The sequence below is a fragment of the Coptis chinensis genome, chromosome 7 (genome assembly GCF_015680905.1).
Source record: "Coptis chinensis isolate HL-2020 chromosome 7, ASM1568090v1, whole genome shotgun sequence".
In the NCBI taxonomy this organism is placed as follows: domain Eukaryota; kingdom Viridiplantae; phylum Streptophyta; class Magnoliopsida; order Ranunculales; family Ranunculaceae; genus Coptis; species Coptis chinensis.
In genome coordinates this window covers 89800077-89944255 of record NC_141462.1, presented here as the reverse complement: position 1 = coordinate 89944255, position 144179 = coordinate 89800077, and the positions used below count along the sequence as shown (strand labels likewise).

Sequence of the window (144179 nt, the reverse complement as noted above, 5' to 3'; positions counted from 1 at the left end):
GCGTTCTCTACTCCGCAGTACGCTCAGAGTAATGGTCAAGCAGAAGCCAGTAACAAAGCTATCTTGGAAAATTTGAAGAAAAAGATTGAAAAGAATAAGAGCCAATGGCCAAATCAGTTGGAAAACATTCTATGGGCTCACCGCACAACAGCTCGCTCCAGTACCGGCGAGTCGCCATTCTCCTTATGTTATGGCACAGAAGCCGTAATTCCCACCGAACTGACCGTCACTACAACTCGCTCAGAACTTGTCGAAGGGACATAACGACTTCTGTTATCAAGGCGTCGCCGACTTTGGAAGAAAAGCGGGACTTAGCTGCCGTCGAGTTCTTATCGACAAACTCTGAAGAACTCCTACAACAAGCGAGTTCATCCTAGGTCTTTTCAACCTGGTGACCTAGTGCTCAAAAAGACGCAGGACGACTCCAAGTTAGCACCCACATGGGAAGGCCCCTACATCGTGGAACGCGTCAATGGAGCGTCTTGGATAAGAACCCAAGAGGGGAAGATGTTGCCTCGACCTTGGAATACTTATCTACTGAAAAATTTTTATCGGAAAAGCGCCATTCATGTTTTAAATTTTTGTTTTCATTAATGTAAGACAAGTTTTTGTCCGACCGATACTATCTACTCCAGTTAGTTGTATTGGATGGTCTTCGGGAACTCTAAGCCTCTCCAATTCTTGTAACGTCGAGGACCTATATTTCTAGGATCGACTAAAGCGAGAACGCCTATCGAAAGCGCAGATTTTGCGGGCTACATAGCCTCTCCAATTCTTGTTACGTCGAGGACCTATATTTCTAGGATCGACTACGAGAACGCCTTCCTCCATGGCGGGACGATCACGAGCTCGCAGAAGCTACATAGCCTCTCCAATTCTTATTCGTCGAGGGACCTATATTTCTAGGATCGACTACGAAACGCGCCCTCGCGAAAGGCGACTCTCGGGAGCTCCACGGGCTACTTAGCCTCTCCAATTCTTGTAACGTCGAGGACCTATATTTCTAGGATCGACTAAAGCGAAAACGCCTACCGTGGCGGGCGATCCGGGGAGCTTGCGGGCTACATAGCCTCTCCAATTCTTGTTACGTCGAGGACCTATATTTCTAGGATCGACTACACGAGAACGCTCCTCCATGAAGCGCAATTTCTCGGGAGCTCACGGGGCTACTTAGCCTCTCCAATTCTTGTAACGTCGAGGACCTATATTTCTAGGATCGACTAAAGCGAAACGCCTTCCGGAAAGAGGGCATTTCTCTAATAATACATAGCCTCTCCAATTCTTGTAACGTCGAGGACCTATATTTCTAGGATCGACTAAAGCGAGAACGCTCTCCGCGAGCAGACAGCTATCAGGAGCTCACAGGCTACTTAGCCTCTCCAATTCTTGTTACGTCGAGGACCTATATTTCTAGGATCGACTACACGAGAACGCTCTCCGCGAGCACACAGCTCTCTGGAGCTCACTGGCTACATAGCCTTTGCAAGTCTTGTTACGTCGCGGCCCTACATTTTTAGGATCGACCACACGAGAACGCTCTCATCGCGCAAACACTCTCCGGCGCTCACAGGCACCGTAACCCATCCAGTTCCTGTCACATCAACGACCTATATTTCTAGGGTTGACTACTTAACAGGACGCATATTCATAAGATCAAGTTGCTAGTTATACACAAATACACAGTAGCATGCATACACATCCAAAACAACGTTCCATGATAATACGTCATCACAACTACGTCCACCGATCTGCTGGGATTACCCAGGAAATCCAGATCGATGATCATTACAAAATAAACAAAGTATAGAACTGCCACTTTCGTGGAAACCAGTCCTCCAAACAAAAAGGCGAACTGCTCAGGCAAGCCTGAAAACACAGCTCTATTGTTTGCTCCCGTATAAGAGAGAGGAATGTAGACTATATTCACAACTTACGACTGACAGAGTCAAATGATGATCACCTTCTCAATTTTCAGTAATGACATGCTTGTCTTCCGGGGCTGCGCTAGTCGAAGCAGTATGTCGAGCTGACCTCAGCGTGTCATACTTTTTCGGGCGGCATAGGCGTCTAGGGCTTCATATCGCCTTCTTTCTTCTTTTCGCCACCTTCCGACATTTCTTCGCATAAGCCGCCACAACCGCCCGGTTCCGCTTTCCAACTCGGTCATCCGACACTAGTACAAAAGCGGTGATTCGTTTTTAGTACTTGGTGGACATATCATCCGTTCTTCTTGTCCACCCCCACGCTCGCGTCACCCCAACTCCACGTCCGGGTTACCACTTAGTCTCCGAACGCCAGCACAAAGATCTTTCGAAAATCATACCTGCGAGAAACCGCATGAACATAGTTAGAACACCGGACTCCACGAAGAAGTTTATCTGCATACTTTAAGCTATCAAGAACTCACCAAACAAGCGCCATATCCATCGCGTTCCCGGTAAGCGTCCCCATGTCCTCGTCCTCAACTTCTGCTTTGTCTCCATCTAGCACAATCCCCTTCAGAACGCTGGTCGCTATGGGGGCCGAGTGAAAGCTACAGTCCGAGCGTTTCACCATCCGCTTCTTCCCCGTCTTTCCCAAGTAGTAGAATTCGCTCCCCACATCCTTACATGGTAGGGCCGAACTCTCACATAATCGGGCGACCTCGCCTAACTTCGTTATTGCTTTCCAAAGCGACCCGATGGTTTCACCCAAAAATTGGCGACGTCCAATGCCACCAGCAGAGCGACTATCTCTCCTCGGTCGTTTATGACCCTTCGCTTCTCCCTCAGCAACTTTTCTCTTCCCCCGATCGCCATGAACATGAGGCTCAAACTCCATTTCCTCCATTGTTAGAGGGGACGTTTCTCTCACAAACGCACGACATCTAGCCATACTAGCCTACCAGCAAAGTTACGACAGCAAAGTTAACACTTACTCTAGGTATTTCTCAAACTGAATAACACGCATAGAGAAGAAAGCGACATACCTGATGAACAAGCGGCGACAGAAAAGCACAGGGCAAGAGCAGAGCAAAGATGAGGAAGGAAAGCTTAGGCAAAACAATGACAGAACCTCTTGATGATATGTGAGAAGCGGTTTATATTCTTTAGGAAACGTCTTTTCCTAAATGCCTCATTATCACCTTGAGACGCCAAACGCCATCTCGCCTTCATCATTATGTCCCATGAACCCTCGTCTCCCTACACGTGTCATGCACGCAAAAGGAACACCGCGGTTAACGCGAATCTGAAGCAATTGACTGCATCTCGAGCCGGACTCCAACGATGATGCTCACGTTATCGCGCCGCATCTAAAGCACTCCAACAACGGGGCGCTCCTCCCCATTTTACCAATCATAAGTAAGTTACACCACAATGGGCCTACCACGTTCCATTCTAAGCCGTGTCATCCTACATAACTATGGCGTGAGCAACCGACTTTCGGACATACACACACAACACAACTATCTATCATCGCATGAAAACGAAGGAAGATCTTGTAATAAGCGTTATCATACATTTCAATGTTGAGCCGAAGTTCATTGAGATTACTTCAGAAATCCAACCCGACCCCACACGAAGTTCGTCACATTCGGCTTACCTTAATCCGCGGGAGACACCCACTTGTTCGGGATTACAATACACAAACATAAAAGGCGAATCGCCTGGTTACCCCCTGTGAAACCAGTTCTATTGTATCCAAAGATATAAGGCGATAAAAGGCAAAGAACAAATTTTACAACTCGTCATCTCCATACATTAACTTCTCCTCCCACGCTCAAACGCTTCATCGACCTCCTCGCATCTCCCGGCCCACAATGATCGATATGCCATCCAACTCTAAACTCATCACCGCGTCGTGTTTATTCGAGCCATGTTTTCCGAGACGCTCACGTGGAGGTAATCGCCCCAACGGCACCCCCAACCTCCTCCACCGAGGGATCGGGGCGCACGGGCGTGTTCCTCCTTCAAACCATTGTAGTCACCTCCCGGTTCAACGGTAAGTCCAAGTCCGGTGTCATAGGCCCGATTAAGCGTCTTAACCTTCTTTGCGGTCTGAAGGCATAATCGTTCGACCTCCCAATCTCCACGGTAGCTGCTTTCGCACATTATCTTCGACTCCTTCTTCTAGCTTTTTGCCTCAGCTCTTCCGGCTCAGATCTTTCAACATCTTGGCCAGATTCAACGCCTTCATGAGCTCTCTTCAAATCTTCCAGCCTCGCGCTCCATCTGCGCGAGATCACCCGACATTTTTCAGCTCTCACCCAGCTTTGTAAGACCATTTCCTATCGATTAATGAATGATCTCTTTCAACTTCGAATCCACTCACCAAATGCGGAACATACACATGGTTAAAGACAATAACAATTTGCATAAGCAACAAGTACCTCGAAGAAGTTATAAGACATACCAAGCATTGCTTTCAATTTCCATTCGCCTCCGAGTTGTCGTAAACCCGCTTCTCATCTAGCTCTCTGCGGTTGCCATCCGTAGCTATTTGTTCTAGCAAACAACCCGCTATCTTCTTGATCTGAAGCGGCCGATAAACTTCCGTTTTTCGCGGTCTTGTGTTGCGCCCGTTCTCGCCCGGATAGACAAAATGTCCTTCCAGATCGTCCGCAGACGCCACCGCTTTCCAGATTAAGCGTGGAGCCTTGGCCTTCTTCACCGGATCGGATCGCGTCCCGATCGAGCCGACTGGACCCACTCAAAGTGGCCAAGTCCATGACTTTTGCTTTCAGTCGGGCCCCACTGGGGCGAGATACCGTGGCCCCGCCGCACCACCATCGATCCGCCCCGTGCTAGCACCATCTTCCACGAGCATGTCGAAGCTACTTTCGCAGGCTTCGTCCCGATCTGCTTTCGAGAGACATCGGCGTGGCCTCCTCTCCGACACGCCCTAGCACGGCGATCAAAACCATCGGCTCCAACTCTACAGAGCCTCGATCGAACCCCATTCGGCCGACCGCCCGATCCTCCAAACTCTGCGGTTCCCCTAACAGGCGCCTTTGCGCTCCCCCAACCAGCTGCCTCTCCTCTGTTATCGGATCACTTAGACGCTTCTCCATCACCCCTCGTTTGCTTCGACTTAGAGCCCGCTCCTTTGCACCTTCCTCTTCTCCGGATCGCAGCCCTCCCTTTTCCTCAAAGAAATGAGCAACTTCGGGCAACTTCGGCTTTGTTTTTCAAAGACGAGTCACCCGAGCGAATCTTTCTATCTCCCCACGATCGGTTAATTCTTCACTAAACTCTGCGGCCCAGCAAAACAAAGACTGTTAGAGCAGGCTATCAAAAACGTTCGAAAAATAACAACGAAAAGTGTTCCTACCCACCGGATATGTTACAAATCCTAGTTCGCGGTATACACCCGCTTACCACGGTAATTGCCAACTAGCAACAACGGTCTCTTAGTCCAGCCTCATTGCTTACTCCATCGATCACGGCGAACGCTATCATGGTTTGCAAGCTAAAGTTCATGTTCCCCGATCGACGTATCACATAGTGCTCCAATATATCCGATACCCCTATGTCATATTCCCCCACTCGCGTTAGCAGTCGAACACCTTAAATAATCGCCGTGTTTACCTACGAACCGACGGAGAGACTTCCAACAAAGCGCCAAGAAGTCGCGATACCGGTTTGAGAATCGGTATGTGCATCTGTGCCTCACCGCCCTCACAGATTATAACTCCACCGTTCGGCTGGGTTATACTCCCTCACTACTCTGAACATTTTCACTTTCGATGCGTTGGCTCAGATATCTCCGTGTCGGGGACATTAATCCCATCGCTGCCCTCATTTCGGGGAAAGAGTTAGCAAAGACGACGGTTCACACTTCTAGGGGCATTATCGCGATGCCGACCTCTCCCTCGACTGAAGAATCTTGGCCACGTCATCTCGACCGAGATCGGGCATTACCCTCCTATCCTATCTTCTTCTTCTAACTCAACCCCCCACGCCGACAACTTCTTTATCGATTCTTCATCCTCGTGATTTCTCCCAACTCAAAGATATCTCGGACCTCCTCCGACCGAAATATCATCGAATCGGACATTCTAACAACCCTTTTCTATCAAATATTCATTTCTAAACCCTATAGCCTTACAATAACCTACTTACTTAAAATAACGAGCCGGACAGAGAGGAAAGCAAATGGAAATGGGAAAGATAATGACAGAATGAGCACTCACTGGGAAACCCTAGTCGGCGTTTTTGCGGAAGAAGAAAACACGGCAACTTTTTCAGATTCCAAATCGATTTTGTATAAACCGCCCGGATTCGGTTACCAGGAGTAATCATTACGACCTACGCTTATAGCCCGCATTACGTGTTCCAAGGCATCGTCCCTTTCGGCTGAGCTCGCGATAACGCGGCGACACGCTTCGCTTCAATCGCTACGATTACATCGCGCGCACGTAAGTTAAAACTACCTTTTCCCGCCAATTCACGAGGCCACCACATTCAAAAGTGGCGATCTACCAGTCGGTTCATCCACTACTGTTCGCTCACGCTCCACCACGCTCGTCAGACTCTTTCTCTCAAGAATAGCGTTTCCATACACCAACGCCTCTACCGGGGGGGTAGGGGGGCGATATCCTCATAGGGCATCGCGACTCGCGAGAGCATAAGCGAACCAAGATATCGACCTCAAAGCCAACACAAACAATTTTATGAAATACAATCGCATTCATAGATGAATCCAAGGCGACCTCCAAGACCGACCTGCGAGCAGCTCGAGTAGGTGGTGCGAACGGAGATATCTCAGTACGAACACTTCGCCAAATACAGAACGCTTCGAATAGAAACACGTCCCACCTGGGGTAATGATTGCCAAAATCTTAGTGGTAATCTCAACACCGGGAAATAGGGACTACCGCATCTACCCCCAATCATAACAGATCCAATTCAACACTCATCCGCGATCTCCACCCTACATTTGTACAAAAGAATACACGTGTCAGAAGGATCTCCTCTCTCAAAACTCTATAAATACCACCTACTGGAACTACGTCAGACGATTCTTCTCCCCGGAAAAGGAAAAACGAGAGAAGATACGTTTTATTAAATAAGCGCGGCGACCTCGGTCACGTCCCAAATCCTAACCTTTCCCGTTCTTCCCAGTTGTAATTAGGAGAAGACCAAAACGCTCCTTTACACTGTGCTTTCAAACTAGTTCAAGAATTCCATACCGACACTCCATAAATTGTCCTTTAATTTTCATAGTTCGTACTAGAGGCGAGTATTAAACAACTTGAACCCAGATCACACCAGTGGTAGAACACGTGTGTGAGGGAGCTCAATAATTCATTAAATATATAGACACTATCAATACAAGTACTTTCTAATTCAAATTCTGCTATACATGCAAAAGTTAGTGTAAACTTATTTAATTTTTAATTCATTCACATGTACTTCTAAATGTCTGAATCTGTGCCCACTGCCCAGAGTAAGTACAAAGAACAAGTGAAATAACAGGATAAAAATGACAAAAGATAATGTATATGATCTGGAATTCATGAGGTGAAGGGCATGGAACGAACATCAACATTGAAATATCTTTAAACTAGTATATCCAATTAGTATGAAGCTACATTGTTAGTGCTTGTAATTTTCACAAGTTACATGAAAGAGATATATTGCAGAATATGCCTACTTGGGAGAGTAAGGTATATATGTACGCACAGTATTTAACACTGTATTATATTCATAGCTGTCCAATTTGATGGATATATAAGTCAGAAAAATACAAAATAAAGTTAAAGTAAAATCTATCAAATATTGATAACATAGAAAAAAGGACAGCAACCAGTGTATTCTCAAAAGTGATAGGAAAATCTCTGGAGAAAAGAACACCTTATTTAAGATTGTTTCATTGTTTGAATTTTGAAGGTTCTTATCTTGGAAGTCTAGTTCCAAAAGTTTGGTTATTAAAGAGAAAAAGGGGATACAAAAAGTTCCACGAAGTTCTGTTTCTGTGATTTGGAGACACGGAACATGGTTTATGCTTATGGAGTGTCGGGTGGGTTTGATACTTTGATAGTTAATGTATGGCCGCATGAGCAGTGCAAGTGATAAGGGTGGAGTGCCTATGGCTATGATTTGGTTGGTACTTGGCAAATCCAAATATTAAGGATTGCACATGGATCACAATTAGGTATAAATAGTGGTACTGTAGTGTACAGAAGTACAAAGCACAAAATCATGTGCTAACATCCTCCTTCCGGCCCCCTGGGTAATTAGAGTGTAGGCCAGCCGAAAGCCGTGTAAGTAGTGATCGTCTGATCGAATTATAGAAACAAAAAAAAAAAAAAAAACACTACAAGATATGCACGATGATGTGGTCTATATTCTATACCATACAAACTTACATAGCCCCAATGAGCATGTTCTAATTAGGGGTGGAATTTGGGTTGGATTAGTCAAGTTTGATAGAGTAAAATCCGATTTTTGTTGGTCCTGGACTAACATGTTAGATTCGTAGTCTGGACTTGGTTTTGTAAAATCAAAACCCGATTCTATTTTAGGTTGGGTTTGGATTAGAATATCAAAAAACCGAAAAACCCAAACCCGTGTAGATAATGTAATCTTTTTATTCTTGTAAAAAATAAAGTTTAGAATATCTATTTTAGAGAAAATAATGTAATCAACAAGGTTATTTTCTCTTTCAAACAATCAAATCTCTTTTATTTCATTAGAAAATTTTAATTTCGATATTTTTTACCTCCTAATTCCCAAAAAAAATCTAAAAAATTTGACCAACCTGACATAATCCGACTCAACCCGAATTGGTCAAACTAGAATTTGCTAAAGGTTAAAATATTTGAAACTCAAATTGGACTCGGATTATGGCCCGAGTTCCACCCCTGGTTCTAATCGAGTCTTAAAATTGACTTGAATATATCGTTTTGATAAATTCCAAAATATCACGGCATGCATCGGACTTTGGTCTAAGATTCCAAAGAATCCAACAGCACAAGATTAGGTGGGACCAGACAAGAAGAAAAAAAATGATTAACATTTGAGATAAACCATTCTGAATCAGAGATGGTAATAATTGCAGCCAACTCGTTTCAATTTAGGACTAAACAACCGAAAAAAATGAGAGCTGTTATGGCCAAGCCGTGAAAACTCATTCCGTCTTCCACGCTTCTCCTCTCTCTCTCTCTCCTCAGCAGGCAGAGAAAAATAGAAGAAAAAAAAAGAAGATAGTAAATGTAGAGAGAGAGAACAACAACAACATAAACAAAAAAAACAAAAAACAAAACTCTTGCCACCACTTCCCATTCTCTCTGGTTGGCCGCCAACAACCCATTTATTACAAAAAAAGAGAGAAAGGAAAAAAACTTTTTTTTTTTTCGTCAACGTTTTTTTAATTTTTTTGGTGGTGGAGGTGTTTGCAGGTCAGGTCTAGTGATACATACAATAATACAAGGAAAGATTTTGAAGATGCAGCACAACATATTCACAACGATGAGGAGTTTAAAACTAGTCGATGGTTGTAAAGGCACGCAAATATACGCTTTAAATACACCCTCCTCCACCACCACAACATCACCACAACAACAATCCAATATAAACGATGACAATATTAATAAAATCATTAACAACCGAGTCAACTCACTACGATCCAAATCAAACCAATTCAACTCGTTTTCTGAAAACCTTCTCCCTTATGGTCTGCCCGTTTCTGATCTAATTGAACCACCTATTGAGCCTTATCTTAAATCTTTAAGTTTCATTGAGACTTTATCTGAAATATCACGTCGTCTCGAAACTGCCAAAGAAATCGACAAGTCGGAGATTTATATGGAGCAGGCATCGTTGTTTCGAGGCTTATCGGACCCGAAATTGCTTCGGAGGGGTCTTCGCTCGGCGAGGCAACATTCTATTGATGTACATTCTAAAATTGTTTTATCAGCTTGGCTTAGATTTGAGAGGAGAGAAGATGAATTGGTTGGTTCGAGTTCTATGGATTGTGGTGGTGGTCGGGTTATTGAATGTCCTAAAGCTAGTTTTATAAATGGGTATGATCCCGAATCCGTTTATGATCCTTGCCCGTGTCGACAGAGTGTAAGACTTTTTGATCAGGAAGAAGAGGAGGAGGAGGAGGAATGTTCGACGTCGGATGAGGATGGGGATGGGGATGGGGATTTATTTTTTTGTATTGGGGATGAGGAGGTTAGGTGTTATAGGTGTAAGATTGCCTCCCTTTCGATACCATTAAAGACAATGTTGTATGGTGGGTTTACGGAGTCGTGGAGGGAGAAGATTAATTTTACTCATAATGAGATATCGGTTAATGGGATGAGAGCGGTTGAGGTTTTTAGTCGGACGAAGAAATTAGATTCGTTTTCGGCTGATGTTGTATTGGAGTTGTTATATTTTGCGAATAAGTTTTGTTGTGAGGAAATGAAAATTGCTTGTGATTTACATTTGTCGTCGTTAGTTTGTAATCTTGAAGATGCATTGGTACTTGTTGAATACGGATTGGAGGAAATGGCTTATTTATTGGTAGCGTCTTGTTTACAGATTTTTCTAAGAGAGTTACCAAGGTCGCTGTACAATTCGGATGTGATGAGATTGTTTTGTGGGCCGGAGGCAAAAGAGAGATTGAAGAAAGTGGGGCATGCTTCATTTACATTGTATTACTTTTTGAGTCAAGTGGCAATGGAAGAGGATATGAAATCGAATACTACAGTTATGTTATTGGAGAGATTGGGAGAGTGTGCGGCCGTAGGGTGGCAGAAGCAGCTTGCATTGCACCAATTGGGTTGTGTGATGCTTGAGAGGAAGGAGTACAAGGATGCCCAGCATTGGTTTGAGGCCGCGGTGGAGGCAGGGCATTCTTATTCTTTGGTTGGCATTGCTCGCTCCAAATACAAGAGGGGTCACAAATATTTTGCATATAAGCAGACTAACTCTCTCATTTCCGAGTATAAACCAATCGGTTGGATGTACCAAGAGCGGTCATTGTACTGTAATGGGAAAGAGAAGATAATGGATTTGAACACTGCTACTGAATTGGATCCCACTCTTTCTTATCCATACAAATATAGAGCTGTTGCTCTGGTGGATGAAAACCAGATTAAGCCAGCCATTTCCGAGATCAATAAAATCATTGGATTCAAGGTCTCCCCAGACTGCCTTGAATTGCGAGCTTGGTGCTCTATCCTCATTGAGGATTATGACGGGGCTCTGAGAGACATCAGAGCATTATTGACTTTGGACCCAAATTACATGATGTACCATGGGAAGGTGCATGGGGAGTACTTAGTTGAGCTCCTACGCAAACATGTTCAGCAATGGAGTCAGGCTGATTGCTGGATGCAACTCTATGACCGATGGTCTTCAGTTGATGATATTGGTTCTCTGGCTGTTGTACACCAAATGTTGGCGAATGACCCGGGTAGGAGTCTTCTGAGATTTCGGCAATCCCTCCTCCTTTTACGGTAAGTATCATCAGTGTACATTATTCTGCTATTATGTTTTCCGGTGAATTTTGAATACTATTTCTAGGCTGCTTTAAATTTTGGTGGACTTCAAAGTTTAGCTATTCATTTTATTTTCAGGATGACACAGTCTCTGATATTTTCTGTGGGAAACGTGTTCCAACCTGCTTATGCTGTTAAAAGTCTGGTCATAAACTTTCCCAAGAACTTACCTAGACATAGTTGATGACGTTAACTCTACCCTTAACTTTTTTTTTATCATTTTCCCCGTTTAGTACGATTAAAGCATCCATTTGGTCATCTGTGTTTTTAAATTCCTTGCTTCCTCCATTCCAGAATGTGTTTGTCATGTAGCCTTACAGTTTATATGGCATGCTTGTTTTGTCCATTATTGTTGGAATACCTTCTAATTCAAACACCTACGTATATGCTTTTATCTCTCACTTTTGAGCCTCAACGATCCCAAGTGTGTGGAGCCTCAATTGTCCCAAGTGCTTTGTCTTCCACCCAGCTCATTCTGGCCCTTAGACTCATGCGGCTTTCAGAACAGTGTTACTTTGTTTGTTCTTCTTTCCCTGTCCAAATTAAAAACAAGTGCTCTGCCACCTTTATTTAACTCCTTGTATTTGTTCAAGACACTTCTGTTAATGCACTATGCACTTGTACATATAATAATATATCTAACCTCCCCATCTCTCATTTTATGATACAAGTATAAAAATTGATGTCTTATGATCAGATAGAAGCAATCGAAAAGATAGAGCGTGTGTGTTTTCCAAAACTCCCATGATTGAAACAACTATTAATTCTAAATGCACTTTCACATTTTACTGCGTATTTTCCTCTTAGCATGAATGAGTTGACTCTGTGATATCAATTGCATCTCTTCTTTTAACCACCCTCCTTATGGAAAATAACTGCCATGCCATTGTTAGATGTGTTCAAGTTTGGAGGAGTCGAAGAAGAATAGTTGTTACTCCAACCAAATCTACATTTCATGAAAACTGCATCCCCCACCCCACCCCACCCCCGCTCTTCTTAATTTTGATTGTACAGCAAGTGGATTTTTATTTCTCACGCCAGCTCAAATGATAGCAAAGCAGCAATTGAGCATGAGCCTCTACTCCCTTGAGGGGCAAGCGAGAAATCTCTAATGTGTATTGCCCCTGTATTATAACGAAGTGGGTCCCACTCATTCCCAAAATTGTTCCCTCTGGTGACGTACAGTGCTTCAAACAAACTTTTGTAACTCCTGACAGATTTGTGTGTAAATAACTTTGAAGGCCCATAATCTTTTACCCAGCTCAAAGGTTAAAGTTGAGCAAAGAACATAGTTCGTGATTCCGAACGAAACTCCGGAATTTCGGTTTTCCAAAAAACCGAAATTCCAAATATAGAGTCGAAATATCCGAAATTCCGAATGAATTCAAAATTCCGAATTTGATAGAGTCGAAATTTAATGGATTTCGGTTTTTGGATTTATCGGAATTTCGAAAATTCCGAAATCCCAAACTATGGCAAAGAATAAAGTAAAGACATTTCTCTTTCTAGCTCAAGGACTCCTGGTCTTTTATGTTTCTTGCACAGCCTCTTAAGACAATTCCATTGATTTTGGCTGCATGAGTTATAGTTTGTGTTGCAAGTTGACTCGATCGCCTAAAACTTGACCTAGTTTTTTTTTTTTGGTTCATTGTGCTTGTAATTGTTGGTTATCCAATGGTTCTTTTTATTGTATGATTCTAGCTTTTCTTGTTAGCTTACGAAATTATTAGATATCTTCTCCACTTGAACATATATCAGACTTCAGTATTCCTATGGTTGAGTTTTAATGTTAATTTATTAGAACTATATCATTATTCAAAGAATTTGTTTGAACTTTGATAGTTGCTACTTAGTAGTTTTTTTTTCACTTTAGGTAAACTTATTACATGTTCGAACTGCCTTATGTAGGTTGAATTGTCAAAAGGCTGCAATGCGTAGTTTGCGGCTGGCTCGGAATCATTCTAGTTCAGAGCACGAAAGGCTTGTATATGAAGGGTGGATTTTGTATGATACTGGCCATCGGGAAGAAGCACTAGCTAAGGCTGAGGAGTCTATTTCAATTCAGAGATCATTTGAAGCTTTTTTTCTTAAAGCATATGCTTTAGCAGATACAAGCCTGGACTCTGAGTCTTCATCTTATGTCATCCAACTTTTAGAGGAAGCTCTTAGATGCCCTTCTGATGGTCTTAGAAAAGGACAAGTAAGTTTTACCTATCTGTTTATTATGGAGGAGTGCTACATTGGTCCTGGCAGAGTTGTTTTATTTGTGTGCATGTAATTTTTCAGGCATTAAATAATCTAGGAAGTGTATACGCAGACTGCGATAAGCTGGATCTTGCCGCAGACTGCTATGTGAATGCCCTTAATATCAGGCACACAAGAGCACATCAGGGTCTGGCACGTGTGTACCATCTCAAGAATCAGAGGAAAGCTGCTTATGATGAGATGGCAAAATTGATAGATAAGGCACGAAACAATGCGTCGGCCTATGAGAAACGTTCGGAGTACTGTGATCGTGACATGGCCAGAAGTGACCTTAGCATGGCAACACAATTAGATCCACTAAGGACTTACCCCTACAGATACAGGGCTGCTGGTAAGCTCAGTGGTTATTCCTTATTAATTATTGTTTCTCTGGAATTTTGGTCAATGAGAAATTGAGGACTAATTGGTCATAACCATGTGATTGTTCTTCCATGCATAAAGTGTTTGTAGTGGTGCATTTGTTATTGTGACCACAGGGTAGATTCTGTTTACAGCCCTTGAAACGTGACCAATATGCTAGTACACATGGTGTAATACCTGTTTGCTACCCCAATTGCATCACACGCCACTAACATAGTATAATAGTGTTTATTCTAATGACACAATGGAAATGCAATGTTCATATTGTTGTTTCTTAATCATTAATCAATACAAATTACTTGAGTTTAAGGAATATCAGAGAAAAAATAAATAATGAAATAACTACTCCCAACCAACTAGGATCAAAAGCTATATAGATAATATTAGCGTTATTATTTGAGGTCTCAGGACTTGCATCCCTCTTGTGATTCATTTTCGCCTATGGGATTTTTGCATCTTAACAACTGTGCATTCTTATGGATGATCTTTCTACTTCTTCATTCGCAACCAAAGAATGGCAAATGGAGCCAATTTCCATGTATTATACTTGTGTAAAAAAAAGTTTCATTTATCTTTCATGTAGCCATCAAGCCAATTTCCATAGTAAGAAACTGCCTTTGAGTTGTTAATTAGAAATGAGTTTAGAAACACACTCTTCATCTATTTGAAAGATGCATCATCTAGTTCTCTGTGGAAATATTCATTTTTTTTTTTTTGAAAGGTGATATGATTTCTGGTCTATATCATATGCCTTGAGCTGACATGTGAGAAATAATTACAAAAAGTAACTTCGCTAGTGAAAGACATATACCTAACTCCTTGATTTCATGGTCTCTTGAATTGTACTTATGCTATGGCAGGAGATGTGGAAAAGATGCATTCAACTGAAAGCTTAAATGGGTTAATATTAAATATAGATTTTTGGAAAAGAAAAATAGTTAAAGTAAGCTTCACATATGTTTAATGCATGTTGTGTTGAATGCTTGTTTCAAGTGAGGAATGTATTGTTTATTAGGTGGAAATGAGGAACTGATACTTACGATCTAGTCTTATCTATTTGTGTCTGTCCCATTTACATATGCTCTGTTCCTCTAGAATTAAGTTTATCATCACCTTCTCACTTGTAAGTGTGCAATCATGATTAATTACCCTTCTAGCAATATAATTTGTTTACCAGTGGCACAATTGAAACTTGCACTAACTAGCAGTGGTTGGGTCTCGACAGTCCTGATGGATGACCACAAAGAAGCTGAAGCAATAGCAGAGCTCTCAAAGGCCATTGCTTTCAAGCCAGACCTGCAGCTGCTCCATCTTCGAGCTGCATTTTACGACTCAATGGGTGATTCCCTTTCAACTCTCCGAGATTATGCGAGGCAGCAGCTCTGTCTTGATCCCAACCATGCGGACACACTAGAGCTGTATAAAAAAGCACAGGATCGAGCTAATGAACCACTACACATTAAGAGAAGTATTCTGTAGTCTGTATCAGTTTAATGTGACAAAGCTACTGCTGCCATTTTTGGATGCTGGTGAAGCCAAAACTGTCACCTCAAGCATACCTCTCAGGTCTGGGAATCAGGACTTTGTTTTATGAGAGTCCAGATGCTGAATGATCTGACCAAGAGAAAGGATAAACAGCAGACTAAGAAAATATTGAAGAAATTGAAGCAGGAGAGTACTATGTATATATTTACAATCGGCTTATGAAATTGATTAAGTTATAGTGTGCAGTTTCTGCTGCAGTCTGTTGAGAGAGCAAACCAGAGTTGAATGGAACTTTATAAAAGCAGAAAATTTGTACAAATCACAATTTGCGATTGTTTCTTCCATTTGCTTATTTGAAAGGTCTCTTTATTATATCCTTTGAACTGTTCTTTCCTTCTTTCCTGTAAGGTTCCACCCTTAAAGTTTTCCCTCATTAAGACAAGTTCACTCGGTAGCTTCCTATGATTGGAGTCGAAGAAGTATGATTTTTCGCTCCCAATTTGTGTGGGAAAAAAAATAGCTCTTTTGCATTATCTGTCGATTATCCTGATCTGGGGATCATACTTGCAATGCTTTCTCCTCTTCATGTACATATGAATTAGATTGTAACTAGATGTTTCACCCTATTATTCTACGAAATAAGCAGTAGATGGGGGATAAGGAGCTTTACAGGATTGACCATCACCAGCTATTGTCAGGTTGTACACTAAGCAGTGCTTAGTAAGCACCAGTATTATCTATATCTTTGCAAACAAACTGACGAACTAGAGTAGTTCTACACTGCTACCCACTGTAGGAGGTAGAGAATGAACAAGTACATGTCACGCAGGGGTGGGGCTTGTGAATTAAAAACTCTTCTAGCTGCACCTGAGGATTACACTTGTAATTTTCAAGTTGAACTCCTTTATGGTGATTCGGGGCTTGTTTCGGTCGTTAATGAAAGTGATGACCATCTTGTTACATGGACGTGACATGGCTGCGTAGGTGGACCATAGCAAATGCAAGTCTTTCTAGTGTATGGAAATAATGTGGATGCTTATGTAGAAAGACATACGCCAGCTAGAGCCTATAATGGCTCCCTCTACGATTACCTATTGGGGAGCTGGTGAATGGGGATGGTAGCTTTCAGGCCGAATAATTGTACTAAAAGAATACTGATGCTCATTTTCGGTTTTGAAAAGCATAGGAGTAGGAAAATGATGAAGGGAACACATATATACACATAAGTGCAGAGAGAGGTCCTCTGGACAGCACACGACAGTAGCTAAAAGAGACAAATAAGTTCATAGTTCTATGACTTCTATCCAATACGGGCACTTCGAAAACAATTCCATCTTCGTTAAGGAGAACATGCACCCTATCGTATAGGAGAACATGTTTGAAGTACACCTGCTCCTGACGTGACAATGACAACATTAACCTTAGGGTTCTCTCTCTCAATAGTTTCTGCGGCGATATCCCCGGGCTGGCACCCCATCGAGTTCTGGCCACGCACTCTTAGGGTTGTTCATAACCAATTGCCACAGTAAGAATTTCACGGCCATAGTTGCCTTAAAACTGAAAACTTGAGATGATCGATCATAAGTTCTTAACAAATAGACATGACTAATGACTTACCCTTACCATCATGGCACCATATAGTGATTACTCTTGTAAAATCCATATTCACTTCTTTGCTTTCGGATCCAAGAGCTTTAAGTGGATGCTTCTTTACATAATACTTGTGCTAGAACTCATTATTTGTTTGTTTACCTGCAATATAAAATTGAAGTCTAAGAGCATTTATAGGTGTGGTAGTATACTTTTCAAATTTGAATAAAAAGTTTAGAGAATATGGTCGCAAATTTCGACCAATTCTAGATGGTCGCAAATATCGACCGCAAAATTGAATGTAGGGTCACCACGCGCGCCATTAGTAATGTCGCGCGCCAGTACCATTATCACACGTAGAGCAGAGAATCGGGTCGGGTTTGACCCAAATCCGACCCGACCCGAATCTTAATAGTTCGGGTTCGGGTCGATTTTCATACCTATTTATTTATTCGGATCGGGTTCGGATATATTTTTTGGGCTTTTTTTTGCATTTTTAGTGTTATCCGATCGGGTTGGTCGGATTCGGATATAATATTTCGGTTTTATTCGGATTCGGATATAGCCATATCTGACCCGAACCCAACCCATTCCCGGCCCTAATTGCGCGCCATTAGTACCGTCGCACACCATCAAGTAAAACGTCCGAAATTTCACAAATTGCTTCATTCTCACCTAACACTCCAAAAATATCTCCACAACTATGACTTCTTCTTTATCATTGCAAAAAACTAGCCAACATATCGACGTTGCCGAATCAACTCAACAATTCTGTTATTTTGATACACTCGATCAAGAGAGGTGCCAAATTTGCACCTCAAGAAAACACATTGCGTTGTCATGCAAGTATATGAACAAAAGGTGTCCCAAAACACCAATGCTCATACATAGAAGTTGTAACGAAGATGGTGAAGAAGTAAGATTTTTGAAATGCATGTATGATATATGTCCTGGTATGGAATATATATATATATGGCGACAGTTTGTTGATATGCACGTGCTGTGGCGAGGATGATCATTGGTATAGGTATTGCCCCTATGCACATATATCATGCCCAAATGGTTGTGATGGTGTTAGAGAGCTGAAAAAGTTTGCGAACCTTAAAGGAAAAGATTTTGATCTATTGAAGTGTTTAGTATGTGGAAAATGTGAGTGGTTAGGTGTTGTAATGGAAAAGATTAAGACTGGTTAGAGTGCTCTAATGTGAGTGGTTAATGTTAATCATTTTATTTTCTATGACTATGTAACTTAATATATTTTTTTTAATATGAATAAACTTTTATTTTATATAAATATATGTTAGTTTAAATTAAAATATATATATATAATAAAATAGAAATTAATTAAGATTGTTTATTGATGATTAAGAATAAATATGCATCTACGAAATTAAATTAAATTATAACAATCAACGTCGGTCACCCCTAATCCTCCATAGATGCTCGACAAGGTCGCTTTTAAGTCTATTATGCATAGTCTTTGATTGAACTCGTAGAGTCCCCTCAATGTAGTATTCCCGAGTAGGTGGGATCTGTGGTTGCCCTTTTAGATCAGGAATGTACCCCTCATTTCATAATTTTTATTCTTAGCTCCGATTATCATATTGTGCAATATGATACATGCTCTCATAACAGTACCCATTGTCTCCACATGCCATAATTTGCAAGGTTTTGCCAAAATCTCAAATTTAACTTGTAAAACCCCAAAAGCTCTTTCAATATCTTTCCTTGCAGCTTCTTGCATCGCTCTTGAAACTTCGCCTTTTAGAGCATTAGAGTTTGAAATTATTTGTATAAATGTCGCATAGTCAGGAAAGATACCATCAACTAAATAATAACCCATATTATAGCTATGCTGATTTACATCAAAATAAATAGGTGGAGAAGTACCATTGATCACGTGATCAAATACCGGCGAGTTGTCCAACACGTTGATGTCATTGTGTGACCCTAGCATCCTAAAGAAAGAATGTCATATCTACAGGTCTTCAGTTGCAACAGTTTCGAGAATAACAGATAGTTTTCCAGAACGACCACTGTAAGCACCTTGCCATCCAATTGGACAATTATGTCATTCCTAATGCATACAATCAATGTTTCCCAACATACTCACCCATCCACGTATGACAGAATGTACAAGCAAGCGTTCTGTATCTGCAATATTTGGCCTTCGCAAGTAGGCTGAACTGTACAATTTGATAATTGCATCACATAAATGCCTCAATGCCTGGTTTCCAGTTTGCTCGGAAATGTATAATTGATTGTCAAGTTGATCAGCCACCGTACCATAACCAAGAATACGCAAAGCTGCAGCCACCTTAATTAGAGGATCTATACCAAGTTTACCAGCATTGTTAAATTTAGGCTGAAAGTACTTAAAACGAGTCTGAATATCGTTGAAGATGTGAAGAAATAAAGATTTTTTCATACGAAAGCGCCGTTTGAAATCCTATTTCGGAAAGACAGGACAATCGACGAAGTAGTTGGCCTTCAAGAGTTCCAAAGTCGAAGCATAGTTTCTATGTTTCACTTTTCGACCCTTCTTTGGACCACCATGTGGTGCCTTCGGAGCATGTACTTGTGCATGTGTAAGTACAGCCAAATGGTGTTCATAAGGGAAATAGCGTTAACAAATTCTTCATCAAGACTATCTATCGAGTCTTCCGCTATAGAAGATGAAGAAGAAGACGACGATGAAGATGAAGATGAAGATTGAAGGGGGAAAATCTCATACACTTCATGATCCATTTTTTGACAATGTGTGTGTGTTGTTTGTTAAGGATTGATGTGAAATGGTTGAGTTGTTTAATAAAAATATTTGAGTTGAATGTATATAAAATGAATAAGGAGATGAGTATAGATATAGGATGTAGAATTCCGGCCGTTTTTTTTCGTTGGAGCACGTGACATTGGTAATGGTGCGCGGCATTAAGAGTGGCACATGACAGTACGACTGGCACGCAGCGCTGGTCAAAGTCAAAAAATAATAATGAAACGACATTTGCAATGGTGCGCGACAGTACCAATGTCGCTCCGCATCCGCATCCAAATTACCAAATTTGCGAACAATAATGCAAACAAGCAAGTGATGCGATCGAATTTAAGACCACCTAGAAATGGAATTCCGAGAAATTTCGAAAATTTTCTTCAAATTTGAAGAATTTAACATGTTATACTACCACCTAGGGATGCTCTAAGGTTCATCATCATCACCCTGTAATGCCAAGTTGAGTTAAGATATGTATATTTATTTATTGTTAATGAAGCTGAACTTTGAACAATCCTATGACTCTGGCTCTGGGTCTCTCCTTCAAATGCAAATCAAATCCAAAATCAATAAACTTCAGATGATTGACTAGCTAAGAAAATTCAGATGATTGACTCTCGGGTTGACGGGACAGAGTACACATACCACGAAATAGAGAAGTATTTCGCTAGGAAAACCCTAGTATATTTGCTGTCTTGGATCTTTATATACGTGCATCCAACCTTCTAGGGTGCTTCACTCTCGAAAATTCTTCATAAAATGACTACGACTCGTTATTATTTGGAGAAAATGAATTGCAGAATCAATAACGGAAACATTGTTAAGAGAGTTAATGGAGAGAATTTTAGTGGAGAAGAAACATACGCTTTGTCCATCTAGAATTATAGATATTTAAAGTTGTTTCCTCCTGGTTAGCCTAAAGTTTTGCTGTTTCAACTCTTTAGTCAGTTTACCTGCGATGCTCCTTAAACTGGCAATAAATCCTAATACGAAAAAACACTCTGATAATATGAAGTAAACTTTCACTCTAATGTGGGTTATCTGTCTACTTATAATAAAAATGAGTACTGTGTGCAATCATGGTCATCAGAATAGACTCAGCAAGATTTCCAGCATCTAAAACAACATGCTCTCAAAGAACTACATGTTTCCTAAATCCCCAAAATAATTGTTCAAGTCATGGATGCCCTGAATAGATAATCACAAAATGATTGAACAAACAAATGTGATTTATGGAATCCCTGTTTTTACTGGAAAACTTAACGGAGAACTTTGATGCAACCAAGAAAGAGCTATAACGGAGATGAGAAGCTAAACTGTATGCCGGTCTTGCCACGGTCATGCTCAAATTGTTTCCGTATGTAGCAGTAGTTAATCTGAAAACATAATCAAATTTAAATCAGGAACAGTTAAGGAATTCTGACAAGTTTTTGTAATAAACCAAGAACATAAATCACTCTCATCTATTTGGCATTACTGAAAACATAATCAAATTTAAATCAGGAACAGTTAAGGAATTCTGACAAGTTTTTGTCATAAACCAAGAAGATAAATCACTCTCATCTATTTGGCATTACAGAAACCGATATTCAAGGTTAAAAATAAAAAGGCATTGAGGCTTAATCCTCAAGGCACACCTAACGAATTTTAAAGCGTTTAGCACCAAGAGGCTTAAGCCTTACACGTCTTTACATATTTTTAATATTTCATTCTTTTTTCAATTTTTTGATGGCTCATAATTTCTTTAAAGACTACAAACTCCCTATTATCTTATGGTTTGAGCATCAAAACACCTCATTCTATCAGAAATTACAACTTCCATCATCCAACCTCATCTTTCCTCATTCTCATTTTTTTTTAAGGGTTAACGAGTATTACCCCCCACTAGATGAGCCAATTAGGATTCTCTCCCCCCACTAGATAGCCCAAAAAAAACACAGTCAACCCAAGTTGACTTTTTTTGTGTGTGTACTTGGGGGGGAAAAAGACCCTACTTTCCTCATCTAGTGGGGGGGGAATCCTAATTGGCTCATCTAGTAGGGGGGTAATACTAGTTAACCCTTTTTTTAAATGAGGTTTAAGCCTCAGGCATCGCAGAGGGCATAGCGCCTTGAGGCTTAGATACATTCTTTAAAACACTGCCGCTATCTGATGGGATTCTTCCAGACAACAAGTTCACCTTCAGGGTGATCATAACATGAAAATACTAGGATAAATTACTGACCTCCATTCGAAAAAAATTGAAGGGAATAATTATCCCAGCACCAATGGAACTCCGGAATGACTCTCCAAATTTCCTAAACGAGAAGTTTTGAAACTCGTTTTCTGTCAGTTTGGTGAGATTTCCAGTAGAAGCAAATATATGTCCATGAACTCCAGCATCTCTCAACACCTTCAAAGGAAGATTGAACGACAGGTCTGCAAAAGCACTACAAGCAAGGTCTCCACCAAGGACATCCCTTCCTGTACATTTAGCCGAATTTCCTGATATATCAATCATCGCCCTTCTTTGTTCAGTAGGACCTACTCCTCGAGACTTGAACCCCAACAATGTCGTTAGGCCACCCAAAGTACACACTGGAGAAGAATTGCCACCAAGGAAGAATCTCTCAGATATAGGCGAAGGCAAGTTCATAAATCCTCTTCCCCATGGAAGAATAGCACCCACAGATACCCCAAAGTTCAATGCAGCATTATAAAATCCCAGAGGAAAAGCAAAGCGAAGATCGAACTCCTGCTCAAAATGAATAAAAAAGAAGGGAACTCAGTAATTTATAAAAAGAGGTAGAACTGGTTCTTTTGTACTATTCTGATAAAAATACATAACTAACTACATACATACACATACAATTAATTGAGTACCACCTGTAGCGAGTGCAACTAAAAAGATGAACTTAACTTAAAAAACCAAAAATGACGGAATAATAAACAGGGATCCAAGATTATAACAGCATGAAAACACTTTCAGGATAAACAATAAAGATGACAAGCTACATAATTGGCATGTATGGGTCAGTACGCAAATGAATTAATGCGTTAGTAATTCAAAAACATCAGAATTTGGCACTTCAGCCACCCGCCCAGTCTTCATTCCTAGGACAACATACAAAAAATGCTACCACCAGGATTCCTGGAATGTAACAGAAGATAACAGATGGAGATTCCAGTTGTACTAGTGGCTGCATTCCTAACATTTATTCTATTTTCTTCCAACTCAATTTATGCTCTCGAGATTTCCAATACATCTGAGATCAGATCTATGCCTATACAGACTGCAACAATAACAAATTGCTTATTCTTTTCTGGTGTAAATAATAACAAATTGTTTATCATCAATTGTTGCCATATTTTCCCTGCTCCCTCACTAAGCAGTCAGAGGCTTAGTGATTCAGTCAAACACATATTTGCCTGGAATTAGGCGCAAATGATCAACCCGAGCCAAAATCACCTAAATTTATTTTTTGTTTTTTTATGACACTTTTTCACTTCTCATCTAAGCATCTCTTAATCTTGTTAAAAACTGTTGTGCCCTATAAACCATTATTGAACAAGATCTCACTTAGACAAAATTGTTCAAATTGTTCAGCCCAGGCACTGCCCCTATACCACCGTTAGGGGGGGCTCAGATAAGGTCCGTGCCCCAAGGCTCAATGTGGCCATCTGCATAAGGCTCCACATATCTCCAAACGATCTCCTACTTGGAGACAGGAAATCTGAAACTAAACTAATTACCTAAGAACTTAATGCATTCAATTCTATAGTCTTCAAGCAAGAAAAGCAGTTCAAGTTGAGCATGTCTTCAAGCTGATTAGTTGTGTATACATATTAAGTAGGTCATAATGTGATATACATCAAAACTTTCTGTTTTTCGAGATTAAATATTGTGGGAAAAAGGGCAGAATATTCGTATTAGCAGCCGGGGCATGGCTATGCAACCTAATCTAGCCATTGCATGCGCCTGCGATGACATAGAAGCTCCCTCGTACAAGATTTATATTTGCTCTCGATTTTCCTTTTTCCTATTCATTGTATTTCCTAGTAAACCATGGATAAAGGGATGCCAATTTAGCATGAAACCTGACCGGGGTAAAAGCCAAAGCGCAATGCAAATCATTAGAATTGGATCGTGGACAGATCCATTGATGCCAGAGCTTAAGGACACGCCCAAGTTCGATTTTAACACGAAATACTATAATTGGGGGGACTATCGCATAGGCTCTGGCTTGACGCCTATATATCGCCTGTGCATGTGACTACATATCAAGGACATGTGCTAGGCAATTGCCTACGTTCTAGGCCCAGCCCTAGCACCTAGCCATTTCCTGCACAGGTAACTACATAGCTCCCTCACACATAATCTATATTTCAGTTCTCTTTTCCTTTTTGATATTTTTATTTCTTGATAAATCAGCGACTTAGGGATGGTAATTCAACCCAAAACCTGACCAATTCAGAGCCCAACACGAGTCATTTCTATTGCAGATCAAGCTTAAAAACACACACAAGTCTGATAATAACCCCAAAATGTACAGCTGGTAGGACTTTAACGGTATTAGCGACACGTGGGACTATAGGATACACAATTTTGATTTACATGTGCACCATGTACGAGCCCAATGAGATAATAAACTAAAAAGCCCAAGTGCTTAGCGAAGGTGTACATATATTTGTATTACTTTTCGGTAGTGATCAGCATAGGAGAACAGAAACAAACAAGTTATGGCTTAAACGTTCCACTTTCTGTTCCAACTTATTATGTGGAAACTGGGAAGTCACACTCAGACAACAAGGTCATGCAGAGTAGCAAGGTCACTGAGCCCAAAAAAGGAAAAATGTAAAACAAGGTCATGCCGAGATAACCACTAAGGAAGCAATGACGATACAACACATAATATGGATTGAAGGTTTTGTTCATCTGTTTACACCGATACAATAATAAAAGTCGATTGGTATTTAGCCACTTCATTGAAATGCTTTCCTATTGTATTGTGGGCTATATCAGCCTATTTTAATATATTAAAATAAGTAAATATTGACCGAGCAAAGAAAAAAAGTAGATTTGCTATAAGTCCAATATGAAAGCATGTGTCTCAACCCCTTGTTGAATCCAATAGGTCTGAAAGAACAGTACCCAACACAGTATCATATGCCATCCCACCCCCCCCACACACACACACACACACACGAAAAGAAAAATATGAGAACATAGACACAAACACACACATTCAATGAACATCGACTGTTAAAACGTGGTATTCATAAAAAAAAAAACAGAAGATCAGAGGCAAACAAACAATTGTACAATCAAATATAAGATCAGAGGCAAACAAACAATTGTACAATCAAATATCCAACTTCCAATGAATAATAAGGTTATAGCAAGACACTACTCGACAGAATCACAGAACACAACTACGCTTTAAAGTAAACAAGAACATAGAGAAAGAGTGAGACCTGGCGTAAAAATCGCAAGCTCCGACTATCAGGTGAAAACCCGCCAACTTGGGTACTGGAAACAAAAGCATATCCTCGTGTTGGCCTCTGAGGAGAATCTCTCCTATCGATAGTGAATTTGTACTTTAGCGATGAGAGCAAACTATGCCCAAGCTGCTTTCTAACCGACCTCGAGGACATTTGTGATGGATCTGTTAAATTACGCCAAGTGAGATTGTACGCCAAATCATGATGCCTCGTTGAAAGTAAGCCAACTGAAAGACCCAACATTCTCTCTTTGTAAGAAGAAATCTTCAACCAATCTTGAGATAGTAGCGATATCCGAGCCATTATAGGGTTTGATAATCGTTTAAACCTCGGTAAATAAACTCCTACACTGATATCTGAAGCTTGTTCCCAACCATAAGCCCATGTACTATCCCATATGTCACCATATCCAAACACGTTTTTCAACTTTGCTGTCCCCTCAAGAGAATAAGACCTAGCCTACAAAAAATAATGTCATAAAAGAAAACAAAGTGTGAACGTAAATATTGGTAAACCATTTCAACTTGTTTCACATAAAATGTTTTGCTTCCCTGCACATGCATACCAATGACTGCTCACATCGTATATCACAGCTAGGAATATAGAGGTTATGCACAGCTTATATCAACACATCATACCCTGGTTGTTTGCCACCCTTATTAAATAATATGTGAATAGCTGTAAGAAACACTCTAGCCAATAAAACATATACAACATTTATACCCTTGAAACAAACATATATAATAACAATCATACAAATACTACATTGAGCAGAAACAATACCTCGGGTTTGGAGTACATGCCGATATTGCCTCCAACAGGGTTTTTATTTTCGACAACTTCAATAGTAACATTACAAGTAGCAGGTAACTCGAGTGGACCAGAATCAATAGTAATATTAACAGAATCAAAAATATCAAGATTCTGAAGACGTGACTTAACTAAAGCAGCAGCTTCAAGTAACTCTTGCATAGTCGTAGCAGTTTTTAAGGATTCAACTTCAGTTTCAAGTAATGAGTCTTTTGTTTTCTTGTTTCCTTTAATGATTATGTCGTGGACACGTAAGTTGACTTCTTCTTCTTCTACGGTGTTGTCGTTTTCGGTTTGAGGGTTTTGGTTTTCTGAGACTGAGTCTGGCATTGCTGTTTTTTCGGTCTGAGAAAAAAATTTGTTTAGGAAAGAGAAACTGAATGTATTAAGAACCATAGCTATAGCTATTCAGAAACAATTTTGGAAGAATTTAGAGGTAAGAAGATTCATAAATTTCTCGTTTATTATCAAAGTTACCCACGTTTATTATATAGTAGATGAACAAACCCTTGCTTCGGCTACAATTCTAAAACTAAAATACTTACTAAAATAAACTAACTAGACTTCAATTCAAATACAAATATCTAACACCGAACTTAATAATACTTCCTAAATAAGAAGAGTCCTGTATTGGGCGCCACCAGAATTGGATTGGGCAGCCTCCAGTCCAAGCCCAAATCGCAAAGCCCGACAAAAAGCCCATGTACACCCCCCACCTAATCGCAAAACCAGAAAAACTTGTTGTAACCGGTCATCTCTCTTGCAATTTCTCACCCAAAACCCTCGACAAAATCCCTCTCGCAATCCTTCAATCCAACAAAGCATTGTGATCAAATTAGCTTCAATCCCTCTCGTGAGTTGCTGGGCGTGTTGGTTATCAAGTTCTTCAACTTCTCTGTCTTCAATCAGCTTCAAGTAAGTCACCTTAATTAAGTTCTTCAATCAACTTGCTAGTTTGTGTGGATGTGTTGTGTTTCCTTGGTCAAATAGCTACTGCTATTACTTTTTTTACTCTTGAATTTTCTTTCCCATTTCTTCCGATTATTACCTTTTGTACGCCTGACTTTTTTTTTTTTTTTTTTTTAATTTCTTCCTGTTTGTGTTGAAGGCAATAGCCAAATGACAGTATGGTAGGTCGAAGAATCACAGTATAATTGGTTTGCTCGTATGTTACTCGGATGAGTTAGTAAAGCATATTTTATGATACAGAGCAAGAGCCTATTGACTAATTGTTCTCTTATAATCTGTAATGGACTTAGGAATATAAAGTAGAGAACCCTCTCTTGGTTAGATCAGTCACGGTTCACCCAAGTGTTGTATACCCAGAGGCTAGGGATGGAATTTAAGTGTGGGCTTGTATTGATCCATTTCATCATTGGTTAGATTTAAGGTTGCTTTCATGTTTTGAAATATTCAATACAGGTCGAGTCGTTGAAGGTTATTGTAGCAACAAGGTGATGACCTCAGGTCGTTCACATCACCTTAATGTTCGAGTGTTATGTACTGAGTTTTGGTGTGGTCCATGATGCTAGCTATAGAAAACATTAGGTAGTAGTGTAGCACCCTTAGTTTTATCTCTCTTTCTATTCGTCACTGACTATTTCACTCGTTGCTATGTTTGTGTTGTTGTGTTTCACTCAGTTCTGCCTATTCACTTTCATTTTGCTGAATAGTTTTTAACCTGCATGATTTGTGTAGGTGCTTTCTCTTTTGAGGTTTTACATTCTTCGCTATACTTTCTTTGTATCACTTTCTTGTCCCACTTCATTTACAATATTTATAATTGCTGCATGATTGTTGTACGTAATAATAACGGAAACAGTCAACTATCAAGTTATTATTTACTTTTCAACAGATAATGTAAATCTCTGACTTGTCTAAAATTCTAACTACTCAATATAAAAAAAGAACCATGGCTGTGAATCAGAAACAGTGGGGGAAGTTGAGGTAGCAGGTTTATCAATCTAGAGGGTATTCTCAACTCGTTTGATAATAGGACTCTTTAGAATATGATGCTCCAGTGCTTCAAATAGAATATATATATTCTGATTGATAAACCTGCTACCTCAACTTCCCCAATCGCTTCATTCACAGCCATGGTTCTTTTTTTATATTGATATATATATATATATATATATATATATATATATATATATATATATATATATATATATATATATATATTTGCAAGTCATTGTGGTAGGGTAATCATATAGTTATGAGTGTTTATTTTGGTACATGTAACTTTGTTTTTTTGTTTTTTTGATAAATGTCATGTTGCAAACAGTAATAAGGACATGTAGAACGCACGGTGGGGGATGATTTACTTTCTCTACACCTGTATCATTTGCTTTCTCTACACTTATTTATTTATTCGTTTTTCTTGGTTTGTTATTTTTATGGTTTTTGTGTTCTGACAAGTTTTCATTGCTTTCTGTTTCATTGATTCCTTGTTAATTGCTTCCCGTTTCATTGATTCCTTGTTTATACGTCGGAAATTGGCCAAAATTTCGAAGTTTGAAGATATCAACCTTTTCCTTTTAAACTTCCCTTTGTACTTGGATCTCGCATTTAGAGTAGAAAAAGCTTGATTAACTTTAGTTGTTAGTCTTTTGCTGCTGATACTTTCTATTGTCCTGCACTCTAACTTTTATTCGATATTATTATTGAAACTATTGTTTTATTATTATTACCCTTTTGCGGGTTATAAATTCTCTGTTAAGCACACACCAAATTCACCGAGTGTCTTTGGACTTTCTCAAAGACTTTCACAAAGGTACTTTAGATATCAAATTATGTGCTTTTCGATACCACAACTACTATCTATACTTAGTATCTGGAGAAAAATATGCAATGTTCCTTTTAGTTTATAGTGAATATCTTACTATAAGAAGGGGTGAGTTCTCACTTCTCTCCATGTCTACGGACCATATCTAAATGACGTGGTCTACATCTAGCTTAAGATTTAGAATCTAGATTCAAAAGCTTTTAGTTCTACTAGTACCAGGTACCAGTTTATGTAAAGTTTAGGATCATGAAAAGAACGCTGGATAGATTCAAAAACTTTTAGTTCTACTAGTACCAGGTACTAAGAAAAAGAGTTGTAAGATCATGAAGAGAACTTAAGAAAAAGAGTTGTAAGATATATTTTGTTGCCATGTAGAGCCAACAAAATATAGTCTACATCTTTAGGGCCCCGTTTGAAAATTAAAAAATGAGTTGCTTTACATCTTGTTGCTAAACTTTCATAGTGCTCATCTTTCATACCTAGTATTTTCCTTTTGGGCATGATGTTATAAGAGAAGATACTTTTATCATTTTATGATTAGTGTTTCTGTACATTCTGTTACTCACCTTTCATACTGCTTATGTTCTTGAGTCTTGACTAATGAGTAATGACCTTGATCACATGCAGCTTTTACGAGTACTTGCTTAAGGTATGGATACAGGAGAACAAAACTGAAGCGGTAAAGCATTATAGGTGAGAAGCTCTTTCTTTGGTTATCAAACTTACTTGAATGTACAATCAAGGTGGTTTTTTGGGTGGTTTCCCTATGCTTGACGAGGGACGAGTCAAGTTCATTTTGTTGTAGAGAGAGTCCAGTTATTTTGTTGTAATACTTGATATACATAAATGACGGTTCATACGAAACAAATCTTGTATATATATACATTTTCACCATGTCGTGTAAAATTAGGTTATATGTACATATGGTTGTTCAATCTCACATGTCGAAAAAATCAGGTTGTTCGATCAATGTATTCCTAATATTTACTCTTTGACATCTGTTAATAGTTTCTTGTAACTTGTAGTGGTTGTCCTTTCTTAATATTGTTAATATTGTTAACAAGTTACAAGACATATAACCATGGCGTTTTGAAAGAACAAAAACTTTTCTTTTGGAAGTCTATCTTTTCCTTCTACTTGTGTCCACCTATTATGCGGCTAGAAATTGTATTGTGGGTTGAATATTTTATAGGGTGTTATGTACATATGGTTGTTAGAAGGATGTCATTATTGATTTCCAGGTTATAACAGGTTTAAGTATACGAAATGTTGACTAAACAAAGAAAACTCTGCCCAAAATTTGATAGAATTTGGATAGTGTAACGTCTCATTCTATTTCTTCATATATACTTGGAGTTATCATAACAAGCTTATAAGTATATTAGTTTTACGACTGGGATGATCTCTTTTTTCTAGTGGTTTTCTTTGTACATTGTTTATTTAAATATGGTTTACTAATACTTGTTTTATTTTTCTTTGTAGCGATGGGTCCTCGATCAAAGAATATAAAGAATGTAGTGAAAACTACATTCAAGGGTGTTAAGAAATTGTTTGGTGGCGGTTCCTCTAGTGGTGAAGCAGTTGGAAGAAAAAGACAAAGGGCAGGCGGCTTAACAACATCAGCGCGTAGAGGGGACCATTTGGAAAAAGAGGTTCCTGAGGTTGATTCGTCTAGTGAAGATAGTGTAGATAGTATAGATAGTGATACTAATGTAGGGTTAGATGTAAATATGGACAAAGGGAAGAGTATAGTAGAAGAGGAGAGTGAGGAGGAGGGTGAGGAGAGGGATGAGGAGGAGGATGAGCAGGATGATGATGTGGAAGAATATGTGGTAGAAGACGTACCACCAAGAAAGAAAGCACCTCCGTATTGATTTCGTAAGAAAATCCAATAATGATTTGGAGTTTCAAAGAGGTGTGTATGGGGAGGCCCGTATGAGTCGAGTTGTTTGTTGTATGACTATGCGGTGCATGTCGCTCGCGATGTTTGGGAGAGAAGGGTAATATTTTGTTTTTCTTGTGTACTTTGATTTTCTTTTACAAAATCTTTTGTTTATGTTCATATATATCTAATGTGTGCTCGGTTGTTTCAGGAGGATCGCGAAGCGTTGAAGTGTGTTTCACACTTAGCAAAGTTATCCCAATGGGATTTCAAAAATAAATGTGAAAGGTCTCCAAGATTTACCGTGCAGTTGAGAAGGACTGGGTTGTTTGATCTCGTGGAAGGTTATCATGAGCATATGGATCCACCATTGATCTCTGCGTTTGTGGAGAGATGGCATCTGGAGACCAACACCTTCCATATGCCAGTTGGGGAGATGACTGTGACTTTGGACGATGTTGTCAAAATCTGTGGAGTCACAGTTAGAGGAAGAGCGGTGCAAAGGGACAATGAGCTGAACTTACAACAATCGATAAATCTCCTACATCTTGGTATGGGGCTTCCTATTGATTTGATTAGGGCGGAGATAGAATCTAGCAGGTTCACTTCAAAAGTAAGGCTAGAATTCATCCGGAAGCATTTTCCGAACAAGGTTCATGATAGCCCTATATATTAGAGCTTTTATCATGTTTTTCTTTGGCTGTGTCATTTTTACTGATAAGTCTGGGACTGGAGTGCCTATATGTTATCTGAGGCCGTTGTTGAAATTCAGTGAGATAGAAGAGTATGCATGGAGTGCAGCAATTTTGACGTTTTTGTATAAAGGTCTCGGGGCTGCCACATGTGCGAAGGTGAAAGGGGTTACAGGCTATATGACTCTTCTACAGGTAAAACTTGAGTATTTTAGAGTTTATTTTTTTTAATGTTAATTTTATTACTCTATCAATATGTTAACTATTTGTGTATATCTAGGCGTGGATCTATGAGTATTTTCCAGTATTCATGACAGTCCCAAACTTCAACTATATCTCGTCTCAGCCGTGTGCTCATAGACACATCTCAGTTGCTCCACACTATTACGATACAACGTATGCATTGCAGTTTTATCGAGCGATAATTGATTATTTGAATGAGTTCAATGTAAGTATTAAATTCAATGTATGTAAGTATTTAAGTTTGTTTATATTTTTTTTTTAGTAATTGATCATTGGAGTTGTTAATGACACATTTGATTTTGTTTCAGGTTGTTTGGCATCCCTACAAAAATATCAGAGATACAAACCCGATCGATGACATTACATTTTTTGAGGGATTGCTATGTTTTTCAACATTGTCGAAGCTTTACTGTTACAAGGGTGGTCGCGTCGGTTAGGTCAATGCGGCTTTGTACCTAAAGATCCTCCAATACCAAATTGGAGAACAAGAACTGTGGCAGGACGCGGGTATGAGGTGAGCTGGACCAATATTGGGCCACTTTACTGGGAGTTGTGGCAGAATCACGTGATCTAACCCTGCAACCGAGGACCTATTTCGTCTTATCCATGGGAGTGTCATCAAAACTACATGACTTAGTATGCGAGGAATTCTCATGTAGTTTTGGTGAACCCTGAGCTTCTTCCTATTCATCCCTCCCTGGAGACACTGCCTAAATGTTCACCGATTGTAAGTATTGTGATTTTTAATTGAGTTTTTCTAACTGTGATTTTTTGCATTTGATTGGTAACTTATCTTGATTTTCCTTTTTTCGACAGAACGACGTCATCGATGAAACCAGTCATTTGCTAGAGAGAGGTCTGCAATTGGTCGGGGAATGATATGCCGTGAGGAAGCAAGGTCCTCCTTTCAACAGCGCATAACTTGACTAGGTGCAAGTACATTGGTGGCTTATAGTTCATGATTTGTTTCGGTTTAGGGTTTGTAACTTTGTAATTTGTTTGATGGATGGATTATTTGAAACTTTGTTAACTTTGTTTCAGTTTTAGTTTGATGGATGTAATTTGTTTCAGTTTAGGGTTTGTAATTTTATTAACTTTGAATGAATGGATGGATATGATGTTTGAATAAATGTTGGATGTTTGAATGGATGAATGATGTTTAATGTTTGAATGGAATTTGATGAATATGAATGGATGAATTTGATGAATAAGTGTTTGATATTTGATTTTTGAATGGAATTAAGTGGAATTTGATGAATATGAAAGTTTTGTAAAAACAAAATGAATTTTGAATTTTTTTTTCCCAAATCCCCACCAAGATCGTTTGGCATAAAGGCCAAACGACCTCATCGATCGTTTTCCTTTATACCAAATCGACTTGGCAGATCGTTCTCTTTTAATCCCAAACGACCCATCCACATTGTTTGGGATTAAAGTCAAACGACATGGTCAAGTAGTTTGGCCTTTATTCCAAACGACATGGCCACATCGTTTGGTCTAAAGGCCAAACGACTTCGCCAGATCGTTTGACTTTTATACCAAACGACATGGTCACATCGTTTGGTATAAAATACAAACAACTTGTTTATGTCGTTTTTCTTTAATCCCAAACGATGTGGCTGGGTCGTTTGGGATTAAAAACCAAACGACTTGACCGTAGTTTTAGGTCATTATTGACAACATACGAACATTATTTCAAATCACTCGATTGCAGTCCGAATCAACTAGTTGATCACTCGATTGCCATCCGAATCAACTTAGTCGATCATTTGATTTCCAAATCACTCGATTGCCGTTCAAATCAACTTAGTCGATCGCTCGATTTCCAAATCACTCGATTGTCGTCCGAATCAACTTAGTCGATCACTCGATTTATAAATCAAATCAAATAAAAGCCCTGACATTATTTCCAAATAACATAAAAATAAAATCAAATTACACTTGTTCCAAATTACATCAAAATATCAAATTACATAAATATATCACTTAGTCGATCGCTCGATTTCCAAATCACTCGATTGCTGTCCGAATTAACTTAGTCGATTACTCGATTTACAAATCAAATCAAATAAAAGCCCTAATATTGATAACATAAAAATCAAATCAAATTACACTTGTTCCAAATTACATCAAAATACAAATTACATCAAAATATCATATCGACAACATACAAACAACTTAGTCGATAACATGTACTGTTGGGTCTTTAACGAGCTCGTTTTTCCATATTAAATTGGGAATGTTCAATGCCATAAATTGCAATTGCCTTGTTGTCAAGGCCAAACTCTAACTTTCAGCAATATCATATCGAGCTCTAAGCCATTGGCGCATTATTGGAGGAACCGGACAATCTTCAATAAGTTCAACATTGACAAAATAATTTCCACCAACATGTGCGCTACCCAACACTTGGGGTCACTCTCTCAGGATTTGCTTGGGTTCTCAGCGGCATGAGAAGGAAACACTGATGAGCTCCTAAATACAGAAGGACAACATTAAATCTTGAAGCAAATAAGTATCCAGCAAAGGGCATGCTCATCCACTTATTTAAGGGTGCGTAACCTTCTTCATGTAGGATTTCCTTCATCGAATAAAAAACCTCACTATGATTGTACAAAGTACAATAAAGGGGGAGGTTGTCGATGTTCTTCGATAACTGACTCCTCATCTCATCGTGGCCATTCTTCTTGACTTCTTCCTAATACAATGCAGAAAGCTCTATAACCGCAGTTGCCATCGCCAACAGGGTCATGGACTCTAACAATGTATTTATGCATTTCTTCAGGAATATCCAACCCATAATCTTTAGGACCCCTCGTCTTTCCAAAGTCTAAGCCATCTCTCACATTTCGTGGTGTGACTATTTTTGGAGAAGGCTTATTTCTTGGTGTGGTTGTTTTTTGTGTTTTTGGAGAATATTTATTTCTTGGTGTGGTTGTTTTTGGTGTTTTTGGAGAAGGCTTATTTGTTGGTGTGGTGTGGATGTTTTGGTTGGTATTTTTGGAGAAGACTTCTTTATTGGTGTGGTGTGGGTGTTTTGGGTAGGCGTAGTGTTTGGTTGTGACGAGACCCACTCTTCATGGTCACGTTGAGAATGTTCAAAATGAGATGGATCTCGCTTTGAAGAGTTACATCTCCAGTTGGAAGCTTTCTCGCAGCTACCTTCGGCCGACCCTTTGGTTTTGCTTCCTCACGAAGTGATTACTAGCCATGTACTTTCTGGTATGGCAATCTCCATAAGCTTCCTAATCATAACCCTCTGCTCTTCTTCAGAAACTATTGCAAACCTATTCATGAACAAGTCCATCGAAGGTGTAACATCGGGACCAACACCCAGTGACACATTGGGAGAAGCGGACAATGTTTTCCAAAAGGGGTCGATAGCGATCCAAAGGGATGGACCGCTCTTTGCTCTTCAAACTCAATTAATTCATGAGCACATGGCAGTCCATGGCTCGTGCGCAAATAACACCAACACCTTATCTCTCCATCTTTAACACGCTTTACGCGGGTATCTATTTCTTCAAATAACAAGTCCAAACACTTGCGTGAGACAAGGCCTCTGAGTTCACGAAACAAAGGAATCCGTTGGTGGTGCTGAGTTACAATCATACTTCTCTCGAAGGTAGCTCTAATCTCGGACATCTAGATCTCTAGAATTGGGTGGATTAAGCTAAACATACTCAAAAAATCATGACAGTTTGCATTTCCTAGTACATGCTTCACCTGAGCATGAGACCCTTCAACTCTATTGGTCGTTGTACTCCCAAAGTGAATGTATTGGTCAGTCCAACAACATACGCATCGATCCCTATGAGGAAACCAAGTCTCTCGCAAATAACTAACAAAATTGGAGTACTCAACCCTGTAATATTTTTCCAAAGCATCCTATCTACGCTGGAAAATAACCTCTGTCTTCGATTTGACTACAGTGTTCCACGAACCGGCCTTCTACAAGTTCTCAGTAGTTAGAAAAATATTGTAACATTTTGAAAGGACGCATGTAGCGATATGCCATCTACATAGATGTTTGTGTGCGTTAGGGGAAAACTCATCGAATGACACTCATCGTACAAGTTCCCCGTCGACACCCATCACGCATGAACTTATGTCACCAAGCAAGCCACTAAAATTATGCAGGGCCCACTCATAGTCGACTGTTGTTTCAGACTGAAGCAACACCTAACACACGGTGGAAGATTTCCACGTTGAAGTCACCCCAACAAACTGTACGAAAGGCCACCGATACATGTTAGTTTTGTAGGTAGCGTCTAACATGAAAACTATTGGAAAAGTCCGAGCCAACTTAACACCTTCTGAATGGGCCCATAACAATCCCATTATCTCCCCGGTATTCTCATCCTGTCTCAACTCCTCAAAATAATGTTCTTTTGCTAACAACTCACGCAAACTCTGCAATTGTGTGAGACCATTCATATCCAATTTCCTCACCTTCTGCCTTGCAGTGTAGACTTGGGATATACTAGATATGTTATCATGATACCTATTCTTGATGGAATCCAAAATTTGTTTAGGTTTTATTCCACACTTACTCATCTCTGACAAATACTCGAACTCTGGAACGGTTAGTCGAGTAGCAAATGCATGTCCTTCAAGGGTCTTCGCCAATGGATGGTTGTGAACACCATTATATTAAGAACGACAATTTTCCAACTATCGACAGTGCCGCATTGGAAAACACCTTTTAACTTAAATGGACATCCCGATTTCTTGGTTCCCGACCTTCTCTTATTAGCCCTCTCTTCGCTTTCCTTCTTGTGTGACTGATACACACCTGAGCACTCGCAAGCCAAATTTAATCTTGCTATTCGGTTTCCTTTGGCACACTCCGACTTTTCAATGACCACAACAACATTAACTTGTCTTCCTCTAGCGGTTGCCCAACCGATTGCCTCGCTACTTGTATGAAAGACCTAAACACATAAAAAACAACAACTATTATTAATACACTAATAAAATTACATTTAGAAAAAAAAATTAAAAAAATGAAATCAATGCCTACTCAATCATACCTCTTCCGTAGTAAAAATTTCTGTTGTATCACTTAAAATCGGTTGACAATCCACATCATTCGAGTTTGCAGAGGATCGGTTCCCGGATAGCGGCAAAGAATTCTACATATAGAAGAATAAAACAAGAGTATCAAACAATTTGCATTTAGTTTCAAAGTCACAAAAAAAAAACTTTTAATTAAATTTAGTCCAAACGACCCAGCCATGTAGTTTCATAGAGGGTCCAAACGACCCGGCCATGTAGTTCTATAGTGTCCCCAAACGACCCGGACATGTCGTTCTATAGTGTTACCAAACCTAAACATGTCGTTCTATAGTGTTATCAAACTACAACGCCATGTCGTTCTATAGTGTTCTCAAATTACACCGCCATGTAGTTATATAGTGTTCCCAAACGACCCAGCCATGTCGTTTGGGCTCGGGTTTTGCATTCATTCAAGTGTTTTGTATCCATCCATTCATTCAATCAATCAAGTGTTTTGTATTCATTTTTACCTCATTATTTAGGTTTGCACTTTGTCGTCGACGATTTATCGGCATCTCATTTGCTCGACTTGTCGCATCTTCAAATTCTTCACCTTGACTTTCAACATTTTGTTCCACTTCTTCACTTTCAACATATCTTCTATTTTCTCCTTCTCTAATTTGTTGTTCTTCTCTAATTTGTTGTTGTACCTCAAACATTACCTCAAATACTTCTTCTTCATCTTCATGTTCCATTTAGAGAAACTTAAGTATTCTAATATGTAGAGAAACTTGAGTATTTTATGTAAACCCTAAACTCTAAACTGAGTGAATGAGTATTCTATATATATTTGAAATTTTGATATATTTCGAATAATTGAGTGAAATATATTTGTAAACCCTAAATTCTAAACCCCCCAAACTAGCTAGTTTATTATTTACAATTGAATAAAAAAAAATAGAAAATAACAAGTTTAGATATAAAACAAATTATTATTTTAGATTTGGATAATTGAGTGAAATATGTTTGAAATTAAATTTTTTTTTATGTCGGTACGAAATTTGTAAGCCTTAAACCCTAAACCCAAACCCCAAACCCCCAAACTAGTTTCTGATTCAAAATTTGAAAAAGAAAATAATAAATAATAACTTTATAAATAAAACAAATTATTATTTTGAATAATTAAGTAAAATATGTTAGCACGAAATTTGTAAACAACTCTAAACCCTAAACCCTAAACCCCAAACCTAGTTTATGATTCACAATTTTAAAAATAAAATAAAAAATAACAAGTTTAGATATAAAATAAATTATTATTTCAAATAATTAAGTGAAATATGTTGGTACGAAATTTCTAAACCCTGAACCCTGAACTCCAAACCCCCAAACTAGTTTATGATTCACAATTGGAAAAATAATAATAATAATAACAAATTTAGATATAAAACAAATTATTATTTTAGATTTTAGCATGTTTGATTACATGTTTTAACTTGGTTATAAATATACTATGTCATAACAGATAAAGAGTGCAGAGTGCATATAGTTTTATTGGTGTAATTGTGTTGTTTCTAACCCAATTTTTTAAATTGGATTTCAATTTTTCTAATTCAATTGAAATCGTTTGAGTACGTTTGGGTGCGTTTGGAATCGTTTGAGTGCATGTCCACGTCGTTTGAGTATACACTCAAACTACGTGACCAAGTCGTTTGAGTGTATACTCAAACTACATGTCCACGTCGTTTGAGTGTACACTCAAACTACCTGACCATGTCGTTTGAGTGTACACTCAAACTACCTGACCACGTCGTTTGAGTGTACACTCAAACTATATGACATATACTCAAACTACATGGACAAGTCGTTTGAGTGTTACTCACACTAACACTCAAACGACGTGGTCACGTAGTTTGAGTGTATACTCAAATGACTTGGTCATGTAGTTTGAGTATACAATCAAACGACATGGTCACGTAGTTTGAGTGTACACTCAAACGACGTGTACATGTCGTTTGAGTGTACACTCAAATGATATGGTCTCGTAGTTTGAGTGTTAGTGTGAGTAACACTCAAACGACTTGTCCATATCGTTTGAGTATACACTCAAACAACTTGACCATGTAGTTTGAGTGTAACTCAAACTCAAACTAACACTCAAACAACGTGACCTTGTAGTTTGAGTGTACACTCAAACGATGTGACCACGTAGTTTGAGTATACACTCAAACGATGTGGTCACGTAGTTTCAGTGTGCACTCAAACGACGTGGTCGCGTAGTTTGAGTGTATACTCAAACGACTTGGCCACGTTGTTTGAGTGTAAACAGAAACGACCCGGAGGGTTCGTTTTGGCGATACCGATTGAATTGGTTGCTGGGCTTGGGCTTTGATGGCAAACTTGTAAAATTTCTTTTTTTTAAGGGGTTGCCCAATCCAATTTGATGAGTGCCCGATGGAATCCACAATAAGAACTAAGGGCCGACTTAATACTACTTCCTAAATAAGAACTAAGGGCATCACCAATGCAAGCCCCTAAAACCCAGGCCCACGTCATTTTTTTAAAGGGCCACGTTGGATTAATCAGGTCCATTTAAAAGAGCTAGAACTCTAAAAAAAGACGGTGTTCCAACGCTAGAGCTAAACACCTTTCAAAACACACGCTAAATTTATTCTCGTTCGCAAAAAATACCCAACAGCTTGATTGTGGTGGGAGCTCTCTTTCGAAAGTTCTATTGTTGGTCTCTCTCTTTCACTAAAGCAGCTCAAATTTTTGTAAGCACTTCTTCTTCTCCCATTCTTCACATATATTTATTTATATTTGTGTTCACTTTGGGATGAAGTGGCTTCGATTTGGGTACTAGAATGTGAAATATTGAATCAATATAGACAGTTTAGATATTGTGTCACATTGAATGTGAAACTTGTTCCTGTTGTTGTTGGTACGGACATCCTTTAATTTGAGTAGTTCCATGTCAAGTTAATGTTGATGTTGTTTTGATTCAAGATTATTGTTGGTGTTTGCGATTTTGTTTTTTTATTTAGTTTGTGGGTATTTGTGTTTAAAGTTATTGCAATGTGAACTCTAGCTATGAACTGGAATCACTAGGCTTAAAGAATGTTGTTTTGTGGAATGTTGTGATTTATGTGTATGTGCATAAATGAATGTCCTTTGAAGCTTTTGAAGTTTATTGGCAAAATTCGATATCTTGCTTTTGTTGGTTATGAACTATTATGTGCTATTATGATTTCTATACTTATTTCTTTCTTATCCATTTGCATTTGATGTCGTGTGTTTTGCATAGCAAGTGATTGAGTTCAGACATCTTCCCATGGCACTTTACCATGGTTCCTCTTCTCTCTCTCTCTCTCATTTCTTTCGACTCTTCCTCGGATGATGAGTTTGATGAATATCAAAATATTCTCAACCAAGTTGCAATTTCAGTGGTGCTGCTCCTACATCATCATATAAGAACCAATGCGTGCTTCATGGAGATGCAAAACCAGAAGGGTGAACATGGTGGGTCTACTGTTGGGAGGATTTATAAACATCGTGCAAGGGTTTCTACTGCTTATCAATTGGAGTAGGACTACTTTGTTGAGAATTCAACTTACTTGGATGCTGATTTTCGTAGTTGTTATCGTATGAGCAAAAAACTTTTTCTTCGCATACTTGCTGATGTTGAAAAGCAAGACCAATATTTTGTTCAAAAAAATGATGTTATAGGACGACTAGGCCTGACATCGAAGATCAAGGTGAGTACATGTATTATCAATTAGTTTAAGCAACTAAATTATTAAGACTTAAATTAGTTAGTTGTGTTTCTTTGTATGTTTTTCAACTCCCCGGTGCACTGACTCAAGTGATTTGTTTAATATATCTCTATGTATTTCATTTTTTACACTCATGTTAATTAGGTGACAACCACTATTCGAATGCTTGATTTTGGAAGTCCAGCAAATCATATAATTTAAAATTGGAAAGAGTACTATCTTGGAGAGCCTTAAGCGATTTTGCTCGACTGTAATTGAGCTCTATGCAGAAGAATATATGAGAGCACCAACAGAAGTTGATGTTCAACGCCTACTAAAAGAAGGGGAGGAGAGGGGATTTCCTGGAATGCTTGGCAGTTTGTACTGTATGCATTGGACATGACATGGTTGTCCAACTGCTTGGCATGGTACCCACGTCGGTCACAAGCAAGAAGCTACTATGATATTAGAGGCAATAGCTTCCAGAGATTTATGGATATGGCACGCCTTTTTTGGCATGCCTGGATCTCATAATGATATTAATGTCTTGGACCGTTCTCCACTTTTCAATGATGTTATCAATGGGAGAGCTCCTGCTTGCAACTTTGTGTTGAATGGTCCTGCATACCACATGGGATATTACCTATCAGGCGGTATATATCCTGAATATGCAACCTTGATCCAAAGCATATCTCAACCAGTTAGGAATAAACGAAAATATTTTGCAAGAAAGCAAGAGGCTATTCGAAAAGATGTTGAGTGAGCTTTTGGGGTGCTTCAATCTCGTTGGACAATTATCAAAAATCCAGTGCACTTATGGAGTAAAGAAGACCTGACTTTAATCATGGAAACTTGCATTATCTTGCATAATATGATCATAGAAGATCAACGTGAATCAAATATGAGGTTTGCTATGGACCCACGTGACTACACTAGTCTCATTCAACTTGAGGGCTTTGGGCAAAACTGAGAGCTTGTTTTGGGTCGATTCTTATCTCGTCTACAACAAATTCACAACAAGGCAACACATGAACAATTAAAGAACGACCTTATTGAGCATCTATGGCAGAGGAGGGGTGACATTTCTGACGATGATGATGAGGACGATATTTGATTGCAGAGGGAAGAGTATCGACAGGTTTTAACTGCTAATTATCCTGCTCCTCTGATAAAGATTTTGCAGTTCTCAGTACCGCCTACCGCTTACGATATTGGGCTTAGCCTTTGCTGTCCGACACTTCACCAAAAAAGAGGATTAGCGAAAGGGTTACCAGAAGATGCACAAGTAAATCAGTAGCTTGTGTTGTCAGAGTTGCTCCAAAACAATATATTTGTTACTTATTAATTTAGAGAAACTGCCCCACTAAGTAAATCAGAGTTATTGTTTCTTATGTAACTTGAAGTAAACAGAAAGGAAATTTTATAATATTTTATTAGACAACATATAATTACTACTAGGAGATCTGATTGTGGTTTGTGGTTGCTAGAGAAATAGGACCATATATTTGGTGGTTAAATTCAATGACTATACCTGTTGCTGATTGTATCCCTCCTGTTGTAGACAAGAACAGTGAAAGTGAGCAATGTTTCCTTAGGTGCGTCCAATGCAGATAGGACACTCCAGCTGTGAGGAAATTTTACTTATTGTTGCCTAATCTTCTGTATCCTTTTCAATTTCATTCCTTCATTGTGCATAAAAGAGGGGTGTGATCAAATTCCCTAACCATTATTAATCTTATTTTTGCTACAAGATATTTGGTCTTCAAGTAGTTTTTGCTCGCAATTGATGTGTTATAGACAATTGTTGAATATCTGCATTGACAAGTATTTTTGAAATCCATGTTGTTCCTAGTTGTATTTTATATAGTTCAATTCTTATGTATGTATATCTTTTGTAGAATTATTGTTCGGATCAACTTCTATATATGCCAGAGACTAGTACAAGTGAGGATCAACTTCCATGTCAGAGACTAGTATATCTTAAAGGAATTCTATTCCACTGATATTGAGCCCAACAAGCCAACGATATTGTATGCATGTATGCATAAAGTATTTCTTAATTCTAATTGTGTTACTCTAAGTCTGACTATCCACTTAGCCAGTACTGCTACATACTACCACAAATTCTATGTACTATTTCAAAGAATTTAAGTTTAAAGAGGTGGAGAAACTGGCAAACAAAAAAGTAAATGATAAAAAAAATAAGGATTTCTATGAAGATTAAGGTTTATCCAGAGGATGGCTTAGTCCAGGTCTCCTGCAAGCATGCAAAGAACCTGTCCCAGTGATTTTCCTCTCTGCCAATAAGAACCGAAAAAATAAGAGTATATACTGACAATTCCAAAGGAACTCCTCAAGTATATACTAACACTCTGATAGTCTACCAGCTCAACCAAAGAACTCAGCAAGTATATACTAACAATCTCAAAACACATACATACCACATCTGTTCTCCAACTGCCCAAGGAAAACAAAGAACATACAAAAACAATTGATTCGATATTAAACCAACGAATAAGAACATAAAACAAACAAAACAATATAATTGTTTAGAATCATGAGAGGAACTATATCCTAGAATCATGAGAGCAACACAACAACGTTCCCCTTATTCAACAACACAACAACATCATATCTCTGACATGAAAACAAATTTTAATCCTATATGAGAATCCCATATACTCTAACTTTCCCCACCACTGCTACTTCCCCCTCCCATGCTAGACTCTTTCCACCTTTGAAGAATTTCAACTTGTTGAAGTTGGTACCATTCTCACTGCGCTAAAGTCATGCCATCCAACTTGGTGTCCATAATCATCTTTTCATTCATTAGCTGAATGTGATGCATTTTTTCTCTCTTTAATTGCAAATTTTCCATTTGCATTTTTTCCGATCTTTTAGTTCTTTCATCAAGTGAAGATGTGAAACTTTTCATTATTGCATTAGACTCCGATAGGTTTCGATTTGTATCGGCATGTTTCTTCCTTCGATCTTTCTCCGCTTTACATCCGATTGGTCTCTCTTTTGTCGTCGAAGTTTCTACTAGCATTATTGGATCAAAGCAAGAGTCTGTGGATCCCGGAGTAGTGGGATTGGATGATGAAGAATCTCCACCGTTTGGTTCAATGGTAACTCTCAACTTCTTTGATTTGTTGGTACTTTCATTCTTCGTCATCAACTGATTCCACTTTGGAGTAGTTTTCAAAACCTCCCAACACCCAACAAGTATCGAACTTGAATTGTGTTCCTTGAACAGTAGCGTAAACACGTTTTGCCTCCATGATCTAGATAGTATGAAAAAAAAACACAAAAAAATTGTCTAATGATTAATATCATGCCTTGACAGTAAAAACAAACAAGCTACCATAATGACAAAAAATACACTATGAGGTTCGACTAATCAGTATCACAATGACAAGAACAATAACTCATCAATGACAATTCAAGTATATATAAGAAATCGTAAGTACCTCGAACACTGAATCATGCTACCATATCCTACTTGATAATTATAACTTCCAATCAGTTTTTAATTTGAACCTGAAAAGCAAATTACTAGTACAAAGGTCTAAACGAAATCAAAATGCACGACACTAATGCACTTTCTCCTCTTTCCAACACAACCATACACACAGTATAAAAAGGGTGTCATTCCTTACAAAATCATGTCACACATTTCACATCTAAGGGTTATTGTTGATCCGAACAAGCAAATATAGGATTGCTCCCATTGAGTGAATATCTCTTGTTGGACATTTCATCAAAGACATATACACATACTATATAAATTTAAGCAAACAGATGCCTTACCCGATTTTGCATGGTCATCCCATTTTGATGTACTGCTTCTAATTGACTGAGAAATCCGCAAAAGTTGTTGACTACGAGTTGAATTACACCCCATCGATCACTTATCCCTTTCGAACTTCGATCGGTTTGGTAATTCAAGGTCTCATGAAACGCGTCCAGTGCCCGTTCCCAAAAACCTTTTTCTAGTTTGGCATGTTCCAACAACCGAATCCTCACCAATAGCCATCCATGCTTTGCACAATGCCTCATCTTCTTCCAATGAAAAATTTGGACCCCTCCTTCCAACATTAATTGAACGTGAAGTTGCGATTTGTGTTGAATTAATGGCGTAGTAGTGGTGAAACGAGTGCTTGTGAAGCAAATGGTGAAGGTGCATAAGGTGGTGGTGGGGAAGTTCAAAATATGTCCGTTGGGGTTTTGGGGTTTTGCAGAAAAAAAATATATGAACCGAATGAAGTGGAGTCACGTTTTTGGCCACGTGCGAATGGATTTGGGCTTTAGCTCCTCTAAAATCATCGATAGAAATAGAGAGAGATATATAGGTTTATAAATTTGGGGTCCCATTTAGAGGTTGTGTTGGAGGCTGGTTTTTTTATCAGTCCTTCAAATTTGAAGTTTAAGGCCCGGATACAGGCCCCATTGGTGATGCCCTAAGGATGCTAACAAAATGTGGATGGAGTGAAGGAATCAAGACATCAACGATGGACGAAGAGATAAAAGTGAATAGATCTTGATTGGGGATAGATTTTCGATCACAATATAACTCAATTTTAAGAGATTAATAATTTATAGAATAAATAGATAGAGATGAACGAATTTGTACTTGAAAAACAAACACAAATGAGTATATTTATTTTGTTTTGGTTTATATATTGTAGAAGTAATTAGATCGCCAAAACATGATTAAGACTTACTTATGGGCTAAAGTAGAGGAAATTGAGACTTATTTATGGGCTAAAGTAGAGAAAAATGATTCTTATACAACAACATTTTGTGTGGATTTCAATAGTGAATTGGTTAAATATGATCAATTGTGTGCAATTAGACTGGAGAAGAAAGAGTTTGGGAATTTTAATGAGTTGGAAAAAAAATCTTTTTGAGTTGATTTATCTAGGAGAAAACTTTTTTTTTCATGAGATTGAAGGGTTCACACTATTACACATTGATTTTATGGTTATCAACCACTTATAACAAAAAAAAAATTCAAACTTCTATAGAAGAATGGTGGCTAGTTATTGTTGCATATCATTTAAGTATAGAACAAAATATGTTTGAGTTTATGATGGAGATAGAAGAAGTGGCTTTAGATTGTTATGCCAAGTTTTAGAAGCATGCTAAATCAATTGATTTATATCAACGTCTAAAAATAAAGAGAATGGTAACTGATTTTGAGCTCAACAAAGACAATCGAGTAAAAAAATTTGAATAAGGGCTTTTGGAGAACTTTAAAAGAAAATTAGAATTCAATGGTAAAGATGACTCGGATGGGGAAATGTCAAACTCTCTAAACTTGGATACATATTTTTTTACCTATTAAAAGATGTAGAAGACGATGTTCTTAGCGCTGCTATCAACAAAGGTAAAAATGCATGCTTACAACGTGGAGACTCTTCGGTTGAGGTTCGTTAAAGATTTTTGGATTTTAAGTAATGTTTTTTCTTATAAAAAAGTTTAATTTCAAAAAGTTGTTTATATTATCTCTCTGTCTCAATATCTCACTTTGTTATTGAATCAATCACCCTCTTTGTTAGTGATTCAATCGCAAATCGACAAGTTATATGCATACATTCAATTATCTATTTAAATGCATTCGCAAAATTGCCAACTTGCTATCCACCTTGTTGTAACTAGTTTGTTTTGTAACCCTACGACTCCTGCATGTCTAGCAACACAATTTTTTTTGAGTAAAAAAGTTTGTCGACTTGTGCAACACGTTGGGAAATGTACATGAAGAATGAATAAAGAATTGAAGAAACACAACCCAAGTTTAGATGAAACTCTAACATGTTGCGAAAATTTGCATGGGAACCACAACGAGCAATTTAAATCTTGTTTATCTCCAAAATATAATTCATGCTTACAAATAAACTATAATTACTTGATTATGAAACTCACGCGGGGTTGCCAAAGGGGATGATATTTCAACTTTCTCCCGTGAGATGAATCTTGAAATTGAAATGAGCACACATGATAAATGTGCTATCTCAATATATATTTATATTTGATTTGATAAATTTGATACTTTAGGTGATATTTAGTATTTCAAAAAAAAAATTATACAACCTTAATTAAAAGTTATCACATTAGAGGTTTGTTTGAGTATGTGGATTGAGGTGGTGACTGGTAATGATTAGTCATCAGTATAAATAAAAATCGAATCCAAACCTCTCAAATTAGTTTTGTTATACTTTGGGACTACAGTCCATTTCCAATCAGTGGAGTGCTCATGCAGCATCGGAGTAAAACACATGTCTGTTCATTTGATTACGTCACATAAAGAAATTGGTAATTATCAGCTAGTTGAAAAGAAATTATTCGGCCATAGTCGTTATACGAAACAAAACTAATAGTACAAACTACAAAGTAACTTGTTGTAAATAGTTTGTTTTGTACTTTTGTAACCCTACAACTCCAACATGTCTAGCAACACAATTTTTTTAAAGTAAAAATAGTTTGTTGACTTTCACAACACGTTGGGAAATGTTCATGAAGAATGAATAAAAATTTGAAGAAACACAACCCAAGTTTAGATTAAACTCTAACATATTGCGAAAATTTGCATAGAAAACACAACGAGCAATTTAAATCTTCAACGTTGTTTTGTTTTTCTCCAAAGTATAATCCATGTTTCCAAATAAAGTCTAACGACTTGAATACGAAGCTTACATAGCGTTGCCGAAAGGAATGATATCTCAACTTCCTTTGGTTAGTCAAATACTAAAATTGAAATGAGCACGCATGATAAATGTGCTCTCTCAATATATATTTATATTTGATTTGATAAATTTGATATCTTAGGTGATATTTAGTATTTCAAAAAAAAAATTATACAACCTTAATTAAAAGTTATCAGATTAGGGGTTTGTTTGAGTATGTGGATTGAGGTGGTGACTAGTAATGATTAGTCATCAGTATAAACAAAAATTAGTTTTGTTGTGGTTGTTTGGGACTATGGTTCATTTCCAGTCAGTGGAGTGCTCATGTATCATTAGAGAAAAACACACGTGTCCGTTCATTTGATTAAGTCACACAAAGAAGTTGGTTCATTATTAGCTAGTTAAAAAGAAAGTATTGAGCTATGGCCGTTATAATAATAGTACAAAGTAGTAAAGTGCATAAAAATATCTAACATCTAAAGTGCAAAAACTAACATAGTGCGTTTCAATTCCAATACACAAAATGATACACACACAAGTGACAAGTCACAACTCAGTGCACCTCCACAGCATGTACACAAGGAAACAAAAATGGCGTGTCCCAAAAGTTTGATCAAACGACCCGTAAACTAACTACACACAAAACGTGTGCAAGTATAGCTAGCGTATTTTGATATCCAAAAGATTTTTTTTATGGCATTTTAGGGTTTGGTAGTCGGTGATCACGGGCAGACATTTCGGGCAGGTTAAAATAGACTTCGGGTTGCCCGAAAGACTACTACTTGTTTTCTCTTCTCTCAAAACTCAACCCTTACAAAAAAAAAAAACACACTCACTCTCACTCCCGCTTCTTCCAAGTAATTCGAAATTTTGGAGGCGGAAGAATAAATCTCAAAATATCGTTTTCTCGATAAACGAGAAATAGATTCAAAGTCTCGTTAACCCTAATACAATATCTCTCTCTTCTTTTCAGTGTCTTCGTTTCATTTCTCAGCAGTTATTATTCATTTTTTTTAACCTAAGGTAATATATTTCAATTTTATACTTTGCTTTGTTAATAGATCTGTGTTTTTTTTTTACTTTATTTGTTGTTGTTTATGCTGGGTTTTGAGTTTATAACCAGTGATTGAGACTGTTGAATGTTTGAGTAAAATTTTAGGGTTTAATTTGTTATACTATGAAATCTACTGGTTTGGATTGTTGGTTGTTGTTATGTATAGATTTATTTGTATTTGGAGTTGAAAATGAAGGGTTTTGATGTTCGATTGGGGATTTACAATTTTTTTTTTTTGGCATTTGTAAGTAGGGTTTAAGCTTTTGGAACTATAGTTTGATTTATAGATTGGGGCTTTTTTCTTGTATGTTGTTGTGGATTAGGGTTTATATCAGTTGATACGCATTTGGTGCTACTTTTAAGACATGGTTTTGGTATTGGGTTTAAAAATTAGCATTTGGGGGTTTTGTTTAGTTCACTTCTGGAGCAATATCTTTGTTTGCATTGTTTTGTTCTTCTAGGCTGCTATTGCCTTTTGTTTTCTCATGTTTGTTATGGTGCAACGTTTATTTTGGTTTGGTGTTTGATTTTATTGGTTTGTTGTGGTGTGTAGTTTGGAGAGGAGAATATGGCGACAGAGATTACTCCATTCCTATTGTCAGCTCAGTCGCCTGATGCGAATATCCGAACTGCAGCTGAAGCGAGTCTTAAGCAGTATCAAGAGCAAAATCTTCCTGCTTTTCTGTATTCTTTATCAGTTGAACTATCAAAAGATGATAAACCTATTGAGTCACGAAGATTGGCTGGTATTGTGCTTAAGAACTTCGTTGGATGCTAAGGATGCAGTTAGGAAGGAACAGCTGATTCAACAGTGGGTGGCTATTGATGCTTCGGTGAAATTGCAGATTAAGGAACTGCTTTTAAGGACTGTTGGGTCTGTTGTGGCGGAGGCAGGTCACACTGCTGCGCAAGTGATTGCTAAAATTGCTTCGATTGAAATACCAAGGAAGGAATGGCCTGAACTAATTGGGTCTTTACTTACCAACATGACACAACCCGATAGACCTGCATCCCTGAAGAAGTCTACTTTGGAAACTCTTGGTTTCGTTTGTGAAGAAATCTCATATCAGGATCTTGGGCAAGACGAGGTGAACTCTGTTCTTACAGCTGTTGTTCAAGGGATGACCCTTGCAGATCATGGCCCTGAAGTTCGTCTTGCTGCAACAAGGGCTTTGTATAATGCTCTTGATTTTGCACAAACTAATTTTGAGAACGAGATGGAACGGAATTATATCATGAAGGTGGTTTTATTGAGACAGCAGTGTCCAGAGAGTCTGAGATTAGACAAGCAGCTTTTGAATGCCTTGTTTCAGTTTCATCTACTTATTATCATGTGCTTGAGCCATACATGCAGACTCTTTTTGACCTTACATCAAAGGCAGTTAGACAGGACGAAGAGCGCGGTTATGCTTCAAGCAATTGAGTTTTGGAGCACCATCTGTGATGAAGAGATTGAGCTTCAAGAGTATGATGTAGAGAGTGAGGAATCTGCTTCTTCCCATTCCCACTTTATAGAGAAGGCTCTGTCGCCATTGGTTCCTATGTTGCTAGAGACCTTGTTGAAGCAAGAAGAGGATCAGGATCAGGACGATGATATTTGGAATCTGTCTATGGCTGGTGGAACATGCCTTGGGCTAGTTGCAAAGACTGTCGGTGATGCAATAGTGCCCCTTATCATGCCTTTTGTGGAGGCTAATATAACCAAGCCAGACTGGCGAGCCGTGAGGCAGCTACATTTGCATTTGGGTCTATACTAGATGGCCCTTCTGTTGAGAAGCTCACCCCCCTAGTCAATGGAGGATTAGAGTTTCTCCTTAATGCGATGAGTGATGCAAACAGCCATGTGAAGGATACAACTGCTTGGACTTTAAGTCGGATATTTGAGATACTGCATTCCCCTGCTACTGGATTTTCTGTGATATCTAATTCAAATCTCACGCGGATCATGAGCGTCTTGTTGGAAAGTATAAAGGATGCTCCAAATGTGGCTGCAAAGGTTTGTGGGGCAATCTACTACCTTGCTCAAGGATACGAGGATGCGGGCTCACGTTCCTCTGTCCTTTCACCGTATCTTCCTAATACGATAGCTGCTCTTCTCACGACAGCCGAGCGAACAGATGCCAATGATTCTAGGCTTGTGGCTTCTGCCTATGAGACCCTTAATGAGGTTGTTAGATGCGCAAATATTGCAGAGACATCCCAAATCATTGCGCAGCTCCTCCCGGTCATTATGAATAAGTTGGGGCTGACAGTAGAGATGCAGATCATATCATCTGACGATAGGGAAAAACAGGGAGACTTGCAAGCTCTGCTTTGTGGTGTCCTCCAGGTTATCATCCAGAAATTGAGTGCTGCAGATGATACCAAGCACATTATCCTTCAGGTGGCTGATCAGATGATGGTATTGTTTCTTAGAGTCTTTGCCTGCCGCAGCTCCACGGTGCATGAGGAAGCGATGCTTGCCATTGGAGCCCTTGCTTATGCCACTGGGGCTGAGTTTGGCAAATACATGCAGGAATTCTACAAGTATTTAGAGATGGGTTTGCAGAATTTTGAAGAGTACCAGGTCTGCTCTATTTCTGTTGGGGTGGTTGGTGACATATGCCGAGCGTTGGATGACAAGATCCTACCATACTGTGATCAGATTATGACCAATCTTCTCAATGACCTGTCAAGTGGGATACTCCACCGGTCTGTCAAGCCTCCAATATTCTCCTGCTTTGGTGATATTGCTTTAGCAATTGGCGAACACTTTGAGAAGTACTTGCCTTATGCAATGCCAATGATGCAGGGTGCTTCTGAGGTCTGTGCTCAGATAGACTCGGATGATGAGGAGATGTTAGATTATGGCAACCAGCTCAGGAGAAGTATCTTTGAAGCCTACTCAGGTATTCTCCAGGGTTTCAAGAACTCAAAGGCAGAGCTGATGCTACCTCATGCTGGCCATCTATTACAATTCATTGAAGTGGTTTTCAGAGATAAGCAGAGGTATGCATGTCTTTCACTGGTTTTGTATCTTTTACTTTGTTGTTTAAGTGCTTTGCACGCTTGTTTAACTGAAGACACAATGCTTGCAGGGATGAAAGTGTTACAAAAGCTGCTGTTGCAGTGATGGGTGACCTAGCGGATACACTTGGCCCAAATATGAAGATAGCTTTCAAAGATAAAAGCTTCTATGTAGATTTCTTAGGCGAGTGTCTTCAGTCTGATGATGACCAGCTCAAGGAAACTGCTGCTTGGACACAGGGTATGATTGGTCGCATATTGGTTTCGTGAGGTGAAGCCAATGTCTGTCTTGGGTGAACAGGTCTTTGTTTTTCTTTCTGTTTCAAGTATCTCATTATTGGAATGGGGCAGTAAAGGTTGGTCGTCTATCATGTATTAAGTTGTAAGTTGTAGGTTGAGGACCCCTAGTTTTATATGCTGCTCTTTTTGGGGTTCAAGAAAGAATCCTTGAAGATTTGTAGTAAGGTCACTCAGATGAAGTTGGGTATGTTCAGTCTCCCTCCACTACTCGGTGGTTGATTGAGTCGGTAGCCGTCCTGTTATTTCACTCATTAGTCATTACGCTGTTGTGATCCAAGGTCTCATGTATTTGCAACTTGCAAATTTATTAATACAATGAAAGTGAACCATCCAGAACTCGTCTCTTTCTCTCTTTGTGGGTGTATGTATGTGTGTGTGTTTGTTTCATTCTTCTTTTGCTTTTGAAATGCTGTTTATTATGATATATTATATTTGATTGAAGAGTCCAACTTTGTTCGCCAGCACAGTAACCATGCACTCTAGGCATTTTCATTTGTCAAGTGAAATATGATTGAAATGAAAAGCTTGGGTGAATAAAAATGGATTCTCTATGTTACACTCTGCTGAACTTCTGAAACCTCTGTATGTTGCACTTTGTATTCACATAAAAATGGAATACAAAGTGCACTTTGTATTCCGGACCTTCCATAAAAATGGACTCTCTGTATGCTGCACTTTGTATTCACAGACCTCATCAATGCATTAGGGAATTCAACATTACTCATTTTTGGTTAGATGGGAAGTTTCTGTCTACCTTAGAATTTCCTTTGGAGATTTTCGCTTAAAATCCCATCATTCTTTAGAGTTTCTTGAAAATCCTGGAGTTCAACCAAACTCCGAAGTTTTCTCAACGCTGCAAAATCATATATATTATTAGTATCTTTCTAAAACGTTTTCAGAAATAGTTATGCAATCACGAATCTTTACATCATACAGCATGATTCGACAAAATCAGCCTGCATTTTCCTGAAGTTTTGTTTTTTAATTGACAACAAAACATTGGACCCGGAAAGAGCGCACACATGACCAATTTTGACCAAAATGCCCAACCCTAAATAGAAAAAGAGCGGCCTCATTTTTCAAATTCAAATAAAAATTTCTTCTTCCTTTCAACGTCTTTCTCAGTTCAAAAAAATGGCCAACACTTCTCAAAACGACCTCTTCACATCATTAATCTCAGAGATAAAACAGTACAATGGCAAAGACCCACTTCTTCCATGGCTTCGGTAAGCCATACCCATTTCTTCATTGCCCACATTTTCACCTTCTTTCTACAAATAAATAACCTTTTTTTTTTCTTTTTTTTGTTGAAAAACAGGGGAATCAAGAAAATGAGAGATTCTCTCCCTCCACACCTTCTCAAAGAGAAACTCCCTCGGTTTCTACAGAAATGTGCTCAGAATTTTCAGACTGATTCGAGATATCGAAATGACTTACGATATGTCCGAGTCTGGATTCGATTGGTAAGTAGTAGTAATAACTCATTTCTTGTTTATTTGGGTTGATTTACATAATATTTTTTGTTGTTGGTGTTGTTGTGGAGTAGATGGACTTTGTGGATAATCCAAAAAGGGTATTGAAGACGATGGAAATGAATAAGATTGGAATAAAACAAGCTTTGTTTTATCAGGCTTATGCATTGTACTTTGTCAAGCTTAAAAAGTTTGAGGAGGCCGAAAAGATTTACCATTTAGGAGTTCACAAGTAAGCTCGACCTTATTGATTTCATTTATAGTCTCATTTCCCTGCCTTATATTTGAGCCATTGTCCCTTTGATATACATGTATTTTCTTGAAGAGTTCTAGCATGTATTGGAAATTGGAGAGTGTTTATATGAAGTGAGAAATGGTGCACCAATCTATTATTGTTTGATTAGTTTAACTGGGTAGATTAGAATGCATGATATGATTTCAAACTCGATGGTTACGTTTCACCTTCTTACTTGGGCTGGTGGGATTTTGTTTACACATTATGCTTTGCATACTTCAGTGACTTTCCCAAAATGTGCAAATGAATTTTGAGAGTTTACGTATTTCAGTGTGTGATGAGAAGATTAGTTATAATGTCTTCAGAATGGCCAACTTCATTGTACTGCTTAAGCACTTCTGTTGTTGGAGATTAGGATCTGGAGTCTTAAAAAAACTGTAGTACTTAGTCTGTTGCATATGCAAAATCTGCTGCAAGGACACCATGACCCCATGTCCCTTTTGGTCTTTTATCGGATAATACTTTTTGACACTTGACTTTACTTCTTTTTCTCAATGATAAAGTGTTTCTGTAAAATTCTGTTCAACTTCTACAGTTTTACGTGAAGTTTTTTGTTATCAGCAGCCATTGGTTTCCAATTTCATCTGATTCCACGGGAAAGGATTACAAAAATATGTGAGGTGTCAGCCATACTTGGTTCACCACATATTGGTTGGAGTTGTTTGCTACATATTTGTAATTTGTCGACTGTGGTGTCTTGGCAGAAGGCCACTCTACGATGCACAGTTTTCATTAAAGAGCATTTTTGACCACCTTCATCTCTTTTTGTTTCCTTAATTTTCTTGGTGAAGTATAATAGGTTTATAGAAAGATATAGCCTGTGGTTAATAATTATTGGTTTATTTAAATTTTGTATTAATCCGTATGCATCAGTAATTGTTCCACTGAAGAATTATCTTTGTCTAAAAGCTTGACCAGTCTTGCAGAGCCAGCTGGAGAGTTGCAGAAATCATATGAGCAATTTCTTCTTCATATAGAGCTGTACAGGAAAAAGAAAACCAGGGTAATGCCTCTTCTTTTCTTTGTTACCGGCTGGTTTTCGTTCTATCTTCTCAATATTATTATAATCTAACCTGTAGCTAATGCACTTCAGCACCAGGAACTAAGAGCTACCATGGCTGCAAGGAGCACTCACTCCTATAACAAGGAAAATGAAAAGACCAACCAAGTAGCTTGCATAGCTGAAGCTAGGACCACAGGAGATAATTTGAAAGTAAATAGTGATTTTAAAGGTGTTGATGCCGAAAAGTTTAAGGAAGACTTTTCCATGGACAAGCGGAATGGGATATCTGACTCAGAGGCTCTCTTGTCTTCTAACCATTTATCAAAGCAAAAAGAGAGCATTGACGGGAACCAGATAAAGCTAACATGGGTGGCAGTGATGAAACAGTTGTGTTTAAGTTTGTCGATACTGCCATTGTTGGAAAGTTTGAAGCTGAAGATGCTTGTCACCATGGTTTGGTAGATCCCACCATTAACATGAAGGAGGCCATGAATGCCATCAATAACATGTTTCGGGAACCCTTAGAGCTGGAAGCATTACATAGGAGGAGATCACATAGGACTCGACCCAAAGTTAGTGAACAGAGAATTAGCAGCGGGTTTGAAATTTTTGTCGACGAAGACTTGGATAAGGGACTGGACTTGTCTGACGAGAACAAAGAAAATGGTGCTCTACCCTCAAGTTCAGCATTTATAAGTACTACAAAGCCAGCAGCATCTATTGGACTTGAAACCAAAACACGGTCGCCTCCTCAAGAAACTTATAAATTTTTTGTTGATGATGAATATAGTGAATGTAGTGGTGGAATTGATGACAGCAATTGTCAAGATGCTTTCATATTTCCAAGTGCAAACGATCTTCTATCTCCTGGATCTGATGGTCAGGATGTGCAAGGCTCGCCAATCATGAAATTCAGAGAGGATACAGTTGTTGGTAGGTTTGTGGGATCTGCCATTCTTGATGAGCCTGAGGTGGAAAATGCTTGCCACCATGGACTACTAGACCCCACAATTAATTTGAAGGAGGCCATGGATGACATAAACAGCATGTTTGGAAAGCCTTTAGATTTTGTGAAGACAAATAGAATAAAGAATCAAGGGAAAAAGGTGGATAAGGAAAGAGATTATGGGGGATTTTCCGTACTGCCCGATGAAGATTTGGAAACACCACTTCTGCCACAGACATCATCATGTTCATCCAGCAAATTCGGCAGTGAAAGCGATCTTTTCGAGTTAACAATAAACACAAAGAAAGCGATGGATGATATCAATGAGATGTTTGGAATGCCATTGGATTTCTGAAAACATGTGAGGAACCTGTCTTTCTTCTTGGGTTTCTAGTGTAATTGGAACACAAAGCATCTTGTTTGTCAGCAAGGATAATTCCATCTATATTCCTTCCATTTTCATGGGAAACCAAAACATAAAGAAAGACTCAGAGACAATGTATTCGTTCCACCACCAGTCCATACTTCAACTGGTGTTTCCTCAAAAATGTTATCAACCAACCTGAAATTGGATTATATTTGTTTTGAATAAAGAAGCGTGTTTTTCTCGGTTGATGGATGGGATAAATTTCATAAAAAAGGTATGTATATGCTCTGGAAGCTCCAGCAGGTACCATTTTGGTTGACCCCAGGCCCAAAATATCTGATTGCTTATTCGAGTTGAGGAACTTCATTTTGAATAGCCAGAAATTGCAAGATGCTCCTGTATTTAAGTGAACCAAGTCAGTTATAAATAACAATATATAATAGCAACAATAAAAATTCGGGATGATGACAAGAAATGCAATTTGCATGACTAGAAAGTAACAATCATATACTTGATCACTTTGCAGGTAGTGGTAGTTCTCAGCTTATGATGAGACTTGGAGTAAGTACTAAACTGAGCATTTATTCTCATAAACAGAAGATCAGTGTTTGCCTATAAGAACACAATCCACTCTATTTTAATTTCAATAGCTGACTTCTGTAAGTCTGATCATCAATGACTTCGTCGTGGCACTAAGATGGGCAATTACCTTTGTGACAGAACATGACAAGCATTGACAATATGCAGAATTAGACAGTCTCCTTTAATATGAAGAATACACGAATTATGGCATATAACGAGTTGCTAACTTGCTATGATAAAATAAAATAAAGACAGATTGAAACGATGAGTAGAAACTTACATGGTTACATTTGAGGTTTGTCGTAGGGTTAGTGTTCCCAACTTTAATATTTTCTCATCAGTTTTTTGGTTTCTTCACAATATCTCACTAATTTGCTAGTAAACATTGATGAAACCAGCATCAACCAACAGTGAATACAAAATTGTGTATCTACTTTGGTTTTATTTCAGGCAACACTTTAAGAGCTTAAGTTACTCATATAAAGAACATTATATCAAGTGTGATTTACTTGTGTCATATCTACTTGTATAGGCATAGGCCTCATACCAATTGCATTTCATTATTAGTTTGCAACAAACAAACGTGTGATTCTATTTTTTTCCGATGAGTAATGTGCACGTGATTCGATTTGAGCGATACGTATGTTTGTTTTTAAATTGAAAACCATGATATGTCACATTTTGAGCATCATCATCCTATTTCAGACCCAAACACGGATTTAATCTTGATTCTGAACTAAGCGAGGTTCAGTAGATTTGTGGTGTGAATTGATATTTTATAACTGTTAAATTATAAAATCAAAATAACTGTGCTTTGAGAATTCCCCTTGATCCATGTACTTTGAAAATTCACTTCATAATTTTGGATAAAGTAAAAGACACCAATTTATTCAGACAAAATGGTAAAATCAACATTCCAAAAATCAACCAAAAATTACAACGCCAAGAAGAAAGTACAACCAGATGATCAATAGCAGTGACTAGGACGGAAGGCCAATGGTCCTGCAGAATACACCACAGCTTCATATTTCTTTCCAAACAATCTCTTGTTTTCATACCGAAGAGGGGCACCATCAATTCCATAATTGATATTGGAGATGTTGCTGCAGTTAGAGTCGGAAGAGGAAAGCAAGCGCACAACACAGGCATGGAGGGGATGGTCTAAGATGTGCTGGTCCATTTTGAATCCATCAAGTTGGCCATAGAAATAACCCTTCTCATTTGTGGGAAACACCTTGTACAAAGATACTCGGTTCTTATGGTCTCTGCAGGTAACACTCACCTTGGCTGAAGGGAGGGTTTGGCCCCAGTTAAAGACCATGTCCCGTAATGCTTGCAGCTCTGGCAGTAAACCATGCCTTCCACCACTACATCGACTTTGTTCTCTTCTGATTCCAAGTAGGAGGATTCTTCGACACCATTAACGAAAGCGAAGGCTGTTGATAAAAGAAGCAAAGAGATAGCAATGATGTGCTGTTGTCTCGCCATATCTTCTTGAAGGGTAGGCGATTAAGAGCTAAAAGGCTAAAGAAGATACGTGAAGGATGAAGAGAAAGGGAATGTTCGAAGCTTATATATAGTGTTGCATAGTTCATTTTTTCTCACTACGTGATCAACACATTCATTTAACTATTGGTGTTGGAGACTTGGAGCTCATCTATCTATACGTGAAGGCCATTTTCATTTGTTCAAAACTAAATAAGTGTTTCTGGTTGGGATTGGAATCAATTTAGTAGACTTTGTACTTATTTTAACAAGGATTATTGCTGTCAGACACAAAGCCATTGATATAATACACATATATTGTAGTAATTTAGAGTACTATTTTTGGTGCCACAATTGTTTAATAAAGAACCATGGTGGTCATGGGCCAATCCTCTTTCCTCATCGTGGGAGATTTGTTGTTGTACGTTAAAGTGGCACCCATGGCTTGCATCCCTAGCTTATTGATTGAGATCAGACCAAGGTAGATTGCCTGAATCCTGTTCACAGTAGATTTGTTGTTGTACCCTCAAGTTCAGCATTTATAAATACTACAAAGCCAGCAGCATCTATTGGACTTGAAACCAAAACACGGTCGCCTCCTCAAGAAACTTATAATTTTTTTGTTGATGATGAATATAGCGAATGTAGTGATGGAATTGATGGCAGCAACTGTCAAGATGCTTTCATATTTCCAATAGCTCCTGGATCTGATGGTCAGGATGTGCAAGGCTCGCCAATCATGAAATTCAGAGAGGATACACAAAAATTCCGTCCATATTCCTTCCATTTTCATCGGAAACCACAAAAAGTGAGTATAAGAACTGTAAGTTAATTATTAATCCATTTTGAGTTGTTTCGTACTTTTTTGAACATCATTAGTTCTTAGTGGTTTGTACAGGTGATAAGGTGATTTATGGAGTATGCAATCTATGTTGTAATAAGTTTTGAATATCCCTGGTTAGAAGTTTGAGTATCTAGTCTAGTAACGGGCCAAGCCCTTTAAAATGCATTGTCGCTGATTTTATAGTACTGAAAACTTGAAAAGAAGAATTAGAACAACTAGTGTACAACTATATCATGTGAAGAAAAAGATAATGAAACTTTTACTCTCATGTTGATGCTCTGTGCTTGTACCTTCTACGCGGAAGTGTAATTCTATGAAGACCGTCAAGTCTTTAACTAACTTATGTAACTTGGTACATCTCTTTAACAGGACCTCTGTCAGCATTCAGGAGCAAAGTTAGCTCCAATTTTCTCCTCCCTGGCATGAACCATCGAATTGATTACTCAACTTTTAGAAATGGACAGTTTCCTTACAACCTTACTGGGCTTGCTTGTGTTTGAAAATTTTGGATGATATTTGAAGCCAATACTTATACATTCGGATAGGAAATATCTAGTTTATTATAGCAGTAACAGTAACAACTAACAAGTAAACATCTTACCCTCTGATCATTATTATAGGATAATTGGTAAAATTTCTCTTTGCAGTTCCTCAAGTACTCAAGTACTCCACTGCCTTGCATTGCAGTTCTTCAGAGAGGAGAATTCGAATGTGTGTTGTGGGCTGTCCATCATGTGAATTCAGGCGCATATTCACGTGATGTTGCATTTACATGTGAAAGAAGTATGGCTTTTGTTATAAAACTTATTGTTATGTTTAATGGTTCTTTTTCCCCTTTTACTTTTACTTTTACTTTTATTTTGGGCGTCTCACGACTGTGTTGCAACGTGCATGAAGAAGTATACAGTTAAGGGAGGGGTTCTAGGAATATATTTTATCTTAACACTTAAACAAACTCAAAATTGTTAGGACATTTATAAGTTTTGGATTAGGCTAATTTTTTGTAGATATGATTTCTTAACTATTCTAAACATTGTCACAAATAATCAAAAAAATCAATAAATTTCAAACTTGCCGAATATAGTTAGCAATTTACAAAATTTGACTAATTGTAGACCATTCATTTTCACTATTTTTGATACTATATTTGACAAGTTTAAATTTTTTTGATTATTTTGTAACAATGTTTAGAATAGTTATGAGATTATATCTACAAAAAATTAGCTTAATCCAAAACTTATAAATGTCCTAACGATTTTGAGTTTGTTTATGTGCCAAGATAAAATATGTCCCTAGAACTCCTCCCTACAGTTTATATATAGATATGTATAGTTTATTTGCATCTTACATTGCAATCTCTAAAGCACGGACGCATCTCCTAATAGGTTGTGTTCGCGTCGAACACGCGTTGAACGCGGACACGGACGCGGTATGGACGCGCGTCGGACGCGGTTAACATGGTCAAGATGTGGTCAACTAAACCGGACGCGGGTCAAGACACAGTCAGGACGCGATCAATATGGTTAGGACACGGATTTTGACCTAAAAAAATAAAAAATAAATCAAAATAATATTAAAAAACTCAATTTTTTCATTTTTTTTGTTTTGTTAAGACTTATGACATGTTTTTAAAATTTGATTAGAAAATATTAAACTTAATTTTGTGGCTATTTATTTTTACTAGTTTTGAATTTATGAATATTGATACATTTAATTTAGTTTTTAATGTTTAATTTATATAAAATAAATTTATAAATATTAATTAATTTCCGTGTCCTTTGCCGTTTGCCGCGTTTGCGTTCTATTTTTTTGAGATATAACCGAGTCGCCGCGTCCGTATCTGCGTCAGTGTCCGCGTCCGCGTCCGTGCAACATATATTGTAATCGCAATCTTAATGCAACCAATGGCAGGAGCCTTCTTGCTTCTCGATACACATAGCATTTTAGTCTAGGTACTGCCATCATTGGGTATGTACGGAGCTAGCGCCAGAGGCCAGAGCTGTCTCAATGACTGAACTTTTGAAACCAATAACTTCAGTTTCAGTTTGAACTAGATTTTGGACCCGGGCATACGCCCGGGATCTATTAAATATTTTGTGTGCTGAAAAGGCTTTATAAAATGTCTCACACAAATTTTCGAATCAGAATATATTTTTATTGAAAATAAATCGAAATATGTTAATGAGCAAATGATTATGGTGCATAAGTACTTAGAAATTAAGAGATCAAATTGAGATAGCATCTTCACTTTATGGTTTAGGATATTAATCCATAATTTTCAAATAAAATTATCTTAAACTCGATCTAGCTTGTATAATAGTGTTTTTAGATTTATGGTGATTTAGCAGCAAATTTTCGAATCAAAATATATTTTTATTGAAAATAAACCGAAATATGTTAATGAGCAAATGATTATGGTGCATAAGTACTTGGAAACTAAGGGATCAAATTGAGATAGCCGAGCAAATGATTATGGTGTATAAGTACTTGGAAACTAAGGGATCAAATTGAGATAGCCTCTTCACTTGGTGGTTTAGGATATTAATCCGTAATTTTCAAATAGAATTATCTTAAACTCGATCTAGCTTGTATAATAGTTTTATTAGATTTATGGTGATTTAATGGTAAATCATCACCGCCAAATTATGTACTAATGTGTACAAATCACTAAAATAGATTGATTGTTTCCATATCCTCAAAGAATACACCACTCTCACTTGAAAAGATTTATCACATGAACGTGTCCTACTTAACGGTGCCGTTATATTAAATTATTCTAAAAAATATTAGCAACTATGCATAGCTATGAGATATGAAAATTATATTAATTACTCAATTAAATTTCTTGCACCATTCTCTATAAAAAGGAAGCATCAAACTTTGATAAAACTCATCGACTTCTTTTCATTGTTAGTTTTAACAATAGAAGTTTGATTGAAGTTTTTTGAGAATGTCCAATTTGGTGAAGATAATATTTAAGCTACTTGAATAGCAAGGCATTCCCAATCACAATAAAAGAAGTATGATAAACATTACTTAAAATGCAAAACTATATTTGTCGAGACATTTATTCCCCCTACATATAATACAAATATATTTTAGGGTTATTAGTTGAATGCATTTGCATCAAGTTTATGATTTTTCATTAATTATTCTTTGAGGTTAGTTTAATGTAGTACGTTGCATCCAGTTTCCAAATTCTCATTAATTATTCTTTGAGGTTAGTTCAATGCAGTTGCATCAAGTTTCCGATTTCCCATCAATTATTATTTAAGGTTAGTTCAAGGTAATTGCATCCATTTTATGATATCAATGCTACTTATTCATTAAGGTTAATTCAAGACAGTTGCATCTAGTTTTTATGTTTAGTTAATTAGTATTTGAGATTAGTTTATTGAATTTGCATCCGTGTTCTAATATCTCGTTAATTACTCTTTGAGGTTAGTTCAATACATCCAAGATCCAATTTCTGATTTCTCATTAATTGTTTTTTCTAGGTTAGTTCGATAGTTTACAATTTCTATATAGTTTGCATACATGTAAGAGTTTGTTTTTTTTAAACTCACTTTCATTTTGGGTTTCTAATTACTCGTAATTACTCATATGAGAAGGCTAAAAACACCGACATTTATGCTTTTAGGTCTTGATCTTGCTTACATTCGACTTTCGATTTTCAGTTAACTATTTTTTGAGGATATTTCAATGCATTTGCATCCAATTTCTGATTTCCCATTAATTAATATCTTATTTTAGTTTAATGCAATTGCATCTAGTTTTTGGTTTTTTGTTAATTATTCTTTGAGGTTAGTTCAATGCAGTTGCATCCAATTTCCGAATTTATGTTAATTGTTCTTTGAGGTTAGTTCAATACATTTGTATCAAGTTTTCGATTTCCCGTTAATTATTTTTTGAGGTTAGTTCAATGCAGTTACATCACATTTATAATTTCCCGATAATTATTCATTTAGGTTAGTTCAGTGTAGTTTCATCCATTTTTCAATGTTTCGTTAATTAGTCTTTGAGATTAGTTCATTGCATTTGGATCTAGTTTTCGATTTTCCGTTAATAACTCTTTAAGGTTAGTTCAATACATATGCATCTAGTCTCTGATTATTTATGCTTTGAAGTTAGTCCGATGCAATTATATCTGGTTTCTGATTTCCCGTTAATTATTTTTTGAGATTATTTCAATGCATTTGCATTTAGTTTCCGATTTCCCACCAATTATTCTATGAGGTTAGTTTAATGCAGTTGCATTCGGTTTTTTATTTTATGTTAATTATTTTTTGAGTTTAGTTCAATGTATTTGCATTCAGTTTCCGATTTCTCGGCCTATTAATTATTATCTGAGGTTTGTTTGATGTATTTGCATACCGTTTCCGATTTCCCATTAAATATTTTTCAAGGATTTGTATACAATTTCTAATTTCCCTTTAGTTATTATCTGACGTTAGTTTAATGCAATTGCACCCAGTTTTCAATTTCTAGTTAATTACTTTTTTAGTTTAGTTTATTGCATTTGCATAAAGTTTCCAATTTTCCGTTAATTACTCTTTGAGCTCAGTTTATGCATTTGAATCCAATTTCCAATTCGATTTCCTTTTAATTATCCAATGTGGTGTATAATACCAACTTCTACTTGATCCATCTCAGAGTGTCCTTGCAAACATGACATAAAAAGTCAATTATGTTTGATTTACTATGTGTGATCATTGAAGATTACCGTTTCGATTTCCCATTAATTATTCTTTAAATTATGCATGACTTACTATGTAGAATCTTCAAAGATTATCTACGAACGGGTGTTGTTATATTAATTATTTTGAAAAATATTTGTAAATATACAAAACTTTTATATATTAATATTATATTGATCACTCAACCAAATTTCTTACAACGTGAAAACCTTATTCTCCATTAAAAAAAAATAACTCGTGTACCTTTAATAAAACCCTTCAACTTCATTTTGTTGTTTAATAATAGAAGTTTGATTGAAGTTTTGTGAGATTGCCTAATAAGGTGAAGTTCATATATATTGTAGTTACTTGAATAGCAAAGAGTTCCCAATCATACGGGAAGAGATAAGATAAACATCATTTTAAATGCAAAATTATACTTACCGAGACATTCCCACAATATATAACCCAACTATGTTTTGAGGTTAGTTTAATGTATTTGCATCCGGTTTCTGATTTTCAGTTATTTATATTTTGAGGTTAGTTCAATACAGTTGCATCCAATTTCCAATTCCCGTTATTTATTTTTTGAGATCAGTTCAATACATTTGCATCCAGTTTCTGATTTCCCATTAATTATTCTGTGAGATTAGTTTAATGCATTTGCATCCAGTTTCTGATTTCTCGTTTATTATTTGATAAAGTTACATTTGCATCTAGTTTCTGATTTCTCATTAATTATTGTTTGAGATTAGTTCAATGAATTTGCATCCAGTTTCCTATTTACCATTAATTATTTCTTGAGGTTAGTTCAATGCATTTGCATCCAGTTTATTTTTTGAGATTAGTTCAGTGCAGTTCCATCCGGTTTCCGATTTCCCATTAATTATTTTTTAATATTAGTTCCACGCATTTGCATCATGTTTCCAATTAATAATTAATTTTTCTTTGATGTTAATTCAATGCAATTGCATCCAGTTTCTGATTTTCTATTAATTTAATCTTTGAGGGTTAGCTCAATGCATTTGCATCCAGTTTCCGATTTGCCGACAATTATTTTTTTATGTTAGTTTGATGTATTTGCATCCAAGTTTTGATTTTCCGTTAATTATTCTTTGAGGTTAGTTTAATACAGTTGTATCCATATATATTCCAATTTTATATTAATTACTTTTTAAGATTAGTTTAATGTTTGCATTTGCATCCAGTTTCTGATTTTCCGTTAAATACTATTTGAGGTTAGTTCGATACATTTGCATCCAGTTTTCGGTTCCCCATTAATTGTTTTTTTACGTTAGTTTCATTCAGTATTATATATATTTTAAAATATTTGTCATTATTGCTTTTTTTTTTTTTTTTTTTTTTTTTTTTTTTTTTTTTTTTTTTTTTTTTTTTTAAATTTTCTATTATATATTTTGTGATGTTATTTTTTGTATAATTGTTTTTAACTATGTTTTGAGGCCATGTTAAGGATATATTCAAATAAGTTAGGTGTTTTATCATAGACACTAAAATTGTATGATTTGTAGTAAGGAATTAGTTTATACAAATTACATATTTTTAGCAATTTTTTTATTTGATCAAATATATAAGAATTGGAACACTAAAAGTGTTTGATTCAGTAATAGAAAATTACTTTTTACAAATCACCTATTTTTAGCAATTTTAAAAATATTTGTCATTATTGCTTTGCCGTTATTTTTTTTTCATTTTCTATTATATATTTTTGTGATGTTATTTTTTTTATAATTGTTTTTAACTATGTTTTGAGGGCCGTGTTAAGAATATATTTGAAATAAGTTAGGTGTTTTATCATAGACACTAAAATTGTATGATTTGTAATAAGGAATTTTACAAATTACCTATTTTTTTTTATTTGATCAAATATATAAGAATTGGAACACTAAAAGTGTTTGATTCATAATAGGAAATTACCTTTTACAAATCACCTATTTTTTAGCAATTTTTTTTATTTGATCAAATATGTAAGAATTGGAAATACACTCAAACTCTCCAAATATAATAATTAGAAATACACTCAAACTCTCATAAGAGGTTCTATGTATGTGAGATTGTAGGCTATTAGAAAAGACTATCTTTCATATTATAGTGCCACATAGGAGAGAAAAAAAACTAACTCTCTCATATTAGAGTGCCACATAGGAAAGAGAAAATCCTCAATTAGAGGTCTCTGCTTTAGTATATAGATAGTAGACTACTAGTAAATGGGCACATACGTTGTACGTTGCACGCGTTATGAAACTTAATAGATAATCACTTCAACAAACAATATTATGGAACTACAGATTTCCACCAAAACCAATAATATCCTATAATTTGGTGGTTCAAAAGAAAATATGAGTCATAAGTATCATTTTTCATTTGCAAATCTGATTCAATGTTTGTAACAATGAAATTGATTAAACTAAGCTGGTAGTGGAACGAGCGGGACTGGGGAAAAGAAATGAATGTAACCAACATCAGGAGTAGAGACCACATTGCTCTAAAGATAAAAAGTAAAACCAATTTTTATAGCATCTAAGTTGCGACTGAACAGGATAGCCACTTTCGTCGACCTTATTCTTATTGATTTAGACATTCTGCGGCATACTGGTGCAACCTAGGGTGTTCAAGAAGATCGATATGAAAATATTAGTTTGTCAATATCAATATATATCTCCACGGATGTGAGTACAGACCTAATATTGATTTCAGTATAACCAAGAGAAACCATGGTTAGTTCAGTGCATGATGAAAGCAGTTAATATACGACGCATGAAATGAGAATTTGGAGTTACAATTGCCTAAGAGAGTCCCTTGCGGCAATTAGTTTTACTATTGATCAATTATATCAAGTGCATTGAGCATCTGCTGATTTAAATACCGAAACAACAACTGCATTTGAAAATAGCTTAGTATCACTAAGTATGCAGATGCATTCACCAGGTGTGGAATAGCAATAAAAACCGTGATATATTAAGGAAACACATAAATTGTACCCATCAGAGCAGATACATGCTTAAACTTTGTTTTCCGACTCTTTTTCTATCCCATAAATGTTTTATCTTCCTTGATCGTAAAGACACAAAGCAACTCCAGGATTCACTGCACATTAGTTAAATAACGCAACCAATAGAAAGTTTATAATAAGATAACATGTCGGTATAGGTGAGGATAACACAGCAAGGGCTTAAACGAAAAATAAAAATTACCTGCTTTCTATTTTTCCAAGTACATGAACATTCAAAGTCACAAAAAAAAATTGCACTCATACTAACTGAATAAATATTTTTTGAGTTGCTTTTGTACCTTAGTGAATTGCTTTATGTCTGTCATAGTAGTATACAATGTTGGGAAAACAGGATGAGTACTAAAACAGAAGGTATATAAGCCAAAACTGTAGGAATTTGACCAAGTTCAAAACCTTTCCCTTTTCATGAAATCCAACTCCAACAACTGCACCAGTCCAGAGAACAGCAGCAATGACGATAACAGAAGCTACGACGATAAATAAGATAGCTTGCTCAAGTCGCACTAACAACATCCTCCAACTCCATCAACTGCACCAGTCCAGAGAACAGCATCAATGACAATAATAGAAGCTATGACGATAAATAAGATATAGCTTGCTCAAGTCGCTTAACAACATTGAAGGCATAATTATTAGAGTCACTATTATCACATAACCAACTTTCTCACTAACGTTAATCCATGAATACTGAAATCTAGTTTCACGGAATAGGTTATGTAGGTTATCTCTTGGCTAGTATTAGGAATCCCATGGAAGCAAAATAAAGTACAGGTGCATGAAAATTGATAGCACTACCCTCCCAATGCACCTTGGATAAGTTTTCATTTTTGTATCAAAATCCATGCAACTTCGGATTAGCAACCATATGAAGAAACCCGAGGCAGCTATGGTGAAGAAAAAGTATCGAGCTTAATCACCCTCCACAGTGACAATGTAATAAAAAAGAGGAGTAGAATCAGATTATAAGGACAAAGAAAATGAAAAGAAAGAAGAGAACCTGATAAAGCAACAGAAATATGAATCCCAGATTATTGTGAACTTGGAAATCACTTAAGAAATAAATGTATGCAAGTATGCAAAACCAAACATGATGAAATAAATCAATCTATTAGCAATGTATTATGCATCCATCTTTTGTTGTTAATCAAACAAATAATTGGAAAACACAATGAAGTTCTTGCACAATATGCCAGCTTCTAATTTGTTATTGTACCAGGTTTCACGTATGACTTTATATATCAGAAAGTACATATGGCCTAAAACAGTTCAGTTTCCGAATCCATGGAATACTGGAAATATACTTGACTTTGTAATAGATGACAGAAAAATGTGTGTACATGCTAAACAAAAATTTGCAAAACATAAAACATGTCGAATACAATTAAAACCAGGAACCGAAGATAGTTAGGAACCAAAGATAGTTAGATGTGAACGGCATGGTAAGAGAAGTAAATGCTAAACTGATCGAGAAGGAAATTATTTTAAATCGTTACATAAATGTTGGTGAGCACTTATTACCTAAATTTATATGATTGCGAGGCACTTCTAGAACTGGGGTGTTTGTGTTCTAGGCTGTCGCAATAAGTTGATACCCCGCCGTGTTTGGGTTGTAAATGCACAACTTCGGGAGAGTAAAAGATTACTAATTGAAAAAAATGCAAGAAAAAAGAAAGTTAATGTTATAATTTAGATAGAAATTTCTATAAAGTAAACTACGTCACATTGTGAAGCATTGTATGTCAATTTCCTTAGTTAATATTTCAGTGAGTATTATCAAAACGATAATTCTCTTATCAGATTTTTAGGCTACAAAACCAAATAACAATATATATAAAAAATAAAACAGTAATGAAGCAGATGGCAGAAATAGGAATAGAAACAGAACAGTAATGAAGCAAAATGCATGAACTACATGAACACTCCAATAACTACAAAATTTGAGAGAAACGAAAGAGAAATCTTACTTCTTCCATGGCGAATTAATGTGTCGAAACCAAGTTTCCGCATTATATATAAGATAATAACCTAATTGTTGCCAACTGTTCTGATAATTTTCAAAAAAAAAAATCAATTGATACATTCCGGAGCAGTACCGTTTTAGTTGGGTCCATCCGAATACCAGATGCCTCTCTATTTAAGTAACAATATGATAGCAACAATAGGAATTCGGGAGGATGACAAGAGATGCGTTTTGCTACCAGAAAGGAACAATCATATACTTGATCACTTTGCAGTTAGTGGTAGTTCTCAGCTGAGGGTTGGAGTAAATACTAAACTGAGCATTTATTCTTATAAACAAGAAGATCAGTGTTTGCATATAACAACACAATCCACTCTATTTTCAATAGCAGACTTGTCACTTGTGTAAGTTTGATCATCAACTACTTCATCGTGGCGCTAAAATGGGCGTGAAAGCGTGACAGCATTAGACCCTTAATAGTTCAACTTGATACAATGATATTAAAAAAAAAAACCATTGAAAAGATTGAAACTTACCTTTGAGTTTTGTGTAATCTACATTGGTTTAACTTCTATATTTTTTCGTCATTTTTTTTGGTTTCCTCACAATATCTCACTAATTTGCTAGTAAACATGGGTGAAACCAGCCCAAACATTGGTGAAACCAGCACCATGCCGCAAACAGCAACAGTTACAAGATTAGCTAGCAAAATTGTGTGGTGCCATTTCTGGTAACACTTCAAGTTACTCGCACACGTGCATTTCATTAGTTTGCAACAAACGTGTGATTCAATTTTTTCCCGATATGTAATGTGTGATTTGATTTGAGCAATATTTATGTTTGTTTCTAAATCGAAACCCGTGATATGTCACATCATCCTATTTCAGACCCAAACACTGATGTAATCCAGATTCTGAACTAAGCGAGGTCCAGTAGTTAGCTTGTTGATGTGAATAGATATTTTAGAACCGTTCAATAAATAAACAAGATCCATGTACTCTGAAAAATCATTTCATGTTGTAGCAAAAAAAAAAAATCATTTCATAACTTTGGATAAAGTAAAAGACTCCCATTTATTCAGACAAAATGGCAAAATTATTAAAATCAACCAAAAACTACAACGCCAAAGAAGAAAGTATGACCATGATATATGATCAATAGCAGCGACTAGGAAGGAATGCCAACGGTCCTGTAGAATACACCACTGCTTCATACTTCTTTCCAAACAACCTCTTGTTTTCATACCGAAGAGGGGCACCATTAATTCCATCATTGATATTGGAGATGCTGCTGCAGTTAGAGTCAGGAGAGGAAAGCAGGCGCACCACACAGGCCTGGAGGGGATGGTCTAAGATGCAATTATTCATTTTGAATCCATCAAGTTGGCCATAGAAATAACCATTCTCATTTGTGGGAAATGCCTTGTAGAAAGATACTCGGTTCTTATGGTCTTTGCAGGTAACACTCACTTTGGCTGAAGGGACGGGTTTAGCCCCAGTTAAAGACCATGTTCCATAATATTTGCAGCTCTGGCAGTAAACCATGCCTTCCACCACTACACCGACTTTGTTCTCTTCTGATGAGGATTCTTCGAAACCTTTAACGAAAGCAAAGGCTGATGATAAAAGAAGCAAAGAGATAGCAGTGATAAGCTGTTGTCTTGCCATATCTTCTTGAAGGATTGGCGATGATTAAGAGCTAAAAGGCTAAAGAAGATACGTGAAGGATGAAGAGAAAGGGAATGTTTGAAGCTTTTATATAGTGTTGCATAGTTCATTTTTTCTCACTACGTGATCAACACATTCATTTAACTATTGGTGTTGGAGACTTGGAGCCCGTCTTTTTTTTTTCTCAGTAAGCAAAATTTTGTATTGATGGAGCTCATCTATCTATACGAGAAGGCCATTTTCATTCTGGTTGGGATAGGAATCAATTTTGTACTTATTTTAATAAGGATTATTGCTGTCAGACACAAAGCCATTGATATAATAGACATATATATTGTAGTAATTTAGAGTACTAGTTTTGGTCCACAATTGTTTAATAAAGAACCATGGTGGTCATGGTCCTCACTCCTCATCGTGGGAGATTTGTTGTTGTACGTTAAAGTAGCACCTATGGCTTATCTTAGGTTTATGTTCTTTTTAACATGTTAAAGGTGGATGGCTTGCATCCCTAGCTTATTGTTTGACATCAGACCAAGGTAGTTTGCCTGAATCCAGTTCATAGATTTAGGTTACTGTAAATAGTTCTTTAGGGCAGTTGCAGGTGAACTGATTAATTGATCCAGTTCAACCTCAAGCTGACGGAATAGGTACCGACTATAATTCATGATAGTAGGCCAAGTTCACTTAAAACATAAAAAAGATTGTTGATAGGCCGGGTTATAAACTTATAACCATGCTAGAAAATCCAGAAGTTATATTTCAATACAGCAATACTTTGGTCTCTGTAAAGTAATCTGTTCAAACTACGTTTACTGTGTTTCCAAGTAATCTTTGAAGAGTGGTCACTAGGTTGCTGAAAGCCAGTACTTGCATATAAGATCCTCCCTGGATTGTATGCCATATATCTGTACCTGGGTTCCGACAGAAGTGGTTATTGAAAAACAATTTCAGCCTAATATAAATGAGGAAGTCCACGCATCCACTGTAGAGACAGCTGAAATAGAAGCTTGAAAGTAAACCCAGATTAGGTGATACGCGAACTTGACAAAAAGGGAACAGTGAGTGACAGTTGAAGATAAAATCTTGTGTATTTCGTCTATACATTTTTTGCAAACTTCTACAGAGTATGAAAGGTACATTAGTATACACAACACAATTCTCTCATTTATATACATTAGTTACATAACATCTTGTTACTCCCACAAGGTACAAGTAGTACCAACCTAATACAGCTGCCCGCAAACAGAAAAAAAGGACTACAGGACTATAGCAATTCCACAATTGAAAGGCATAAAGTTACACCGCTTAGCCTGCTGCTTCAGAAATAATCTCCAGCTCTGCCCACCATAGAGGAGATATTTTTGGTGTAGCTCCATCTGGTGTAATTGCGGCAATCTCTCTCAAACGGGCTACCACTTCTCTTATTGTTGGTCTCTGCTTGGGGTCACCATGGATGCATGACATTATCACCTCACATAGTTTGTTGAGCTCATCCTCTGAGAAAGATTTCAGGGTTGGATCTACCATGTCTCTAACAGGTGACCCCTTTCTCAAATATTCTGATGCCCATTCTACAATGGGGTTATTCTCCGCCGAAAATGGAAGCTTACCTGTTACCATCTCCAGCAATATTATGCCGAAATTGTAAATGTTGGTCTGGAGATCTGGTGACAATGTGTCAACTGACTCTGTCCCTGCTGACCCCATCTTGGCCATAGCTGGCTCATTCCATACACTGTGATCCGAGATCTTGGCTGCATAATCTTCAGTTAAATACACATTGCTAGATTGCAAGTTTTTATGGATTACAGGAGGGTTAAGCTGATGCATATGCTCAAGGCAATATGCAATCCCCATTGCAATCCGCAGACGTACACCCCAGTCTAAGTGTTCTGCTTCTTTTACTGCAAACAGACAAAGAAATGGATAAGCAACTTTAAGAAACTTCAGATTCTAAAACTGTACTTTCATAGTTTCATGGGACAAGAAGTGAAATGCCTTGGCTCATGCTTAGTGGTTAAAGACACTAATCATACTTTTCTGATCCGGAAAAAAAATAAAAATACTAATCAACCCTTCGATACCAAAATACGGAATGATCGTACTACATATTTGCACGGCATAAGACATGAAATATAGTAATCTATTCAAAATTTTCATTTGCTTCCAAAAGAGACTTAGTCGTTAACATTTCAAAATATAGTATATTGAACCAATCATACATAAATAATACACCAGGCCACTAATAAAATTAAAGTTGACTTGGCAAACAACTGATAGAGAAAGTACAGACTAAATATTGGATAATAAGTACATATAGTATTCCTCTATAGAAACCATGAGGACTGAAAAAGGATACTCACTATGCAGATGCTCAAAGAGAGTTCCATTAGGAGCATACTCGAAAACCATCATCCTGGTAAAAGGTTTAACCTCCTCGCAATACCCAAGAAGGTTCATGAAGTTCTTGTGGTTAACTTTTGATAAAGTATCTATCTGAAACCACAATAAAAATAGAGTTTGGACTCTAGCTAGAGTATATACATTGCAAAAGATTTTTTGAACTCTGCTGATGGAATACCTTTTTCCTAAATTCTGCCTCAAACTGTTTGGACCAATCTTTGGCAGATGTCACTGCAGTGGATGCTACTGCTATCTCAACTCCACTCGATAGCGTTCCTTTGTACACTGTTCCTTCTGACGAAGATCCAATTATATTACTGAAATCTTCACAAGCTGCTTCAACCTCTGATCTCTTGAGATTTGGAACACCTAATTGCAGCCCCCATCAATTATATGTAAACGGAGAAAAATATATCTTACATAAAAGTATAAGTGTGCACCTATAAAGAGATAGAGAGCAAACAAAGCACGACGGATACATGCATTAGGATGGGATAAGAACCTATCTGTGCACATGCCTTGCTAAAAGAGACTGGTATTAAAACGAACTTAGATGCGGGCCTATTGAAATGATTTCAAGTAAAGCAACTAGAGGTTTACCACTTGTTGCATGGGTTGGTGTGGGTATGTGAGTTACAGTCTGAGCTGCTAGCGAGCGTGAGTCCCTTCATTGCTTCTTTTGTTTACCATATCCCATGTGGTTGAAGCTGCTGGGGCTAAAGGGTGCGAGGTGGATATAACAAAGGTAAAATTTAGGATTCAGGGATTGGGGGATCAAAAGCTATCTCTGCAAATGTTAATTTATCTTCAACATATCACTAAGTTTAACAAGTAATAAATATTGTCAGCATTTCCTCATGGACTCAGGAGTCCAAAAATATCCTTGGCCCATAATAAAATGGCTGGGAAGAACAATTAAGTGGTATTGAAATGCACCTCTTTTTCATGACAACTACATATATGAATAAATTCTTTATAATCTTTAATCTTTTATAACTAACTAACCATTTAGTCAGAAAAACAACAACAAGTGAAGTATATGTCAGGAAGTGGTAGTATTTTGTGGTGTTAAGCAAGAAAGAAGGATGTTGGACCTTCACTCTTGACTGCAGATGATCTGGGTTCTAAGTCGAAACCTCACACTTTAAACAAAGCCTGGTGATTGAATTCTCTAAAAGGATTCAAAAGTCGGAAGATGAATAATAGTCTCTCTCTCTCTCTCCAGTTTCGAAGATACAAAACAGAAACATGCTGTGTCGGAGCTAAATGAGAGTCCTATATCTGTGCGAAATAGTTTAAAATTCTTTTAGGATTATGTGGAATCCATACGACCAAGAAAATGGCAGAACCTTCAGTTGCACTTAACAATATCTAGTCACTTCACTGGCAATTGACTTAATATTAGACATATCAGTATATCACTATCCAGTAAAGAAACAAATTGCACTGAGGTAATTAGAATGAGGACGAACCTGTTACAAATGCTTTCTGCAATTGCCCACTTAACCCTGTGGCCCAGGGTCTAACAGTAACCACCTTCTTCCCACGACAGAAGCATAAACCAATGACTGAAATGAGCAGGAAAGAAATTCCCGCAGCTCCAGATAGAATTCTCCATTGCATTCCTTGTTTTGAGTGTGAAACAGTCCCTCTTGCTTGCGAGGGGCTATCTGAGGGTGGCAGTTGTGGGGACATACGGTGAGATGGAGGCAAAGCAATGACAGTGGGAATATTCTTTGGAGCGGCAGAAGTCAAATCTGGGGTTGGCGCAGGTGAGGGTGCAGGAGATGTCAGTGGGGATGATGACGGAGATCGGGAAGGAGAAAATGGTGACAGTGATGGCGATGAGATGAATGAAGGTGACACTGGTGGGGAACGAGAAGGTGATGTTGATCGTGATGATGCTGTGGACTGTGAAGATGAGGATTTTTGCCGTGTTTGTCCGTTTGAATCAGAAGCTGATCGTGACGATGCTGTGGACTGTGAAGACAAGGATTTTTGTGGGTCTGTCCTTTTGGTACAACTTGTAGCATCCTAACATGAAGTAGGTTGTCATCTTGGACATTGTTCCTAAAAGAGATAAGATCCATGTCAGGAATCCCACTGAAAATAAAATGCTCACTAAGATCTCTGTTAATCATTACACGTAAATCCTAGTAAAGAAGAATTGCAGAGCCTGAAGGACAGATAGCACATGTCTACCTTCCAGACCCATACAAATGGGTGATGGGACAAATGAAAGTGCTTTTAGACAAACTTTCGGTGCCACAACCAAGAGATCTCCTCAACTAAAATCTAATATGAATGAGCATCAGAGATACATACTTTCCTGAAGACTTGGGCTATTATTACTTATTCTTACTTGCTTGTTCTTTATTTTCTAGCTAGTGTGCGCATATGTGCTTTGCATGTGTTCCCCAAATTAGTCTATTTAAGTGAGTGTTTCAACAAAACAAATTATTTACCAAGATAATAATTGCGAATTTATTCAATATCAGTGTTTTAACGAAATGCCAACAGCACAATGCGTCAATAAAATGAAAGTTGCTACAATCTGAACTTCTAATTACGTCAAATGGTAATGCTCAATACTTTCATCTGTTAAAGCACTACAATATTTAAGTAGAACCCACAACACAATCACAGGTAGTGTTCATTCTTCATTGGTTTCATTATATTTAGTTGATTATGAAGATACATGTGAGTTGCAAATGCTCCACAAGTAGAACTAATTTTTCAAGTTGGCAGTCGAAAGAGTGGTGCGACATTTCTATATGATCTAACACTCTTACCACACTGTATTCTTCTCCTTTCAACATATTGAATTTCTTTTTACCACTTGGTATATGAGAGTTCTTAGGTGAGACCAATTGAGATTGATTATTATCATGAACCTTTGTGCTACTTGTACCATTAAGCCAGTGGTAATACATATGTGCTTGTGTTTTCATAAGAGAAAGCTTTCATAAGAACTTACCATGCAAAGGGTCTTCTATCACAAGATGCGCTCATTGCAGCATTGAACAGTAGGTCTTTATCTACTTGAAGCTCAGAAAGCTTATTAAGCTCAAGCATTTCAGAAGATAAGGTATCTAGGAAATAGTTGTTGTCGAGTAGGCTGAAACAGATTTGAAAAATGGGAGTTAGTTTAAGTACAGAGAAGAAAAAAGGAGTCTAATTTATGCTTTTAATAGCTGTAGGCATTAGCTTACAGGATAGTCAAGGACGGGCTAGAGCTAAGGATGGCTGGAATTGATCCTCTGAAGTTATTGTATCCCAAGTCCAACATCTCCAGTTCCTTCAGTTCACCAACCTCTTCAGGGATGACTCCAAAAAAAAAAGTTATTAAGTAAAACACTGCATCAAAGCACAGCTCCCATATTAAAACGAATGAGTAAAAGAAATGTGTGTCCATTGTTCTTAGCAATTTTCGTCATTTATGCTTCAATAAGATTTGTAAGGATGCAATCATAAACACCTGATATATGTGATGCACATGTATACCCACTGAGCTGGGATCAATATGAATATTCATTGTTTCAGACTTCGTTGCAACTTTGATATACTTACATAGATGTAATGTGTACAAGATTCCCAAGTTCAGAAGCCAGCGTTCCACCAAGACAAAGATCCTTCAAGTTCCTGTAAGTGTAAGTGTGAGAAATATTTCTTCAGAGACCACATTATACACCAATATAGCACTATGTCATACTTCATCTACCATTCATTGCTACACAACGGTTTCTTAATTTGTAATGATATGTGTTGTTGTTTTCAGAAACTTGGTAGAAGTCCAAGCATACTTTTGGCTTCTTTTTGAAGAAATTCCATTTCTTATAACCAATTCCTAAAAATCCATAACATGTCTACAGACTTTAGTGTCAATTTTTTTTTTTTTTTTTTTTTTTTGATAAGCCCTTTAGTGTCAATCAACTTGCTCATTGCTGTTAAAATTTTCAGAATCATAACAAACCTAGGATACACGATTTACAAAGTTTCCAATTGGGGCAATTAGAAAGAAATGCACCAAAGTTGGATATGTTACACATCCAATAAATTAGAATAATGTACCTCAAGTCCACAACAATATATATATTCAAAAAACACAATAAACCAAAAGGTTTATCGACAATGGACTAGCTAATTTTGTCTAAAATCAAGATAATCAATGTATACAGAGATATTTCTGCTTCTGGACTACAATGATCATCTCATTAATTAGGCTATCACTAATATAATACCTTACAATCAACAATTTTACTTACAAAATCACAACTTTTCCATCAGAGCATTCAACACCAAACCAAGAACAAGGATTCTCCTCCCCATAATTCCTATTCCAATCCAACAAAGCACCATAAGGATCACTCACCACTCTCTCTCTAAACCTCAATAATGCCAAACCTGCAAAACAAATTCCAAACCATCTCTCAAAACACATTCATCTAAAAGCCCAACAAACTAAAATCATCAAAATCACTAACCTTCATCATTTAGAGACCAACAACACTGAGCCAACAAACATGTAGTAATCAACAACAAAGCAATCCGAAACTCATCATCCATAGCTTCTTTAACTTAATCTGCATGTACTCAAAACAGGAAAAAAAATATCTCACTTGTTGGATTTCATAGTAAATAAGTTGGCAGGAATATAAGTTTTCGGCGCGTTCACATTATTGCAGACTTATTTAGACTGAAAACGCGTGTCTATATCACCGTTTTTGTTATTTTATGTACTTTGACTTAACTAACAAGTGACAAACCCGATACATACAAAATATAGTAAATAATAATGAGACTTACTAAAAAAGTATCAGGTGCCGGCAGTGACTATTTCAGAAGAAGAAGACAAAAGAGGACTATGGTGTTGTGTTAAATTTTCACGTTTATTTATATAAAAAGCGGCCGAAGACCACTTGTTCCATGTGATGTTTAATTGTTTTTTTTTAACAAGGACGGATTACCGATAACATCGGGCCAAAGGTCCAAACGCAATATTTTGAGTGTTTTGTGAGCTATCCAGTATTTAGCTTGTGGTGTGTATTAGTATTTAGTATTAGCACAAAATGGAGTGAAATATTGTGTTGACGTATGAAATAGTATAATTAATGGGGTCTTATATTGGGCACTCATCAAATGATTGGGCAAACTTGCCATATTACAAGTTTGCCATCAAAGTTTAGGCCCAACAACTAATCCAACCATAATGAACTATTCGGGTCGTTTGAGTGAAACGGTCTTTATAGCTTGAGCATACACTCGAACGACCTCACCATGTAGTTTGAGTGTACACTCAAGTGGTCTGCGCGTGTCGTTTGAGACAAAAAAACTGTTTTTCTTTAGACGATATGGTGGGGTCATTTGGGCAGTCTCCAGGATAATATGGCGGAGTCGTTTGGGGACTCTCTTAGGCGACATAGTTGGGTCGTTTGGACTTAAAAAAATCAATTTGTTTGTTACGATGTTCATTTTAAAAATCAACTTTTACTTAATCAACCCAAACTCAAACTCAAACTTGAAAACGACTTCATCAAATTTGGGCAAACTCGAACACAAATTTAATCAATTCAATCTTCCACCCAAACTCTAAAAAAAACATCAAGTTTGAAATCATCAAATTTAATCAATCCAATTTTCTACCCAATCAAATTTAATCAACATAATCAAGTTTAATCAACCCAATCAAATTTATACTCAAACGAGACACGACTCGAATTGGGTGAAGTCGCCAACTTTAATTCTCATTGATTCACAACTCGAGATGAATGAACATGACTTAAAACTTTTGTTTTGTTTTTTTTTTTTTTTTTTTTTGGTTCAGTCTCATGAAGAGATGATACCAGCTAAAAAAGTTTGAAAAAAATAGTAGCTGGTATGCGTTAATGGGAGTGTATTGGGCTATTGTTGTTGGACTTAGTTGTCAGAATTGGACTGGATACTGCTCAATGCATTTTGATGAGTGACCGATTAAATCACCTAATTAATTGCTGTGCTGACTGTTGTAATTATGGGCAATCAGAACTTTTGAAGATTGAAATATGGTGTTTGAATATTCTCGTCATTTGTGCAGAGTATCAAAATTCAAAATAATGTTATAATAACGTATATAAAGTATCCATCTGTTTATACACTTCCAAGCAAATTACTATAGCATTAGTCGTTTCTGTGTGCTGATTGATTGCTACTATTTCGACATTATTGTGAGAAACTTTGTATTGCTAATTATTATCCAAAGAAAGTACACTTTCAATATCAGAGCATTCATTCCCTTGAAAAGTCAATTACATGACCCCAGCCACATAGAGTAAGTTGAGAGCTAACCGTCGTATCCTTTCATCACGTCGTTTTGAGATGGACTTTTTTTTCGATAATAGTTTTGAGATGGATTTCACAGCTATTATATGCTTCCGTTAAATGAAAATTAGCTAAATTATCTTAAAAACAGAAGAAAAGTCCCCTTTGTGGAAAACCGAGAGCTGAACCCCCTTAACCCAAAGACAAGTGACTAGGCATCTATTATCGAAAAAAAATAATTGTCTTCGCAATGAGGCGGCAGGGCGCTAGCACATCAAGATTCGTAACCTCGTGGGCCACATAAAGAGAAGAAAACGCCATTGTGATACCTATCCATTATCCATTTTCGGCTGAAAATCGCTCTCGGAATCAATGTTTTTTCTTTAATTACCTTCAAACACAATTTTCGAATGAAAATAAGGGTATTTGTTACTGCCGGCAGTAATAGGACTCAAAATAAGTCTGAAAACCAATTTTAGAGTGAAAATTACCTGTAAAGACAAATAGTCCGGATTTGAAATAAATATTTTTCAATTTTATCATTTATGTTGTTTTAGTATACTTTATGTTGTTGTATGAATATTGACTATTCATACCCAAATATGTTAACATATTTTATACACTATGTTGATGTATAAACAATCATAGTTTATATTGAGGTATAAACAATGATTATTCATACTCTAATATGTCACACCCTGAATTTCCAAATAATTAAAATAGATAATTTTTCAAGATATAAATATCTCAATCGCCACCCTATTCAATCATCTGAAAAGCAAAGGGTGAAACGAAAACCTAATAACCTATTATCAAACACGATAATAAAAATGAGATCAAATTAAAACAAAATTAACAATTTGTTCATTACCTTATTTAAACAAAAAGAAACTAATCAACCCTATTATATCTGTCTCAAAACAAAATCGTACACTTAGAAAAATTTAAACCAGTAAGCCTATAAAAGCGAATCCAAATCAAGCGTCTTCGTCCACTGTATTCTACCATCTATATTTCCAAAAATACACTAACGTTGCAAAACAAAACAAACATGAGTCAGCAAATTGAATTTGTTTATATGAATAAGATCGACTAAAATAAAATATACAGTACTACATTCAATCTCTCAAATAAATAAATATAATATCACCAACCATTTCAATTTGGAAGACAAGATAGTTATGTTTTCTCAAAACGGCGTGTAGTTTCTTCCCAAGTAAGATTTCAATCCCAATATTTAGTAAATTAATTTAATTAAAATCTTACATATAACCACTTACATGTTAGGGGTAGGATAACATCCCTACATAAGATGTCAATAAGTCATACTCTCCTACAAAATAAAGTTAGGTTTCTCAAACATAAACACTTAAATCATACATCTACTTCTTTCTCATAACAACTATGAGAATACACAATATGGCATAATATATTATCAATATTAACATTCTTGTCCTACCACCATATCCATCATATCATGCCAACCACATTCACATTCCTTCATATAAGAAATCATATGTATTATATCATAATACACAACCAATCATATCCAACAAACTCGCTCATACATAGAGCCAATATTTTACTTAAAAACCACTCGTCTACTTACGAGAACGATAAAATATCACAATCAGAGAGTACATTCATCCTTTGTGAGTATTAACACACACAAACCACATAACCATTTCTTTATAAGAAATAATGTATTTCATAATACATAAATATTCATATGCAATAACTCCATCATACGTAAAATCAATATTTTACTTTTCTTATTAATTATCTCGTTGACTCATTTATTACTAGACATAATCCAACTGCTAGTTCCTACTCCATGATTTGCACTTCACACATTTGCCAAATTACACATATCCGTGTGCCTCACTCACACCGAGTACCTGTAATGCCCGTATTTAAAATACGTATTTATTTATTTATTTATTTATTAAATTATTTATTTATTTAAAAATCGGCTGGATTGGATTTGGATACGTGGGCCTGGTTTTTGGGCTCGAGTCTGTTTTGGGCTTGGGTTTCAGACCCAAGTATATAAACACATTGTTCTAGAGAATAGGGTTCTGGAAGAATAAAAAATATTAAAAATGGAGGCAGCTTGCTTGCTCGAGCTTTGGAGCGCGACGGCTCGGACTAGGAGGGATTCGTCGGGTTTTAATACAAGTGAGTAGTTAGTTTTCTACTTCACCGGTATACAGAAACCGTTGTACTTTCCAATGTTTTCACTAGATTTTACTGTTCATTTATTCGGTTACTGTTAATCGTCCGGTAGTTATGTAGTTGTTAAAATGTGTTTAAACGGTATTTTGAAACACTGTTGAACTGAGCCTTAAACTGTCGAAGCTTCGAGAAGCTGTCAATGGAGGCGCAAGACAGAGAGATCGTCTCTGTTGCCTTTTTAAACTTGTCTTGGGTTGAATACATGGTGTGTTAGTCGGGTATAATTGGTTGATGGAGGTCAGGGGTTACGTACTGGAGGGTGGTTGTCGGTGATTGGATGAGTTGTTCAAACTCTGAAGAAGTCGCTAATGGTGTCGCCAAAACAGTTGAACGAAATACTATGGGCGTGTTTGAACTTTCTTTTATGTTGTGATGTTGGTAGGTTGATGGTTGGAGGTTGTCATGGGTCTTTGTTGAAGCTTTTAGAAGGTAATGGCGATTAAGGAAAAAATCGCCAAGAAAAGTTAGGTGGCCGTGGTTGTTGTTTTTTGTTGTTGATTGAAGATTGGGGTAGTAAGGGGTTGAGGTTTGGGTAGTGATGTCGGATTGAAGGTTGGATTTGGTGGGGGCTGTTGAAAGCTTGAAGCAAGCCAGTAATGGCAACCCGAAATTTTCAGATCTAGATTTAGGAAGAGTTTTGATTGTATGATTTTTAGTTTTTGGCTTTCGTTAATGTTGTTTGGTTGGTGATGAGGAGGAAAACCGTGGGGTCAAAATAGGTGGTCGATCGGAATTGGGGGTGGCCGGTTTTGGTGGCGGCTGTTGGAGAAGATGACACTGTTCATCTTAGTTGGGCTTTGGGCCTTGGTTGGTTTTGTTTTGGGCCGGCCATTTTGTTTGGTTGGGCCGGTTTGTTTTGTTTTGATTGGGCCCGATTATGTTCTAAATTGTTGGGCCAGTTCTAATATTTGTTTTGATTGGGCCGGTTTCAGTTTAATTTTCGGGCCAAATCCAATTGTGTTTTGGGCCAGTTCAATTTAAGTGTTTGGGGCCAAAATTCTAATATTGTTTGGGGCCAGTCCATAGGACTTAAAATAGAGATCCAAATGGGTCTTTCAACGTTTAGACTTTCGGGTTCTAAGGTTTAGGCTTGGCCAGTTGGGTCCAAACCATTACCTTGGTCATGAGCCCATGAGCCATACACATTGACCTTAGCCATGAACCATGGCTATGACCCTGAACTTGTCGAACGTGGAAACGACAGTTTGACTTTGACAATGACAGTTTGACTTTGACCATGATGGGTTGACACTGACTTTGACCATGACGTGTCGACTTTGACTTTGACCGTTGACCATTGACCTTTGACTTTGGAATGTTGACTTTTTCCAGTTTTTCACATATTTAAGAATATGGACAAATATAGTAATAAAATATTGTCGAAGATTATATAACGTTGTTTGTCATTATCTAATTAAGATTTGACGTGAGTAGTGTGTAAAACATATATATATTAGGCTTTGATTGTGGACTGTAGACTGTTTAATTGTGCTGCATTTTATGTTGTAAATTGTATAAATTTGGTGGTCATTATCTAATTAAGGTTTGACGTTGATATTGTGATATTATATAATATGTTGGGATATATATATAATGCAATATGTTTGGGAGAAATAAATGTATAAACACTCAATTATTATATATGTGAGATGCTACTATGAGGTAGTATAATATTTGTGGATATTTCCCACGGGATTGTGGCGTAGTGCAATAATATATTGGCACGAGAAAGAATAAAAGTTATTATGAGATATAATTGAGATATTTCTAAATATTATGGCTTAGTGCAATAAGGTAATCGACCTGCACGTGATATAATGGAATTACTATGAGTCGTAAATAGATGACACTTGAATAAACTACGTAACGAAAATCCTAGAACCTAGCTACCACAACTCATGTGATTGGCCCTTCCGGCGTTTTAGTTAATCTGAATGGCCTTCGGCGTAATGTGATTGGCCCTCTGGCGTTTCAGTTAATCTGAATGGCCTTCGGGCGTAAGTAATGTGATTGGCCCTCCCGCGTTTGATTAATCTGAATGGCCTTCGGGCGTAAGTAATGTGATTGGCCCTCCCGGCGTTTGATAAAAGTCGAATGGCCCTCTGGCGTAAATTTATAGTGGCTTGATTATTCCGTTCACAAAATAGAAGCGAGACGCGATATTTTATGCCGAATAGTGGCATTACTTACATAATGGCTTCCGTGTGAGGATTTACGGTGTCGCGGCATCTGCTTTCGAGGGGTAGTTCATACATTGAGTGGTACATTATGTAAGGGGAGGCATGTGGATGTACATGTTCGGTTTGGGTAGCGATTGTGGTAGCCGGGGAAACTCACGAAGACATAGATCTGACGTGATTTTAGGGACACACAAAGAAAGCCTTAATTAATCTAATTATGGTAATATGTTGTTTAATAATATATCTTTAGATAGTTGATTGTATATGCTTGGCTGGTTATAGTTTAGTTAGAGCCTAAGGCGCTTCGTGGAGGAACTAAATGCCTTATTTATTATGCGTATATTTTGTGGTGTGGTTGGTGGGAAGTTAAGGCGCCTCAGTGGAGGAACTACCTGCCTAGATTATTGTACTTAAGGATGATGTATTAGTCGTGGAAAGTTAAGGCGCCTCGGTGGAGGAACTAACTGCCGTATGAATTGTATATAAATATATGTATAAGTATATGTTGTGTTTTTTGAGCTACTCACACACGGCATTTTTTATAATCTTGACCCGATTTGCATGTTTGCTTATCGGGTGTGTTCATTAAATGAACACAGTTGATAAGTCTTAACAGAGGTTTAGTGTTGAAGAAGATTGGTTGTTGCTTGTGGTTTTGCGTTAGCGTTGCATTTCAAGATAGGTTTTGTTTTCCTTAAGGTGATATAGATTTTCAGTTGAGGAAATATTATTTGTATTTTCATTTGTAATTTTAATTAAAGAGTTATTGAAAAGAGATTTGTAACTTAATCTTATTTGATGAATTTTCGTAATGAAGAGGACATTTGTTTAATTGAAATTTTTATTGGTTTTTAATTATCCGCATATTTAAACTGCTTATGGGTTTTTGGGAGTTGAGAGTGCGTCACACCTCGGAGATCGAAGAGTCGGGAACAAATAATATTTTTCCGAATTCTGTCGAAATTCGGGGTGTGACAGTACCACTACAAGACATATTTCTCAAGTGGGAATATCAGCTCCATGAACATATTTCCATATTGTAAACTCGTAACTTGTGAGTCACATCCATCTCTAGGCTTTCAATGCGCATAAACAAAGCCTATTTTGGGCAGAAAAATAACAACAGATTATTCCCGTACATTCAAGAAATCCAAACATACATAACACAAACATGTCATTCATGACACATTCAATGAATACCTTGGGTCATTCCCACTACATTCAAGGAATATCTATCATATCATAACACTAACAGGTCATTCATGGCACATTCAAACAATACCTTGAGTCATTACCGCCACAGTCAATGAATACCCATCATAACACTAATAGGTCATTCATGACACATTCAATAAATATCTTGGGTCATTCTCCTCACATTCAAGAAATCCAGACTTATATTCCCGTACATTGAAGGAATACAACCAGCTCGCAAGGATAATGCGCCTTAGTTTCTCTTTAAGACGGCTTTTCACATGACATCATTAGTTATAAACAATTTTTTTTTTTTGAACAAAGAGGCGTGGAGATATCTAAATATGTGGGCGTGACATATTAAATTTTTACAAACACTTTTACACCGAATTTTAACACTCAAGAGTTCTCATTTATTATAATATTTTTATTATAAAATAAACATCGTCTCAAACAATAGAATCATTACTAAATATTCCAAACACAATAACCAAATAACTCACCTCATTATAATCAAAAGTTTCAATCATGAATAACACATTAGTTAAACTAAAAGACATGCAATGCATTCCACGTAAAACAAAACAATATAAATTCTACTATTAGATCTACAAGATCAAACGAGAATAAACTAAAATCTTTAGCTACCAATATACGTTCTATAAATACAGTATTCATCAAACAATTATGCATGCAACTCTCATTCCAATACATGTAATCGAACTTTTTAGACAAATAAAATAATTACTCCTCCAATCAATATACATTTATTTGAAATATTAATACGATATAAATTGCATGATCATTACACTTTTCTTATACAACTAAAACATACGTTAATAAGTTACGTATATTGTTCTATGGATGAGAAATTGGTTAGGATAGTTTGACTTTTGTCCATTCTAAAAATCATAAAGAATTCATATAATCAAAGTTTTGAATCAATTATACCATTATAAAAATTAGACAAAAAATCCATTTCAATACAAAAATTCTTAAACAATATTTCTTTTAGTATGTACCTTAAACTATGTGATGGAGCATACCCACAACTTAAATTATGTTATTCAATTTTCTGACGCAATTTCTTGTAAAATTCACATCAAATAGAATATAAACTGGAATCGGTCAAGGCCAATTGGAAATGAAAGATGATCAGAGAACTAAAATAGTTTAGTTCTTTCGAAAAACTAGTTACATCATATAATTAGTCGAATTCAAGTCACAAGTCAGGACTTGTGCAGAATTCTGCAAACATATATATCATCGTTCCAAACGACAATTAAAATTACAAAACTAATAGTAAACATTCATAATTAAAGATGGAACTTTTATGAAATGATAATGAAACATTTATATAATTAAAGATGAAACTTTAAGCAAATAAGATAAAAATCACATAAAAACGATTTATATATATTTTTTGATAAAAATATGTCTACTCACCTGAAATTGAATTTGTAAATGAATATCAATGCTTCATTTTCTCCAATCATTTTTTTTTTCTTCTCTTTATTTAAAAAAAATATATATATCCAAGTTTCTTTTGTTAATGGAAGGTAGGATTTTGTTTTTGAATAAAAATAACTTTACAGAGGAAATTCGTAGGTTTTGTTTATTCAAAATTTTAAGTTTGTTTAGCTTAACCTATAGCCCTCAAATGGGTCTAAAAACACCCAAGGTCCATCCATACCTATATGAATGGGTACATTTTAACAATGTTTTCAAGCCCACAATGATTCTCAAATACCCATAAAAGTTATAACAACAAATTCAAATAAAAACAACTTTGTAAAAATCAACAACATCCAAACACATTCTAGAATAAGCTAGACTTTATAATATAATAGTTATTTTCAATTCAAATAATGTAATTTATGTTGTTTAAAAATTGGGGTTGTTATATAATGTGTTCTCACTAATCATACATTATGTTGAGGTATGAACTTATGAACAATGATTATTTATACCCCAAATAGGTATGAATAATAATATACTATTATATTATTACTCTAATAGATGTTCATATTAACCATACATTAGGACATTAGGTATGAACAATGATTATTATTACTTTAATAGGTGTTCCTACTAACCATACATTAGGTATGAATAATGAGTGTTCATATGAACAGTGATTGTTCATACCCCCAATAGGTATGAAATGATTGTTCATACTCATGTCCCAAATAGGTATGAACAATCATTGTTCATACCACCCCACCCCCCAAATAGGTATAAATAATCATTATAGGTATAAACAATCGAACAATGATTGTTCGTATGAACAATGATTCTCCAATAGGTGTGGACAATGATTGTTCATATTTTTTTACTTACCACACATTATGTTGAGGTATGAACAATGTAAATATCGGGTCAAACTATATACACCGGGTCGTTTCGGTTAGGCCGGGCCGTTTATTATTTCGCGTCAGAGATATATTTGATATTTCATCTACTCGAGCCATTTTTAATTTGGCATCAAGAGTATAATTAACTTTTCATCTACACCGTTTTTGTGAGTGCTTAAAAAAAAATTGGTTATGCGAGTTACTTTCTCTCCCAATCTGTTCTGGAGAGTAACTCTCTTTATATATTTTTTTCGCAAAACATTGTGATACCTTAGAGCATCTCTAGGTGGTGGTAGCATACTCTTCAAATTTGAAGAATGCTACCACAAAATTTGATAGCAAATTTCGACCAACTCTAGGTGGTCGCAAATTCGTGGTCGCAAAATTTATTGGGGACCCACTTAGCCTGCTGACAGTGGTAGCGCGCCGATCTAATGTCGCGTCTTTGTGTTTTTTATTTAATGTCGTAGCGACGATTGGACTTTGTCATTTTGAGAGAATTCACTCTACTTAGTAGGAAAAAAATGAGTTCCGGCCATTTAATCCGTCTATAATAACCAAACGATGGAGTGGTGGTGGTGAAGAAGAAAACAGTGCATACATTTGGGATAATCCCATGGTGATCTAGATGATGAACCAACCACTTCGAGCTGGAAATCAAGGAGTCGAGGTCGACGATCCATTCTTTGCTTCAATATCGACAAGTCGATTTTGAATTTCTGCTTGGGAGGCTATTGATTTCAGCCATCTTAGGCCGGTGTCTAAGAGGTTTCATGAAAGGCATGTCTCAAGAGTTGTTCTTGAACAACAGGTATGTATTTTAATTTCATAAATTAGTAGTAGTAGTAGTTAATTTTAGTAGTTCAATACAATACGTATATTTTTATTTTTATTTTTTTAATTTTAGTTTCATTTTGCGTACATCAGAGATGTGTTATGTATCGGGTTCGGTGCACTCCACGTGCGCTTAGGAAGTGGTGGGATGATATTAAGAAAGTCGGTGCACTTGACCATGTTAGAGATGCAATTTTAGCGACTCCTTTTGCTCATCTAGTCTAGTTGACATCCCTTACAATAAGACCCGACATTCGGGAGTTATTAATGGTTTAGTTGAGAGATGGTGGGATAGTACACATACTTTTCACTTCCTCGGGGAGAGTTGGGCTTCACTCCATTAGATTTTTGCATGATATCTGGTTTGAGTATAGGATTAGGTAATCCGTTGAGATGTAATAGCAATTCGAGTTGTGCCCAAATGATGACTTTCTTCCCTTTGTCCGACCGGAGTCGTATGACCGATCTTTGGTGTTAGGATTTCGGTATCAAGGTCGCATACATTACACCGTTGACTCTTGATTCGAGATTGCAGTTTTTGATAGATTATTTGTCACTTGATTCGATGATGGTCAAACACATGTTGATGAGTATGTAAGAGCTTTTGTATGTATTTGATGGGTGTCTTCTTTTTCCTTCCGCCATTCCACGATTAACTTGGGATCTTGGTGTTGTCGGTGAGTCCCCGGATGGGAGGGTTTGTCATTCTCTTAGAGGTATGGTTTTATGAGTATTTCCGTCTTTGCAAATCCTATCCTCACAGAGTATACCGACGATGAGGCCTAGGCTCGAGGGCTTGGCACGGACCTTGTCGAGTAGCGTCGACCCGGTGAGATCGGTCATAACATAACTTCATCCAACCCGTCGATCGAGCTTAGCACACGGGGCTTCTATTGTTTGGAGGCCTTGGAGGACATCTTAGCACATCGGGCTAATGATGTAGATATGCATTGTTCATTTCTCATAGGAGGATGGTATTCACTTGTGGGAGTGATATGGAGTGGTATTTAGGGGATAGATGTTACGCATGACTCACACCATACTTTGGTATCCCTCCCCGATCCGCCTACCCATGTATCGAGGCTAAGGACATGACCTTAGAGCAAGTCATCGAGTAATAACGTGCATTGGACTTGGCTACTGTGCTTCGACCTAGTTACATTGCGGAGACTTATGAGCGATACTACCGTTCTTGGTTCAGGGTGTCTATTGGTCATTTGCTCCCACCGTAGGTCATCTGAGGCAACATTCATACGGTTAGCAATTTGGGTGTCGACGTGAATTCAGATTGGCCCGGCCGTCGTCCACCGGAACGTTCGGCATGGACACGTGCACATTTGTTCCAAAGACGGATCCCCTCGGTCGAGTGGCCTTGGTTTTCGGTTTGAGCGATCCGAGTGGCGGGGCGATTTACCGGCCCATTTCTTCTATTGATGCCACTCAGCGTCGTCAGTTAGAGCGACCTTGGACATCTATCTCGTAATTATTTTTATTGGTTTTGTTTTATTATTTTGGTTTATTATGAAAATGTCATAAATTATTAATGAATAATTATTTCGGGATGACCTCACGACGAGATATGAGACAAGCATTCGTGTAAATGATGGCTTGCGCTCCTCGGTATTCGCTTCTGATGTTGAGAGAGAGACTTCTTTCCCAAGCTCATGTGGATTATGACGATTTAAACGCCAGTTGATGAGTTTCTGCTCAGATTGATCGCACAAGGGTGAGTTCATCCAAAGCATGGATGATCGAGAGTTTCAAAGACAAGGACAAATCGAGGAGGAGTTCACGGCAGAGGAGGCGTATGTAGGATAGTCTAGGAGGTTGTTGTATGACGATTATTATTATGTTGTGTGATTTAGAATTGTTCATTTGATCATTTTGATATGTTGTGTCATTATTATTATGTTGTGTGATTTAGAATTGTTCATTTGATCATTTTGATATGTTGTGTCATTATTATTATGTTGTGTGATTTAGAATTGTTCATTTGATCATTTTGATATGTTGTGTCATTATTATTATGTTGTGTGATTTAGAATTTATTTCCTTTGATTTAGCAAATGAATTACAATTTTTATTAATAGAACGACAACTAATACATGATTGCAAAAACATCAAATAAAAATAAATAAATAAAAGATAACTATTACATATCACCCTTATTACATACTACTAGAGTTACTCTAATTATCAAGCCAGTCATCATTTTCTTCATCATTGGCTTCTTCGTTGTTGGAAGCTTCATTTGTACTACTTGCTCCAGCCTTTTTTTCATATTTAGCTACAATTGCATCTTGTTTTAGCTCTAAAACCCTTCGCAAACGAGGATTGACATTGTCGAGTGACATTGCCAACAACCTAGTCTCATTTTCCTCCTCTCTAACACGGAGTTTTTCTTGCTTCAAAAATAACTTTTTTTGTGTCTTCTCTTGCTTCAATTTCATCATACTTTGAAATTGCTCATTTTGAATCTCTTCTTTATTTCTTCGACTTTCTTTAAAAGCTTCAAAGAAAATCATCCATATTTTTTTAGCGATGGATGCAACATTACCCCTCAACATAGAAACAACTTTCTTGTTCTTCCGAATTTCTTTGCTTTCTGCTTTCTACCGACCGACCTCTCCAAAACCTTCCCGATCGCTAGGATCGTATCTCGAAAGTCAATGAAGGTGAAGGGGCAGAGTAAAGGCGTTGAAGGGTTGGGGTTGAGGGTGAAGAATCGAAACCTTCAACATCTCCTGGATCTTGCTTTCTTTTTGGTCTTGGAGCAAGCGTTTACGTTACAGAATCGAGTTCTTTGCCACTTTGGCGTTTTTGACTAGATTATAACAATCTTGCCATATCCAAGGTTTTCCAAGAGTAGCCGCATAAGTTGTTCTTTGCGTCGAAAAGCTACGTTTATTTAAAAAAAAAAAAAAATATCAAGTAGTATATAAAATGAAGTATAAATTAAACGGTATAAACGAATCTTACAATGTCTTCACGTCCCCACCGGCGGAGGTTGTTCTTCAAGCTTTCTCGAAGATAGCATGATATTTGTTGAAGAACGGTAAAATAATCGCCTAACGTTGTGAAACTCCCTTCCACTTTACGGTTCGCGGTCAAAACCTTGAATTTGATTCATTCTAGCCATAATTGCTCCCAATAAACTTGACCCGATTGATCATTCCCTACTATAGGATCTTCTCAAATCTCAATCCATGCTCTAGTAAGAGCAATATTTTCTTCATTTGTCCAACTTGGACCCCTTCCTTTGTTTTGGTTGTGACATTGAGAGTGTTATGTGTGAAAGGTTGAGAGTGTTGTGTGTGAAATGGTTGAGAGTGTTGTGTGTGAAAATGAAGAAGGAGATGAGTGTAGATATAGAAGGTAGAAATCCGCCGCTTTTTGCCCGTTTTGCCCGTTGAAGCCGCGCGACATTAGAGTTGGCGCGCCCGAAGTAGTGGCGCTAGCGACAGCGGTGGTAATAAGCGCCTCCTTGTTTGTGGTCAAAGTCAAAAAGTTGAGCGACATTAGTAATGGCGCCGCGACATTATTATTATTTGTCGCTCCGCGATCCGCATCCAAATTGCCAAATTTAACAAGAATCTTGCGAAACAAGCGGTGATCGACCACCTAGAGTTGGAATTCCGGGAAATTCCGACGCATTTCTTCAAATTTGAAGAATGCGACCACGGATACGTCCACCTAGAGATGCTCTTACATATATAAAAAGTAATAAATCATACTGAAATATATTGGTAAACACTGCTTTTTATGATAGATTGGTTAGATTGAAATCATTGGAATATGAGTCGAATGTTGATTCTTCTCAAAATCTCACCATATCTAGAAGATCCAAATCACACACACACAAAGAATCATCTTTGAAATAAGAAAAACTGATTGAATCTTTCCTTTATAGGAACAACTAAGATTTAAACTTCATAAGGGACACAACTCTCCCTTGGTGTAGACTGTAGAGTAATGAGTAATATTTAGAGCTTCACATCCAAATTGGGTCTACAAAAGGTAGTCCTGGACTGCAATGCAGACCACGCAACTTATCTGAACAGAGGTCATTCTCCTTCATCTAATAACTGACTTTATTTGGTGAGGGGCCTACTATTGGACCCACGAATGGGCCATTTCAACTTTTACATCTTAACCACTAGCATGTGAAGTTCGGCCCCTTCGATCACTTTGTCCTTTCTACCTGTCAATTTTGCCTAGGTGCCTGCCTTTCGTCCTTTCTACAGGCAAAAGGTTTGATCCAGCGGTTGGCCGGAGAGAGAGGTAAATTTATCTTCTACAAGTTTTGTGGGGTTTGATATGGTGTCGGCCAAGTTTCGACCCAAGCATGCAAATTTAACTACAAATTAAGATAAATTCAAGGCACAATAATGCAATTTTTAGTTAAAAGATAATTCTTTGCACCAAACGCAGCCTACAAATTTTCATTATGCTCGTAAGAGTGCTTCACATTGCAAATTTTTCAGCTGAAATAACAATTCACCAATTTGAAGGTTTTCTCAACTCTCTTGGACGGACAAGACCTATAATGAATGACGTGTAAGTACTAATTACTAGGTGTCACCCAAGCCGAGAGGCATAAGAGAAAACTCATATACTACGTATAGCCAAAGGTGGCGAGACTATTTTGAGTCTTTGGTTCATTCGGCACATGTACACAACTATTTCTATATAAATTGAAGGAAGCGAATTTCATTGACAAAACGACTGAAAAAAAGTAAATACCACATTTTTTTTTAATCACTCATAAGGACGGGGTAAATGAAAAGTCAGGTATACTCTTGATGTGAAATAAAAAATAGTTTGGGTAGACGAAAAGTCAAATATATTCCTGATGCGAAATAATAAACAGTCCGGCCCAATCGAAACGACCCGGTGTATTTGGTATCTTCATACCTATGATTGTTCATACCCCAACATAATATATGATAAATAAGAACACATATTGGAGTATGAATATTAATCGTTTATGTATATCTATTTGGGGTATGAGCAATTACTGTTCATACATCAATATGAGCTATGCATAATCACTATTCATGCCTCAACATGAAAAATAAACAATTATTGTTCATACTTCAACATAATGTATGATTAGTAAGAACACCTATAAACGAACATTGATTGGAGTATGAATATTAATTTTAGGTATGAACAATTAATGTTCATTCATCAACACTGTTCATAGCTCAAACATGAGCTATGAACGAATATTGATTGTTCATAACTATTCGGAGAATACTGTTCATACCTCAAACATAAGCTATGAACGAATATTGATTGTTCATATCTATTTGGAGTATCAACTGTTTGTATGAACAATCATTGTTCATATTTCGACATGAGCTATGTACAATCATTATTTATACTTTAACATAATGTATGATTAATTAGAACACCTATTGGAGTATGAACAATAATTGTTATACATATTTGGGGTATGAACAATACATCAACATAGTATATGAAGTATGTTCACCTATTTGGGTACAACAATAATCAAATTTTTATGGCTTTATAAACATAACACAGAGGGGTGAAATTTATATTTAAAAAATAAATAAAAATGTATATGTTTTATATCTATAATAACACTAATGGATAAATTTGGTATTTTTAAAAAAGTAAAAAGTCTAGGCCAACTTATTTTGTCCTTGATGATTACTAAAATTGAAATCGTGGATTCATGAGTTACTTAATGTTGGAATTTGCCCATATGGGTTACTAAAAAAACGGTGTGTTCTAAAGTTGTTTTTTCTCAAATTAGTCATCCGTACTCTTTTTTTGTATGGATTGGCCGAGTAAGGCACTAAATCTGTTACAGATCTGGGTGTTTGGGCTTCTAAAGAGCACAGGCCCACTCCTTTTTCTCTGTTTCGGTTATTGGAAAAGTTTGCGCAAGTAATAAATCCCTGTTCTTTGATGCTTAGCTAAACATTAGTAATTGAGTTTAATGTGGATTTTCATTAATACGTATGTCTTATTGGTAATCTGTTAGAACCAAACTCCAACATTGAAAGTTGAAACGCCCTCTTCTTGACGCATTGAACTGCAAGAGAATACAATTTCCTAGAGCAAAAGTAAAGATTGACAGATGGCCTGGAGTGGAAGTGCAATTTCCAATAAGATAGTTTAAACTTTGGAGAAATAAACGTTCGATCTCCTTTTACTATATATATTACATTGTGTTGCAAACTCAATAACAAGGCTAAGTATAGAGCAAGCTTGAGTCATGGCAATGATTTGCACAAACAGTGATACACAATACATAGTTTATTTCTCTGGGAAGACAATAGAGACCACAGTCACAGACAAGGCATCTGTGGCCCAAGATTGGATTCGTGACATTGTTTCGATACACCAACATAAGACACAAGTTATTGTTGGCTTGGACATCGAATGGAGGCCCCATCCAATCAGAGATCTGAGCAACAAATCGGCTACTTTGCAACTATGCATCGATGACAAGTGTCTCATCCTTCAGTTATTCTACATGGATGAAATTCCTAATTTACTCAAAGATTTCCTTGGAGACTCTAAATTTAAGTTTGTAGGAATTGAAGTTGGTGATGACGTTCAAAAGCTTCGAAATGAGTATGGCCTTATATGCAGCAGTCACTTGGATATCCGTGAGCTGGCTAAGACACGTTATCCTGGCCGTTTTAGGCGACCCGGTTTGAAGGATCTTGCTCTTGAAATCTCGGGACTTCGTATGATGAAACCTAAACATGTGTGCTTGAGTAACTGGGAATCAAGGATCTTGGATCTGAATCAAATTGAATATGCCTGCATTGATGCTTATGCTTCTTACAAGATTGCTCAAGATTTACTCTCCAGAAACTAGATTAGTATTGAGGAGGCGTGGCTTTGAAAAATGTGGTTATTTTTTGGAGTGTTCAAATTGCTTGTGATGTTTGGATGTCTTTTTATTTCGTAATTAGTGAAGCTTTGGTTTTTGATTTATTTTTAACTTTCTTAGACTTGTACGTAGTAATGATGTTCTCTATGTGGGTTATTATTGTTGCTTTGGAGTCTCCAAGTGAAGCAATTCAGTAGAATATTGTGATGTCATTTTTCATGTTTAAACGACTTAACATAGTATTGAATATCATGGTGGATCTGTGGATTAGAAAATGGCAGATATGAAGTCTGTGTTCGCATTTTAGATTTTTGCTTCGACCTACTTGGTGACTGAGGATAAGTAAAAGCGAAAACTTAATTTCCAAAGCACCTGTGCACTGTACAATTCGGTGGTATATAATTGGTGTCAGCAGTCTTGAAAATTAGTAACCTATCTATATACTTCTATAGATTTGAATACCTGTTATATCCTATATAGCTGGTAGAATCGTATGTAGAAGGAACACACTTACACACATTTATTCTTATATTTTGATTTTTTCCTCTTATAATCTTGAACAATTTGTTTCCTTTTTACAGGATACAAATATATAAATTCATAAAAAATAAAGATCTTAATGCAACTAATAAAATCATTCTAGATCTTCAGTTTCATACATTTTTCTTGTCTTTCTATTCTTACGAGTTATGAAGATTCTTCATGGCGAAGAGACCATTCAGCTCAAAGCCTAATGCGAAGGATCGGACTTAGTACCTATTCTTCGGTATGAATAAGGGTGATGTTCCATAGGCAAGCTACTGCTATTATTCCATCGGTAGTTGCCTCGAAGGGCGGGGTTGCTTACTGTGGAGTTTCTTTGCGGTCAAGTTCCTCTTTAGGTATATTTGGAAATGTATTCCAACTTCCAAGGGGTTAGTTAGACTGAAAGAGAATAAAAAAAAAAAAAACTGGACCCTTAGTCAATCATTGAATTCTTGTACGCGCCCTCCTTCCATGTCCCGTGAAAGTGTCTACCCAGAACTCCAGAACCATTCTTTGACATTTGATAAGTAAACTTACGAAAGTCAAATCTTTAAAAACTTAAGTAAATGCCATGTATGGAGGGATTGGAGGCTGACCTTTATGTTTTATGTGATGTTCTTGTTTCCATTTAGTTTTGAAACTGAACAGGCATGCATGTACCTGTTCACAACAACTTTTGTAACTCTTTGTAAATTTTAATATACTATTTTTCTTACCAAGCGAAAAAACAACCTTGTTGACAAAATAAGACTCGTCTCTTTTTTATTGCTCACAAAAAAAAAAAAAAAAATCTCTTTTTTATTGGTCCACATAATTATTTGGCCCTACAAATTATCAAAGCTCAACTACTAGCTCACAAGTCACAAATCACAAAAGACAACAGTTTCCGTTGGAAGTCCGTTTGCACTGCCCATTTTCCAATTATTCAAACTAATTATCAGAATTTACCTACTCACAATAGACGACAGTTTCTCTTAGAAGGCAAATGCGCGCAGTTTGCATTGCCCATGCACATATGTTCCAATCATTCAGATTATCACAACTGAACTACTCACAGTAGAGGAGAGTTCTGTTAGAACTTAGAAGGTAAATGCAGTTTGCCCATGTTCCAGTTTCTGTTAGAAGGTTGATTAAATATAATATTGAAAATGATCTGATCGCCATAATATACTTCATTTTTTTTTTTTTAGAGCTACGTTCGATATTTTTGCTCATTCCATCAATATGTTTATTCTTTTCATCAGAAATTTATTGAGGGTATAGTAATTTCCCAAACAAGGGTAATCAAATCATGTTCGCTATGACTATGGATTATTGGATCACAGATTCACAGTGAGCTACATTAGTGTATTGCAACGTTACATTAGGCCTGAGAGAAATGTTGAGTTGAAAACTTGAAATACAAAATTGGAATATACAAGTAACTTACAAATATACTATCTACCAGCTTCCAGTGAATTAGTGGATATTCGACCATAAGAAGAATCTTGTGACAGCTGCGTGCTCTCATTCTTTGGGTCCATACCTCGGTAGATGGATTTAACACTATCAAGATGAAGATAAGCATCAGAGGCATCGTCGTCGTTAGGAAGCAAATCATCGCCATTGAGATACCGAATCACTTGCCTCATTGAAGGTCTTGAATCAGATTTTGGATGACAGCAAAGAAGACCCAACTTCAATACCAGATCCAGCTCTTCAATAACATAAGATGAGTTGAGTTTAGGATCAACGACGTCCATAATTTGATCAGAACGATAGCATTCACTCACCCAATCTAACAGAGTCAAATGACCCAAAACTGGATCTATGGGACCTTTGCCACAGGCCACCACAAGTAGCAGTGTACCATAAGCAAACACGTCGGAACTCGCAGTGGCCTTGCCTATACGTACCAATTCCGGTGCAATGTATCCTAACGTACCTACCACGTGGGTAGTACGTGGATTGTCACCATGATCATACAGCCTTGCTAGGCCAAAATCGCCTAATCGACCATTCATATCGACATCTAGTAGCACATTGCTAGCTTTGATGTCTCTATGAACTACTACTTGCTCCCAGTCTTGGTGCAAGTACAACAGTGCAGAAGCAATTCCTTTAACGATATTGAACCGTCTTTCCCAGCTAAGAACAAAATCATCTCGTCGGTTGAGGAGGAAAGCATCAAGACTTCCATTGGGAACAAAGTCATAGACTAATAGGAGATCAGCTTTTCGCTTGCACCAACCAAGGAGATGCACAAGGTTCTTGTGTCTTAGACGTCCTAGACTCTCGATCTCAGCAACAAATTCTCTAACCCCTTGCATTGAATTATGCGATATTCGCTTCACTGCAATTTCTTCACCAGTTCTAGGTAACACACCTTTATACACTGTACCAAATCCTCCTACTCCAATTATTTCACTTGGTTTGAAACCCTTCGTAGCAATATAGAGGTCTTTGTATCGAAATCGGTGTGGACAATCCAGTTCCCATGCTTCTAAACACTCGGACTGCTTTTTCCTTTGCATTCGATACTGGTAAAGCAGAGCTGCTATTGCTGCCATTACAGCTGTCACCGGGATTACTACAAGAAGTTGAAGGTTTCTTTTGAAACTTGAAGATGATTCTCCTACTGGTGGGAGCGCAGGGAGGCGGTTGCGATCGAGCTCTTGAGCTATTCCATTCACTTGAAAACTCCAGCCTAAAATATAATGAGAGCTCGAGAGCTTTGAAGTGGCTGCGGAGAAGCCAACGTACATAGGCTCCGCCACTAGTAGCGGTGAGAGATCGAATTTGTATGATATAAGAGGCCTACTAGGCCTTGGTACAGATATCGGAGATAATGTTACATTTATGAATTTATTTACTCCATCATATTCTATCCATACCTGAATTGGACCTCCATTCTCCATGTTTATCTTTGTAGTTGTATTACCACTCTCCCCGTAATATGAAGCTGTTTTCGACTCGAGGGAGATCATGCTGTTGACATCAACGCCAACATGGTTGTTATCAATGTCTCCAAATGCTCCTCCAGCACCAACTGTATCAAATTCAATAGCGAAAAGATGGTTTGTGGCCTTCCCATCATTGGATGGATTTAACAGTCCAAGGTAATGGCTAGAGGAACCTCCAGAAAGTTGGTTTGATGGGGAGATTGCGAATGCAAAGCCATGACCACCACCCTTCTTTTGATCACTGGGAATAATTCCAAAAACAAAAGATGTGCTAAATGAAGAAATAGAAGTATTATTTCTTTTCAATGAATTGTTGAACATGGGAGAAGGGTAGAAAGCATGACCGGTTACATTAACGGTTTGATCAGTGAGCTGAAGTAGTCCATTGGGAGTAATGAGGGTCGACACTCCGTCTAGGCTAAGGTTAGCTTTTCTAAAATCATTGAATATGAAACGATCAGTACTCTGCGATGTACCAAAGTATGCAAAGCAGGACAAAAGAAAGGTTAAAATGATAGCTATGGCCATGGAGTTTGTGCAAGAAAATGATGAAGAAGCAGATAATACCTTTAGATTATCTAGTAGCCGACAATAATTTATATATGGTTTAAACTAGTAGGAGTATTCCAGACCGAGTCTAATTGACTTGCCAAGGCAGAGTCAATTGAGGCCATTACTAGTACTCGTATTGCAGCCATATCTTTCAGTCGAAACTCTTCTCCACGGTTTAGAGTTGTTGACTTGGTTAGCAATCTTGTCCGTGTATGTCAATTAATCACTAAGTAAGTTTGTTACGAGTCATTTGTTCTTTTACGTAAGTATCTTTAAAATGACTATAAACATACTAGTTTCTTGACAACAAAGAAAACTCAATTTATAATTATTTTACACATTCTTCTGATAACCAAAATACATATAATCAACAAATGTGTGAAGTATTTGCTGTATATATACGATGTATGCAGAGTGGGGCAGTAGTGGGCTTCCTGTTTTCTTTTGTCCTACATGCGTATTAGCAAGCAATTTCAAAATGATAAGGGACGTGTATCTTGGAAGGTTTAAATCACCTTGCATCACTTTTTATGTGCCCACCCTTTTCTGTGTAAGTAACTGAATTTTAGCTATACAAAAAATTCTCTCTCAGTCCTGACAGTTAGATTTTGTATTTGAATAAGTAGCTCCTTGCTAGCTAGTATCGATAGTTTCTGGGTATGTGACAATCAAACAACGTCTGCAACATGGTATGATACCTGAGATCAATATATTGGAAATCGATTTCATTCTATAACCTTTTCTAACCGGACCCCAACATCTATAACCTTGGAACGGAACCAAGCTAGAGATGGAGAAAAGTTTATTGTATTTTTCTTTTTCTTTTTTGAAAAGATGCTGGGATTTTGCATCCCCATCTGATTTTTGTTGGGGATTATACCAATACCAATCGATTCTCCCACTACACAGATAACTTGTATGGACACACTTCAACTCTAGACAAAATCTAAATATCACAACTACAACATATACTAACATGCCCAACTCGCTAAACAACTATCAACAACAAATAATAATGTAAAGCAGTAAAGGCAAACCACAAAACAAAGATTTACCGCGGTTTGCCAATGATGCCTACTTCCACAAGAGCCGTTTTTATAAAGTGGGAAGGAAGATTACATCTCTCCTTTCGGTCTCTCACCTTACTAGATCACTCTTATCTCTTTCTGAGGTTGTATCTCTCAGTAAAGGTTATCTCAATCCGTTGGGTTTCTCTCTTTTGTTTTAGTCCGGATTCCAATCCGACTTGGTTGGTTAGGGTTTTCCAAAACCTTGATTTTGGTTTTATCTCCAAAACCAAATTTCGGTTCTTGTAGCGAAGCCCACGAAAATTAGACTGGCGCTGGCGCGCTGGCTTTGGCGCTGGTCGCTAAAACATCGAGCTATGGCTATGCTGGTCGCTTTCAAACAAAGCCATGGCCTTGCGCCGCCTCGACATCTCCAACGCCGGATCAGCTCGTTTCTCTCCAAATTTCTCTCCTCATGTGAGGATAACTCCGACAATCTCCCCCCAAGCGGTGAGGGGGATATCTCCATGTAATTTCCAAATCAATCAGGAGGAGTCTCCTACCATTAAGCCGTAGCCTAACAAATATCAAACTTACCTTTCGGTAAGACTTTGGTCATCATATCCGACCCATTCTTGTCGGTATGGATCTTCTCGATACACAAATGCTTGTCTTCGAAAGTACTTCTCTAATCCAATGATAACGCGCGTGTATGTGCTTGGATCTAGAATGAAAACTCGGATTCTTGCTCGCGATGGCGCCTCGATCGTATCACATAGAACTACAAACCGCTTTACGCTTTTAGCCCTAGTTCGTCGAAGAACCTCTTCATCCATAACATCTCTTTGCAACACTCGATTGGGCTGTAATATACTCGCTTCAGTAGTGGAGAGGGCAACACACTTTTGCAACTTAGATTGCCAAGAAATCGCCCCCCCGCAAAGTAACCGGATAACCGGAGGTGGACTTCATCGAGTCAACATCACCGCCATGTTCGATTATCGGGTAGCCTTCAAGTAAGGGCTTACTTTCACCAAAGCACAAACACGATTTGGAAGTGCCCGAGATATCTCAATATCCACTTAACACCTTCCCAATGTTCTTTTTACCCGGATTTGACAGAAATGCGCTTACAACCCCAATGGCGAAAGCAATATCCGGTCTAGTACACACCATGACATACATCAAACCCGCTGCGGATGCATAAGGAATCTTTTCCATCCGACTCGCTCATGCATGCTCACCCTTAGGACACATATCTTTGGTCATGAACTGCCACCAAGCGGACAACCGACCGGCTTCGCTTGATCCATGTTGAATCTCTTCAACACCTTCTCAATGTAACTTTCTTGAAAGCCACAACTTCCCACTTTTTACTCGCACGAAAGTGATCCGCGATCCCAAGTATCGCCTTTGCTTGACCCAAATCCTTCATCTCAAAGGACTTACTCAAGTCTTTCTTCACTTTTGATATCTTGTTGATGTTTGGGCCAACTATCAACATATCATCCACATACAAAGAATAACACTATGAAATCCCCATCCGAAATCTCTCAACAAACGCGACAATGATTGAAAGCAGACTTCTTGTATCCTTGCTTCGCTTATAAAGGAGTCAAATTTTATGTACCAATTGTCTCCGGCTTGCTTGCAACCCATACAAGCTCTTTATCGTACTTGCATACTAGGTGCTCTTTTGCCTTTGACCTCAAACCCTCCGGGTCGGGTCCATGTAGACATCTTCTTCAAGGTCTCTATGAAGAAAAACTGTCTTAACATCTAGTTGCTCAACCTCTAGGTTCATACTTGCGGCCATACCCAATACCAATCTCGATAAAAGTCATCTTCACTACAGAGAGAAAATCTCATCAAAGTCAATCCCTTCCCTTTGACCGAATCCCTTCCAACAACAAAGGCGAAGCTTTGTGCCTTGGGTGAGGATTGTTCTCCTCATGCTTGACTTTGTATATCCACTTATTCTTGAGAACTTTTCTCCCCGTGGGTTTCTCAACTAACTCATAAGTGTGATTCTTATGCAAAGAATCCATCTCGTCATGCATGGCCTTCAACCACTTTTCTTTGTCCGTACGCTTCAAGTGCCTCTTGATAGTACATAGGTTCTCCACCATCCGATAGTAGCATGTATGTATGTGGTGGATACCGTTGAAGCTAGTCTCCTCTATCGGACCTCCTTTGCGATCTGGCCGGTGCCTCGGGGAGGTTGCACTCTTTTCTCGGTGGTGGTTCATGCATCTCATCTGATCTTCTATACCAATAGGTTCTATCCCATCATGAAAGCGATAGGATTCTCATCATGAGCTTCAAACTCATGGTTCTCTCATTTCTCAATGCCTCGCGACGCTCCACGAGGGAACTTCGGTTCTCGAATCAACAAGATCATTGGTGAAAGCCCTGTAGCTTCTCACCCTCCTCAAAGTCCTGCTATGGTTTGGTCTTCTAAGAAACAAACATCTCGACTTGGATTACCTTCTTGTTAATCGGATCATAGAGTTTGTAACCAAACTTTTCATCTCCATAACCCAGAAAAATGCACTGCTTGGCTTTGTCATCAAGCTTGGATCTCTCATCCTTCGGAATATGCACAAATGCCCTGCACCCAAATACCTTCAAGTATCCATAATCAACATCTCTATCTGACCATACTCTCTCTGGATAATCACTATTCGTAGGCTTTCGGGCGACAGGTTGATCACATGCACGGTACATGACGATTGCTTCTACCCAACTAACTTCTAGGTAGCTTAGAGTGAGATAGGATGCATCTCATCCTCTCTACAATGGTACGGTTCATTCTCTCGCTATTCCATTACATTTGCGGTGTCTTGGGAACGGTGCGCTCATGACGAATCCCATGACTCGGCAATACTCTTCAAATGGCCCAATGTACTCACCCCCATTATCCGGCGAATACACTTCAACAACTTCCTCTCTTTTCCACCATCTTTGTGGAATTTCTCAAACACGCCAAGTACTTCATCCTGGTCTTCGGGACTATAGGCCCATATCTTTCTTGACGATCATCAATGAATGTCAAGAAGTACGAAACTCCCTCAAAGTGGGACTTTACTCTCATAGGACCACATAAGTCCGTGTGCACTAGTTCAAGGATGGTGTCCTTTCTCGTGATCGGAATCTTTGGAAAGACACCTGTGTTGCATTCCTACCAAACAAACAGTACATGTATTTAAATGTGTACCTTTAATGTCCGCACGACCTTTTTGCTTAGCAAGAACTTCCATCCCTTTTATGCCCGTGATACCGCGGTCTCTTGTGTCACCGATTCGATGAAGCTTCTTCTTCGCGTTTCGGCTTCGCTTTACACAAACTAGCACATGCGTGTTTTGTAAAGAGAGCAAGTTTTTTTCCTCTGGGTACTCTTCAATGGAACCTCGCTTTCGGTTCCATACCCCCGCTACCAAACGAGTTTACAAAGCCATCGTCATCTAATTTCCGGCCGATTAAATTAAAACAACCGTATGTCGGGGACATGTCTTACATCCTTGAGTGTCAAGGTGTAGCCGACATTGGTTTCTACATAAACATCTCCAATGCCTATAATCTTGAGACTCCATTTACCCATCCTTACTTCACCATATTCACCACACGGTTGTAGGTAGTGAAGAATCCCCTCGTGTGGTGTGACGTGATAGGATGCTCCCCAGATCTATCACCCACTCGATATCGACATGAGGTACTAAGACAAAGCCACACCACAATCGACCTGAATTCCCAGGTTAGGTCGCCGACTAGTCGCGGTAGTATCTCTCTCACTTTGTGTTTCCGTTCCTCTCCACCATGTCTTCATGTACACGCTTATTCTTCTCATCCCTCTTCAATGTTCTCGCACTCATATCCGAAGTGGCCTTTGGTGGCACAATAGTAACATTGCCTCTGCGCCTTAGGAGTTCTAGCTTCACCCCTAGATTTATTACGTCATCACCTCTAGAACGAGATGGTTTTCGCTTCGACCTCTCCCCGTTTCTCGGAAAAGGATCTCTCGAGTGAGGAGGAGCTGCTTTGCACTCCTTCTAGTCTCCTCATTCAACAAAGACGTGGTAGCCATCTCCATGCTAACAATTCCATCCTTGGGCGCTCCATGTAGAAACCGCTAATGTCTCCCAACTTTTCGGGTAGAGAGCCTAATAGAAACAAAGCCTCAACTTCGCCTCCCAAATTTATCTTCATGAAATGCATCGATTGATGATATTCGTACTTCATTAAGATGCTTTCGGACATTGAAGAACCTTCTTGGTACTTTGTGTTCCGCAAACTTCTTAACGACTAGCAGCTTTGTTTCCACCCGACTTCCCTCTCATAAAGGTCTTGAAGTTTCTTCCACGACCGAAGGTCAGTAGTCTCTTCAGGACACATGGTGAAAGACAATCGCCGTCAATCCATCACCGAATGTATCCAATCGCTTTTCGCGTCAAGCTTTTTTTTCCACTCTCATCGGTCTTTTTTGGTTTTACTCCCTCATTCTCAATGGGAAGTGCCAAGTCCTTTGCGGTATATAGCAAGTTTTCCATCTTGGCTTTCCGGATGGTGTAGTTCTTCTTCCTATTCAGACTCATCATGCGAGTGTTCACGGAATGGTCCATCTCTACAAGTTATTTAACCTCAAATTTTCTCTCAGGAATTTTGTCAAACACCTTCTGACCAAGATTCGGATAACACCCTAGGCTATTCCAACCAAGGCTCTGATACCACTTGTTGGGGATTATACCAATACCAATTGATTCCCCCACTACACAGATAACTTGTATGAGCACACTTCAACTCCAGACAAAATCTAAATATCACAACTACAGCCTATACTAACATGCCCAACTCGCTAAACAACTATCAATAACAAATAATAATGTAAAGCAGTAAAGGCAAACCACAAAACAAAGATTTATCGTGGTTCGGCCAATGATGCCTACTTCCACAAGAGCCAATTCTTTATAAAGTGGGAAGGAAGATTACAATCTCTCCTTTCAGTCTCTCACCTTACTAGATCACTCTTATCTCTTTACAGGGTTGTATCTCTGGAAAGGTTATCTCTCAATCTTGATAGCTTTCAAGATTGGGTTTCTCTCTCTTTGTTTTAGTCTGGATTCCAATCCTTTTGACTTGGTTGGTTAGGTTTTCCAAAACCTTGATTTTGGTTTTATCTCCAAAAACCAAATTTCATTCTTTATCAGAAATGAAGCCCACTTTAGACACGGACTCGGCGCCTTCACGCCTGCAGTCGGTCGCAAAAACACCGGAGCTATGGCTGGGTGCGCTTCATATGAAGCTGGTCGGCCTTCAAACATCGGAGCCATGAGCGCTGAGTAATATCTGGCCTTGGCGGCTCGACATCTCCAACGCCGAATCACTCGTTTTCTCAAATTCTGTTTCTCTCCTCATGTGAGGGATAACTCCAACAATTTTATTATCTTTCATAAACCTTTGTTAAATCCTCATGTACTATAGTGCTTAACGTCTTACATAAAAGATTTGAAAAAACCAAGGGTTCCAGATTAGCACCTAAAGAGAGCTTTACAAGATGATCTGCAGCTCTATTTTTCTTTTTCTTTAAGCACAGAAAAGTAGAAAAAAATGCACGGTAGAGGTAGATATGGAAATGATAATCCTCCTCGAGGAAGACTCACACATTTGAATAAGAGAGGTAAACTGCTTAGACAAAATCTGGAATGTTCACCTCAAGTCGATCAGTGAGCACATGAATAGATCGTCCACAACTAAACATGGGAAGTTGAAAAAGAGCGCACTTATTGCGTGGTCCAAATGAGGCGAGAACTAAGGAGGTGAACAAACACACACACCCTTGGAATGCATACATTGAATCATTTTCTAGACCCATATGTAAAACTAAAACCAGATGTGAAGTAGTCTTCCTAAATGAAAGCAGAGGAAGTCACAATATATTTCAATGTCCATGGACTAGTATAACGGACCAAAAAACTCGTCTCAAACTTGAGGAATTAGAGCTGCATTTTGGTGAAAAGTTCTAACCGTACAAGACAAGTTTGGTGTCTCTTCCATACAAGGGACCACATATATGGAGACATGCAATCGCGTAAGGACTTCTTTAATTTGAGAAGCCAACAATGACAAAATTAATATAAATTGGGTGCATTATGCTGAAGGGAGGGGTTTTAGGGACATATTTTATCTTAACACGTAAACAAACTCAAAATATTTAGGACATTTATAAGTTTTGGATGAAGCTAATTTTTTGTAGATATGATCTCCTAATTATTCTAAATATTGTTACAAATAATAAAAAAAATCAAAAAATTCTAAACTTCTCAAATGTAATTAACAATTTATAAAATTTGGCTAATTGTAAACTGCTCACTTTCACCATTTTTGATACTATATTTGTTAAGAGGAGAGAAATTGATGTATACAGAGTGGGCTACCTGTTTTCTTTTGTCCCTACATGCGTATTAGCAAGCAATTTCAAAATGATAAGGGACGTGTATCTTGGAAGGTTTAAATCACCTTGTATCACTTTTTATGTGCCGACCCTTTGCTATGTAAGTAACTGAATTTTAGCTATACAAAAAATCTTGACAGTTAGATTTTGCATTTGAATAAGTAGCTCAGCTCCTAGCTAGCTAGTATCGATATTTTTTGGGTATCTGACGATCAATCAACATCTGCAACATGGTATGAATGGATAAGTTTATGGTTTAGTCCACCTGCAGACCGGTTGATTCACAATGAGACTTGGACTAAATTTTGTTTGCTTTTGTATTCCAATATTTGGAGAGATAGGTATACTGTGTTTCACAATAAAACTATTCCATCTTTATTTTGAATCTCAAAAATCATTGATAGCTTCTTTTCTGATCCTACAAATCATAGAGTGCATACCAATATCACTAAGATTCCTATATCTATGAATTGGGAACCATCACCAACAAACTATTATAAGCTAAATGTGGATGCTAGTTACTATACTATAGATAATATGGTATGATAACTATATTTAATATGTTGTTGTTGTTGAGAAATCCAATTTGATGAGTGTCGACCTATATTTAAATGTCCATATACTTAGTATAACGGACCAAAAAACTCGTCTCAAACTTCTAGAGCTGCATTTTGGTGAAAAGTTCTGACAGGACAAGACAAGTTTAAGGGACCACATATATGGAGACACCGAGACATGCAATCGCGTAAGGACTTCTTTATTCTGAGAAGCCAACAATGACTAAATTAACATAAATAATAATCTCACTTTGACAAGAGAATTAGTTCTTGCAAGTTGCAAATAGTTCTAGAGAGTAGAGACTAGACTTACATTTGATCATGCCTATGTTTGGCGTATTCATGTTCATAATCTCAATTCGGGTATCGCAACTAATCAACTTGTTTTTGTTTTGTTGCGCGCCTGCAGTAGTTTAAAACTTTAAATAGCAGCACCTGTCCGTTGTTGCTAGAGAGTCGAATATAAGAAATATGGCTAGTTAAGGAATTACACATATTGTACATCAACAGATCTTGGCAGCCACCGAATACAGTGCTCAACAGTGCCAAAGAAAAAGTATGGTTAGCATAACTTATCTAAACACCTTTAAAAGAGCTTACCCGAGTTAGCCGATCTAGCTTAAGCCGCCAGCCCATAGAAGCGTGGGCGACCTAACCGTACACAGCCCTTTTTCTCTTTAGCCCATTCGCCATCTGTCCCTTTTAGCTGTCTAACTCTATCCGGCGTCCGTCCGGGGTTTTCCTCCAAACAGCATTCAACACCTACCTTCTCCTAGCTGCTCAACTCCGAGCCATCATCCTCAGCTTCCCCCGCCTGTTTCACCCAATCAAAAGAAGGCTCTGTAAAACAAATTCGTTGTTATCGAATCAAATCAATTCAATCAGTACTTTTTCTATTCTTATCGAATCAAATCATTTGCTTAACGTCTTCTTCCCATTGTACGAATTTCTCCTTTTTCAATCGCTAAAAAGAAGAAGCAGAAGAAAAAAAGCTATTAATAAGAGGTAAGAACCCTGCTTCTTTAATTACTTTTTATTATTTCATTTCATTGATTCGTTCATGTTTGTCAATTGGGTATATCATGTTTTTTTTCCTGGATTTTTTTTTTTCAATTGAGTGGGGTTCGAAAATTGGATCAAACCAATGTTTTTATTTTGTTAGCTAACTTGATGAATTGGATCAATGTCGTCTAGAAGAGAGGACTCCATTTACAAGTCCACTTACCTGTCTGGGAATGTAGGAGCCACAATTCTAGATGTTGAATGATTATTTGTCTTATGGAATACAATCATCTCTCGTAAGTAGAATATGTAAAGCAAAAACATAGGTCAACATTCAGAACTTAAATAAGAGTCCAAGTTTTCTTCGGTTCCATCCGGCCTACTAACCAGAAGAGTACTTGAACAAATTTGTGATAATGGTAGTATCAGCGCCATTGTTGTTAAAACCCACCATATTCCAATCCAAGTTTTGGCTAACTTGTTGGGGTCCACTCTCAATAATGTTGTTGATCAGTGCAGGCTGATTTGTATGCGAGGAAGCCACCCTCTGATTATTGACGTAGTCATTTGGTTGTTGAGACACATTCCCCCACTGTCCAGTTCCAAAACGTTATATTTGAGGTTGATGTGAATCTGGAAATGAATTGTAGTTTGAAGGTAGTGCCTCTGGCTGTCGACTCCTAATCTGATGCTGAATTTCTGACACTCTAGGCTTAGATATTACACACTCGATCTAGATGTGCATCAAATTCACATACGTTACACCGATAAAGCCATTGCTTTGATCCCAGCTTTTGGCATACGTCACAAGATAAGCCTTTGGTTTGATAGGGAGGGTTATATGCCAGTTTAAGAGGATGAGAGTGACTTTGGTGTTTGACGGATGGGGGCATGGAAGCGCAGAGGATATGGAGGTCAAGGTCACAGGAGCTGCAGTAGTAGTAGAAGCCCTTAACATGGTCCCAACATGCACCACATATAGGTAGTGCTTTTTCTAGGTAAGAGGGTCGTGAGAGGTAGGGTAGTAAGCTTTGTTGGAGTAAATGGGTGAGTAATAAAGCTTGCCAGTGGGCTGGTGGCGCTTGGAGGATTAGGGCATGGTTGCGCTTGGAGGATTAGGGCATGGTTAGGATCTGCAGGGTGGTGAATATGTTGGGCTATTTGAGAGCATTGGATATGGAGGATATAATTGCAAGCCACTACAACTAAAATATTACATACTCATTTGAGATACTAAAAGATTATCTTTAGTTAAGAAATATGGCATATGCATTCTTTTTTGTTTACATACCATATCATTTTATTTATTTTTGACTGTTTTAGTTTTATTCTAATGTTATATTTATTTATCATGTACATGCAAAAGATCAAAGGTAGTTTTGAAGCACCTTAGGAATGGAACAGTTGTACACGATCCAAATTATTATACTGCAGTTCAACTCCAAAGTCCAGATCTATGCATTGTCTTATTTTGTTAACTGTTCCATTGTAAGTTTTATATTTCTTCTGTTGGTTTAGTTTCATAATATTTTGCTCTCAATAGTTTTTGTACCAACCCCATCAGTTGATATTAATAAATTATCACCTTCTGTTAGTTGTTCAATTTTTTGTACTTATAACATACTGTGTGACTATTTTTCCCTTCCTATATAAATTAAGAAAAAATGAATTTTTATAAGGGATTATAGTTTATATTTGCAGCTTGATAATCTCTAACCACCTTTGTCTAAATTGATTTGCCCAGTTGAATATATGTAAGGTTTCATACGTTCTGGGGCTATTTCACTAGGGTACCCTTAGTTTAGTAAAAACATTTGACTGTTGTCACGAATGTATATATATTTTAATCGATTTTGTCTCGATAGTCCAAACCGCTATCTATATTGGCATCCTTAACCATGCACAAACCTCTACACAAGTTACCCTTCACTTAATATGTAGCTTTCAATAACACAACTGAGCAAGAAAGGGACAACATTGTGTTCGAAGTGACTGCTTAAATTGCTCCATGAATTTATCGATGTTCCCAGTAACCTTGCAAATTCAATTTTACATATTGAACACCATCTGTTGTATGCACACCCCCAAATCAGTCTCATAAGGAGTTTCGTTCTTGGGTATTTGTCCTAATTACTATTGAAGTTAAATTGTGTAGTTCAAATGTTTATCAAATCTATTTTATATTCTGTCAATGCCCAATGGTGCAGGGTGGTAGCAATAGGACAATAAATTGAACTATTTATTAATTGGACCAACAATGCTGTTTTGCACTAATGTAGTGGAAACATAACTTGCTCCTTGATTCATTAATTATTACTCTGAATTCTTACCAATTATTGCATCGGTTAATCTACACATGACTCATACAAATGCTATATATGAACCCCATGATGACGGATGAGTTGTTTATCTACACAATGAAGTTTCTGGTCACAATATATATGGGTTGTCCCATATAACCCCTGCTGTTGTATTTTGGTATGATCCCATCTGTTTTATTTTTCATCAAATTTAAAAAACTGTCATTGCAAATACTCGCAGTTGTCTTCTTTAATCATGACCAAGCAATGTTAAAAAACAGGGGAAGAACTGACGATTTTAAGGAGATTGTACGCTCCAGGGCTATTTCACTAGAGTACCCTGAGGTTAGTAAAAATATTTGACTCCTGTCACCATTGTATATATATCTTAATCAGTTTTGTCTCGACAGTTCAAACTACCATCCATATTGGCATCCTTAACCATGCACAAGCCTCCACACAAGTTACCCTTCAATTAAGAGAAGGTATTTGTTTTTTATAATCCTCAAATTATTAGTTAACGAACAATATAGTACGATACCCGATGGATATTTCTGTTTCAATTTTATTCGTTAATCCCAATACTTTTGTTTCATTTTTAAGTCGGCCTCATTTCAATATCGATATCCCCAATAACCTTGAAGAATCAATTTTCAAAACAAAACCATGCCTGGGGATTTTCAATATTTCGTTTTTTTGTCTAACAAGTAAGACATTTTTATATCCTTCAGGTTGACCATGCTTAAGAAATTATGAGTGCATTGCCATTGTAATGTCAACTCTAGGTCTTGCAGCAACTATGTTATCTGGTGGTTGTTGAGCTCCCTCAACCTTTCACTTCGCATACTGACGTTTGCAAAATCAACCTGCAAGGTGCGTAAAGAATCTCCTCGTACTTTTGCACAAAAGATTGATGCATGTATAATATATTCTAAGCCCTGGTAAACAGTTAAAGTGTTTCATCTCACTGAAAACATGCGACCTAGGAGAGATCGATTCTTCTTACCCTTGATGTTTCACACTATATTCGTACCACAAATAACATTGTTGAAAAGTCCAATGATTTGTTGGGAATAATTAGACTGATTTTGGAGAGCCGCCAAACATGGAAAACGATCTTGAAGAAGAGATATAGACCTCACTTGATCATCGCATTGGTTCTTCCGATATTCCAGTAATTTACAGGGATCAATGTAGACGTGCAAGTAGATATCCAAATATTCGAATCCGATTCAAATTCATATTAGAAAAATCGGATATTATCCAAAACTTTCGAATACCAGATTCAGGTTCAGATCAAATTTGCAATCAAAACCATTTCAATCTTGGATCGAGTTCGGTGATATCGGTCGGATAATATCCGATCCGATTTAATTATTAAAAGTCTATTATTAAATAATTAATTAAATACAAAACATCATAAATTAATGAACTATAAAAATAAAAATGTTGAAGGGCTTTTTTCCTTTCTCCTTTCTTCAAAGCGAGAGACCATCCCCACCACCACAACTTTTCTTCTTCCTTCATCAAATCATTAAATCATTAAAGCTAATGAAACTGAAAGTGATGAAAATAATTATTTGACTGGTTTCCTTAGGGAAATAGCTAGGTCTTTATTTCACCAAGAAAACCAAAAACAAGGGGTATTCTTTGGTTTGCCCTCGAATCAACACCGTATGGTCCCGAAGTTGGCCCTTTGCCGAGTCGAGGTAGTCCTAATGGTCCATCTATGGTGTCTTCTCCACCTTCATCATCTTTGAATGAGGGAGAAAATGCTTGGGATCTTCTATATGATTCTCTGCTGAAGTCGCCGGGATGCGGTTGAATGAAGAACGCCCAACTTTGGGAGAGGATTTCTTCTTTGTTCCTCAAAACCCAACTCCAAAAACTTTATTTACTCTTGTTGGGTTCTACCCAAATTACTCAAATGAATTACTTGCTCACCAACAATTGCAGTTCAATCACTTTCTTCATTGAAGCAACAACAACGCGAGAGAACAAATATGTTTTACAGTTTAGTTATCGGCTATTATCCGATCTCGAATCGATATCGGATTCAAATGCTATTTCATACATCCGTGGGTAATGGATTCGATTCGAATGTGAGTAACAAATTTCAGCTTCGGATTGGGATCCGGCCTATCTGAATCGGTGCCTATCTGCACCTATATCAATGTTATTATCTTCTATGGTCCAATAATTTCCAAAGCCGCTTAGGTTTGGAACCAGTGCATCTCTTACTTTTCCAGTCATGACTGCAACTATCTAGACTACTAAATAAAAAAAATGTCTCATGTAGATGGTTCACAGGGTGTAAAAGTTTTTCAGTATGATCCTAAAATATTGAATTCACCTCACAATACCTGTACAAATATCGATAAAATAGGTGGATAGTGTGTGTGTGGGAGGATGTCACAAAATGCACTACTTCATTATTCTCAAAAGTCATATCAGCAAAATAACATACCATATCACATTCTAATTCCATAGGAAGCTTACCATTCACTGTCCAGCTTAATATCTCTATTGTTTCCTACTTTGTTTAATAATGGTCACGAGTTGATAATGGTCATGAGTTGAATTACATTGCTGAGTCGTTTGTGTTTTCCCAGGAGAAAAACAAACATACTACTTATTTCACTCTGTTACTAATGACTTAAGGCATTTATATCATCAAGAATTTCTTAATTTTATATCTACAGCCGCTCTGCCCCAATCACTTTGTGAGTCTCCCTTCGAGTTGGATTTGAAGCTGAAATGGTAAGTAATATATAGATAATGCTTTTATTTGAAAACTTTTATTCCTATTTAATTTTCGTGTTGCCTAATTAGTCCGCATAATGGAGTTCAGAATTCAAAGAATGTACTGATTCATAGATGTCAGTGAAAAAACTATAGGTAAAAGATAGCGAAAGGAAACTCATGTCCTTGATCTTATTCTTGGTTTATCATGGTCACCACATGCCATGTACGCAAACAAATTCAGATGATTGCTCAACTTTAACAACATTTTTTTGTATGAAATTTCAAACTCCAATGGTCTATTCTGCCTGTTATAGTTTAGCCTTACCCTTCTAACAATATCAATTTACTAATCTACATAATTATTTTCCATTGTGTTATTATTGAAGATGCAGTTGCTGCAGTGCAAGCTGTCAAAGCTGCCCAAATGAGGTTAGTGTGTTTTTACTTTTGGTATGCAGTTTTCATTATATTTGTCGTGTTGAAATCAGGTGATGTGGGTGGCATGTCCATCCTATGAATATTTTACCCAAAATGCAAATTCTGTCATACTATATGCCGATGTATTCCCAATTCATTCTCAAGAAAGTGTCTTCTCCAATTTACAGGAAATTGTTGCGGCTACTATGCTCACTAAAAACCTTATTGTGCTTGGTCAGTAGCTACTAGGTAGACAAGTCAATCCTTCTTTATTAATTTTCCTGGGATGATCTTAGTGTTTTATTGTTTGTTTGTTAAAGGATGTGTTGAATAGGGAAATGATTGTCGACCTTATAGTATGTTTTAGAAACTGCTACCTATTGTAAAACGGAAGAATAGGGAGAATGGGTACAAACCTGAAAAGCATTTAGCAAGCACAAATATAAGGTATGTAAAAAATAATTATGCATTAATGGGTTTAGAAATTTGATTGCAATATATGCTATTACCTCGAATGTTCAAAATCGAAATTATGTTTTATTACGTTTTCAGTGACTAGATTGTTCTTTTTTAATTATGCATTATGTCCAAATTCCAACTATTTTTTTCCCTAACTATTCCAAGTACCGCATTAACTTATTGTTCACTAACAGTCTAGGCATTGCATGGTAAATATAGTAGGCAATAGACAGGGCTACAGAATATGTTTTTACACCCTTCATCCCTTTCAGTAACAAATTATGCTTTGTTTTCTTGCTTCCTTCATTTTTTGGGGAACAAGTCGGCTTTCCTTCTAATAATGACCACAAGCGAGCAAGGAAGGGGGCTACTAACAAAGGACAATCACTGAGCTTCTACCATGAAGCTTAAGTACACTAACCGACTAGCGGGCTGGTCTAATTCAAAGATATCAACTGTTTAAAGAGATGTCACTTTGCTGATAAAAATGTCTCACATATACTGTTACAGACTTCGTTTTCGTCATTTTCAATATAGCATGAAGAGGGTAGACTTTAGAAGTTAAAAAAAAAACAATTTTGTTTATTAATTCAGGGTTTTTAAGAGCATGCATTCTTTAATTAAATCAAAACAAGTTCAGTGATGGATTAACTAAAACTCTTCAATTCCCTTCTTTCATTCTTTATTATCTGGATCTATTTAGTATTTTTTTTCCACAATCATTATCGTTATTGTTTGATGATTAACATGACATGTAACTACAAAAGTAATGATGGTCAGCGATGACATGTGACTACTACCAACTAGGTATGCATCATCTTTTTTAAACTAAATATTGCAACATATTTCCTAAAATTAATTGCGACTTATTTTAAAAAATGGCAGTATGGTTTGAATAGAAAGCCCTGTGATTGCTTAGCAACTGAGAAACAGACTTACAAAGGTAACTCTATCAAACTTAAATGGTTATCTGGGGTAGAAAATTTATATGTTACTGAAAAGTAAAAGTAGATATCATGCTTTATCCAATAATGATCACGTAATGATTATTTACTTTCACCATCCGTCTGTTCCAGGAGAAGAACAAACATACTACTTATTTAAATCTGTTCCAATGATTGAAGGCATTTATATGATCAAGAATTTCTTAATTCTATATCTACAGTTGCTCTGCCACCACCACTTTAAGACTCTCCGTTGGAGCTAGATTTGTAGCTCAAATATTATGTAATATATAGATATTGCTTTTATTTTAAAACTTTTATTCCTATTTAATTGTCATTTTGTCTACTTAGGCTGCGCAATGGATTTCAGCATTCAAATGACTGATTGATAGATCTCAATGAACAAAGGTAATGAAAGGGAAGTCATGCCCTTGATCTTATTCTTGGGCTGTCATTGTCACCAAATGCCCTATACGCAAACAACTCCAAATAATGAAAGTCGATGAATATATAGCAACTTATGAAAGTAATAACAATCATTTGCTCACTCCAGCAGCCATGTCTATGACATTGATATTTTTTGTTATTTTGTTCCTTCTCTTTCAATATGTAAACTTCACCAGCAAACTACTAAGCAGTTCATCAATATTGTTTTCACTACAATTTTATTACTTTAGTAACTTCAGTTAGATTGCCTTTTCAGTATGTCAACTCTAGGAGGCAAGTAATACATCAGTGTTGTTTTCACTTAACTTTTGTTACTTTACTATAACTTCAGTTCGATTAACTTATCCTATGTTGGCTTCACATGCTTAAGACAACCTCCGCGATATTATAATGTTAAAAACAAGTTTCCGTATGCGCGATTTATTCAGTTTTAGACACTCCCAGACATCTTCAAATTGACCTTGACTTAACTTTCAAAATGTTTATGGCCGCGTAGGTTTTTTAGATATTCATAATGACCTTCGTTTCTGGTGCATATGTGCTCATGCCAACATCATAGCTTCCACGAGACAGCAAAGCAGGTTGAGCTCATGAAACCTATCTGAAAAATGAACCTAAAGCAAGTTGAGCTCATGAAATCTATTTGAAAAATTAACACCTAATCAATGAACAACGCCCGTTGATAATAGTTGCATTTTAACAAGTTTATAACCCTGACCTTTTCTTTTGCAGTCCACGTGTGGAGCACGTGCACTTATACTAGTACCTGATAAAGCATCTGGGTGGAAAACAAACAACTAAACAAAAGAAGTCATTATTATTATTATTTTTTAAGTGAAAATTTTATTGATAATGATAATAAATTTTACAAATAATTAGGACAAGCGTGCAATAAGTTGCGCCGCAAGTCTTTTTTGAATAGCAAATTCTATCATTTTAAAAACAAACTCGTTAGAACCAGCTATCATAACGTTACTGTCTATAACTTTGTGAAGTCTCTTGAGGAGCTCCATAGACTGTTGTTCTAAGAAATCGAAAGTGTCGAAACTAAACAGAATGAAACACTGCTGGTTAGCCCTGCAAGCTTCCTCATGTTTCTCCATCTTTTCTATCGCTACTCTCTTAGCTGCTTCTCCCACATCAAAGTCACCATTCTCCAACCCTACCAATGGAGAGACTCTAGTTACATCAAAACATGCATGTTTTCCCTCAGACCAACTATAAATCAAGACATCTGCAGGTCAAAGTGTCGATCTGCCCTCATTCGGATCAGTGAGAAAGTTAATATGAACTTCTTTCTTCACTTGTACTCCAACCCTCCAAAATTCATAACTTATTTTTATTTATTATTTTTTTTTGTTGTAAATGAAATTCCCACGGCAGACTAGCAGTAGATTTCAATTAATTTGATCAACTAATTGCAATAAAAATTAAACTTAAACTGCAATAACTAAAAAAGACAGTACACAACGAAATGATATTTTAAGTGGCAAAACCCACTCACAGAGAAAAACCCACGCCACCACCTATCTCAGGTAATAGAAAAAACACTAGAACAAAACTTCAAGTTTTACATGTATAGAATCGAAGATACTCACAGTGAGAAATGCATTATCCCAATCATGAACTCACCATCTTCTTTCCTCAACGTAATACTCGAAGTCCCCAAGTCTTTCCTCTCTTGCAGGTGAAAGAATAATCCTCCTCTCGCAGGAATCACAAATTGAATTCAAAGTATTGGATGTGAAGAATTCTTCACAACAAATAGACCCCGAGTTCTCATAACAAGAAGTCGATTTGTAGGTGTTAGGGGTGTAATTAACACAACCCCAAGAATAATTAAGATCTTAGAAGCAATGTAACAAGAACGTTACAAGCGAAATTAAATAACTGCGACAAAACAACCGAATAACACTAAGAATTTAACGAGGTTCAACAATATTACCTACGTCCTCCAAAGCACACCAATTTTACTATTTAAATATGAAAGCTCCTACAATTAGCTCTCTGTCTCTCATTCAAAGCCTTGATTTCCTTAATTGAAATCAGGCACAAAATCACTCAAACAAATATTGTTTCTCACCCTCAATTTGATACAATTCACGAATGATAAAACACATATTTATAGGCTTTTCATTTACCTTCAAATAGTTGCAGCTTTTATTGTTGAATTTGAATCCTTATATTTAGGATATTGTATTGTGACTTTTGATCTTCTGCCAACCTCCTTTGTTGAATGAAGTTTTACCATGTGATGAATATAGCCTATCACTAATCTTCAATTCACATTGTAATGATTCAACTCCATACGTAACTAACAATCTCCCACTTGGAGACTGAAGCATAACATCTTTAACTCCTGTGAAACTTGGTGTGTTCATTCCCTCAATCTTCACGCATGAAGACATACTGAAGTTGAACACAACTTCAGTTTGTCAATGGTGACTGGCTTGGTTAACATATCAGCTAAGTTCTTACTCCCTTGAATCTTTTCAAGCTTTGGAACACCATCTTCCAGAAGTGTACGAATGAAATAGTACCTCCGGTCTATGTGCTTCGTTCTTGAGTGAAACGCCGAGTTCTTGGCAAGATGAATTGCACTTTGATTGTCACTGTATAATGTGCTATTCTCTTGTTTCCTACCTAGTTCCTCCAAAAGACCTTGCAACCAAATCATCTCCTTGCTAGCTTCTGTGACTGCGACATACTCAGCCTTTGTTGTCGATAAAGCTACAATCTTCTGCAGCTGAGCGACCCAACTTACTGATGTGGAACCCACAGTGAACACATACCCAGTAGTACTCCTATGATGGTCAATTTCACCAGCTAAGTTGGTGTGTACATAACCCTATAGTAAACTGTCATCTTGACCAAAGCATAAAGACATATCGCTGGTACCTCTTAAGTACCTGAGAATCTACTTCACTGCATCCCAGTGATGTTTTCCATGATTGCTCATAAATCGGCTCACTACTCCCACAGTCCCACTGCATGGGCAATGTCTGGTCTGGTACAAACCATAACATACATTAGACTGCCGATTGCTGACGAGTATGACACCTTTGCCATAAAGTCTTTTTCTTGCTCTGTCTTTGGCGACTGCTCCTTGGATAATCTGAAATGACTAGCCAAGGGTGTGCTAACTGGTTTAACATCACTCATGTTGAAACGTTTTAGAACCTTTTCAACATACTCTGCTTGAGATAGCTTAAGTGTTCCATTTGCTCTGTCCTTGTTGATTATCATTCCAAGAATCTGTTTGGCAGCTCCCAAATCCTTCATAGCAAACTCATTTGCTAGTTGCTTCTTCAAGTTCATTATTTCTTTCATGTTTGATCCTGCCACCAACATGTCATCCACATAGAGTAAAAGGAAAATATAGTTGGCGTCAAACTTCTTGAAGTAGCAACAATGATCCGCATTGCACCGGTTGTAGCCATTACCATGCATAAAGCTGTCAAACTTCTTGTACCACTGCCTCGGAGCTTGCTTTAGTCCATACAAGCTCTTTTTGAGCTTGCAAACCATTTTCTCCTTGCCATGAATTGAGTAATCCTGTGGTTGCTGCATGTAAATCTCTTCCTCCAAATTGCCATGGAGAAATACAGTCTTCACATCAAGCTGCTCAAGATACAAGTCTTCTGCAGCCACAATACTCAACACCACTCTGATAGTGGTTAGCTTCACAATTGGGGAGAAAATTTCCGTGTAGTCAATGCCTTCCTTCTGTTGAAAGCCTTTGACTACCAATCTGGCCTTATACTGCTTACTTCCATCATCTTCTTCCTTAACTCTGTAAACCCACTTATTATGTAGAGCCCGCTTTCCCATGGGTAGTTCAGTCAACTTCTAAGTCTGGTTTTAGATGAAGGATTCCATCTCATCCTGCATAGCTAGCTCCCACTTGCTTGCATCCTCTACCTCTAATGCTTTATCATAACATTGGGGTTCACCACCATCAGTAAGCAACAAGAAGTGGACATAAGTAGATGACGGATACCTTGTGCTCGACACAGGTGGCCTAGATGACTTTCTCGGTTCAGGGGCAGGAGTTGGACTCTGTTATAACACCCCGTCTTTTTATTTGCTTTTCCTATAATAATAGTAATAATAATAATTATAATAATAATGAAAATAGATAAAACTAGATATATGATAACTATTAGCTTAAGGATAAAAGTCCTATAAGTAAACGGATAAGTGTTATCCTTGTTTTTTTGGTGAGGTTGTTAAAACTAATTAAAAAAAAAGAGTTTTCTCACGTAGAGTTTGGAGGGGAAAAACACAGCGAGAGTTTTTCAGAGAGGAAAGAAAAAAAAAGGGTTTTACTGACAGAAGAAAAGGAAGAGTTTTTATGTTAGCTAGCTGATAGTCGGAGTACTCTACAAGTGAGTAGAGAATACCTCAATTCATTTAAACATGAAATTTCTTACTCTTATTACTCTTACAGCATGTTTTGGGTTTACCGACAAAGTTATAATGCTATCAGTTTTCTGCTTTACTGCCCATGTTAAGTTTCTGTGTTTACTAACTCTATATGTATGCGGAGGAATTGGAGAATACCTATTGTGTTCCCCTGATAAATTTTACATTTTAAATTATGTGGTTTAACTGCTGTTTTCATTGGTTCGAAATTGTCTACCAAAAATCTGCCCCAATCCTTTGAAATAAAACGAATACATAAATTGATTATGGTTACTGTAATTGTCATGGGTGAACTAGGTAATTATATATGCATTTTATTGGTTTGAATTGAGGGTGATTGTTGGTGTCATGAGAGGCGGGCTGTTGAAGCTTAGAAGAAACTGTTAATAGCGTCGCCTGTCTTGCTTGGGTTGGTTTGAACTCTTGTTGTTTTAAATGTGTTGATTGTTGGTTGGTTATGGGTTATTGAGGATTGATTGGGTGCTGTAGAGTGAGGGGGCGGCTGTTGGGAGCTTGAAGACGCATCAATGGTGTCGAGAATCCAGATCTATAGTTGGGGGAGTGTTTTCGAAACTTGAATTTGGAGTTTCTTAGTGAGTTAAAGTTGTTTAGTTTTTGATGAGGGGTGAAACCGCTGGATTGGAATGAGGAGGTGACGAGTGGTGGCTGGTGGTGGTAGGCGGTGGAGGAGAGTCGCCACCACCGGTGGAGACGACTGTTGGTCGGGTCGGTTCGGCTTGGGTTGGGCCGAAATCTATTTCTGTTTTGGGCCGAAATCAATAAGTTGTGTTGGGCCAAAATCTATTAGTTTTGGGCCAGTTCTATTTTGGATGGGTGATGTCCATAAAACTTAAAATAAATCCAAGTGGGTCAGGTTATAAATTTATGGGCTTAAGTTTAGATTAGGCTTGGAAATGACTAAACACTTTAGGCCTTAGGCTTTGAGTTTTTGGTTGGATGAGTTTAGGATTGGTTAACTGCTGTTGACCCTTGGCAGGTTGACTTTGACTAGTTGACCAAGTTTGACCTTTGTCTCGGCAAATGATTCGGTCTATTAGGATAAGTCTAGGGCTGTTAGCGTGCTTGGCGTTAGGCTAAGACTTTATATATATATCTACGTGTGTACGTGTATTAACTACTATGTGATATTTCAATCTTTTATGATATACAACGCTATGACACTTAGACATCAATATTAATAACGCGTAAGCCAAAAATATAAGAAACAAAAAACTCCTTCGTTCTCAGAGATAATATATGCAATAAAATCCAATAATGCGTAAACAATTTACCGCAACCTTTTAGATCTCTCCACGCATCAAGTTTTGGAAATGAGACTTATGACTGAAGATATCATGTGATAGGTGGGCATTTATTGAATGTACCATAAATGGCCCGTTAGCGTTATAATTGGGTATTCATTGAATGTGCCATGAATGACCCGGGTATTCACTGAATCTGCTATGAATGACTAGATTGTTTGGACTGCCCTAGAGAGGAACTAAGGTATTCGCCTTGCGGGTTAGTTGTATTCCTTGAGTGTACGGGAATGTAGGGTTGGGTATTCCTTGAATGTGGGAATGACCTAAGGTACATACTACATAGGTACTAAATGGTGGGTGTATAAGAAAAATAATCGATTAATTAATAAGAGAAATTGATTTGATTGTATGGGTGTGCTTGGACTTACATTTGAATATCTATAACATATCTACATATGTTATATAAAAGTTATAACTTTCTTTTGCAGGAGGGTAGGACGTAATAACCTTTTGTGCAAGGACGCGGTCCTACCCTTATATAGCAGTGGATATCGGTAAGTTTTAATTCAATGACTTAGTTATTAAAACAAATTATTAAAATGAGTTAATAAAATGGAAGTCTGCTTGTGAAGAAACTATGCCGGTTGAAATGACGGAACTACCTATCTTCCAAGCTGAGAATGATTAAGTTAGGATATTTTTAAAGTGATAGTTTGATAAGTAAAGACTGGAAATGTTTATATGTGGTTAGTCTACTCATACCAGCAAATTCCATTTTGCTGACCCATGTTTGCTTTGTTTTGGCAATGTGGGTGTGTTCTTGGGAACATAGGTGAAAGGCAGTGGAACCACGACGTTTGGTTTGGATTTGTTTCTAGAGCAGTCCGGGAGTTTAATTTTATTAGGTCTGATCTTTTTGAAAACATGTAATAACGTAGTTTCATATCCATCATGACATGAGAATACGATGTTGAAGACCTATTATTCTTAGAGTTTTATATTGATGATTTTTGAACGGAAGATAGTCTTTTAATAAAGTGGTGGCTGAGAAAGTTTGGAGATATTTTGTTGTTAAGTTGATTCTTTATGATGTGGGTTTTAGGTTTTGACATGTGTTGTATCCACCTCGTCATAGCCTGGGTTTTTAGACAATTGAACCGAGTGATGTTTGAGATATTTATATTTCAAATATTCACTTTGTAATTATTTAGAAATTCGGGCTGTGACATCTGTGGTGTTGCACCCTCAACACTACCATCTGTGTCTAGTCGAGGAACCTCAACAACCGGTTGTTGTTCTGTAACGCGACTAGCTTCAAGGTTTTCTAACTCAACATACTCAGTATCACTTAGTTGTGTATCATTCCTGTCTTTGTACATCACCTTCTCATTGAATACCACATCTCTGATTCTTATGATTTTTCGGTTTTGGTAGTCCCAAAAGAGATAACCAAACTCGTCGATGCCATATCCAATAAATGTGCATTTCAAGGACTTGGGGTCCAGCTTGCCCCTAGCATTGTCACTGATATGTACATATGAAATACAACCTACAACTTTCAAGTGTGAAAGCTTTACCTCCTTTCCGCTCCAAGCTTCCTCTGGAATTCCGAAATCTAATGGAACTGATGGTCCATGGTTAACCAAGTAAGCTGCTGTACTGATTGCCTCCGCCCAGAATTGCTTTGGCAATCCAGCGTGAATATGCATACTCCTAGCACGCTCTATCAAATTTATGTTCATTCTTTCTGCAACCCCATTCTGCTGAGGTGTCCCTGGAACAGTCTTTTCCATCCTGATCCCACTGGAAGAACAAAATGCTTTGAACTCTTTGTCGCCATATTCTCCACCATTATCGGACCGTAAGCATTTTAGCTTCAGTCTTATTTGATTTTCCACCATGGCTTTCCAGTCTTTGAACACATCGAAGACCTCCAATTTTTGTCTAAGGAAATAGACCTAGACTTTCCTTGTGCAGTCATTGATAAAGGTGACGAAGAAAGACTTCCCACCGATTGAGGCCACAGTAGCTAGCCCCCAAACATCAATATGAACTAGCTCAAGCTTCTGGCTTTTCGGAGTTTTTCCAACTTTCTGAAAACTCACCCTTTTCTGCTTCCCAAAGATGCAGTCTTCACACATGTCAATCTCAATAGATTGTACATCAGGTAGCTTTCCCTTTGAGTGTAGGATTTTTAATCCTTTCCCACTCATGTGCCCAAGTCTTCTGTGCCATGGGTTTGGATCATCCTTGCTATGAGCCACTGCAATGGAACCGCATGCATTTGTGGTCAAGTAGAGAGTACCGTCTTTCTGGCCACGTGCAACTATCCGATCCTTGCACCTCTAGAAACCTTCCAGGCATCATTTGCAAAGGTTGTAACATAACCTTCATTTGCAAGTTGCCCCATTGAGATTAGATTTCTCCTTAAGTCAGGTATGTGCCTAACTTCCTTCAATCTCCATACAGACCCATTTAGCTTGATCTATATATCACCTTTTCCGATGATATTGCATGGCTGGTCATCTCCCAGATATACCTTTCCAAGATCACCAGGTACATAGTTCTTAAAGAACTCTTTGTGTGCAATAGCGTGGAATGAAGCACTAGAGTCTAGCACCCAAGACTCGGCTTTGCTCTCCATAGAGCAAATTAAGGCATCCTCAACAACAATATTTGCTCTGAGATCATTCTCAGCTTCCCTCTTTGGAGACTGACATTCATTAGCATAATGGCCTTTCTTGCCACAATTCCAACATACACCTTTCGGTTTTCTTGACTTTGACTTGCCTCTCTTGGGTTTGGATCCACCATGACCCGAACCGCTATGTGAGCTTCTCCCTCTGCTTTCAACATTTAAAGCAGTACCTGAAGACTCCCCAGTAGCTTGTTTTCTGATTTCTTCTGTCAGAATCAAACTTACCACATTATCGAATTCCAACTTTAACTTCTTGGCAGAGCTACTAATAGTTGTTACCATACCTGCCCAACTCTCGGGCATTTGACTTAGAACCAACAAGGCTTTAATCTCATCGCTGAACGTTATTTCAACTGACAAAAGTTGAGAAGTCACAGTGTTGAACTCGTTTAGATGTTCTGCGAAAGATCCTCCTTCATGCATCTTTAAAGTAAATAACTTTTTAATAAGATGCACTTTGTTTGCTGCTAAGGGTTGCTCATACATCTTTGATAGAGCGGCCATGAGAGACGTTGTCGTCTTCTCCGTTGCAATATTGAAAGCAACTGATTTTGTGAGTGATAGTCGAATGGTGCCGAGTGCTTTTATGTCAAGCACATCCCATTTATCTTGTGTTATGTTTGTCGGTTTTTTGCCAAGTGGAAGATAGAGATCCTTTTGATAAAGGTAGTCTTCTATTTGCATCTTCCAGTATACGAAGTTCGAGCCATTGAACTTCTCCATTCTTAACTTCCCTTCATTTGTAGCCATTGCTCCCACTTCCAACTAAGCAAGAAATTAATTTCTTCTTAATCAGAAAATAACCGCTCTGATACCAATTGTTAGGGTATAATTAACATAACCCCAAGAATAATTAAGATCTTAGAAGTAATGTAACAAGAACGTTACAAGTGAAATTAAATAACTGCGACAAAACAACCGAATAACACTAAGAATTTAACGAGGTTCAGCAATATTATCTACGACCTCCAAAGCACACCAATTTCACTATTTAAAGATGAAAGTTCCTACAATTAGCTCTCTGTCTCTCACTCAAAGCCTTGATTTCCTTAATTGAAATCAGGCACAAAATCACTCAAACAAATATTGTTTCTCACCCTCAATTTGATACAATTCACGAATGATAAAGCACATATTTATAGGCTTTTCATTTACCTTCAAATAGTTGCAGCCTTTATTGTTGAATTTGAATCCTTATATTTAGGATCTTGTATTGTGACTTTTGAGCTTCTGCCAACCTCCTTTGTTGAATGAAGTTTTACCACGTGACGAATATAGCCTATCACTAATCTTCAATTCACATTATAATGATTCAGCTCCATACGTAACTAACAATAGGAAGTGGATAAATATTTCTTTTATCAAACAAACTTGATTCAAAACACAATTCGAAGAGATATGAAAATCAATCAAAATCAGCAATGCAAAGATTTCATCAAATATCACAAGATTCAGAGAACAATTTTTTTAGAAAAAAAAAAAAAAAAACCATCAGTAAAACCTCTGTTCACGTTCTCCTTAAAAAACTTCCTAAAAACCAAGTTGGTTTTCTCAACTTAATTAACCCACGACTTGTTTTCCCAAAAAAAAAAACATGTTTCCAAAGCCCACTACTATTTTACTGTGAAATTACTTTTAAATCCATGCAACTTTAGAACCAATACAGCAGGACAAATTTTATTTAGAATAAAATAAAATCTTTAGGCTCAAGTAAAATAAATACTTCTCCAAAAACCTAAGGTCACCTAAGCCATACATACCTTAGATGTGACTCGATGAAATTGACACCATCATGGAGCTTAATGTAACTTCAATCATGATGTCTTCAAGGTGAGTTCATGGAATTAATGTATATACTCGAACCTATATGACACGAAATGAGGCCAAACCTAATATGCATGGGCGTTTCAGTAAATGCCTAATTTTATCCTATGGGATTAATAGGACATTACACCAATGATTTAAGACTTAGCTTTAGTTTGGGTGAAAGAAGGGGATGGTTTTGGTTGATGGAAATGGCTATTCACTCAAGATGCATATGCATCCAACACTGTGTGTGAGAGTAGAATCAAGAGTGTTGGAATCAAGCCAATGTAGTTATGAGGGTGGCTTTTATAGACATTGAGGGTGTACATCTAGTAGGACACGTGTGGCCGATGGTCTAGACAGATGTGCGGTTGAGATGAGTACGTGTCTAATAGCTCCAGGTGTTAGGTTGTTTGAGCTGGCATAAGGCGTAATGATGGTAAAAACACTGTAATAATGGTAAATGGATGTAATGATTTGGGTATTTCGACGGGTGGAGGCCTAATGCTAATGATAGCAATGATGAGAGTAGTCGAGTGACGAGACGATAACAATGATAGCAATGCTAATGATAGCAATGATGAGATGAAGTCAAGTGACGAGTCATGAGATGTTGATCTAAAGTCGATCGAATGAGCGAGTGCTCGTGTTCTTGTAGTCGTGTGTGGACTGCGTGATGTGTGCACATCACGTTCTTGATGAAGACATAAGTCAAACTTGTTTACCTATAACTCTTTTAACGAGAACAATTGAGCACAGTATAAAAAGCAAAATTAACAATGATTGTTAACGACCATGAAAGAGCTGAAGCACCACAAGACATATATCATTGACTGCTTAGGAGGCTTACAACTTACTCAGTGGTTTTGATGAAGCAACTGGTATTTAGAATTCAATTTGGCTTTCTCTGGTTCTTCGGTTTCCCTTTCTGTTCTGAATGAATATTGTTTCTGCACAGAAAAAAATCATTACAAATAAGGGCATTTTCCACATACCAGATATAGGATTTTATACATATTTGAGTGTAAAGAATTATTTGAGAATGACACCTTAGCAGTGTTGGAGTTATCCCTCACATGAGGAGAAAATGATTTCTGCTTACGTACAAAAGCCTGAGTGCGACCCGGGCTCTGAATAGGCTTGCCCAAGTTGCGACCCGCGCTCATGCCTTGGTCGACCTCCAAGCACTTTAGCGCGACCCGCGCTTGACTTGGCCTTAGCCAAGGCGCGCCCTGCACCCATGTCTATTTTTTGGAGAATTCTATTTTTGTGGACCGCAAGTTTACAATGTAAGTTGGGGTTTTATGGCAAAACCTAACTAAGTCAGAAGACACGAAAATACACAGCGCAAGAGAGAGAAACTCAATCTTGAAAGAAATCAAGATTGAGAGATAACCTTTACAGAGATACAAGTCTGTAAAGAGATAGGAGTGATCTAGTAAGGTGAGAGACTACAAGGAGTGATTGTAATCTTCCTTCCCACTTTATAAAAGGATTAGCTCTTGTGGAAGTAGGCACCATTGGCCGAACCACGGTATATCTTTGTGTTGTGGTATGTTTTTACTGCTTTACATTATTATCTGTTGTTAATAGTTGTTTAGCGAGTTGGGCATCTTAGTTTGGTTGTAGGGAATATTTAGATTGTTGTCTGGAGTTGTTATTGTTCAAATACAAGTTATCTGTGTAGTGGGGAATCGATTGGTATCGGTGATTAACCCCAACAAGTGGTATCAGAGCCTTGGTTAGATTAGCTTAGGGTGTTATCCAAATCTTGGTCGAAAGGTGTTTGACAAAACTCCTGAGAGAAGATTTGAGTTTAAATAACTTGTAGAGATGGACAATTCCATGAACACTCACATGACGAGTCTGAATAGGAAGAACTACACCATTTGAAAAGCCAGGATGAAAGACTTGCTTTATTGCAAGGACTTGGCACAACCTATTGAGAAGGAGGAGAAAGACCGGAAACGGTTGCTGCGGTTGAGTGGAGCAAGCTTGACATAAAAGCAATTGGGTACATTTGATAGTGGATTGACGACAGTGTCTTTCACCATGTATCTCAAGAGACTACAACTTTTGGCTTGTGGAAGAAACTCGAAGACCTCTATAAGAGAAAGTCGGGCGGAAACAAAGTGTTGGTCGTTAAGAAGTTTGCCAACACGAAGTACCAAGAAGGTTTTTTAATGTCTGAACATCTTAACGAAGTACAGAATACTATCAATCAGATGCATTTGATGATAAGATTAATTTGGGAGATGAAGTTGAGGCTTTGTTTTTATTAGGCTCTCTACCCGAAAGTTGGGAGACGTTAGCAGTTTCTCTACATGGAGTAGCCAAGGATGGAATCGTTACCATGGAGATGGCTACCACGTTTTTGTTGAAAGAGGAAACTAGAAGGAGTTCAAAAGGTAGCTCCTCTCACTTAGAGATCCTTGTCACAGAGAAACGGGGGAAAGGTAGAAATAGGAAACCATCTCGTATTAGAGGTGATGGCAGAAGTAAATCTAGGGGTGAAACTATAACTCCTAAGGCAGAGAGGCAATGTTACTATTGTGCCACCAAGGGTCACTTCAGATATGAGTGCAAAACACTGAAGAGGGATGAGAAGAATAACTGTGTACATGAAGACATGGTACAGAGGAATGAAAACACAGGCAGATATACTACTGCACTAGTCGACGATCTAGTGGGAATTATGTCAGATTGTGGTATGTGCTGTCTTAGTACTTCAGGCCAAGATACAGAGTGGGTGATAGATACAGGAGTATCCTATTACGTCACACCGCACAGGGGATTCTTCACTACCTACAGCTGTGGTGAATATAATGAAGTGAAGATGGGTAACAGTGGAGTCTCGAAGATTATAGGCATTGGTGATGTTCATGTAGAAACTAATGTCGGCTACACCTTGACACTCAAGGATGTAAGACATGTCCCTGACATACGATGGCTTTGTAAACTCGTTAGATGATAGATGACGATGGCTTTGTAAACTCGTTTGGTAAAGGGGTATGGAAACTGAGCAGAGGTTCCATTGTAGCAACTAGAAGGAAGAAAACTTGCTCTCTTTACAAAACACAGGCTAGTTTGTGTAAAGCAGAAGTGAATGCGGCAGAAGAAGAAGCTTTCTCCGAACTGTGGCACAAGAGACTGTGTCATATGGGCATAAAAGGGATGGAAGTTCTTGCTAAGCAAAAAGCTTTGCCAGACATTAAAGGTACACATTTAAATACATGTACTCACTGTTTGGTAGGAAAGCAACACATGGTGTCTTTCCGAAGATTCCCGTCTCACAAAAAGGACAATGTCCTTGAACTAGTGCACACAGACTTATATGGTCCTATAAAAGTGAAGTCCCATGGGGGAGCCTTATACTTCGTGACTTTCATTGATGATGCGTCAAGAAAGGTATGAGCATATAGTCTGAAGACCAAGGATGAAGTACTTGGCATGTTTGAGAAATTTCATAGCATGGTGGAAAGAGAGACAAGAAAGTTGTTTAAGTGTATTCGCTCAGATAATGGGGGTGAGTACATTGGGCCGTTTGAAGAGTATTGCCAGAGTCATGAGATTTGTCATGAGCAGACCGTTCCCAAGACACTGCAACAGAATGGAATAGCAGAGAGAATGAACCGTACCATTGTAGAGAGAATGAGATGCATGTTATCTCACTCAAAGCTACCTAGAACCTACTGGGTAGAAGCAATGCGTACAGCCATGCATGTGATCAACCTATCACCGTCAAAGCCTCTGAATAGTGACTATCCAGAGAGAGTATGGTCAGGCAGAGATGTTGATTATGGATACTTGAGGGTATTTAGATGCAGGGTATTTGTGCATATTCCGAAGGATGAGAGATCCAAGCTTGATGACAAAGCCAAGCAGTGCATTTTTCTGGGTTATGGAGATGAAAAGTTTGGTAACAAACTCTATGATTCGATTAACAAGAAGATAATCCGAAGTCGAGATGTTGTGTTCCTGGAAGACCAAACCATAGAAGACTTTGAGGAGGGTGAGAAGCTACAGGCTTTCACTAATGATCTTGTTGATTCAGAACCAGAAGTTCATACTGTGGAATGTGTAAAAGGTATTGAGAACGCAGAGAACCATGAGTTTGAAGCTCATGATGAGAATCCTATTGCTCATGATGGGATAGAACCTATTGGTATAGAATATGCAAATGAAGTGTATGAACCACCACCAAAGCAAGCAGAAGTGCATCCTCCTGAGGCACCAGCAGATGGGGCAACAAGGTCAGACAGAGAAAGACTAGCTTCAACCAGGTATCCACCACATACGTACGTTCTACTATCGGATGGTGGAGAACCTATGTACTATCAAAAGGCACTTGAATGTACAAACAAAGAAAAGTGGTTGAAGGCCATGCATGACGAGATGGATTCTTTGCATAAGAATCACACTTATGAGTTAGTTGAGAAACCCCAAGGAAGAAAAAGTCTCAAGAATAAGTGGATCTACAAGGTCAAGCATGAGGAGAACAATCCACACCCAAGGCACAAAGCTCACCTTGCTGTGAAGGGATTCGGTCAAAGGAAAGGGATTGACTTTGATGAGATTTTCTCTCCTATAATGAAGATGACTTCTATCTGGGTGGTATTGGGTATGACTGCAAGTATGAACCTAGAGGTTGAGCAGCTAGATGTTAAGACAACTTTTCTTCATGGAGACCTTGAAGAAGATGTCTACATAGACAAGCCAGAGTGGTTTGATGTCAAAGGCAAGGAGCACCTAGTATGCAAGCTGATAAAGAGCTTGTATGGGTTGAAGCAGGCACTGAGACAGTAGTACATAAAATTTGATTCCTTTATGGCGAAGCAAGGATATAAAAAGTCTGCTTCCGATCATTGTGTGTTTGTTCAGAGATTTCCATATGGGGATTTCATAGTGCTCTTGTTGTATGTGGATGATATGTTGATAGTTGGCCCGAACATCAACAAGATATCCAAGCTGAAGAAAGACATGAGTAAGTCTTTTGAGATGAAAGATTTTGGTCAAGCAAAGCAGATACTTGGGATGCGGATTACTCGTGACAGAAAGAGTGGGAAGTTGTGGCTTTCTCAAGAAAGCTACATTGAGAAGGTGTTGAAGAGATTCAACATGGATCAAATTAAGCCCAGTTAGTTGTTAAACGGTGGCCAGTTCCACATGACCAAAGAGATGTGTCCAAAGGGTGAGCATGAGTAGAGTCAGATAGAAAAGATTCCTTATGCATCTACAGTGGGCAGCTTGATGTACGCAATGGCGTGTACAAGACCGGATATTGTTTTTGCCGTTGGTGTTGTAAGCCGATTTCTGTCAAATTCGGGTAAGGAATATTAGGAAGGTGTTAAGTGGATATCTCAAGGGCACTTCCAAATCGTGTTTGTGTTTTGGTGGAAGTAAGCCCTTACTTGAAGGCTACACTGATGCAGACATGGCAGGGGATGTTGACTCGATGAAGTCCACCTCCGGTTATCTGGTTACCTTTGCAGGGGGAACAGTTTCTTGGCAATCTAAGTTGCAAAACTGTGTTGCCCTCTCCACTATAGAAGCTGAGTATATTGCAGCCACTGAGTGTTGCAAAGAGATTCTATGGATGAAGAGGTTCTTCGACGAACTTGGGCTAAAGCAGAAACAATTTGTAGTTCTATGTGACAGTTAGAGCGCCATCCATTTGAGCAAGAATATGAGTTTTAATTCTATATCCAAACACATATATATGCGTTATCATTGGATTAGAGAAGTACTCGAAGACAAACATTTGTGTATCGAGAAAATCCATACCGACAAGAACAGGTCGGATATGATGACCAAAGTCTTACCAAAGTTAAGTTTGATGTTTGTTGTGCTACTGCCGGAATGGTAGCAGACTCCTCCTATTGATTTGGAAATTGCATGGAGGTATCCCCTCACCGCTTTAGAGGGAGATTGTTGGAGTTATCCTTCACATGAGGAGAAAAGGATTTTTGCTTGGTGCAAAAAGCAGTGACCAGCGCTCTGAATAGGAGCTTGCCAAGCGACCACCAGCTCATGCCTCTTAATCGACCTCCATGCACTTTAGCGCGACCTGCGCCCATTCCTTTTTTTCGAAGAATTCTATTTTTGTGGACCGTGAGTTTCCAATACAAGTTGGGGTTTTTTGGCAAAACCTAACTAAGTCAGAAGACACAAAATAAAATACACAGCACAAGAGAGAGAAACCCAATATTGAAAGCAATCAAGATTGAGAGATAACCTTTACAGAGATACAAGCCTATAAAGAGAGAGGAGTGATCTAGTAAGGTGAGAGACTGCAAGGAGTGATTGTAATCTTCCTTCCCACTTTATAAAAAGATTAGCTTTATGGAAGTAGGCATCATTGGCCGAACCATGATATATCTTTGTGTTATGGTATGCTTTTACTGCTTTACATTATAATCTGTTGTTAATAGTTGTTTAGCGAGTTGGGCATGTTAGTTTGGTTATAGGGAATATTTAGATTGTTGTCTGGAGTTGTTATTGTTCAAATACAAGTTATCTGTGTAGTGGGGAATCGATTGGTATCGGTGATTAACCCCAACAAGCGAGGCTGGCGTTTTAGTGTGCAATCCCTTTGATCCGCAATAGCACGCAAGGCACATTCATTTCAATGTTGCTTGCAAGCGGTGTTCACTCTAATATGTTAAGGTCATATGCTACTTGGGTAAATTGAGTAAATTAAAAATCCATCTACTTTCCATTGGAGTTTCAAGAAGTTTTACATGTCATTAGAAGCATTGATAAATTGAATAAAATTAAAACAATGAAGTACTTAACGAAGACATTTGCGGATCATACCTTTTCCATTCCCTCTAGGATTTTTAAACTATAGGACAACAATCATCGATGGGGTAGAAGTCTCCCGGTCTGTGGAGGTTCAATCCAAAGTCTTCTCAGAACTTTCTTATTCTGTAACAAGGATGGCTTCTCATATTGTCCGTAGCAATTGTATCATACATGTATATTTCACCAAGATACGCTCTTTAAGTGGTATCTCCTCTACCAATGTGTTGTGAATTAATAACTGCGGAAACAACATTACCCATAACAAATAGATCAATCCTACACAAGGATCGATCATTCTCAATAGACAAGACTTCAACACCCTCCAAGCAATATCCCAACACTTCTCAATGTCAAATAACAAGTATAAAAAGTAAAACAATTAATGTAAAAGAAGAACAAACCACAAGATGAGATATATCGTGGTTCGGCAATTTGCCTACTTCCACACTGCGAGTTCCAAGCTTTACTAGATGTCTGGAGTAACAGATTACTGAAAAAGCACGCAACACGTAATTATTTGTGTCGTTGTTTGTGTTACGTATCTTTTGCAAATCTTACTTAGACTATTATATATATTGATTAGTATAGTGGCTAGCAAGGTATCAATCCTACTCTAAGTAATTAGTTGATAGTAATAGAAATTCCTAATCTAAATTACTCTAATGGATGCAAGTAAAAGATGTGGCTAAGTAATAAGTAATATATGGTTGATTTGATTTGAGATTTAAACTATGTATAAAATAAACTAAATTAAATATATGAATATGAATCAAGAGAGAGAATATCTTGGGAGAGATGAATCCACCAAAATCATAGAATTAGTCTAACAGATCTACCTATCATGCTTAATATAAATCACCAATAGAAACTCACCATACCTACAAACCTTATGCTCATAACCATGATGATAATATATGGCTTTCAACGTGCTTTTTATCTTTCCATCAAATACTTCTTCAATCTCCAATGATATCTTCTATCTAACCAAATTGTGCTTTAAGTGACATTCAATATACAACTCTAGGTGCCATGGAAAATCCACATGTGGCATTAACCATACAACTAATTGAGGTGCCATAAAGAATCCAATCATCACACTAGAACACTAAAAACTAGAAGAAAAGAATCTAGGGTTTGTGGTATTTGGCTCTACACAATCTTGAATTACCCTAAGACCTCCTAACCTCCACAGAGGCGTTAGATCAATGGATCTAATAAGAAGAAACTCAATGAGGGATTTAAACTAAAACATGATAGAAGAAGAACTAAACTAAAACATACAAAAAAAGCTTCATCTCCCCTCCCAAGAGAAGGGAGATTAGCCCCTCATACTATGCTATGAACACAATATGAAAAGGAATAATCTTTATAGCTATTAATGGTGAAAAGGTCTGAACTTTCTTCTCTCTTAATTCTAGATCTAAGATGCAAAAACTAAATTTCCTAGATGATATAAACTGAGGTTTTTGTGCCTTATATATTGGCTTACATGCTCGTCTGGATAGAGATCCAAATCCTATGTTTATTTGGTGTCAAACTCTCTGTAATCTTTCTAGAAGCAATCCTGGAAAAGTTAAATTCAGTTGGACCAAAGTTGGACGTGGCCTACTTTGTTCTGCAGGCTATTTACCAAGCTGCAGCTTCTGACAGCTTTCAGTTTCCTAGTTCTTGTGAAACTCTGACTTCTTTTCCATATTGATCTTCTCTTTCTATGAAGTCGAAATTAAGGCTTTGAGATAAGATTTAAGACTCTTTTAACTCAATTATTATCCTCTTTTAGAGTCCCATTAGGCTTGGCACTCATGGAGACAAATATGACATTTTTGCCCTAGGCCTTTTAGTAATTCCCAAAGGACTCCTTTTTGACTTGTTTGACTTCTTTTCCCTCCATATTTCACATTTAGGTTCTTTGACCTGCAAAAACTCAAATTGCATCATATTAGAATATTTAAATATAAAATGGAGACTAACATACACATAATTAGGGTTATAAATCATTACTTTTGAGCACTTATCACAACCCCCAACTAGCATTTTGCTAGTCTCTTAAAGAAATATATGTTATACTAGAGAAGTGTTCAAAGCTAACAATACTAATTAAATAATAAACTAACTCACTTTTCGCAGGCATCATGGTTGTATTTACCATATGCAACAAGGCCTTAAACCTTTAAGTTACCCTTAAAGGGCGAGTTATAAAATTCGTGAGGGTTTTCAGTTGATATACCCACAAAATCAATTTTACATATGAACTATGGTGAAATCTAGAGAAAACAACTTTTTCAGTTAAAATGTCTAAATCAAAAAGTTATTACTTATCATGCCCATGATCATAAAACATTAGGCTAAGGTTCTATTCTTAAAGATAGAAAAGACTGACTAATCATCCTAACTAGAGCTTATTCATTTTTAACCATTTTGATTTCTTTCTCTTTTCCAAGCAACGGAATTTCTACCTTACCTTTGGATTAGTATTTTGACTTCAAATCTCACCATTTCATACACTCACAAGAAAATCTCTTTCAGATAAGTTTTCTATTTTATCTCCATATGTAGGGAAATGAGTAAAAAAATAGAACATCCCACACATTTAGTCAGAAAGACGGAAATTTTCAAATATATAAATAAAGTCTCATGGAAAGAATGTCAATCACATTTGAAGTGTCGGGTCCTTCACTTTAGCATCCTCTCACCTATTCTACACTTCATATCATACTTTAGTGATAAGTCCGGGTATTAAAATGGGGCTTAGGGACAGTTAACAAGAAAAGGGTAAAAAGGATTCAAAAATTTAGAGAATATACTAAAACCTTTTTGCTTTTGACCTTCTTGGAAATTTTCTTCACTTGTAAACTGCTAAAACACTTGAACTTTATCACTACTTTTGCTCATTCATTTTTTTTTTTTTTTTTTTTTTTTTTTTTATATATATATTTTTTCTTTGAGCAAAAGAAATGATTTTCTTCATTTGACTTTGGTCAAATTTCCTTCAAAAATCTTCTTCGCTCTAACTTTCTCTTTAGTTCTTTAGAAATTCTAAAATATGGGTAAGGCTAATAATATGGGATATACTCCTTGTGTCCGAGTTAGGTTTTAGGTGATTGGTTTAAGAATAAAGGGCTTAATATATAAGGCTCAAAAAAGTGGTTAACATGATAATCCTACTAGGTGGGGTAAAGGCTGATTGATTTACTACTTGACTTATCAGTATGATATTCCGCTTTAAATAGACTACAAGACCTAATGGCTATCTCCCCAGTTGATGCCACCTCGTGATTGACCAAATCAAGAATAAATGAGACTACACAACGAATTTAAGCACTGAAAAATGGTTGAGTCAACTTGGACTCAGATTTACGTAAAGACTCTCCAAGAAATTAAAATTTGAAAGGCTCAAGTCTCACAGTCAAGTCTCCGTGTACTAATCCTCTAGTTTGGTAGAAGTTTAAGTTGCTTTTTCATTTGAAATTCCTCTAGTGGTTGTATTATATGAACTTACTCTAGACTAAGACTTTAATCAGTGAGATCTATTTTAGTAATAGAAACTTAGTCTAAAAGTCTTACTAATCCTGGTCATGACTTATAATTTCCTATTTCATTAGCTTGAGTTTAAACGATAAAAATATACTTTTCACCTAGAATCACCATAATTCACATATAAACTTTCCAAATATTGTAATTAAAATATTGCAAAATTTTAATTCTCACCCCCTAACTAAATTAGGCATTGTCCTCAATGACTAAATAAAATAACCTAAAGCTTACCATAATTGAAATAATCGGAGAAAAGGAGGGATATTACCTTAAATGTGCAAAATTACATCACTAAAATCTGTAGAATTTATATCCTTAACAAAACAAATAAGAGTGATGATTTATAAGGATCAATAATTACTACAACGACTAAATATTTGTCATGTGCTCAATCCGTAGAGTGATACGTCTCTAAAAAGACAGAGAAAATGTGCTAGAGTGGAATGTAAGAGTCACATGTACAAATGACACGACTGAAAAATAAAAATTAAAAATTAAACAATGAATAATAATAATAATAATAATAATAATGATTTAAATCAATAGTTTCATTTTTTTGCATGGAATACAAGATTTGTCTCTGCCTACAAATAAAAGTGATAAAACCATAATAGACAATCAAATACATGAGTGATCAAAAATAGTTTTAAGAAAATCTTGAACTGCGGAGTTGAGTCCAAATTTTTCTACCGGAAAGATCGATTATGATAATAAACTTGGTTTCATTATCCCATTACAACTCCATTTTCCTGTGCACTCGCCTTCTCATAATCAATTCGACAGTCATAAAAACATCAAACAATATATTTTCAGGACATTTGTCACCCTTAGAATACAAGAGACAGTCCCAACCCCGATTTTCGCATTCTTGTTTAAAAAAAATCCGTTTATGGCATTGTTATCAACCAACTCTCCATAATAGAGTTCGGCATGAATTTTTTGTTCGGTCGTCATGTTCAACCGTTTGCGAACTTATCCTCGAGCTGTCATAATGGAGATGGCCATATAGAAGGTAAACTAACACAACAACACTACTAGAACAATACTGCGAACAGTTGCTCAGTAAACCAAAAAAAATCGTCCTATACACCAAAAACCTTGTTTCTCCGAAATTTTTCAAGCCTAACTACGGCACCATTCCTTCTTCACAGTTCAACACCCATTACTACCTTCACATTTTTTCCCATTCTCCTCAATCAACAGCCAACAAAAAAAAGAAAACAAACTGAAAAATTAATTCAAATCGCGAATTTCAGCCACCCATAATCGAAACCGAAGGTGATACAAGTGTTGAACACGGCGGTCGAATCTTGAGCCACCCATAATTCAAATCCCATTATGCTTGACCCGGCGGGTCGATCTTGCCGGTGAGCAAGTGTTGAACACGACGATAAGTCGCGTCCCGATCGGCCGAAGAAGTTGGGGTTGTGGTGGGTGGAGTTAAATTGTGATGAGGTGGTTGTTATTTGTGACTTGTGCGGCTGGAAGTGTGTCCGGAAGAGGAAGAAGGAGTGTGGGTGCGGCCGGAAGAAGAAGAAGAAGTTTTTTTTTTTTTTTTTTGGTTGTTGGGCTTTTTGAGTTTTAAGGCCCAAAATCGATTTTTAGAGAGTTTTACTAGGGTTGGGATTTAAAACAAAGTGGGATTCTAACTTACCGGGGGAATAGAGATCTAGTCCGTAATGGAGAAGAATTCCACCTTACTAAAGCACAACTTAACATATATATATGTGTCACAAGATACACTTCAAAGCTCATATCAATTTCATTCTTATTCATAAAACTAATCACTCACTCCATAAACTATTGATATTTTAAGAAATTAAAACAACTAATCCCATGACAAGAGAAAATAAAATTAACTTCTAATGAAACTCTTCCAAATACTATACCCTAACGAGTAAAAATAGATTAATTCTCCGTACTCTCGATACTTCAAGCTCCTTCCCGAACCTTGTCATTGCTATCAATGTGCTCAAAAATTATCTTCCAAACTTCCTTGTCGGTACAATTTTTGTAAATATCTTCATTACTCCAATAACACCTCGACAACAACTCTCTTCCGTATTTGATGTCCAATTTAACCTTGTAAACATGGGATTTTGCTGTGAATTTTCAGCACAGGGTCAGGTACGCATTTTTTTTTTTTTTTTTTTTTATAAGGAATAATTTACTATCTATTTAAACTACTTGGGTTGCCTCCCATAAGCGCTAAGTTTAATGTCGCCAGCCGACATAGAGGGGGGGAAACTTAAGGTTACCCCCCTAACTAGCTTAGGTAATTGATTTTTTTTTTTTTTTTTTTTTTTTTTTTTATAGGTCTTTTTATAGTCGGATTCCCTAGACTTAAAACTTGTTTGTAATCCAATTTTTGCTCTTTTTATCTTTCTTCTTTTCCATGCGTGGCCTATACATTTTAGTAGAGGGTGAGTCATCTTAATTAAATCTTTGATAAATCTACGATTAAAAGTAGCTTGACATAAAGATGCTCGAATGTCTTCTATTTTTGTATGAGGTTGACCAGTGTCTAGCAATGTATTAATATGATGTATAACACTATCCTTGTTATAATTCATGCCTAATTGTGATACACATGATAAAAATGGATCTTTGTAGTGAGTGTTCCTAAAACTTTTATTAGCTATTGTGTGTACTACACATAGATCATCCATCTTTTTCATTATCATCGCCGGGGTTTCTAAATAGTGTAAATATGTTTACATCTACTCTCATATTCTCGAAAAGTGATAGACATGTTCCCATTCCTACAATTAATTAAAGCTTCTGGCGTAGAGCTAAGAATGGTCTACCCAAGATGATAGGAATTTGGTTTCCATTTGTAGGTAAAGTGTCAAGAACTATAAAATCAACGGGGTAATAAAAAATCGAGACCTTGATAATCACATCCTCTATTACTCCTCGTGGGATCTTAATAGATCTATCACTAATCAGTAGTCTAACATTTGTTGGTTTCAAGTCTTTTAACCCTAGCCTGTTTATAAACTGAGTAAGGTAATAAATTCACACTAGCACCTAAATCCAATAATGCTTGATCGGTGTAGTCATCTCCTATTCTACACGTAACGTAGGACTACCGGGGTCCTTATGTTTTACTACGGCTTTGTTCTGTAGAAAGGATGAACAACTTTGTGCAATAAAAGCGTCCTTAGGAATATTTGTTTTCTTCTTTACTAGGTCTTTTATAAATTTTGCATATGAAGGTATTTGTTTAATTGCACTTAGAAAAGGAATATTGATATGTAGATTTTTAAAAATATTCATGATCTCATTATATTGTGCTTCCTTTTTGTTATCTTTTAACCTAGATGGGAATGGTGCGGGTGGAATTTTTTTCAGTTACCGCTCTTTGGTTTTCTCGGTTTCAACGGTTTTCCTTATCTTTTGTTATAACAACTTCATCGTAATCGGGTATGTCAACTTTGTTATCTACTTTCTTTCTGACCTAAGGGTAGTTATTGAGTTAACCTACCTCGTGGGTCTTGGATGAAGGGTGGTTTCAACTTGATAAACATTTCTACCTTTTGGGTTTTGTTCAGGTTGGCTTGGTAAGGTTCCTTTTGGGTCTCTACTAGACTAGCTAGTATCCGATTGAATTGTTGGCTTATCCGTTGAGTCATAACATCAAATTTTTGGTCAATCCTTTTGAATTCATTCTCGGTCTTGGTGGCTAAAGCTTTCATGGTTTCATCTATGGTGTTGGGTTGGGTTTGGTGATTAGCCATAGGATCTATGGCTAATTCTCTGTTCATGTTTGTTTGTTGTTGTTGTTGTTGTTGTTGTGGGTAGTCTTGTGGAGAAGGTGCTACTTGCGCCTCTATTATTCATGTATTGTTGCCTATTGTTCCCTTGATAACCCCGAAAACCATATTGGTTTCTTTGTGGAGACATGTTCGTCTCCATTGATAATTATTTCGTGGATCTTGGTTATAGTTATTACTAAAGTTATGGGCAACAAATCTTGGACAAATTAGTGTATCATGGTGCGTGGCTAAACAACTTTCACAAAATTGATTAGCACTCATTGCTTGTTGAGGTTGATTATTCATTGGAGGGTTTAAAGTGAATGAATCAAATTTCTTGTTTAAGTTTTCGATTCACATGGTTAAACTAACTAGTGTGGCTTTTAATTCTTGATCACTATCGTTTCTAACTTCATACATACCGGTTTATTAAAACTTATCCCCATCTACCCGTGCCATGTCCTCATGGTCACTACTATTGGCCCAATCCTTAGAACTCTCGAAAAGTTTTGCAAAAAAAGTGTAGGCTTCATCGGGGAGTAAGACTAGTAAATCTTCCTCCATTCATTGATTCAATTAACTGACAGTTCATAGGTGAAAGACCTTTTATAAAGTAATGTACAATATTAAGTATGTCAAAACCATGATGTGGACAACGGACAAGTAAATCATTAAATCTATCCCATGTTGTATGAAACTCTTCATTAGGTTTTCCTTTGAAGGTTGAAATAGCCAATTGCATGGCTTCAGTTTTACGTAAAGGGTAATATTGTTTCATAAACTTTTGTGATAGTTGCTCCCAAGTAGTTATAGAATTAGAGGGTAGGGATCTATACCAACGTAGTGCGGCATCCTCAAAAGTCAATGGGAACAACCTTAATCTAGTCTCTTCAGGGGAAAGATGAGGTGCTTTAAAAGTACTTAATATGCTCAAGAATTTACTCAGATGATTATATGGCTCTTCATTTGTTTTTCCATAATATCTTGGCAACATATTAAGAATAGTGGGCTTAATCTCATAGTTATTGTTATTGTCGGGCATCACTTTGCAGTTCGGTGGTTGAACCGCGATAGGTTGAAACAAGGTGCTAAGAGTTCTTTGATCAGCCATGGTGTCTAATGGTACTCTCTCTGGTGTATCTTCTAAGTCTACTAGTGGTGTGTGTGTTTTGAATCGGATCCACGAGTTTGATGGTGTTGTCTCTTCCAAAACCAGAATTGGAAGATTGTTACAAGAATTAACTCTTCTGATTAAACGTTTACGAGGTGAATCACGAAACCAAGTTTTCATGCACTAAGTAATAAAGCTATGTAAAATAATATAATATGCACTTAATTAACTAAATTATATTATCAAACTATATGATGCTAACTATTAATGCTAATTATGAAACCGCTAACAGGGGATTCACGGTGGAAGAGAAGCACTTACTGTTACAGCAAGCAAAACAAGTCCAAAAATTTTGAAATTTTTATAGAAGCTACCTGAAACGTCCAGAAAGTAGCCTGTAAAATTTCAGAGCAATCGGAGCTTGGTAAGTCCCTCTTCTTTACTGTTCAATCCTACAGAGTCCAGTGAGAAGTTTTCTGCACACACTGTAAACAATCGATTGAATAAATAAGTAAAAGAGCACTAAAAATCACGAAATTTTTACTGGAGTCTCCTGACGTGTCAGGGATGATCCTGTAAAAAGTTTGGATTATTTAGAATTTTATAGATCCTTCTTCTCGACTGTTCTTCCAGAGACCTTGGTCCTGAAAAGCTGCAGAAACATACTGAAAACAAGCAACTAGTTAAGTGGTCAAAACAGGTCAAAAAATATTCAACTTTTTACTGGAAGCTCCTGACGAATCGAGGTTCCTCCTGTAAAAAATTTAGAATTTTTTATATTGTGCAAATAACTCTGCTCAACTGTTTTTACAGATGCTTGTGTCCTAAAAACTGAAAATGGGGTACTGCAAAGATGATGTTAGTTACCCAAGTAAGATAAGTACTAAAAATTCGAAAAAATTCCAATAAATTACCGATACTGTACAGATCAACTCTGTAAAATTTCAGATTTTTTTTTGAAATTTATAAATATGTTTTCTGTACTATTCTTTTCTGTTAAACAAATACAAAATTTTATGAAAATACTTTCTACTATGCAAATCTAATTGAATTATGCTAAATTAATCTAATTATGCTAAATATGCAAGTAAAAGATGTGGCTAAGTAATAAGTAATATATGGTTGATTTGATTTGAGATTTAAACTATGTATAAATGAAAAAGCACGCAACACGTAATTATTTGTGTCGTTGTTTGTGTTACGTATCTTTTGCAAATCTTACTTAGCCTATTATATATATTGATTAGTATAGTGGCTAGCAAGGTATCAATCCTACTCTAAGTAATTAGTTGATAGTAATAGAAATTCCTAATCTAAATTACTCTAATGGATGCAAGTAAAAGATGTGGCTAAGTAATAAGTAATATATGGTTGATTTGATTTGAGATTTAAACTATGTATAAAATAAACTAAATTAAATATATGAATATGAATCAAGAGAGAGAATATCTTGGGAGAGATGAATCCACCAAAATCATAAAATTAGTCTAACAGATCTACCTATCATGCTTAATATAAATCACCAATAGAAACTCACCATACCTACAAACCTTATGCTCATAACCATGATGATAATATATGGCTTTCAACGTGCTTTCTATCTTTCCATCAAATACTTCTTCAATCTCCAATGATATCTTCTATCTAACCAAATTGTGCTTTAAGTGGCATTCAATATACAACTCTAGGTGCCATGGAAAATCCACATGTGGCATTAACCATACAACTAATTGAGGTGTCATAAAGAATCCAATCATCACACTAGAACACTAAAAACTAGAAGAAAAGAATCTAGGGTTTGTGGTATTTGGCTCTACACAATCTTGAATTACCCTAAGACCTCCTAACCTCCACAGGAGCGTTAGATCAATGGACGAATAAGAAGAAACTCAATGAGGGATTTAAACTAAAACATGATAGAAGAAGAACTAAACTAAAACATACAAAAAAAGCTTCATCTCCCCTCCCAAGAGAAAGGAGATTAGCCCCTCATACTATGCTATGAACACAATATGAAAAGGAATAATCTTTATAGCTATTAATGGTGAAAATGTCTGAACTTTCTTCTCTCTTAATTCTAGATCTAAGATGCAAAACTAAATTTCCTAAATGATATAAACCGAGGTTTTGTGTGCTTATATATTGGCTTACATGCTCGTCGGATAGAGATCCAAATCCTATGTTTATTTGGTGTCAAACTCTCTCAGAATCTTTCTAGAAGCAATCACGGAAAAGTTAAATTCGGTTGGACCAAAGTTGGACGTGGCCTACTTTGTTCTCTAAAACTATTTACCAAGGCTGCTTTCCACGGCGACTTTTCGTTTCCTAGTTCTTGTGAAACTCGACTTCTTTTCCATATTGATCTTCTCTTTCTATGAAGTCGAAATTAAGGCTTTGAGATAAGATTTAAGACTCTTTTAACTCAATTATTATCCTCTTTTAGAGTCCCATTAGGCTTGGCACTCATAGAGACAAATATGACATTTTTGCCCTAGGCCTTTAGCTGTAATTCCCAGTGACTCCTTTTTGACTTGTTTGACTTCTTTTCCCTCCATATTTCACATTTAGGCTCTTTGACCTGCAAAAACTTAAATTGCATCATATTAGAATATTTAAATATAAAATGGAGACTAACATACACATAATTGGGGTTATAAATCATTACTTTTGAGCATTTATCAATTACAAGTCTCTCAATTCACTCAGAAAGAATGAACACTCAACTCACAAAGAATTGCTCTCTTATAATCTCTCTTTTTCTTAGTTTTGAAAAAGTTAGGTTTCTACAGAAAAAACCTATGTTTATACTATTTCAGAAAAACTTCTGAAACAGTGAATTTCGTGCTGAAAACGGTGGAGCACGGGTCGTGCCCTTGACCAGGCAAAATCGAGCGCGGGTCGCGCCTAAAGTACTGGAGTTTGCCAACGCATGAGTGTGGGTCGCGCCTTGTCCAGGTGTAACTAGAGCGCGGGTCGCGCCCTTCACACCAGAAAGAAAAATACGTCTTTTTCTCTACACAATGTCATTGTATTCATTCTAATCACTCATTACCAAGATTCGATTATTAGATGTAGGAACAGAATTCCAAATAATCTTCGAACTGTCAAGTTTGTTAATAGAATAGATTGGACTGCCTCTGAAATGCAAGTAAACATGTATGATATCATTTTCAGATACAACCAAAAGATGAGGAAAGTCATGTAAGAAATGTAGACTAGATGTATTTAGTGGTTCTGGTCTCTAATTTAAAGAAGCTCCAATTTTGTTTAGCAATACTGTACCTAAAGTCCCTAATATTCCTGAACTAGCCGTACAATAAAAAGTCCCTTCCAAATAGACTGCACTAACAAACTTTTCTTTAATTAGTGGAACGTCACGGTTAATTATAGTATGGCTGTTCCATATCCTGCCATTAAGGTAACAGGTCTTGATACAAATAGTGTCTCCATTATCTTCTAAATCCAAGACATAGAAATATAGAATTGAACATTGGTCAAATGAAGGAGCACAAAGTTTCTCTCATTGGTGAATGGACAAAACAAAAACAAACACGACGTCTCCAACTAGACTTTTGCTGTTGATGTCTCTGTTGTAAGCTTTTCTGTAAACTGGGTCGAAGAGTTTACATGAGTTCCAAGAATCTTCTTCAAAGGCTAAAAGCCATGGTAATTGCTTCATGGGTTGAACACGATACATGGAATTCGATGGTTTACAGAATGCACGTAGACGGACATGATCAACATAGGTTTTAATATCTTTGCCAGGACATCTAGTGGAAGATCACACCATTGGCTCTCATTCTTCTCTTCACGTAAATCACATCTCTCTCTTCGTCATATTCTTTTGTTCACCCCTTCCCATGATATCTCCATTGCCTTAACCAAGATCACATATTTGTAGGCCTTAGAGCATCTTTAGGAGTGATATCAACCTAGCATCAAACACCAAATTTCCAACAATTTGGTGTTTTTTCAACTTCAGGAGAGTTACATGTTGATGAAAACACCAAAAAAACACCAAACCAAACACCAAATCGGCCAATATTTGGATCCAGGTTTGGTGCTGTATCAAATAATCTACGCGGTTTTAGAAAAACCGCGCAGT

The 144179-nt window shown here is 37.3% G+C and overlaps 6 protein-coding genes, 2 long non-coding RNA genes and 5 pseudogenes across 14 annotated transcripts; 7 read left to right on the top strand and 6 right to left on the bottom strand.

Moving 5' to 3' along the window:
• The first annotated feature begins 9030 nt into the window (after nt 1-9030).
• LOC147489846 (ethylene-overproduction protein 1-like) lies at nt 9031-15955 on the top strand. Of its 2 annotated transcripts, XM_086571583.1 has the most exons (4): nt 9031-11431; nt 13382-13673; nt 13760-14069; nt 15324-15955. In XM_086571583.1, the coding sequence occupies exons 1-4, from the start codon at nt 9429-9431 to the stop codon at nt 15575-15577; spliced, it is 2859 nt and encodes a 952-aa protein (XP_086427709.1). In that variant the 5' UTR covers nt 9031-9428; the 3' UTR covers nt 15578-15955. The 2 variants fall into 2 exon arrangements, with proteins under 2 accessions (XP_086427709.1, XP_086427710.1); XM_086571584.1 differs by lacking the exon at nt 15324-15955 and having other exon boundaries at nt 13791-13967.
• Nucleotides 15956-21032: 5077 nt separating this feature from the next.
• LOC147489845 (uncharacterized) lies at nt 21033-26817 on the bottom strand. Its single transcript, XM_086573395.1, has 4 exons — nt 26205-26817; nt 25395-25880; nt 22165-22674; nt 21033-21316 (listed from the first exon to the last, which is right to left on the bottom strand). Exons 1-4 carry the CDS (start codon nt 26625-26627, stop codon nt 21233-21235), a joined length of 1503 nt encoding a protein of 500 aa, XP_086429521.1. The 5' UTR covers nt 26628-26817; the 3' UTR covers nt 21033-21232.
• Nucleotides 26818-40806: 13989 nt separating this feature from the next.
• Nucleotides 40807-41553, top strand: LOC147489844 (uncharacterized; annotated as a pseudogene).
• A 7384-nt stretch (nt 41554-48937) lies between these two features.
• Nucleotides 48938-50080, top strand: LOC147489843 (importin subunit beta-1 pseudogene; annotated as a pseudogene).
• On the top strand, nt 49769-51967 carry LOC147489842 (importin subunit beta-1-like). The gene is made up of 2 exons (XM_086572346.1): nt 49769-51311; nt 51401-51967. Exons 1-2 carry the CDS (start codon nt 50146-50148, stop codon nt 51597-51599), a joined length of 1365 nt encoding a protein of 454 aa, XP_086428472.1. The 5' UTR covers nt 49769-50145; the 3' UTR covers nt 51600-51967.
• Nucleotides 51968-52670: 703 nt separating this feature from the next.
• On the top strand, nt 52671-55935 carry LOC147489841 (uncharacterized). The gene is made up of 6 exons (XM_086574744.1): nt 52671-52855; nt 52948-53092; nt 53176-53333; nt 54315-54399; nt 54490-54628; nt 54754-55935. The coding sequence occupies exons 1-6, from the start codon at nt 52764-52766 to the stop codon at nt 55698-55700; spliced, it is 1566 nt and encodes a 521-aa protein (XP_086430870.1). The 5' UTR covers nt 52671-52763; the 3' UTR covers nt 55701-55935.
• Nucleotides 55936-57218: 1283 nt separating this feature from the next.
• LOC147489840 (non-classical arabinogalactan protein 30-like) lies at nt 57219-59103 on the bottom strand (annotated as a pseudogene). Its single transcript, XR_015202017.1, has one exon. The product of XR_015202017.1 is annotated as a non-classical arabinogalactan protein 30-like (transcript).
• Nucleotides 59104-66548: 7445 nt separating this feature from the next.
• Nucleotides 66549-69163, bottom strand: LOC147489839 (uncharacterized). 2 transcript variants are annotated; one of them, XR_015201468.1, is made up of 3 exons: nt 68827-69158; nt 67849-67972; nt 66549-66859 (listed from the first exon to the last, which is right to left on the bottom strand). It is a non-coding gene; the product is annotated as an uncharacterized LOC147489839 (long non-coding RNA). The 2 variants fall into 2 exon arrangements; XR_015201467.1 differs by lacking the exon at nt 67849-67972 and having other exon boundaries at nt 68827-69163.
• A 193-nt stretch (nt 69164-69356) lies between these two features.
• LOC147489838 (non-classical arabinogalactan protein 30-like) lies at nt 69357-70258 on the bottom strand. The gene has a single exon (XM_086571596.1). It carries the CDS (start codon nt 69955-69957, stop codon nt 69445-69447), a length of 513 nt encoding a protein of 170 aa, XP_086427722.1. The 5' UTR covers nt 69958-70258; the 3' UTR covers nt 69357-69444.
• Nucleotides 70259-71026: 768 nt separating this feature from the next.
• LOC147489837 (inactive receptor-like serine/threonine-protein kinase At2g40270) lies at nt 71027-77072 on the bottom strand (annotated as a pseudogene). The gene is made up of 9 exons (XR_015201155.1): nt 76845-77072; nt 76626-76764; nt 75931-76002; nt 75573-75717; nt 75338-75478; nt 73833-74430; nt 72539-72729; nt 72321-72453; nt 71027-71861 (listed from the first exon to the last, which is right to left on the bottom strand). The product of XR_015201155.1 is annotated as an inactive receptor-like serine/threonine-protein kinase At2g40270 (transcript).
• Nucleotides 77073-93300: 16228 nt separating this feature from the next.
• LOC147489836 (3'-5' exonuclease-like) lies at nt 93301-94543 on the top strand. The gene has a single exon (XM_086572310.1). The coding sequence runs from the start codon at nt 93705-93707 to the stop codon at nt 94314-94316; it is 612 nt and encodes a 203-aa protein (XP_086428436.1). The 5' UTR covers nt 93301-93704; the 3' UTR covers nt 94317-94543.
• A 1576-nt stretch (nt 94544-96119) lies between these two features.
• On the bottom strand, nt 96120-98391 carry LOC147489835 (L-type lectin-domain containing receptor kinase SIT2 pseudogene; annotated as a pseudogene). Its single transcript, XR_015202816.1, has one exon. The product of XR_015202816.1 is annotated as an L-type lectin-domain containing receptor kinase SIT2 pseudogene (transcript).
• An 8507-nt stretch (nt 98392-106898) lies between these two features.
• LOC147489834 (uncharacterized) lies at nt 106899-114944 on the top strand. Of its 2 annotated transcripts, XR_015201910.1 has the most exons (10): nt 106899-107367; nt 109946-110009; nt 110075-110149; nt 110396-110537; nt 112367-112424; nt 112796-112838; nt 113015-113075; nt 114053-114092; nt 114171-114228; nt 114581-114944. It is a non-coding gene; the product is annotated as an uncharacterized LOC147489834 (long non-coding RNA). The 2 variants fall into 2 exon arrangements; XR_015201909.1 differs by lacking the exons at nt 114053-114092; nt 114171-114228; nt 114581-114944 and having other exon boundaries at nt 113015-114031.
• Nucleotides 114945-144179: the final 29235 nt, after the last annotated feature.

What these genes read in the sequence shown, in the direction of transcription:
- LOC147489841 (XM_086574744.1), top strand. Translation starts at nt 52,764, where the DNA reads ATGGCCAACACTTCTCAAAACGACCTCTTCACATCATTAATCTCAGAG. An exon ending in TACCATTTAGGAGTTCACAA is followed by an intron (nt 53,334 to 54,314) that starts GTAAGCTCGACC and finishes AAGCTTGACCAG; the next exon opens with TCTTGCAGAGCCAGCTGGAG. An exon ending in ACAGGAAAAAGAAAACCAGG is followed by an intron (nt 54,400 to 54,489) that starts GTAATGCCTCTT and finishes AATGCACTTCAG; the next exon opens with CACCAGGAACTAAGAGCTAC.
- LOC147489838 (XM_086571596.1), bottom strand. Translation starts at nt 69,957, where the DNA reads ATGGCAAGACAACAGCTTATCACTGCTATCTCTTTGCTTCTTTTATCA.
- LOC147489846 (XM_086571583.1), top strand. Translation starts at nt 9,429, where the DNA reads ATGCAGCACAACATATTCACAACGATGAGGAGTTTAAAACTAGTCGAT. An exon ending in ATGGTCTTAGAAAAGGACAA is followed by an intron (nt 13,674 to 13,759) that starts GTAAGTTTTACC and finishes GTAATTTTTCAG; the next exon opens with GCATTAAATAATCTAGGAAG. An exon ending in CTACAGATACAGGGCTGCTG is followed by an intron (nt 14,070 to 15,323) that starts GTAAGCTCAGTG and finishes GGGTCTCGACAG; the next exon opens with TCCTGATGGATGACCACAAA.
- LOC147489842 (XM_086572346.1), top strand. Translation starts at nt 50,146, where the DNA reads ATGAGTGATGCAAACAGCCATGTGAAGGATACAACTGCTTGGACTTTA. An exon ending in GTTTTCAGAGATAAGCAGAG is followed by an intron (nt 51,312 to 51,400) that starts GTATGCATGTCT and finishes CAATGCTTGCAG; the next exon opens with GGATGAAAGTGTTACAAAAG.
- LOC147489845 (XM_086573395.1), bottom strand. Translation starts at nt 26,627, where the DNA reads ATGGTTCTTAATACATTCAGTTTCTCTTTCCTAAACAAATTTTTTTCT. An exon ending in GCATGTACTCCAAACCCGAG is followed by an intron (nt 25,881 to 26,204) that starts GTATTGTTTCTG and finishes TATTTTTTGTAG; the next exon opens with GCTAGGTCTTATTCTCTTGA. An exon ending in TCAATTTTTTTCGAATGGAG is followed by an intron (nt 21,317 to 22,164) that starts GTCAGTAATTTA and finishes TTATGTTTTCAG; the next exon opens with ATTAACTACTGCTACATACG.
- LOC147489836 (XM_086572310.1), top strand. Translation starts at nt 93,705, where the DNA reads ATGGCAATGATTTGCACAAACAGTGATACACAATACATAGTTTATTTC.